The following is a 144179-nucleotide window of genomic DNA, read 5'->3' on the forward strand; positions in this document are numbered from 1 at the left end:
ATATGAGTGCAAATTCACAAACACTCGATGGTGCAAAAAAATGAAAGTTTCATTAAAAATTTATCTGAATATGAGTTTAATGAGGAGGCCTTTTCTATAGATCGGTGAAGTTTATGACTTTTTAACTTTACTATCAGGTCTGGTGGGTCAGGTCAGGATCTATCTATCCATCCATCCATCCATCCATGAGGCTCAATCAGCTTTAAAGACAATCCTGTTTGCAACCCCGGTGTTTTTCTCCGTTTGCATGCACAACATTTTAAAGTGTGAGCAAAGACAGCATTCGTACTGTGTACTTTTCTGGCTGTTTGCAATGGAAGACACTTTCGCCGCGGTGCTGTAACAGACCCCAGAGAATCAGGCTGCAGTCACAAGAGCAGTCCGTCTCTCTCCTCCCTGGAGGTCCAATTAACGCTGGCTTTAGACCACCGGTCAGACTGGGAGGAGAGGCTGAGCACTCCCGCGCTCTGATTAGTCAAACACAGCGTGAGAATTACAACATGATAGAGAACACATCCATGACTTTAAATGGTTTAAGTGCACGGGTGTTCCTTTAAGTACAGACTTTTAAAATGAAATAAGGAAGTTGGGTGAAGAAGAATATTGAATGTAATGGCCTGATTGACACAAGATGTCATCATGAGGAGTGCTTGCGTGTGCCTGTAGCTATGGAAACAATGTTAAAATACTGTATCAGCTTTATCTACGTGAAGTGAAATCCGAAAGCGTATTTTTATTGTTGCACTATGCAAATACATTACACAAACAAAAAAAATCAGTCATCTACATATTTTATTTATTATAAACGAATACCTGAACTTGTTAGTAATGATGTATCGTATATCACATCTGTCCATTGCCCGAAAGACTCGTGTGTTCATATATTACTTCATGAACTTCAGGTGTAAAGGTCAGTACCTGTAGGCAGTGGTTCCTGAATGCGGTCCATCAGCTTTTCCGTCAGTCTGGCATATAGCGCCTAACATCCATCAACACTGTTTCAAAGGCCATGACAGAACACCTCGCCGACTTCTAATGTGCCCCCGGAAGGGCAGGACGATGCTCTCCGCAAGGCATTGCCGTGGAAAAGGTTGAATCTCGCCTTATCTTGCAGAGGCAAACCTTTGTGTTGGCGTAAAGTCTGGAATACTTTGGAACTTATGCTTCTCACCAAAAAGCACCCAATTAGACTGACAGGTTCACATATTTCGGAATTAACCGAACCACAGTTTTAATATCTAAAACTGTAATTTTGCAATAATAAAAAAAGCACTAACTTATTCAGATAATGGAATAGAAGCCTACGAACGGAGAAATGATTGGAAAATGTCAGACCTTGAATTTTAGTAATGATAATTCGCAGCAATTAACGGTTGAGATTTTGAGAAAGCTTTGAAGAGTTTCATTTGTGTGCTAATGGAAAGTTTTACTGCCCTCATCCTGCTGGGAAAATAATTAAATTTATGAGTAACCAAAGCAATGCCCTCGGATTCTGAATGAACTGTTTGGATATTACATTTCAGTTCACATCTCACTTGCTCTTATATTCTGCATTCGCCATGTCTACACTCAGGGTTTGTCGTGGTTATTTTTGCAGCAAGCTGTTTTAAATTATTTAAAATGAAATGGTTTTTATGCTCAAAGGTACATTTTATTACTCCCTGGAGTTGTTTGTCATGCTTCCAAATGGCTTTTCCCTGGACCACCAGGGGTAACCAGCCATACATTTACCAGTAATCATCTCCAGAGAAACTTCTTGAAGGGTAACCCACAACCGCTTTAGTCCATTCACACGTGAACGCTCAGAAATTACATACGAAGCATGCGCCTTTCAGTCAACAATACTTGTTTGATCTATTGTGTGAGCAACGGTATCAAATATTAATGTCTGGAAATGATTACTTCATCTGTTTTAACTTAAGTAACACTCTCATTGGGTCAAAAAGGGACGAACCCAACCTCTGGGTTATAAATGATATGCTGGGTTGTTTCAACCCAAAATGATGGGTTGGTTAACATGTTGGGTCAAATATAACCATTTTCTGGGTTAATTTAACTCAACAGTTTGTCCATTTTTGACCCAATACTGGGTTGAAAACAATCCAACATTTTTTAGAGAGTAATATTATTTTCTAAAATAAAAGATGGCAGATTAATGATTCTCAACTACTTGTACATCAGGACCAAGATTTTATATTGAACATGAAATCGCAACCCAACAATACTTAAATTGTCTCTCAGTAGATAGAAATGTCTCTAAAATCAAACATTGACATTTGATTATCTGCAATTAGCTGTTCTGTCAGAACAGACAGTTGATAATCATCGCTGTAGATGTCTGAGTTTAAATAATGCGTTATTGTGTTTCAAGATATAAAACTTGGGTCTATAGTGCCTTTACACACGGAATTGTGAATTGGTGTTATTACAATATTGATTCTGTTTCAAGTGAATGAATGGAGGAGATTCGGACGAGTTCCCTGTCTCCATCTCTCTCTTTCTCTCTCTCTCTAACCGAATTAAGCTGGCATGATACAATAATGTCTTCTTGTCAGGCAGTTCACCCCCTTTGAATGGCAGCTATTAAATGTTCCGACATAAAATTTCTGACTTCTGCAATTAAATCCTGCCATTTGGACCAATTATTTCTGAAAGAAAGGCACGTTGTATTGCACTGTGTGTTCAATCGCTCACTTCAACATTTCTTTCCAGGTTGAACAATTTCATTCATTTTCTTCCCACAGGTTTCAGTTTCCATCTGTAGCCAATAAAATGTTAAGTGAGGGGTAGTTTTACAGATTCAACTAAATATACTATATTTAAAGGGATAGTTTACTCAAAAAATGAAAATGCTTTCATCATTTACTCATCCGTATGTAATTCCAAACCTTTATGACTTTCTTTTTACTTCCACAGAACATAAAAGAAGCTATTTTGAGGAATGTTGGTAACCAAACAACATTGGCACAATCGACTCAAAACCACTAAAACATTTCTCAAAATATGTTCATTCCTGAAGAAAGATTCATACAGGTTTTGACGACATGAGGGTGAATAAGTAATGACTATTAAATCAATTATTCTTTTTGGTTAAAATATCCCTTTTAAGGTGCTGTGTGTAATTTTTTGGAGAATCTATTGACAGAAATGAAATATAATATACATAACTATGTCTTCAGAGGTGTATAAAGACCTTACATAATGAAGCGTTATGTTTTTCTTAATTTAGAATGAGCTATTTCTGTCTATATACACTGCGGGTCCTCTTACATGGAATTCTCCATGTTGTTTCTACAGAAGCCCTAAACGGACAAACTTCTCTACAGAGCGTATTTCGCAAATATGTCTCCTGCAAAAAAAGACAAAACGTGATGACATCCTAGTTCTGTGTCAGCCGCCGTAGTGTTTCGAAAGGGAGGGGGGGGGTTTAGTGAGGCGTTGATGGCAATTCGTAACCTCACCGCTACACTAAATTTCTTACACCGGACCTTTAATTCCGAATTTTAAAGTTGGCCCCATTTTGTTTTTGATAGAATTTATATTGATTAAAAAAGATGACTTGTTAACGCAGTAGATTTGCAAAAAAAAAACAAGATTTGAGATCTAGAGCAATCTCTTATGTCTCCCTAGGGGGCGCACTTCACATTTGAAGAATCAGGTTAAAAGGCCATTCTGGATTTTTTCTTTCTGAATGAGATGAGTGCCTTTTCATCTGTCCCTCTCTCTTCTTGGTATTGATCATCAAACCGTATTAACATCCTTTGGCCGCCTGGGGAATGAGAGGAAAAAGCAAAGATGTTCTGCGGGGTCAAATTTTTGGCTCGGTAAACCGTTAAGGCATCTCATGACAGGGTCCCAGTGAAGATTAAGTTCTTAACATTTATGCAATTGGCAGATGCTTTTATCCAAAGTGACCTTCGGTGTATTCAAGCGTTACATTTTTTAGCAGACTCTGCGCTCCCAGGGACTCAAACCCATAACATTTGTTTGTATCATATGCAATGCGTTTTAGTAAAAATGTTTGTCTAAAAACATTGTGCAACTATGCTTGATGTTATGCATTATACCGTTTGTGAGTGAACTTGCCAAACTCATTTTTTGGGAACACAATTTAAAGGCAGTGTTTGCAGACATCTGTGTACAAACAGAGCAGCGTTTTAATAATGTCACAGTGTTTACACTTCAGAAAAATCTACTTAGGAATGACTTAACCACAGCTGACTTTGCATATCAATCTGAAATGGAAAAAAGGGTTGAAGCATCAAAAAGTAAATTCATTCAAAAAACAATTGCATTTCTGCATAAATCACACGTTGAACCAGTAAGCAAATTCACGCATTTCGTTCAGTGAACAGTTTACGTTGAGAACGGATTTATGCACAATTCTGTCCCGAACTCGTATGTCACGAATAAGTCCCACTGCGTCGATTTTTACACAGATTAGAGTTTAACAACGTAACATGATGTTGCCACAGATTGATCCTGAATCATTGCGACATCATTAACGACTCCGCCGCCACCTCGCCCCGGCATCGCGCTATAAATTTGCACTCTCCTTCCTTGCGGTGTACCGTCTACAATCGCCGTCTAAAATCATCCGTACCACCCAGATAGATCAAATCTCTCCTCAATCATCGGCGAGCTTTCAGGGGCTAAAATGGCTCATTAATAGCTAAATGAATCACATAATAATGCTCTTGGCGTACGCCTTCGTGCATCGCAATACGTCCACGTCAACTTTATTGATCCGGTTCCAGAGGGTTGATATACAGCACAGATCTAATTGTGTTCAGCGAAGAGTTTATGGCGTTTGCAAGGAGAGGCATCTATTAAAGGCTGCTTGGCTAGTAAACCACGTGACGCCCGTCAACAAAGCCCTGAGATGAAATGGTGTTCCTGTCATTAAAAATAATAGCGACAGAAGAGCGGAACGAGGAAAACAGCCTTCGCGTTGTATGGAAATGTAGTGAAAAGACAGGCGGGGACAGAAACTAGAAAAAGGAGAGAAAAAATCTGACATTACAAACACACCCACAACGTGCTAATTAGAGAGAGCTCTACTTTTTGTCACTAGCCGTACAGCTTGATATGTGTTGTACCATTTTAGCACGGGATCTTTCATTCTCACTTTGTCTTTCCCAGAATGCACTGCAACTGGTAATGCATGACAACACATTTCGGAAACAAGGTGTCTGATAACTGATCAGCGTTATAACTGAGTGAGGAAGTAACCACACCTGTTCACCATGTATTTAAATCTGATCAATGTTACTTTTTAAGTAATATTGCTGTTTTTTAATAACAGAATAAATGTTCAGAGGTTGCTCTTTCGTAGCTCTGGGGATTTGATGCAGTCCTCGTATGTTTCTACTAAAATTGCTTCGGAAAAATGAAAATAATAAACAAATGAAACAACTGTCAAAACAGTAAGTGTCAAGGTCTGAGCTCACTCAGTTTATAACATTGTTGAGATCTCTTCAAAAACTTTAAAGAGACGAATATGATGAATACAGAGAAAGATTTGGAAGAATGCTTGTAATCATTGACTACCATAGTAGAAAACACACAGACATTTTTAAAAAGAATCCAGTCCACTTGTGTTTTTTCCCCATGGTGACCTGGAGGACTTGTTTACTTAAAGTTGTTCAAATGTTCCCATGTCACAACGTCTGCTCTGATGATGTCAAGCACAAAGGAGGTTCGGGTGTCCTTGTACTTTCTCAGAAACGCACAGAATTATGCGGCAACGACATTGCTTTAGTTTAAAAAAAGTACGGAAATAACGCTCCAGCAAAATTTCCCCCGCAGCACATCCATGGTGACATTAACCATGAAATTTAAGTCAATTTGGTCAATGGCCAGCAGATGGTCGGCTGAAGGTGGTAATTATCTTTCATGACAAGTTTGCATATTCTCTCAGCGAGCACTAACAAGATGCTAAAGCTCTTTCGTTAGCAACTCGCTCAGACGAGTTCACACTTACGTCAGAATAATTGGATGTTACATCGGCTCATCATCACTGACAACTTTCTTTTAAACATCCGTTGCGAGGATGTAACCACATTTTCAGAATAAGAAGAGATCAGATTTTGCGAATGAACATTTGGGTCAAGTTGGGTGGCTGGAAAAATTCAATTGAAATAAAGCAGAAAATGAGATTCAGTCTGCTAGAAACATTCTTGGTGTAAGAAAGTCATACAGGTATGGCATGAGATGAGAGTAAGAGGTAAATAATGACAGCTTTTAATAAATGTTATACATATATGATGACATAAATTGTTTCAATTGTTCATCTGGCTGAACCGTATAGCAGTCAGATGGTTTAGGTCACTGTGTGCCGTCTCTAAATCCATATCCCAGCTGTGCTGAGTTCATTACACAACAGAAACGTTGAGAAATCTCGCATTAGTTCACTGTTGGCATCTCTAAAGCAAAGCATGGCAGAATTCCAGGTCAACTCATCGCATTCTGCATTTATGAGGTATGATTGGATGTAATTTGCTGTGAAACGGGTGGTCGTACAAAAAGACATGTAAGCACAATATAGCGTCTGATTCAACTTAAAACGTCATAAGGATAAATTTAATGAACTAGATAAAGCCACCAAATGCACATTGAAAAGGAGAAATGGAAAAAATGGAGTTCACACATGCGGCGGATCATGCACGGATTTCTGGATAAGCCCTGTTTCCAGATCAGCGTGATCCCCAGCACGCGCTACACAATTATAGCACTAATTAATCTTAAGACTCAGCTGTTATTGACATGAAGCCCATCCAGTGCCGCTCCGCCATCCAATGAAATTCAGTGCAAGAATAACCAATTAACCTTTTTTGGGCTGATCAGTAAATAAAGTGGTCTGCAAAACATCTCCACTATTAAACAATTCACAGGAGAACATCAAATATTTTTCCAAAGCCAAAAATTTTGTTTCAGCACATTAAAGCTAATACATGGACACGTATAGAACGTTTTATCAGACGTGCGTGCCTGGACTGCAGTTAACTTCCGGTCTGTGTTTGTCTGGTGTCTAATAATCTATCTATTTATATTTAATTTAAGTTAATATTAATTCATACTATTATTTTATTATATAATAATTGTATTAAATAAAGATTTTTTTTATTTTGTTGTATGTTGATTTTTTTAAACAAATAATTTGTTGAAGGGGTGCTGTAGTTTGGTCGCATTTAAAGAAACCGTATGGTACACTGACATCTAGCGGTTTAGCTTGGTATCGCAGTCTAAATTCAAACTATTTGAGAAGCAAGTTTAGCCAGGTAACGGTTCTTCTCGGTTTCTTTTGCTTGATAACAGAAATAATCTACTGGCACTCTATTCTTTCTTTCTTTTTTTATAAAGCACTTTCACACAACACTCAGTTGATCTAAAGTGCTGTATAATACAGCTAAAAATAAACACAATTAGAAAGAAAATACAACAAAATACAAAATCACAGATACAGATTATATCGGCTAGTTAAAATCAACGGACAGTAGGTGTTTTTTAAGCAGGCATTTAAAAACTGGTAGGGAGGACAGACAATTTGTAGTTTTTTGTAGACAATTTTGCAGTAACATTCTTTATGTTGTTTGTTTATGAGATTAAAATAAATACTTCTGTTTTTAAACTAACAATATCTTAAAAAGCGATAGTATGCCAAACCTACGCTGTTATTTTTTACAGTTACCTATTTCATGTATCATGTATTTGAAATGCGGTAAAAAAAACATCAAATTACAGAAAAAGATTGCACATTTTCAAGAAAAACATGGAATTTTACATAAAAACAGTTATTTTACGTTTTTCGCCACAGCTGCCGGAAAATTACAGTTTTTTTACTGGATTTTTTACAGTGATATTTGTCTGCAAGTTGCATAAAGCAGCTATATTATTCTCTTCAAAGCTTTCTTTTATTTTTAATTTACAACTCTTCTATAATGTCTGAAATCAAATATGACTGTTTAGAGAAGTTGGGGCAACGTAGAAAAAGACGTGAGCTGTACAATACATGGCCATCTTACCAAAAATGAATTATCCATTTCAAATGAGTTTGTCACATCTTATGTGTCGGAACGGCATTGTGTCGGAGAGCACAGCTGTCAGAATGAGGCTCTTTTGGGAAGAAAGCAAAAATTGAATTACTTTTCTTTCTGAAGGCTGGCTGAGAGCATATCAACCAAAAAAGCATTTTTGACACGAAGGTAGGAGATAACCGAGAAGCGGCGTTTCTGACATCCCATCCATTTGTGATTTACAAAACGCATTGATAAACACAGCGATTCTTTCATACAGAATTAAAGATGAGCGTGATATGAATTGAAATACCGCCACTGCATCTAATCTTTAATAAAGTGACAAAAATCATCTTCCGTGATTAAATCTTCCATTATTGTTCTTCCTACAACACAACTCAGCCAATCAGGTCACACTACCTTGCTTTCATTAAGCTAATGAATATTAATAAAGTAAATTAAATTAACAGCCTGTCACATCATATAAGCACATGCAGAACAATGTAACACAGATTAGGCAGCCAATTACCTGCGGAGTTCTTCAGGACCTCTCGTCTCCGAGGGCTTATTGTTGCTATTCGCCTCCATGAGGCCACACCGCAGTTAACACACACAATAAACATCTGGGTTTGTTCTTGTCAGCTCGAAGCACTATAGAGAAATGCACTGTAGGTTTTAGTCTTCTATTTGAAAATAAATTGGTTTAGATATGAGTGATGCGTCTGCTATCTTAACGTGATCTCTGTGGAGTTCCTCTCTGTCAACTCGTCTTGTTTAATCAAGCTGGAGAATGAGACATTGAGGGTCAATTGCGAAAATAATTGATCTGGAGATAAGCGAGCGCTCATCTTGAGCTCGCGTCTGTTTACTGGACGAACTCGAATTGATGTGAATATCTCTGTGCTGCGGTTTAAATGTTAGCCCCAACCGCAATTAACTTGAAGTGATGACGTGCTGTTTAAACACATAATTGACATAAACCGTGTAAACTTTACTTTTTGGGAGCTCAACCAGTATGCAAAATACTTTTTTGTCCTAAAGCCCCTAAACATTTAAAGGGATAGACATTTTTTTGATGACTTAAATCTCACAGTGTGGATTACACATGATCCTTTGTAAACATCCTTTGTAAATATAACTGTAACTGAAATCAGTGCACGGTTAAACGATTTAATCAAATCAAACTGAATATGGCATTGTACCACTTCTGTCCAGCATCAACAAATCTTTTAAACCGTACAGACTGTAGTCTGGCATACTCGTCCTTGACAGCTACTGGATTTAAAACAGTTTTGCATGTTCTACAAACATGAAATACTTCACGAAAGACGTACTGTAGTTCTGTCAGAAGTTAAGGATAATTTAATGGTTACCAAATAAATTCACTTGCCAATAAATAATAATTATCTATTTATTTCTTTGTTTTCTTTTTTTACAAGATATCCCAAGTGTCTACAACAATCCATGGACTGTACTGTAAAATTTAAAGAGACAGTTCACCTAAAATTGAAAGCAGTGACATTCTGTTATAAAATGTTTTGACAATCACAGAACCAAACAGTAATTTCCTGGCTTTCACGCACCACAGACATACAGTAGACTAGTAGTCTATGAAGCTGCCACGGACCAAGGCGGAAGGCAACTCAAAGAACAGCCAAAATTATGGTTGAGAACTTGAGACAGAGGGAGTTCTGTCACAATTATTATCAATACGCTTGTTCTTTACGCTTTTATCTTACATCATAATTTCATTACAATTTTGAGTTGTTTCCAAGGACAAGGGGTCTAGGATGTTGCCATAGGTGACATCAGTCTTTTTTATGCTTGTGTTCTACATAATGGTAGTTCAGTTGTTAGGTCCAGTTACGAGCGTGACTCTAAAACAGGTAGTAGTATTGTCTACTTTTTACTTAAATACTTTTTAGAGCCCGTACTTCTTTACTTTTACTTGAGTAAACAAGTTTAGTCAGCACTTCAACTTGTACCAGAGTAGGGCCTACTGTTAAACTCGAGTATCTGTACTTCTACTTACTGTAAGTAAAGGATGTGTGTACATTTGCCATCTCTGCTATTCACCCTCATGTGGTTCAAAACATGACTCTTTCTTCTGTGGAACACAAAAGAAGATATTTTAAGAAATGCGACAGTGGTTTTGTGTCCATACAATGGAAGTCGATGAGGTCCAATGTTGTTTCTTTATCAACATTCTTCAAAATATCTTCTTATGTGTTCTGCAGAAGAAAGCCATACAGGTTTGGAATGACATGAATGATAAGTAAATGATTTACATTTACGCATTTGGCAGACGCTTAAAAGCGACTTACAGTGCATTTAGTCTACACATGTCTTTTTTTATCAGTGTGTGTTCCCTGGGATCTAACCCACAACCTTGCTTTGTTTGCGCAATGCTCTACCAACTGAGCTACACAGGAACACGATGATGAAAGAATCTTCATTTTGAGTGAACTGTGCCTTTAACCTAAACTAAATTTTCTCCTGCTAATATTATTATACCACTATTTGCATACTGTTTATTAAAGGCGGGGTGTCCGATTTCCGAATTACGCTTGTTTAGACAAAGTCGGGCTGAGTACCAAAACAACCTTGTAGCCAATCAGCAGTAAGGTGTACAGTGAAAAGGACAGACATTAGTTGAGCCGAGCGCTGACGAACGCGTAAGATGGGGTAGGGGTGTGTTTGTTTTGGTGATTTGAACATCAACAACGGCTAAGAGAAATCGGACACCCCGCCTTTAAGTTGTGCTAAATACGTTTGGTTTATACTGTATGTAATCTATGATATATAATAATGATATTTTTCTACATTTATTGACTCTCTCCCCATAAATGCCTACCTTTAAACGATGTTTATTAGTTATTGTAGTCAAGAAGTTGAATTGTCCAGGAGAAAGGGCATCCAGTAGGCTAAAATAATGAATAATGGGTGCGTGACATCCAGATTCTGCTCGGGTGCGAGGATTACGGTCAAAACAAATGTTTTATAGACATTTTACGGCAATTATGGCAACCTCTAACTGCACACATTAAGCGTGTACCTTTGGGTTCCATAATAAATATTAACTAGCCAGTCAAGACAGCACATTCGTCTCACTCGCAATACGACTGCCATTAGCTTTAGTGGCTCACCGGAAGTCTAAATACAAACAGCACAAAGATGGTGGCGCCCACATTTACGTCAAAAATAAGGTGAATAGGCGAACAACAAAAAATGCTAATATATCTATCGGAAAACCACGATCCTAACCTTTATTTTCATAACGAAATCCCACATGGCCAGTCAGTGATTCATTTTTCATAATTTATTCAAATATTGATGTCGGAGATTCCGTAAACCTGGAGACTGTAGTGTATACTGTGAGTTAATAAATGCTCCGCTTAAATATGCGATGTGTAGACATTGCTCATTAACAGCTGTTTAAGCTGTAGCCCTGCTTGAAATGAATAGATGCTTGGACCCGGAAACGGTATTCCTTACGTCACCACTTATCAACCAAATAACATAACATGACAACTGCAAAGCTACTATATTGCAACCTAACCTCCTCAACTAGTATTTAACTTTATTTTACTGTCTTGCATGCACTAGATTTTCATTTCTCGAAATACATAAAAACATAGATATGTTTTTATATTGCTCTGCCACAAATCAGAAAGTAGGGCCCATATTACTTTCAGATTCAATCTCTAATTACGCTAATGTCAGTATCATTATATATCTTATTGCACATTTTTTTTCTCTCATTTAAATGCATAAGAACCAGTTTTGTCTGCCGTTCTGTAGAAATATAACTTTGTAATATGACTAACAGCTGGAGGCAGGAATAAAGAAGGTTGTGGCCTCTATATAATCTGACTTTTACAACCATTTACAGAGAATTGTGGAAAGCCTTGGAGGTTTATGAGTTGACCTGACTAGTTTTAATCAAAAGTGTAATACGTACATAAATATTTTTATTCTAAATGAATTTCCTCAGGTAATATAAATCTCTTATATACTGTATTTTGTGCATTCTGAGAGATCATTTTAAATCTAATAGCCAGTTTCATATATGTTTTATAGATTTTTCTCTGTTCTTGTTGTCGCTAGCATGGCTATTTCTAAATTACTCAGAAAACAAACATTATTATAGAAAATAATGAAAGGTTGTAGAATCTTTGTTTTCCAAACCTTTTACAATAATGCACCTCTCCAAACACTCCAAAGCCTGCTTTCGTGTAAAACTTTTTCTGAATAGAAAATTACAGACTTACAATCAATCATACACTAAATAGGCCATAGACCGTTTCATCGGACACGCGCGCCGGGACTGCAGTTAACTTCCGGTCTGTGTTTGGCTAGTGTCTAATCATATAACTATTTATATTTAATTTAATTTATGTTAATATTCATTTGTATTATTATTTTATTGTATAAGAATTTTATTAAATAAACAATTTGTTGAATTTTGTTGTATGTTCATTTTATTAAATAAACAATTTGTTGAATGGGTCCTGTAGTTTGGTTGCTTTAAAGAAACGGTATGGGACATTGACATCTAGCAGTTAAGCTTGGTATTGGAGTCTACAATCCGAATATTCAAGTGTGTGCAGCGCATTTCACAGATGATTGCTTCATGAACCTGGGAGAGATCAAGGCTGGCGCTGTGCACGAAAGCTTTGCTTAAAAAGTGGGGCAATTCATTGTAAAAGACTTTGTTACGGACTAACGCGAGTTGAGTTTGTCGTTTGTTTGTTATCTGCAAATTCAGACACGCGCTCAACGTGAAAAAAGACACCATAAGTCCTAATAATCAGTAATTATATTCCAACTAGATGCAACAAATGACATGTTTAAAATAGGGTTTATTGTCTTTGTTGAGTTAGGGTTAGGGTTAGGGCTAAACAATGGTTGATCACTAACGGCAAATCTTTATAACATCATCTTCATTTTCCGGATCAGATTCGGGCTCGAATTGATAAGGAAAGTACCGATAACATTTTATCACCTGTCAGTACAATTGCTTGGGAACATGATGTTCCGAATATGGTAAGAGGCGTTACATTTCCGTCACATGCTTGCAGTATTCGACCAAGCACTACGCACTGGTTAACTGGCCAATCATAGCACACCCAGTGTTGGGTGTAACTATTACTAAGTAATTCGTTACTGTAATTTAATTACTTTTCACTTGAAAAAGTAAAGTAAGGGATTACTCTTATTTTCTCTGTAATTTAATTACAGTTACTTCTGATGTAATTAAACTAAATACTTTGTGTAATATATGTGTGTGCAATAGTGGAATTGACATCAAAATTCAAAGTCTAACTTTAAAATCTGTGCTTTAATATATAATTGTCACATTTGTAATACTTTTGTCAGTAAATAAGAGTACTTTATGTAGTTTATATTATTTATTTGAATGAATTAAAAGAACCGTTTCATGTCTATCCTTGAATCACTTAACTCATCAAGGTTGATATAGGATATAGAAAGTAATTAGTAATAAGTAACTAAATACTTTTTGACAAGAGTAATTTGTACAGTAATCTAATTACACTATTGAATATATAATTAGTAACTAGTAATTAATTACTTTTTCAGAGTAATTTACCCAACACTGAGCACACCTCGCTTTTCAGAGCGATGAGCTTTGTAAAAAATCGCGTGTTTCAGAGAGGCGGGGAGTAACCCCTACTTTAGACTAAACTCTAGTTGTCGAAACTATTTTTGTATGTTTGTATGAGTACACACTGTACTGTATGCGTGTGACTGCGAGTGACTGTGTATACACTTTGTTTTTGTACATATACTGTATATACACACATAAACACAAACACAAAGCATCGGCTCTCAGTAAGAGCCCTGCAGGTTTTTCAGGGAACGTGATTGATATCGGCAACTGTTTAGACACATTTACGAGCTCGGGGGTTCCCAAACAAGAAGCAATGCCCTATGGGTGATTCATCTTGCCACATTGATTATTTCCTAATCACAAAGGCGCCTACTGAGTGCCGTGCCCCCCCACGAGACTCAAACACTTTTGAGGACAGAAACGAATAATGTTGAATTAAAGACTTGGACGGAACACAATGGTTTGTGCTCTGTGTGCATAAATTGCCAGTGGCGTCTCTTTGATCTGCGATTAGTCATTACGCTAATTATTCATAAATGTAATACATCTTTATTTTTAGCACTTATCATGCCTACCCAATCTAACGAAACTGTGTTGGCTAGCTGTTTTGAAAGCGCTACACCGTTTAGATTTCGGTGGAACCTCCGTATGCCTTACTTAAAGTCTAAAGAAAGTATTTTAACACCAAAAAATGTACACATATCACCTTCAAATAAAGTGACACACATTAAAACTATGAACTGTGTGTACAATCTCACAAATTTGAATGGTTTTATATTGTTTATAATTATATCGCGAACCGTCTATGTGTGTGCAAAGGGCAATAATTTCATTACAGCTGTGTCCTTAGGCCCAACACTATAATTTTATTGTGCAAGAGAAGAACAACTTCATCATTTACTTCAATTATTGCAGAAAAATTGTCAGTGTGCTGCGAAATGAGACAACGCACGCTCATAAATCAAAGAAGCATAAAAGATTCCCCGCTGAGACTCATTTTCCTTATGTAGCTTACTGTACACCCTAAAAAACACACATCACAAGCACACACTTTTTTTCATTTTGTCTGTCAAGTATATAGCACTGAAGTCACAGAAAGCCATTTTTGGTGCAACAAATGCATCATAGCTACATTGCTGTGGGCGTTGGTTCCTCCATGGAATGCTTATAAACAACAATGAATGCATTATAAATGCATTATAAACTATGAATGCATGATGTTGTTGAGAAGATAGTTGGTTTGTCCTGTGGAGTGTGAAAGTGTGGCAGAGATGACCGCCTGCCGGTCTGAAAGACCTTGAATCCAGGTGGAGGGGTTCCAATGTTATGCCTGCGAGCAAACACTTTAACACTTTTCTCAAATAAAAAATCCCAATAGGTGTTCCCGAACACTGTCGCTTCAATCTCACTCGACTTCCTCAGACCCTCTGGCTCAACCTTGGAAATCAGAAGAAGTTTTCAATCAGGCTGCCAAAAGTAAGATGAAAAGATGGAAGCTGTCAAGGTTAACCCATCTCGATGACAAAACTGTCTTTTGTTAAGAAAGCTAAATTCTGGTCCCCTCATCTATGTCAGAGATATTAGAAAAAGCACTGGAATAAAGTGATAAAATAAAAATGAAGTAAGTTTCAAGAAAGTGAGGACCTGCGAGGTTGTATGAAAATGGGGATAAACAAAATCAACAGCAAAGATTGTTGTATGTTCGAAAAGACATTATCGAACAATATCAAGCTATTGACAGAGATGTAAAAAACCTCAGAATATAAATTATTAGTAGATTCTTATATATTTCTAAATGCTTTGTGATTAAAATATGTTGACTTTGTACTGTCTATCCAAATGTGCTAGAAGTCATGTGAACTTTGCATACAATTTCTAATGAGATAGCATGAGTGTTTTAACACACACAGCATATTTAGATATTCGGCGTTTGCGAGTCGTGCATGTGAATAATTGCGTGTGATTTAGTCGTCCGTGTGTCAGTTAGCCTCACGCTCGATGTCAGATGGGGTCTAATCCAGAATGTGACAAGTGTCGCTATGCGTTATGCCTATAATGTAAAAACAGCTAAGCAAACAGCTGGAAATGAGGCTTCCGAAGGAACATTCACAACGGTTTATAATATAGGGTGAAGCGTTAAGGGGTCTGACAAATAGCCATAATAAGACCATAGCTTGGGGGTTGGAAAGCAAGAGCAAAAACACACGCTCACAAGTTCTGCAAGGGTTTGGCATCATTAAATAGATCAAATCCATATAGGATGTTCTTGAGGCATTACAGACTATTAAAACAAGGAACATCAGGGAAGAAATACATTGTTTCTTTGTGTACCACTGCCGATTTTGTATTTCTGCAAAGCTCAAGCATAAAACTATGTTGAAGTGTACATACACAACAGCAAGTTTGTGAGTCTATATTGTTGTGTGCTGAAAAATCTTTACGTTCTTTGATAGACTATTGTTGATATTTTGTTATTTACTTATAAGCAATAATATATTAAGATGTAAAAGCAATCTGTGTGTGTGGATGTATGTATGTATGTACGTACATATATGCATTTGTGTGTGTGTGTGTATAAACATACATATATACACATACAGTATATATATATATATGTTTTTATATATGAGTATGTTTGTTTTATGTAAGCTATGTATGCATGCGTGTGTGTGTGTGTGTGTGTGTGTGTGTGTGTGTGTGTGTGTGTGTGTGTGTGTGTGTCTGTGTGGTTGATGTAATTGTAGTTGTGTATTCTATATATTTTAATAAATATATATATACTATATACACTCACCTAAAGGATTATTAGGAACACCATACTAATACGGTGTTTGACCCCCTTTCGCCTTCAGAACTGCCTTAATTCTACGTGGCATTGATTCAACAAGGTGCTGAAAGCATTCTTTAGAAATGTTGGCCCATATTGATAGGATAGCATCTTGCAGTTGATGGAGATTTGTGGGATGCACATCCAGGGCACGAAGCTCCCGTTCCACCACATCCCAAAGATGTTCTATCGGGTTGAGATCTGGTGACTGTGGGGGCCATTCTAGTACAGTGAACTCATTGTCATGTTCAAGAAACCAATTTGAAATGATTCGAGCTTTGTGACATGGTGCATTATCCTGCTGGAAGTAGCCATTAGAGGATGGGTACATGGTGGTCATAAAGGGATGGACATGGTCAGAAACAATGCTCAGGTAGGCCGTGGCATTTAAACGATGCCCAATTGGCACTAAGGGGCCTAAAGTGTGCCAAGAAAACATCCCCCACACCATTACACCACCACCACCAGCCTGCACAGTGGTAACAAGGCATGATGGATCCATGTTCTCATTCTGTTTACGCCAAATTCTGACTCTACCATTTGAATGTCTCAACAGAAATCGAGACTCATCAGACCAGGCAACATTTTTCCAGTCTTCAACTGTCCAATTTTGGTGAGCTCGTGCAAATTGTAGCCTCTTTTTCCTATTTGTAGTGGAGATGAGTGGTACCCGGTGGGGTCTTCTGCTGTTGTAGCCCATCTGCCTCAAGGTTGTGCGTGTTGTGGCTTCACAAATGCTTTGCTGCATACCTCGGTTGTAACGAGTGGTTATTTCAGTCAAAGTTGCTCTTCTATCAGCTTGAATCAGTCGGCCCATTCTCCTCTGACCTCTAGCATCAACAAGGCATTTTCGCCCACAGGACTGCCGCATACTGGATGTTTTTCCCTTTTCACACCATTCTTTGTAAACCCTAGAAATGGTTGTGCGTGAAAATCCCAGTAACTGAGCAGATTGTGAAATACTCAGACCGGCCCGTCTGGCACCAACAACCATGCCACGCTCAAAATTGCTTAAATCACCTTTCTTTCCCATTCTGACATTCAGTTTGGAGTTCAGGAGATTGTCTTGACCAGGACCACACCCCTAAATGCATTGAAGCAACTGCCATGTGATTGGTTGATTAGATAATTGCATTAATGAGAAATTGAACAGGTGTTCCTAATAATCCTTTAGGTGAGTGTATATATACGTAGACGGACGGACAGACAGACAGACAGACAGACGGACGGACGGACGGACAGACAGACAGACAGACAGATAGATAGATAGATAGATAGATAGATAGATGTTATCCCCTATATACTGTATGATGTTTGTTGCTTTGCATTGCTGTGATCTTTTCTAGCATTTGTCTGTTCGCCTTAACTAACATCTTCTCATTCTTCATTACAGCCCCTCTTTGCCGACTGGATTGCCCATTTCAAACATGTTCCCTGTTTCTTGTAAACCCCTGCTTTCCCAAATCAGATCGGACCTTATTTAACACGTTAAAGCCCTGTTAGAGGTTTTAGCCGTGTAATGGCTATGGTTACTCTTTGACAGCCCCGGGTGTTGTTTTGCAGTTCTGTAATGAATTGTGGGAAACCAGCGGAAGGGCAGCCTATTTACTTTTGGCTGGAGATAACAGGAACCGTCCATCTAGTGGGCAGCTCGACTTCCTATAGGATCGCTAATGAGATGACAGCTGCAATGTTTAGACTTCGATTGCTGCTCTGGTTTGAGGGTCAAACATGTTTACAGCTCAGATCGACGACCTTAATGACTAAAGCTATAGCGTCGACCCTTCATTTTACACTGCATGTACTTAAAAGGTCAGTGGAATGATAGACACTTTAAGACTACAGTGTTATTGCTAATAACTGAAGTAGCCTATACTGCAAAAGTTGAAACTCGAATACAGTTATGATCAAAACCTTTTTTAATCAAAGGGTTATTCTTAAATACTTGAAAATGTGATATTTATATTTGAATGAATGTTTGTTAAAACCTTTATCTAGAGATTAAATGTAAAATTAGGTGAGATTGCAAACTATACTGCTTGTACAAATTATACTTATGATAAAAAATTGAAACCATTTTGAAGCCTTTTATGTTTAGCAATGCAAAAAACTCATATACTGACAAAAAGTATACCTTAAATATAAAAGCATCTGCCAAATGCACAAATGTAAATGACAATGTTTTAAAGTTACAGAATACATTTTCGATTGTCTTTTGTGAGCTCATTTCTAATGCACTTCCAATTCTATGTCAGAGATTTTTTCATTTCTGTCGAATAAATAAATAAATAAAAACTGCTGTTTTAATAATTTTCTCTGCTTGTACAGCACTTTGGTCCACCTCGGTGGTTTTTAAATGTGCTTTTAAATGTGCTATATAAACAAACATTGATTGATTGATTGATTGATTGAAATAAATACAAATATTTAATGTTTACAATAATAAGCATCATAGTGTATGTAAGGTATACAGTACATATCCAAAATACCCACTACAACATTTTCTCAAAACAAATGCTCTTTTTAACACAGATATACAGTTGACTGTCTTTATCTTTCAATCAGGACAACGTCTACATGTCTCTCTGTGTCTTATTCATTCTGCTCTCTCGATCATTTCATAATTCTGAACTTATTCTTGACTCGACACATACTGTATATCTAAAACATTTCACATAACAAGCGATTCAAGATCAAGCTCTCTGGATGAGGCTGCTACGCTTGAAAGAAACTTCTTTCAATTTCATCTTCTTGCTTAGCTAACAGTACTTCATCCAGATTGGCCGCAAAATAGCTCCTCACCTTCTTGCCTGCGGTCACGGTGTGGGCTCAACTCCACAATAAGGTTCTGACCTTTTAGGAAATTATCCCTGTGTTCATCCAACACCCCTGATTACCTCAGCTCTTGTTCCGAGTCTGTTTTGACCTCGAGTTTTCAGAGCTGGAGGGGGTTTAAGGATTGTCTGGATCGAGCAGATCAGAGAACAATGGGGCTTTCCATACTGCCTCTTTACTTTCATTATAGCTCTTATCGGTTTTGTTTCAAACTTATTTTCTCAAAGTATAATTGCTGGCTAAATTATTACATTTTTATATAAAGATGACATTTTCATTAAGAGATGTAATGCACATAGAGGCACAAACCATAAAGGCTAAATATAAGATGAAATGTCAAGTCAAATTGATTTTTACAGTGGTATTTGTCTCCTCTGATCTATTTGTGAAAAGACGTCAACTTAAAACTGTTTGAATTTTTAAATGTATTACCTTTATAATGCTTTTTAAAGCAGTGTGCATTCAAATAAATGATGTCACACATCACACATCTATGATGTCACAATGCTTCAACATTATTGAAAACAGTGAGATGTTGCCATTCAGAAGAAACTCTAAAAAATGAAATGTGTAAAAAATTGATAATCAAATAATTTGGACACTTTGAAGTAAAAAAAATGCCACTATTTACCTTTTCCTTGCAATTATACAGTAATTGAAATATTTTCTTACATCAATATTAATATAAAATATATTTAAATATATCACAATATGCAGGACAGTTTTACAGTCTTTTATGTTACACAGAGTAATGTTACGTTTATCCCCTTACACAAAAGTGCCAATAAGAGACGTTTGTACTAAGTATGGATTTAAATAATATTCATCATATCTGATCGTATGACATATGGTCTGATCTATGATAACTCTACGTTGACATCAGAGAAGAGAGGCTTGTGAAAATGGACTGTTTGTCATTCAGGGAATTATGAATCTGACTGGACCATACGTAGAGGATCAACCATATTAGTTGAAGATAAGCCTCAGCTTTAAAGCTGCCTTTGATTCTTTCCACCGAGCTCAAAAGACGAGCCATATGGTTTAAATGATTTGCGGTCATTTATGGGTATTGAAAAACATGTCTTCATGCTATCACCAAAATGCAAAAGATCACAAATATTATACAGAGGAGTTGTGTTTATTTTCATTTTAATGCATACATTATTACATATATGTAGTTTAATTCAAAAACAAGAGAAGTGACATTGATGAACATTTTTTCTATCCTTGCATTCCTATAGGACAATGGTGCATTTATTAATGCGTTTTATATGTTATTGTGGTTTTAGTGGGGGTTGCTAAAGAAAACTTCAATATTGCTCATATTTAGGATTAGTGCTTTGTTCGTTTTTGCAAAACACAACCACATAGCAACACTCCATGTAGCAATTTATAAATTAATACATTTAATAAATTACAAATGATTCTTGTTTGATAAAAATGTTGTTTTCTGTGAGATCAGTTTGTGAACGTCTAATCCATAGGAATCACAAAGATGAAATTTGCATGTGCTAATTGATAACGTGTAAAAGTGACAGATGTTCCTAAGAATATGATTTGTTCTTCTGTTGATCTTGAAGCAAATCGTTTAACAATTACTTCTCTTCTCCATCCTAATGCATTGCTGCCTTGGAGCAAGTCATCTCTTTCTTTTTAATGTCCGGAGGATTTTGCTTGATCTGATTGGTCAATCAATATTATAAATAGCATGTGGGAATTCTGTGTATCATGAATCAATATCAGTAGCATTAACTGATGTCATGTGTGGGCAAAAGGCTGTCCTGGGATTCATTTAATTTCCTACGTAGGCCTACAGGAGCTTTGAAAATAAAAAAAGGCAGATTACAATTTTCTATGATAATTTCTGTGATCAATCTTAAATAATTATCATCATGTGGTATTTAATTTTGATTGTGTGGAAAAGCTAAACCTATCTTTGGTGGGTTTTACTAGTTAACAGTGTATTTCAAGACAAATAATTCATGCCTTTAGACAGAAATGTGCTTTCAAAAGATCATTCAGAAAGCCATTTGACTATTTGAAGGAGTCTTACAATGCACTTAGCTCATGGACAGCGTTTGAGTACCACCAGTCTGCATTATAAAGAGACTTTCTTGGCTATAATGCACATGTAACTGATGATCCAGAGACAAACCAAGCCTGCTGTCCCTTCTGTGAACCCTCACGTGAATGTTGCTTTGCTTTAGCGCGAAACATCAAAACCTAACGTTATTTCTCCTGGGAAAAGAATTACAATTACTAAAGATTGCAGGTCAGAAACTGCACAACAGGGTTTGAACATTTACTCTTTACGATTTTATAAAAAGGCTTGTCAGCTCATGTGCTTTTTAGAGTGGTCCATAGAAATGCTTTCAATCTCTGAGAAAGTCAATCTTATTGTGTGAAAGAGATATTAAAGGGACAGTGCACCCAACAATAAAAATTCTGTCATCATTTACTCACCCTTGAGTTGTTCCAAATCTGTGTAAATTACCTTGTTCTGATTAACACAGAGAAATATATTTGGAAGAACGATTGTAACCAAACAGTGGCCAACTTGGCCACCACTGACTAACATAGTAGGAAACATTACAATATGGCAGTCAAAAGTGCTCCAGAACAGATTGTGTTCCTACATTCTTCAAAATATCTTTTTTTTGTGTTCAACAGAACTAGGAAATTTATACAGATTTGGAACAACTTGAGGGTGAGTAAATGATGACAGAATTTTCATTTTTGGGGGAACTGTTCCTTTAATTCTCTGCAAGGGACAATGTGTCTGTCCTCTAGTGCTATGGAATCAAATACGTGTCACATGATCCATCCAATAACCACGTTCACTCGAAACCTCAGTGTATATCCTCTCATTTCCATAATTCTTCATTTAGATTCCTCAACAGAAAGAAGTCTGACGGTGTCACAGCATCTCTTTGATATTCAATTATGAAGAAGATGTTTGTGTATAAAGAGAGATTGCTTGCAGTAGTGAGCTGGTTGCTGTAGTATTATGCCTGCATACAGTAGACACAAAGTTCAAGAACTCAAAAAGTGATTTGCTTTTCTAAAATCAAACCGTGCTAATAATATACCTCACTGACGCTCACATCGAAAGTCTTTGACACTGACCTGTCCCAGTTGACCCTCTTCGGCTCAATTGTAAGGAGGGGGGTAAAACGCACTAGCTCGCCCTCATTTGGCCAAGAGTGGGAACATGGCTATTGACTAACAAAGCAAAGTAAACCAGTTAAAAAGACAGCGTTATTTATTCATGTGCATGCTGGGAACATAAGTGCCGGCATTGTACTGCGGACATCACACTGTTACAGTGAGTCTGTACATATTCAATGCATTAATGAAAAAAACTAAACTTTGTGATTCTGCAACATAATACGACTAGTCGATCACAGTCGTCTCCTGCTGTGTCACAGTATACAATTTACATTTATTGTAAATTTTATAACTGCTACTTTAAAAACCAAATCTGGTAAAACTGCAGCAACTGGTTGTATACGTTCAATGCACATCAACTTGAATTGTTATAGTGTTTAAAAACACATAGTTTATCTTTTAAATCTCATCATGTTTAATAAATTGTCTCACATTTTACAGACATGCAAAGTCCCTGTTGACATGGCAACGGTAGCACCAATGTTAATCTGTCTATACACATCACACTTTATATATGATTGAAAGAACCCCACTCCTGATATCAGCGCCACCGAAGTCCTATAGATGGTTTCATCGGATCCTCGCGCCTGGCCCGAAGTTAAAGGGGTCATACGGCGCAAATACGTGTTTTTCTGTGTCTTTGGTGTGTTATAAGTTGCCCATGCATGTACTGTATTAGACACGTAAAATTGCAAAAATTAAGGTGTCGGAACAAAAGATGCATTCTATCTAAAAGCGAATGCTCCCCCAGACCTGCCTGAAACGCCTCGTGTAACCACACCCCCACAAATCTATCAGTCTGTGGTATGATTTGACTAAGAGCGCCCAAATGTATACGCAAGTAAGATGGGCGTACCTGTCAGTACAATTGCTTTGGAACCTGATGTTCCAAATATGGTAAGAGGCTTTACATTTCCATCACACGCTTGCAGTATTCGACCAATCATGACGCACTGGTTAACTGGCCAATCATAGCACACCTCGCTTTTCAGAGCCATGAGCTTTGTAAAAAATCTGCGCGTTTCAGAGAGGCGGGGCAAAGATGAGATACAAACAAGCACGGTATGTGGAAAATACAGCATTTATTAACCTTAAATCGTGTATACACATTGCATTACATCTAAAACAAATGATAATATTCGTTTTAGCCGTTTCATATGACCCCTTTAACTTCCGGTCTGTGTTGTTAATCGGTCTGGCTAGCAGCTAATAAGACAACTATTTACATTTCATTTAATTTTTATTAATATTCATTTTCATATTTAATTGTATAGACGGTTTCATCTTAACAACAAAAACAAACGTTACTGCACTTTTGTGACCCCAACTTAACTTCCGGTACACATTCACAAACAGTGCCTGTAGATTATTTGTGATAACAATCAAAAGAATCTTTTTCGTTGTAAGGCCCCCTTTGTGTAGGGTGCATCGCTTTGCGGCCCCCCAAATAAAGACTTATGGCGGTTTCACATTAGCACTTTTGGTGCGCACCGCAAACTGTACCCGAGTCCGCTTAAAAGGGAGGTCTGTGGTGTGGTTCATGAGAACTCCAGTACGGTTCGCTGCTGATATGAACATACTAAATCGTGGAAGTGAACCGCTATTAATGACGTATTATTCGGTAAAATTATGTGCTTGTGTGTGTGTTACGAGCTGACGAGCGTGACTGATGCGTTCTTAGCAGAGAGCTGTATATCTCATTTCTGTTCACCTTCAGCTTTCTTACGAGCATTTGCAGTACATTCGCAGGACAGACGAAATTCAATTCAGTTTTATTTATATAGCGCTTTTCACAATGTATCATTGTTGCAAAGCAGCTTTACAGGAAGAAAGACATAATAAACAAAAGTAGGATTAAAATAACAAGGGTCCATCTTTGCACACAGAGATTGCCTGGGCTGGAGCTGGGATGATCAGTTAAGTTCACAGGATCTTGCAGGAGGATGGCACACATGAAGTCCACTAGTTCTCGCATGAGGATGGCACATGAAGTCCACAGGCTCTCGCATGAGGATGGCACGTGACGATCAGCTGGTGCTAGTCATTCTATCAGAAGTCCGGAGTTTTGTGATCAAATCTAAAAAAATAAAAAACATAAATGTATAAAAGTGAAGCGAGCAATGTAATGCATTTTGCTGCCTTCTCCTGCATCGTCGGTATAAGCGACAGGACTTGATGACGCAAACGAACCGCGGTTCGGACCCAAATTAAATACTGTGAACGGAGTCCAGCAGGGGCAGGGGGAGCAATCGAACTAGGGTTCGGACCAGGCAATCAAACTAAATGTGAAACCACCCATATAATCTTAAACTTAAAGTTTTAATTAAACCAAGAAAATATTTAGTTGTACAATGCTGGAACATCAATTCTTTTGGTTGGTGGTCTTATTTTTCTGATGTTTAATTGCATAAAATTTATCCTAAATTTCTATATTTCATAAAATACCACAAAATTTGTGTCCCCCCAGGGGGCCATGACCCCCAGTTTGAGAACCACTCCTTTATATCATTGAGCAATGGGACTAAGCCCCCCCCAACGCCCCATCCCCCCGTTTACTAACATACAGTAGAATGCCGGGCCCTCATAAAATCTTTATTCTATTATTGCATGTGTACAAAGTGTAAAAAAATGTGTTTTATGATCTGGCTGCCCTTTTATGATCTGGGCTATATTAAAGGAAGGACAAATCCGTGATTAAAACGTGTGATATTCTCATTAAGGCTGATAAATGAGGTGAAACTGTAGTGCTGGCTTGTTTTCCTCTCCAACCAATTAAAACAAATATTGTTTAGGGTTGTCATTTTGAATATAAATTGGAAATGTCAACTGTCCTTCAGTTTGATAAACCATGGAAGAGTGCTGTTTTTATTTAAAGCTTAGATTCTTTTTAAAATTGTGTTAAAAATATGTTTTAGTGAATAAAGAGCAAAAATAATATCTACATGGACCAGAATATGATAGACAGTTGGGGTGGATGTCTTCATACGGACCATCAACTATCCACAAACACTATGTAATCTCATTACCGTCATGATTTCGTAATTGACAAGGACAAGCTTTCATATAACAAAATTCACAATAATGGCCAAAATACATTCAATATTTGTCTTTCCTGCTTAAAAAATGAAATAGTAAAGGTGTATAGTGATAAATGCCCTTGTTATCTTGATAATAGAAGCGTTACTTCGCACTAAAGATTCAAGTCACACAAAAGCCACAGACACATCGGCAACAAAAGAGACACCAGTGCATTGAATCTGATCACTTCAATCTTGGCACATGTTTTATTCATGACCGGTATCGTACCTGCTGCTGTTTGAAACGAAATTGCCGTGATTTGGAGAGCCCGCACATTAGTAATACAGAACATATTTCCACATAATGCATGTTTTTCGGCCAGGTCATTACAAATGACGCAGATCAAATCCCTTTCCCAACACAATGTCACCTGTCCGGGTTAAACGGAATGACTTGCTCTCTTCTGAACTAGGCCCGTCTTTCCTATTAAAATGATTTAGATATTCCACAATGCCATTCCACTTTAAGTTTTTACAATGTCATTTTTGTATTTTAATTTTTCTTTTTTTAATTCATGTGCCAACACAGTTCAACCTTCAAATTAAAATCAACCAATAAATAGCTAGTATAGCCTACTGTACAAATGTAGGCTATACCGCAACTACTCAGAATCCTAACAGCAACATGCTAAAACACACTTGAGAATACCTTAGAAATGTAAAGAAACGGCAATAAAAACGTTATTGCATGTCTGATTTTTGCATTTTCTTGCACTTTGCAGTCCAAACTCGCAGTGTTTTCTGCATGTATTTCCAGACTGGAAAACATAATTTACGATGGGTGAGTGCAGCTGTTCGTGTTTCAAATATTTAAGCCATTAGTATAAATGTTTCATCATGGTTACCAAAATATCTGCTGCCGCACTATTCCCCCCACACACACAGACAAACAGCAATCCACTCAGCGGTGGTCTCAAGTACATATGCTTTTGTCTCCCACTAAACAGAAATACTATAGCACCCTCTTTGTATATCCTCCTCTCACGATGAATATTGTATTTGACATCATTATGGAATTCCCTCTGCATGCTTTGATCTCTCCGTCACATCTTCATTTCACAACCAACATTACCCAGAAGACAATTTATCGTAGGTCTGAAGACATTTTTGTTATTGTACAAGATTAAAAAAACACTATACCGTATATAGGTCAATTACAAATAGCCAAGTAAGATGAGAAAAGAATTCATGTTGGTTTTAACTGATTTTGAATAAAATATTTTTGTGGGTTATGCACAAACAAACAATTAAATTCCTTTGGAAAATCAATTTCTTTGGAACGTGTCTGTTTGCCTTTGAATGCATATGATTAAATAATATGCTACTGATTTAAACACAACCAGACATTCAGACTAAACAACTAAATATTGACAGCAATAATAATAGACACTTGCTCCAGATCAACATCGGTTTTTACACATTATGCACAGTATGCAGGGCAAACGCAAGAGGCTGTGTTAAAGTCATTTAAATTTACTTACAATTCTTGAGTAGACAGACACCAACGTTCAATAAATTATTGAAATAAAAATCACAATAATCAATTGCTCTGACAACGAAACATCTGGTAGGTTGTAACACATTAACAGAAACCTACTAATGTCAGCGTATATCAGCTTTTTTAGAAATGCATAAACCTTCCAATGATCGAGATTTAGATCAGGAACTATTCATTTTATGAATGCATATTAACAACAGAAACCATCAACTTTCTTTGGGCAGCTTATCGATAGCATGAATGAGATGCTTTAAAGGGATTCCAACAGGCATTTCAGGAGTTTTGTACTCTTATAAATAATTTATGCTGAGCCACATTCATTGGCATAAACTCAGATTTTGTTAACAGACAAAATGTTCCTGTAGTCTGCCAGCTAACCTTCTGCTTCTTAACATCCTCTTACATAAACAGAGTATATAAAGTGTTTTGTCGAATATGAACCACAGTTTTTAGATGAGTATTTTAAAGGAATTTTCACTCTGTGTGTGATACACTGAGGCAGTGTTTATGCAGTGTCTTATGTGGTGACAGGACATAAAAACAGTTAAAATAATTGAGCATCATTAATTCATAGAATTTTTTTGTGAGAATCTACTTGTTATTCCTCATCTTTAACTCTGGATTCAGCGGCATTAAGTGCATGCAGTAAATAAAAATAAAAAATTAGGGCTGTCAAAAGATTAATCGCGATTAATCGCATCCAGAATAAAAGTTTGTGTTTACATAATATTTATCTGTTTACTGTGCATAATAATTTTGTATTTATTAACACATACACATCCATGCATATATTTAAGAAAAATCTAAATATTAATAAACATTTATATATAATTTCAATTATTGGTAAATATAAATAAATACATGTAAATATTTCCTAAATATGTATACTTGTGTATGTGTTTGTATTTATAAATACAAAATTAATATGCACAGTACATAGACATATGTTATGTAAACACAAACTTTTATTCTGGATGCGATTAATTGCGATTAATCTTTTGACAGCCCTAGAAAAAATGTCATTAAACAGAAATTGTGAGAAAAACATATACTGTGTTCAAACTTTGTGTGTACTCTAGTTTAGATGAGAATTGGGTGGTCAGTTTCTTTTTAAATACTGTACACTAACCTAAGTATGATATCCCTATAGTTTACTAACACCGTATCTAATTATTTTATTCTTTTACTATTTACCGCAGCCCATGTAACAGCTGATAAAAATTTGGTGCTGGAGCCATTTAAGTTTAAATGTTTAGTCTAAAATAAAATGTACTGAATTAATTGCTGGTTTGTTGATTATGAACTATATACTGATATAAACTGTTAACAGTTAAAATAGTTTGACCTAGGAAAAGTCAATTGGGAGGACTTTTATTTTGGTATCCCCAGGCTTGGTAATCTGGCATGCGCAACTCTGATTTTGGAACTACATGCTACCTAATAAATTAAAACATACCGCGTGGACGACAAAAAAATAAATAAAAAAAATACGGGTTATTAGATTCTCCACTTTCTTCTCCAAAAACGGAGTGAATCGTCTTTCTCCCATTCCTAAACCGGATGTCCTAACTGATTTAACAAAAGTCACGCAACATGTGCAAGGTGAGTTCAATTCTTACAATGGCAACACAGAAATTTTCGAAAATATGTATAAAAATAGAAGTAAAAAAGTTTATATTTTAATGTATTTATTACGTTATTTTATGGGTAGACAATGGAATCAGATTTTGCTCCCCTTATGTATTGTACTGTACTCGTGCATGTGTATTGAGTTGGGGATCCAAATGGAAAGTGTGGATAGTATTTTGACCTCATTCAAGAGGTTTGTATGAAAACTGTTTGAATTCTTTTACCATCAACAACCTTTTCTTGGAAACTTGTTGTTTTGAGTTGAATTCTGTTAATTTGCTGATGCCTTGTTTGTTGTCATTTGCTTGTTTTTTGTGCCTTTGGTTAATGGAGACAATCCCTTCAAATGTACTGGCCATTGTTTTAGTGAAAGGTCAAGGTTTTGAGTCATGCATTTTCCTGGTACTCAATGTGATTTTCTTCCAGTATGTTTTAATTTCTCTGCACCTGTTTTTCCTGTAGGTGTTTTTTGAGTTGAGCCTTATTTAGCCCTTTGATGTTATGGTTCCCTGCGGTAACACTGTATTACATCAGAGCCAATGTTATTTTGTTTTTGTTGTCTTGGTGTGGTCAGTTGGTCAGAGCATGGGTCATAATAACACTTCAGTTAGTGTCATAATAAGAAGACTTCAGTAGCCACATGGCAACGTTTTTTGTTGGTACCCATTTCTATTTGTGTTTGAGGTTGTTTTTGTGCCATCACTTTTGTGTTTTATTGTGTAAAAAGTGTAAGTGTGTACTATTTTTGTAGAGGCACTGGTAACGTCATGTCCCCACAGCCCTTGGCCTGAAACCAGAGCTTTATCTTATTTAATCATGCTAAGCCAGCCTGTTACTTGTAACCTTTCATAAAGCACAATCTAGTTAAGTGAAATCCCTCAATCCATATGGGATGCCAGCCTGCGCCCTGCGCTAACCTACAAACCCCAAATCCTGACAACCTTAATTTTTTAATCCGTAGAACAGATATGATTTATATAAAATCCCCACCTGCCCTTTTTAACTGTTCGTGTTGGAAAGTTCTTAAACACACATTGAGGTCTGAATTGAACTCTTGTGTAATGAAAGTCATGTTTATTCATTTTGAACAAAAGTATGTCATCTGAGTCAGTCTCCACAGTAAAATGCATCAATATGTACTGTAAGTTTGTTTAGCTCATGTACAAATGAACCACATTGAATCTAAATTAAAAGTAGTCTTTACAATGTCTGCCACCAATAAATTAACAAAGTGCATTACGTTACAGATATTGCTCTGGTATATATTGCACGTATACAGTCAAACTCCATGTAAGTCATTGGCCATGTGCAGCTGTAGCAAAGGAACAAAACTGAGATAAACAAACCATTTGTCTGCCGTGACAGAAGAGCACAAATTGGGATTAATAGAAATATATGACACTGCTAGCAGAGCCAGGTGATCAATTCAACTCAATTTTCAGACCTGGCACACTCTCTTTGTGACTGGTGGAAAAACTGTGTTTTCTTGGTGTAGCTTTGTTTCAGCTGACCTAAATATGATTTTTAACATATGACGGAAACGTGATCATGAATGAAAAAAGAAATCATTTCATCGCTTACTCACCGACATGTCACTCCAAACTTGCATGACTCTTTCTTCTGCAGAATGTCTCCATTGACGTCTATCGTATGGACACAAAACCACAAGAGACACTTCTCAAAATATCTTGTTTTGTGTTTCACAGAAGAGTCGTGTAAAGGGTTTTGCATGAGGGTAAATAAAATGATGACAGAATTTTTATGTTTGGTTGAACTATCATTATAATTCACCTCATATACAAAACTTAGCTTAGATTCTATCCTTAAAAATTTCGGTACAGTGTGAACTTTTTCAGTTCGTAGTTTAAATCGTGAGATATGCATAGAAAGGTATGTATGCACATTTCGAATGCCCGATTTGTGCATACAATTTTTATATGTCAGGCCCAACGTGTAAAGTTTAATACTCAAGGGGGCGATAGAGCTACCTACAGTAGCATTGTTACAGCTAGTTTTTTTTATTTTGATGTGCAAGAAAGTTAAATCTACTTTGGATTCATGTTATTAGACAGTTCCGATGGACAAACACTGCCTGTTCTTTGCGTTACTGACAAATGATAGCTCTTTAAAACAAAAAAACAAGGAAATAAATCCTGTTTAGATGACAGATGGATTGCCCAGTTTTTGGAACGCTCAGTGAAGGTTAATGGCATTTCGTGCCATCGTGATCCCCGGGCATATATTCCCACACACACCATGAGAAGATCTCTCGGTGTTCTCTGCTGCCTCTCGCTTAGTTCCAGAGTTTTGAGGTGACATTGATGAACCATCTGTTCGGTGCATGTCACCCCCGGCAGTGCCCGTGATGGGCGTCAGGGCGAGAAGCTTTCTGACACTACAGAGCTCCCGTCCTGCCTGCTCAGCTACTTTAAGCCCCAAAATAATCACCCGGCAGCAAGTCATCGGTCCTGCTGCTGTGACTCACAGGAGGGTACGAGTCAAAGCATGCGAGGGGATTTGAAAAGCACAGGATTGAATCTGACCGTCCAAAAACGTGCCCAGGTCATATTTTAACCTTAAATCAACAAAAAATGATGTTTGACTTGGAGAAAATCATATTTTGACATTTAATAATCATAGTATGTATCATGTATCATTTATATTAGCATTATGTTTGTTATACATTATTAATAAAAGACAATTAAGTTAAACTGGTTTACAACAGGAACTTGAGAATTTGAGGGGACTGTGTGCTTAAGTGCTGTGAAAATGATGTCCTGTTGCAAAAGATTCTAATGCACCAAAATAATTTCACTTTCTTTATACAGTAAATTTCTGCAAGCGGGGCATGTTTTGAGTCACCTGCAGGGGTGTGTTTTCAGTTTTAGTCTTTGTTAAAATGGTTATTATTTTAGTACCTGGCGAGAGATTACAGTAGCGTGCAGTAAAATGTGTATTTTACATTATTCACAATGTAAAAAAATCTTTTCAGTTTGAGAGTGGGCGTGCTGTCTTTTTTCGCCGCTGAAGTTCAAACGCACAGCTCTCTCCGCTAGCCTACACAAACTCATGTTTGATGTGTGACTGTATGAACCATTTGGCTTGCATGTAGTTCTGCACGAGTCATGCTGGTTTTGGATTTATTTGTGGATCAAAAGCGGAGAGAGGAGGAACCGCTTCAACCTCCACACGCAAGCCTACAGAATCCATCCCAGGGTTGCGAACCTTAAGCATTGAGTCATTCTTGCTTTGTAGAGCATTTCTTTGACATCATCTGTTTGCACCTTAACGCAGAAAAGGTCGTAGAAGATCGAATAGGATTCTTTTAATAGCTTTCTGTTTCACAAGAGGTTCTTTGGGGCGAAAAAAGGTTCTTTAGATTATAAAAAAACTAAGAAAGAGATGGTTCTTTAAAGAACCTTTGACAGAATGGTTCTTTGTGGAACCAAAAATGGCTCTTCTATGGCATCGCTATGCATAAGCACCTTTATTTTTAGTATAGACTGTTTCAAAGCGACAACATAAACGCATGCACGCTTTTGTGGCCCAAATTTAAAGTGATAGTTCACCCAAAAATAAAAACTCTGTCATCATTTACTCACCCTCTTGTCATTTCAAACCTGTATGACTTTCTTTCTTCCGCAGAACACAAAAGAAGATATTTTGAAAAATGTTGTTAACTGGACCCCATTCACTTGCATTGGTTTTGTGTCCATACAATAGAAGTTTATGGGGTCCAGTGCTGTTCGGTTAACAACATTCTTGGTGCTTCAGTGGTTCTTCAGAGGTTCTTTGGGGTTACCGAAGGCCCTGCGCCGTTTCCGAAAAAAGAACCTGTTAAGCCCCTGTATGGTTCTTACGCAGTTCTATATAGCACCTCAGTCATCCTAAAGAACCGCTGAAGAACCACTGAAGCGCCAAAATATAGTTCTATATAGCACTAAAAGTGGTTCCCCTATGAATACGAGCCAAGAACCACTTTTAGTGCTATATTAATTTTTTTTTTTAGAGTGTATTAGTCACTAGCCAGACTGATAAACAACACAGCCCAGAAGTTAACTTGGGCCAAGCATTTGCATCTGTTGAAACCTTCTATATACTCTAAACAATGCTGGGTTATTTTCAACCCAATGGTAAGGTTCGTCTTTTGACTCACCTGCTATTTTACTGTATGTTTCAAACCGAGATCATGATATTGAGGCATTATAGACTGCCATAGAACATTAAGGATTACAGCTTTAAGGCTTTCTTCATTGAAATACACACTTTAAACTTATTGGCTCAGCTCTGGTAATGCTGTGGCTTTTGACACAATCATAGTTATAAAATTCAGTTCAGTTGACCCTCGATGTTCATGTGCCCTCTTGACCGCAGGCTAGCTTTAGCCAGATGGCCACATGCCTCCCATGTTTAATGAATTCAGCGCTAATCTGCAGTCTAACGTAAACATGCAAAAATACCATCTTGCTACACATTTCTCTTGATAAATCGGTTCAATTAATGAAGACCCTGATGAACAGTGAAACATCTTAAATTTTATATCCAGCTCCAAGGTTTGACTTCATTTCAGCTGAATCGTAATTTGTACTGTATGACTTTGATAGATGATGAGGCTGTGTATATATATATTAGTAGCTGTATATATTAGCCCTACTGAAAAAACAATATAACCTTTCCCAAAATTTAATAGATTTAATAGTTATAATGGGAAATGTATTGGTTTTCAATAGGGATGTAACGATTCACTCAGCTCACGATGCGATGTGATTCACGATTCTGATCTCACGATGCGATTTACTCACGATTTATTTTTACAAAATGAGTTGAAACAAATTATAAATGAACAACTTCCCTTGCATTATTTCTTAAATGCTTCATGTTTCTTTGTATAATAAAATTATTTTTTATTTCAAATAACAAAACTAAACTGCAATTTCATAACAAATTAATAATAGAAAAAGTCTCTTTAATATAAACAAACTAATACTGTCTGTACTTTTCTTGGATTTTTTTGCATTTAAGAAATATCAGCATGTCCACGTTTAGGTTTGCAGTGAACATGGCGGCCCCTGCTGTTCAAAAAATGTATTGCGATTCAGTTCACACCTCAACCGATATGAATCGTCACACATTATAATCGATTTTCAACCGGCTCACGGTTCTCTAGTTCAACCGGCTCACGGCTCTCTAGTTTTCAAGGAAACTATAATGGTATCTACTCGTATGTGATTGATTCTGTTGGTGGGGTGTTTTCTGGCAGATTAATCTATTGGTATAATGCTCAAAGCAAACTACAAAATACATTTTGTAATGGTTTTAATGGAAAAATGTAATGGTTCATATAATGATATTTAAATTGATGACATGTGATGGTTTCTATTTCAGCAGGGTGTATTGATGCTAATGCTTATAAAACCCTAAATGAACTGTATGTCACTTGGATAAAAGTTTCTGTCAAATGCAAATTGTACAGTAAATATTGTGGCTATAGATCTTGTAAATACGTACTGGCTTATATTATAGAGATATCATTGTGTTTGTGTTTTATTAGGACAACATTTAAAAACATAAAACTACATTATTTGTTGGTCTTGATATTCCTTTTGTATTCTTAGATCCATTAGAGGGCCATTTGCCAGCAAAAGGTATTTCAGAGTTTACTTTGTAACTTTTGTTAATATTTTTTATCTTCCTTGAAAATGGACAAAAATATGTAAAAATACTAATATTTGCTCCATACCATTGTCTATATAATGAGAATATTTTTGGGGGGCTATGATGTAAATTAAAGACTATTGGCTACTTACTGAAAAATCCAAAAGTAATCTACTGTAAACTGCATTCAACGTGTAAAAAGTTTTAAGAGTATGTGTGGAAATCAAACCCATGTTCTTTGCACTGCTTACACAATGATCTATCAATGAAAAGCAAAATATGTAGGTACGTCAACACCAATAAAGGAAGGAGCATTTGTCAAAGCGTCCAAAAGGGAGAAAGACCTTTAAGATCTAAACCAGCTAGTTTCTGTAATTGATGTGTCAGCAGCTGTATTTTCAGTCACATTCATTGCTTACATTAAGATGTTTCGTGTCTGTGCCAAATTGCCAGTTTGTGGTGGGATAAGTGTTGACGGGGTGGCTGATGTAATTAGGGGTAATTTTCTGTTTTCTGTTCTTATGATAGCCGGGTAATCCTACGATTCTCACAACTCGAATCCCAGTATAACAAAATGTCTTCTGAATGCTAGAAACACCCACAAATTTCCACTAGACAAAAACAGAAATCAGATTGTTGCTGTCTGAGTCTGAATGGCACCTTCAGCTGGTGTATAGCTAAAGCCTTTTGTGTGTCTATGTGTAAAAGAGTAAAATATATTTCTGAAATGGTTAGAGAGATGTTATTGTAAAGTCACACCAAGTTATGAAATAGTGTTATCAATTAAAGGTTTTTATAGTTATTCTGGGCTAACTTAAAATTGGAATGTTTTTGTCCATGGCTGTTGTTGCCTGTTAAATGTTTAAAGTATTTTAACCTAAATACAAAGTTCAGGCAATATGACAATTTTTGTCATCATTTATTCTCACTCATGTTGTCCAAAACCTGACTTTCTCTTTTGTGTAACACAGAGATAGGTCTCAGTGGTTTTGTGTCCTTACAACGAAAGTCAATGTTTGGTTGCCAAGGTTCTTCAAAATACACAATGTAACACATTTTTTAAATTGTTGTTTCACTTTAATTTTTACTGTTTCGTTATGAAGTTTTACATGCTGAATGCGAAAATCCCATTAATTATTTTTACCACCGACGGTACTCACAAAAAATCTAAAATATATTTGTACACATTTATACATTTTGGTATTATAACTCGTACGCGGAAATTACAAGGTACTGGCATAACACTGAGCTCAAAACAACATTTAACATAACAGTTACTAAAAATGAGTCGTCCAAAACTTCACAAGTGTACATTTGGTCGTTTTTGTCTTTTATGACTAATACTGTCCTCACGAACCAAGTTCCAGATGTAGTCACCCATCATCGCTTCATCCCACCTTCCCTGTGCTACAGACATTTCTAGAATTGTCTGACAGTGACAATAGGAAATTCATTTTTAAAATATGTAAAAATTTGTTCAGTTTTTGTTTATTTGCAATATACAGTATATTGTAATTAATGATATAAGCTCAAAATGTACACTAAAACATTGATGCTATATGAAAATAAATATTACCACAATAATTAGCACCACAGAATTGTACAAGAACTATAAAAAGGTTGGGCGAAACTAAAATTTGTTACACTGTGATATCTGTCTTTGTTTTCTGCAGAAATTTATACAGGTATACTATTCTTTTACAGCCTAAAATAAATGATTTTTGTAACCCACAATCTTGTGTGACACTGCGAGCATCACGGCTATTGCCATGTGCCACTTCTGTCTCAGTTTCTCTCATTAGGTGGAGAGATGTTCTCTGTGTTCAGTCTTCACTTATTTCCTGTTTCCCCCTGACCTCAGCGACTGATCATTGTCTCTCAAGTGTTCCTCCAAGCAATTCCCTTTCTGAAGGTTAATTGAAAACTATTGCTAGCTGCTGAGATTTACAGCACTGCCAAATTTAATCCCCTCTTTCACAGCGAGATCAGTTCAGGATTTTCCACAAAATCTTCCCTTAATTTGTGCATATTATCTACAGCGGATGCCAAATTTTAAGGCACAGCTTCTCATCTGTGTTGGAAATAGTGCCATATTTACATTTAGACGTGTGGGTCCAACAGCCTAAGATAATTAAAAACATTTCTAATTTGTGTAAATATGAATTTAATGTAAAGGGCATAACCTGCCTTCGGAAATATACTCTTGTAAATGCCCTACTTTAACTGCGTTTTTTTTGTTTGTTTTATCTGTAAAGTTTGCGTCTCTATCGCCATCTCTGTTTGAAACACATAATTTAAGGTTACTTTACGTACTTATTTTAACGTTTAACTTATTTTAGTGCACTGTTGCCCTCACTAATATGGCGGCACCATTGACGTATCGCAGCAGCGGAGCAAAGTGGCCAATGCAGCACCGTTGATATATATATATATATTATATATTTTTACATATTTTAAAAATTATTTTCCTATTGTCACTGTCAGAAAATTCTAGAAATGTCTGTAGCACAGGGAAGGTGGGATGAAGCTATGATGGGTGACTACGTCTGGAACTTGGTTCGTGAGGACAGTATTAGTCATAAAAGACTAAAACGACCAAATGTACCCTTGTGAAGTTTTGGACGACTCATTTTTAGTAACTGTTATGTTAAATGTTGTTTTGAGCTCAGTGTTATGCCAGTACCTTTAAATTTCTGCGTACGAGTTATAATACCAAAATGTATAAATGTGTACAAATATATTTGTGATTTTTTGTGAGTGCCGTTGATGGTAAAAATAATTAATGGGATTTTCGCATTCAGCATGTAAAACTTCATAACGAAACAGTAAAAACAGTATTTATTATGTCTATGTGCGCAGACAACAAAGTCAGGCTGGTCTGCGCAAACTGTGTGTCCTCTTTATACAGCGCGATCTCCTCAGTTATAAAGTCAGGCCAGTATGATCGCTACAGTGCGTGCAAGCTTTAATTCCCCTCTTGCCTTGTTCATATTTGTTTACAACGCTATTTGCAGCCTGCAGCACAGAGCAGCAAGAGTCACGTGATGAAGCATTTGCTGTAATCACGATGCCGGTGTTCTGTCAATTTATGCTACCCATCAGATTTTGCTACCCTCGTGTTGTGATTGGGTTGGGGGAGGGGTCATTTAGGTTTAGGGGTTGAAGTAAGGAGGGTAAGTTAGTCCTGTTTTGTATGGAGGTAGCAAAATTTGACAGGGTAGCACAATTCATCAGAACACCGGCTCAACATCGTCATTGCCTTCGGCCTTTTTTGTAGTAATTGACATTACGCCACGGATGAGTTTGATAATGCTTAATTTGAAAACATGAACGTTCCTTCAATTTCGAAAAGTGTAGCATATTTTCAGTAGTGGTCTCAGGTTGTTGGGTCCCACTGTATTCTCTTGAACATTGAGAGATGATTGATTTAAAATACTGTATGTCAAATGACCATCATTTACATTACAATCGAATTTAAACGCATCGGAGGAACGATAGCTGATTGTAGCAGTCCGTTACATGTTGTTCTTTCCCCACAGAGAATCGTGATGGGTGATATTGTTCAGTATGAAGAGTGGGTGGTGTAAATAAACTTGATTTCATCCTCGCGTAGGGCTGCGGCAGATGCCTGGGGCAGATGATGTAAATACGGTAGCTGCTCAGCATGTCGAGGAGCTCAACTCAGTTGAGCCCAAGACTGATAATTACCACCGCACATTATGACACTAGCATCTCCCCCCTCACCACCATCATCATTTAACGCGTTCCTCCTCATCACTGCTGTGTAAACATCATTCATAAACCTAGTGTACAATATTCCGCCAGGTTGTTTTTCCTGAGGCTATAAAGGTTAATTGTGAGCTTTTATGGCATTCCTGAAAGCTGGAAAAGCTGATAGCAGGACGTGTGTCGCACGACAGCGCTACGGAAGGTTTTGATAAGGGAGGGATGGTTTTTACTCCGAGGTTTCATTTAAAGCCACAAGCTATGAAAAACTTTGAATTTCAGGTGGCCAGAGCAGATGACACCAAAACCAGTGACCTTTACTCTTAAAAAGAATCGAAGAAAAACATCAAAAGAGGCCTTAGATGGTTCCCCAGACAGATCTTTCTGTCTTTCGCTCTTGCTCGCTTTTAAAGTAAGTCGATACGTTTTTAAAACATCCCACACTGTATTTTCTGCTTTAAATAAAGGAGCTTATCTCATAGGGGTTCTTATATTGTATAAGTAGAGAGAAAATGCTTTAGTATCATCGGAATATCAATGTTTTAAGATTGAATTGCACATGATATTGTCTGAAAGGATTCACTCTGTATGTTATGTGGTTTACGGACGCCTGTAGACTGTATTTAGATTTTATTGTATTTGTTAACATTACTACATGCATTAGCTAACATGAACTAACAATGAGTAGTATAGTTTTCAGCATGTATTAATAATTAATTTTATTTATTTTACTAATTATTTATTTTAGTTAATGTCAATACAACTGTTCATGTTAGTTCATGCTACAATGTTTAGAAATGTAACATTACTAAATGCTGAAATTAACTAACAATGAAGAGTTCTTCTAGCAGTTATTAATTTTAGTTTATGTTAATTTCAGCATTACTACACTGAACAAAATATAAACGCAACACTTTTGTTTTTGCCCCCATTTTTCATGAGCTGAACTCGAAGATCTAAGACTTTTTCTATGTACACAAAAGGCCAATTTCTCTCAAATATTGTTCACAAATCTTTCTAAATCTGTGTTAGTGAGCACTTCTCCTTTGCCAAGATAATCCATCCACCTCACAGGTGTGGCATATCAAGATGCTGATTAGACAGCATGATTATTGCATAGGTGTGCCTTAGGCTGGCCACAATAAAAGGCCACTCTAAAATGTGCAGTTTTACTGTATTGGGGGATCCTAAAACCAGTCAGTATCTGGTGTGACCACCATTTGCCTCACGCAGTGCAACACATCTCCTTCGCATAGAGTTGATCAGGTTGTTGATTGTGTTCTGTGGAATGTTGGTCCACTCCTCTTCAATGGCTGGGTTAGGGTTAGGGTTATGGCTCACCCACACAACGCCATACACGCTGTCTACGATCTTCCTTGTACAGTGAAAACCGGGATTCATCCGTCAAGGGAACACCTCTCCAAAGTGCCAGACGCCATCGAATGTGAGCATTTTCCCACTCAAGTCGGTTACGACGACGAACTGCAGTCAGGTCGAGACCCCGATGAGGATGACGAGCATGAAGATGAGCTTCCCTGAGACGGTTTCTGACAATTTGTGCAGAAATTCTTTGGTTATGCAAACCGATTGTTGCAGCAGCTGTCTGGGTGGCTGGTCTCAGACGATCTTGGAGTTGAATATGCTGGATGTGGAGGTCCTGGTCAGGTGCAGTTATACGTGGTCTGCGGTTGTGAGGCCGGTTGGATGTACTGCTAAATTCTCTGAAACGCCTTTGGAGACGTCTTATGGTAGAGAAATGAACATTCAATTCACGGGCAACAGCTCTGGTGGACATTCCTGCAGTCAGCATGGCAATTGCACACTCCCTTAAAACTTGCAACATCTGTGGCATTGTGCTGTGTGATAAAACTGCACATTTTAGAGTGGCCTTTTATTGTGGCCAGCCTAAGGCACACCTGTGCAATAATCATGCTGTCTAATCAGCATCTTGATATGCCACACCTGTGAGGTGGATGGATTATCTCGGCAAAGGAGAAGTACTCACTAACACAGATTTAGACAGATGTGAACAATATTTGAGAGAAATAGGCCTTTTGTGTACATATAAAAGGTCTTAATCTTTGAGATCAGCTCATGAAAAATGGGGGCAAAAACTAAAATGTTGCGTTTATAATTTTATTCAGTGTAATTTTTTTTTTTTTAATTAAATGAAATAAAATTAATAAATGCTATAGCAATGTTGTTCATTGTTAGTAATGTTAGCTATTGCATTAAACGTTAACAAATGCAACTTGTGTTACCAATTTAATAACTGTGATTTAACATTGAACTATTATGAGCCGTTCAGCCTTCATTGCAATAATGCTGATTTGTGAAGATAATGACAATAAATGTGTCTGAATTCGAATGCTGCATCCTCCGGAGGTCACATTTGTCAGTCGCATACATCATCGACGCTTATTATTTCAGGTGGTATTTCAGAAAAGCAACCATTAAATTTCAAGGAAAGAATGAAACTATAATGATTGTGTCTTAAGAGAAATTAATGTTAATTTTATATTTTTTAGCTAAAATGAGACGTCCTTGATGACATAACAAGTGCGACCTCCGGAGGATGCAGCCTTTGAATTGAGACACATCTTAAAAGTCATTTGCCTGGTTTCACAGACATGGCTGAAGGCTAATCCCAGACTAACATTAATGTTTGAGCAGTCTTAACTTAAAATAACTCGCTTTAAAACATCTTAAAGTATGTCAGTGCCATTGTTTTGTCTCAAGATGCACACCAGTAATGTTTTTTACTAGGGCATTTTTATAAAAGTAGTTTAAATATCCTAATTTGACTAAGGGTTAGTCCGGTCTTAAGTTAAACCCTGTCTGTGAAACCGGGGCATTGTCCTTTCACCTCCACCGTAAATATTGTCCTAAGACTTATCGTAATTTGCTTTCTAAATGTTTGGATTTTAGAGACATTGCTATGCTCATAATGGCACAAAAATGGTGTGAAATTGTTGTGTATCGTTTAAAAATATTACACAATTTCCTGACATTAAATTAGAGTACTTTGAGGCAGGCAAATGCCAAATCTTAATCTAAATCAACCTTGTTTAGTTATTTGTACTGTGCATGATGCATCACCACATGTTTGTTTTTGAACAGTCTTTGTTCACTCTAAAAAAGCCGGTGTCAAATGCTCACCCCAGTGTTGGTTCAAAGAGGGATGAACCCAAACCGTTTGGTTGTAAATTATCCTTTGCTGGGTTGTTTAATCCATTGACGGGTCATTTTCTGGGTTCATTTAACCTAGCTGTTGGGTTCATCCCTTCTTGACCCAAGGACCCATTTTGTAGAGTGTAATCTTTCTTCAAAATGTAAACTTGCTCTACCTGTGTAACAGCTTTTCTTTTTTAGTGACATCACCAAGGCCACTGAAGTGTCATCTAATGGTTGCCTGCAGTGTTTTGGGAGGTTAACCAACAACACACTCATGCATATCGCGCAGAGGCAAGGAATATGGCTTAATTTATTATAATAATAGCATTCTAATTTGTAATGTCACCAGCAGTGTACACGGGGTGTTAGTAAGCTGACATGAGCGTGTTTTGTAACATACGACTGCTGGTTGAACCTCTCTCTAACTGAAGTGGGCATCTCACTGGTGCCAGGCTCCCACCGTGCAGAAGTAGTTGAAAGCATTAGACGATAACTTGAAAGCCAGCCAGGTTGACAAAGCAATGGGTCGTCATCCACAAACAATCCCAGCACGGTCTGCCATCTGTTTATGGGAGAGGACAGAGCATGCTTTCCTAGAGGGTGATGATCTTCGACCCTTACTTGTGCATTTGGCAGTAGGTATAGCTGATTAGAGGTTGTTCGGTCTGCATGTGGCATTTCGGTTTTACAGTACCTCATGAAAGAAATGTAACGGTTTACTTTGTGTTTTGGATATGGGATTTGTCCCATGTATACATTTGTCTCCCTGGTTTACATTTTATTAAGGTTGTGTACATAGAGGGAAATAATTTATGAGTGAACTAGGTGATCTGTTCATCAATTTACCAAATTAGAAAAATAGAAATGAGATTTTAATTAAATATAAATATGTAAGGTCTAATAGTTAAGAAACATTTATCTTGAAAAATGTTAGACTTTTGTTTACAAATGTATTTTTGTGGTTGAGGTTCCTTCAATTCTTTCTTTAGTTTTTGATTCAGCAGTTGAACTTGCAAAACCCTTTATTGATCACTAATGCCTACTTTTTCTTTATTCTCTATTATTTTATGATTTGTTATATTCAGTGACAGCTCATCAGAAGCCATTTGTACAAAAGAGATACTTTATTTGTCATATATTTATGCTTGTACACCAGCAAAATAAAATGCATATCTATGATGCCATTGCAATTTCAGTGAACAACTAGACAGCATTCCTTCCAAAGATGCCACCTTGCGTTTGTGTCAGGACGCGAACAGAAAAGAGCACATATCCGGGGAGAGTTGAACATTTGTCTTTACCGAAATACTTACAAACATAAAAAACAGCATCAAACAAATGTATCACTTTCAAAAGAAAAAATATAGGGAAAAAATCATGTCACTCCCCTCGGTTTCATATCTGCAACATTCCTGGGTGCATTCTGCTTTAGTCAGGTCTAAGGAATTTTTTTGTGGTTCATCTACAGTAGTCACTTTCTGTTGAGTTGAAGCGTTTTTGAAGTGATGGGAATAGGGAACTCTCCGCAGTGGTGCTTAAACACAGCACATTAAAAGTACATAGAACAAACATTTGGGCACCAAGTTTTATATACATCAGATCTCATGTTGTATTCAGTAAAGGCATTCATTCCTGGTAACACGTCTTTAGCTTTTGTAACTTTTTTCTCAACCATGCGGGCTGACTCGTAACCCCCTTTTCAGTGTCTTTGCCTGTCCACGTAGGCTGCTGCAGGTATTTTGTGTCATTGTCAAGAGCAAACAGGTGAACGTGTGTATGAACTAGGAGAAGTCCATGGAAATCCAGACCACAGCGATCAAAAGAAGGCCCAATACTTCGATGGTAGATCCGTGACCCTTTAAACACGACTGGTCCGATTTGGGCTTCTTGGAGCACTTTTTTTTCTTTCTAGACGGAGCTGTTGAAGGTTCCAGATTGTCTAGCAGCTCTGGGTTTATTTTGTCCAAGGACTGGTCAAGGTTGTTGGAAAGGGTTCCCAAAGGACCATCGTTGAGACTTTGCTTATTACGAGTGTCGTTTTTTGTTCGCTCGCCCTCCCGAAACTTGGTCTTGGAAATGTTCTCCTTCTCTTTCAGGGGATTGTTGGTGATCTGGCGGCTATTGTAGGATGAAGGATCAGGGAGAGATTTGCTGGAGATGATGGAGGATTTGTCATTAGCCGAAAGACAACATCTGGGAATGCTTTCTACAAGTGGGTCATCGAGTGAGAGGAACTTTCCAGAACGTGCCTTTGTGTTAAAGATGCTGGTTTGGACCTGGGACGGAGTGTCCACGCAACCCTCCAGGTCATCGCTTTTAAGTCGCTTTAGATCTTTCCCGATCAGAGTGCTCGGGAGGTGGCATTCCAATTCGGAGCTGGAACCTTTGAAGCGTTTGAACCAGTCCCACAACGGCCTGGCTCTACAGTCACAAATCCACTGGTTTCCATTCAGCCTTAGATACTGGAGGGACACTAGAGGATTCATGGCCTCCCCCATCAACATGGTGAGGTTGTTGTAGAAGAGAAACAAGGTTGTCAGCTTGCCAAGGTCATTGAAAGACCGCTGTTGCACATGTATGATGCGGTTCTGATGCAAGAGCAGACGGTCAAGGTTGATCAACCCTCGCAACATGTGGTCAGTCACGACCTTGATCTTGTTGTTGTGTAAGAACAGGTGGGTGAGGTTTGCCAGGTCCATGAAAGTGTCGTCTTGCAGGGCTAAAAGGTTGTTATCCTGCAGATACAGATACTGAAGAGAGAACAGTCCTCTGAAAACTCCGACCGGGAGCTCGGACAGTCCGCACCTGTGTAGGTGAAGGGTATGCAGCTTTGTCAGGCCCCGAAACGCAGTGGGACTTATGATCCGAAGGTTGCTGTTGTCGCCGATGTCTAACTCTTCCAGTCTCTCCAACCCATAAAATGCCCCCGCCTCGATATGGCTGATGTTGTTTGAGTACATCCACAGGACCGTGAGATTATGCACAGAACTAAAGCTAGTCGATCGGACCACAGTCAGTTTGTTGCTCTGCAGGAATATTCGCTGGCTGCGGACGGGGATCTCTGTGGGGATGGAGAACAGACCCTGCTGTTGACAGGCCACGGTTGGCCTCGGCTCGCTGTAGCACACGCATTTTGCTGGGCAGCCATTCATCACTGGCACCAGGTTAAGCCATAACACCAGGCAGAGGAGACGACCACCTGTTGAGAAAAGACAAAGTGTCAAATGGGTCATTTTGAGGGCACGTTTAATTTGGCATGATGCAATATTTTATTTTCACAAACAAATAACATAAATAAGACTAAGTTAGGTTGTGACTGTGTACAGGGACCTCAAAGAAATAATAAAACGTCCTTCATAAAGAAAAACTTTCTCGTGTTTAACCATATGTTGTTTATTTCAGCATTTAGCAGACGTCTTTTGGGTGGGTGTGGCTCATGAAGTAATTTCCCCTTAGGTTCACACGGGTGTCCTAGCCAAGAAACCACAGCTGTTGTTCATCCTATTAACTGTGGACATGTTCCAATATAAAGCCTAACAAACTTGATTTTGTCAATTGTTTTGCTGGATTGTTCTGCCTGTGCTATCTTAAAATAAATGGCACTTGGTCTGGTATTCTGTTATATAATGCATTTGGGCACCAAGCTAATAAACTGTTTATCCATAAAACAAAAACAAGACATTTCAAAACAACCCAAGGCTATAAAATGTGTTCTTCTATACTTTAAACTCCAAAATGGCTGCTTGTCTGCGCTCATGCTGGATTGTGTGAACGCTGCTGGCAGAAACATGTGCCGCGGGACCCGTTCCCACCCAAAAGCCAGCCAATTGAGGGAACTGATAAATGAAACATAGGAGGGGAGCCTTGCGCAACAGTAGCAAGTGCTAATAGGGCTGATGGAGCTAATCACGTTCCAGCGCAGCTTAAGGTCTGACATTTAGTTTGTCCAGGAGCAGATAAGTGCGGCGTGGGTGTTTGATGCATGGATGGGTGGGATGGCGCCAGGGAAAGGGCTGAGGATGTTACATTTGAGTCTCCTGGGAGCGCAGCGAGCGCGAAAATGCTTGAAGTGTTTGTGGAGTGTTACAGAAAGATAAGATGCTCTCCTCTCATCCCTGATCTGAAGGCCAGCGGTCTGTGTGTGTGTGGAGGTGCCCGGGTGGGAGTTTATCTACGGGAGGCGTGAAGATAAAAAATGTTGTTTTTATTCAGTGCTTCTTAAAGTCAGACATTATTCAGGAGACCAACTGATGAAATGCATCCATCAACGATGTCTCCATCGTACATCACTTTGAGGCCTATGGACACAAACATTTATCTTTTCGAGCACTTTTCTTAGTTTACCAAGTTTCTGAGCATCTATCGGTTTCTTTTTCTGGAAGCAATTCAAATGTTGTCAAACATTTTTGATTGCTCCATTGTTAAAGGGATTGTTCACCCAAAAATAAAAATCCTGCCATTTATTCGTCATCAAAACCTGACTCTTTCTTCTGTGGAACACAAAAGAAGATAATTTGAGAAATGTCTCAGTGGTCTTGTGTCCATACAATGGAAGTCAGTAGGCGCCAGTGTTTGGTTACTAACATTCTTCAAAATGTGTTTTTGTGTTTTGCAGAAGACAGAAAGTCAGACAGGTTTGGAATGACATGAGGGCGAGTAAATAATAATCCTAAATAATAATCACTATCCTTTTAGAATGGCAGGCTATATGTTTACGTATCAAAATATCTCAAATCTCCCGATGCCTTTCTATTCAGCGCTAATATTTACATAATCCAACCCACGTGAGTTATTTTCACATGCGCCGCGTGGCAGGCAGAGGAGTCACACTGCAAACGTGCAATAATATCTTGTAGATCCTCCACCCGGTTTCCTAAATTCTCCTCCATCCCTCAATCTAGCAGCTTGTTAAATGGAGCTTGCTTGAGGCCTGACAGCATCCCTGTGTTACACTTTCCCTCAAATATCCTCTCTCCCTCTCTCTCCCTCCTGTCATCTTCCACCAGTGAGCTGTCAGGCCTCTTCTCTTTCTTCGTCTTTCTGCATCACGGCGCTTCTCTCTCACCCTCTCCGCCGATAAAAATGTATTGCCAAGCTTTGAAACGTTAGGCTTTGTGAATCCACCAGACCCCCTTTTTTATCTTCTAGTCATTAGCAGACCATCCCCACCCACACAATGCACGTCGGAGATCCTTTTTCAAAGCGCGCTTTTTTCATCCGTAGCTGACCTCGCTAACCTTGCGGTTCCTCTGCATCTCTCATCTATTTAGTGCTGAGTAAAGCTGCTCAAAATGTCATACGCTGTTCTCCAATTATTTCCGTGCACCGTCTCGTCCCCTGGACAGCCACATACCCGTGTCCTTTATTGCCCGTCGCCCTTCACTGTAAAGGCCATTTGGTAGCGACATCGAATACATGCGGGCGCACTGTGTTCTTTTACCTTTTCTGTCTTTTCAGAATGCCAGTCACATGTTAGAAGCCCTGCTTTGTTTTTTTTCTGTCAAGGGGACGCCCATATCATCCATATCAAAACAAGGTCGTTCATATTAAAGCTTATTTGCATTGCTGCCTTCCGACTGCAGCCCGCTATCTTCGCATTACAAACTGTTTACCAGCCTATTAGTTTTGCATTACCTCTGGTACTTTTCGAAACTCGAGAGAATCCCGCATAATAGCGGTGTTGCCGAAGCCATCGGCTCACTCGTGTCACACAGAAGCCCAACCGGCGTCTCAATTGAGGTGATTATTAGGAGAGAGCGTTTGAGCATGCTGAGGACCTCCCTCTTTCATTACTGACAAGCCAAACGATGCATTCCGCTTTGCATGAAATGAACTGATTGCCGCTCACTCGCCACTTCTGTGAAAAGCTCTCATCCCCACATAAAAGACTCCACGGGAGAGCAAATAAACCATTGATAAACGTAGGCGAAATCAAGGATATTTCTCCGCTGTCTAATTGAATGCTTTGTTTGGGAAAACAAAAGGAAACAGAATATGGAGCAAAGACTCGAGATAGAGCTCATTTGCATAGGACTCTGGCATGTGGGGTTTATGTAACAATATTTTTGAACTTTTTGTATTCTCGCCCTCACAAGCTGGTATGGGAGCTGCCATTTTCACGAGACCGCCTGGGGTGCGTTGGGGGTGAAGCGGATGCTTGTTATTGTGTTTGCTTTATTAAGTGTCACTTTATTATTTGTAAACTTTGGATTCGAGTTTTACTGTGAACTTTGGCACAACAATAGTAGATATGATTCCCATGTTGGCTAAATACAGTACGGTCCGATTGTAAGAGAAAGAGAGTGATGGCCACGTTCTGTACGTTTTAAGAGCCACAACTGAATTGAACTTTTCCCCAAATGTTGTGTTGCATGTAGATGCTATCAAAGTTCATGAACGTGAGCATTATATAAATGTTGTGTTAATGCATGCATTTAGCTCCAGTTGTATGTTGAGGCAAAAGTTACGGATTGCAGGTTTAAAGCATTAGTCAAGAAACTTTTCAAAATGTTGTGTTTCACGTTCACTATAGGAGCAACACTGTGCCATGCACTTAGACCTCCTCAACACTAAACACGCAAAGCTGGTGACAGTCATTAAATATCGTAATATAATAATCGTAAATACAACAGGAAACGGTGACAACAATAACAGCATAAATAAAGTCAGCAAACACTAACAAACATTAACCACCGAATTGAACATCCTGCAATGCATGCTGGGAACTTTTAAACTCTTGTTTGATGTAAAATTGTTTGTTCAGATTGCACAGTTTTGCAAGTAAAGAAAACTTCTTTGACAGGTTTTGGACAAAAAATTTAGTTCAGTCAACAAAAGAATTTGTTATCAGCATGTTTGTTCAAATTCAAGTTAGTTTATAGTTTCATCAGACACGTAACGTGGCCCGAAGTCTGTGTTTGGTCATAAATTAACAAGTTATCTTAGATTTGACATGAATATTTTATTGTATGTTATTTGTATTAAATAAAATAACATTTTTGTTTTGCCCCTGAAGCCGTCTATTATCTTTGTTGGGAGAACATTTTAAAGATTGATTTTATGTTGATTAATGTTGAATGCAATGTTGTGTGCTTTGGCAAGTTGGAATAAAGTTAGCAATATGATTTTATAGTTTTCCCTTCTTAATTTGTGAATTAGTGTAATTGGCAAAAAGTTAATGAGTTCATACTTGAGACCTTTGAGGGCATCTAAGTGGCCTGCATTTCAGCATCCATTAATGTCATTTTTGCATTGCATGAGTTTACAGGATTACTCATTTCCTCATCGTTGACATAATTAGACTCGTTGCAGCGAAAACAAATGAGTGACTGTGCCAACATCTTAATCATGCAACACAATATAAGAATAAACTCGCAAATTTCAATCCTTCTAGCACCCACTGTTTCCACTCGGGTGTGAGACGTCTGAAGGCCAATTAACCGCAGAATTAAAATGCCAATTATTATGAAGTCCCAAGTACTAAAAAAATAAAAACAGGGATCACTTCGCTTACGACTTCGTGTGTTTTTCTTTATATTTACATACCTGTGTGTTATATAATGTACTGTATATATTGTACATTTTTGTCCCTTATGTGGTCTGTACCGTGTGTCTACACATACTATAGACATCAAGAGAAGCCTGAAGACACCAGACAATGAGACCAAAGCAGAAAGGCTAAAGAAAAGAGTCGCTGGGCGAGAGGAAGGGGAGCAGGGGAGGTGAAGGAGATGAAGGAAACATAAAGACCTGGGTGTTTGATGGATGCTCAAGGACAACAGATGTCTGAGGTTTCTGCAGGTATAGTGTGTGGAATGCAGATGATATTATTGACAGTAGAGCGAAGTAAAGTAGACCAGGAATTATTTCTGTCTGCTGTCTGGGCCGCATGCACTAAGTTTGCCAGATGGTTCATGAATAACTGAGACTCAAGCAGGTTGCGTGAAATCTAAATAAAGGCAGGCACACACACTTAGGTTTATTATTTTAAAGTCAGACACAACGCATCTCATGCTTGTGTTGAGAATAAATTGTGTTCTGACACATTTTGAAACATAATGATAAGTGAAATTGAGCGCCTACGTTCACATATTTGTGCAGTGTATCAGGCCTGACACTGCTGCTGAGTTAAATTGATTATGGATTTCTTTTTTAACATAGACTCAGCACTTTTTTCAAAATAGTTCTTTTCCTTGATTTTATTACTATATGCAAAAAAGTTATATTTCCAGAATTGGCTTTTAAAGCGATCTCTACTTCTCTTATACTTCCCATTGCTTTTTTATTTTCTTCAGTTTTTCCCTCCTACTCCTTTTCTCCTCTTCTCATCGAGCAATTATGTTTTCCAGAGCCATTTCTCAGAAGCCCACGTTCTCTACACGGATTATAAGGCAAAACAAAACACCTATAATCATATTATATTCATAACTATTCCCAAAGCCATCTGACTTCTGCCAAATCTTTTAGAATTCAGATTCTATTACTTCAAAAGTTTTTATGCTAACAGGGCATAGACAATTTGGGCAAGGCATCTGTGAGGTAATGACATTTAGAATTCAGTAACGGATTCATCGTCCTACTACAGTGCATTAAATCTGGTGTTGGTGTATAATTCTGAATACTCCTTTTTTTAGTAACATAATGGTTGCAGATGTTTTTAAAATGGTTCCGTGACAAAATATTGCTTTGTCACATTTTATTGTGCACACATACTGTACAGTTTGTACGGCTGGCAAAACCAAACAACCAAATCTCTTTTTTCATCTGTCTCATGAAGCATTTTAGTATTTAAAATAAAAAATGATCTAGTTTTATTCATTGCATTTAGGGCTGTCAAACGATTATTCGTGATTAATCACATCCAGAATAAAAGTTTCTGTTTTCTGTGCATATTAATGTTGTACACTGCTCCAAAAAATGAAGGGAACACCTAAATCACACTATATTAGATCTCAATGAACGAAATATCCAGGGTAAAACTCTTCACTTCCTGATGAGATGGCACATGGTGTCCTGGGGGATCTCCTCCCAGACCTGGATCAGAGCATAGGTGAGCTCTGAACAGTCTGGATGTAGGTCTGGGGAACGTGAGGGCCAGTCAATGGCATCAATGCCTTTATCATCCAAAAACTGCGTACAGACTCTGGTCACAAGAGGCCGGGCATTATCATGCACCTGCACTGCACCAGCATAAGATCTGACAATAGATCTGAGGATTTCATCACCATACTTTATAGCACATGGAGGTCTGAAAAATCCTCTGAGGATGGTCCTCCCCAGACCACCCTTGCTGTTGCCTGATTGGTGCACTGACATTTGCACCAAAACCAGTAAAAATGGTTCACAATCACTTATGCTTCCTTACCGGGTTGACTGATATTCCTGAAGGTCAACTGACTTGGTGTTAAGCTGTGATGATTAAGTGTTCCCTTCATTTTTTTGAGCAGTGTAAATACACATACATGTATACATATTTCGGAAATATTTACATGTATTTATTTATATTTACCAATAATTAAAATAATAAATGTTAATTAAATTTTTATATTTTTTAAATCTATGCATGTATTTTTATAAAAACAAAATTAATGTACACAAACTTTTATTTTGAATGCGATTAATCGCGATTATTCATTCGACAGCACTAATTGCATTTAGGTTTAAATTTATTGTTTGAATTTTAATGCTGTCATTTAATTGAGATGCCTACTGTTTTTAAGGTAAATATTATGAATTGTTTATAGTAAAAACATCGTGGTCAGTGTCGGTTTTGGACTAGAAATAGTGCAAAGCGTTATTTATCTTGTAAGCTTAACTTTTTCTTATATCCAGGTATATTTGCTTTCTAAATCTTGATTTTTTATTTATGACTGACTATAATGTTTTATATTTTATGTCTTCTTATATTTTTAACTTGGTAATATATTGTGCACTCTATTGAATATAAAATGATCGAAGAGCCGATTTTTATTTTCTGCCCTTTTGTGCCTTAAGTTTAGCTTTTTTATGTGTTGTTTGACGACATTTTATTTCTTTTTTTAGCAGCTGGACCCTTATTGATAAAAAACCCGGCACGACCGAACTGCTGTACCTTTCAAATGAGTTCCAATGTATTTACACTACTACAAAGACATTTTGTTTCAAATAGCAAACACCACAAACAGATCTGTCAAAATTAAAATGCTTCCCATGAAAAAGAAATTCAGCGGCGTGCCAAACGCAGCGCTTTCATCGTAATGTAAACTATTTATTTTACGTGAGTCAGGACGTTGGAAATCCCCTAAGTTCCTCAAGACTGACAGTGGCTTATTCCAGGTGCCTAACTTAATGAGATCCCGGACTGGCAGATAAAAATGGTAATTCTGGTTTGGGTGGCAAAGTGATTCAAAATGCAGCCTGGAAATAAAAACAGCTCTGAGTTTAAACAGTTGCATGCTGGGAGCAAATTGGAAATTGGCTTAGTGCACAAATGTCTGACACTCACAGAGGCTTTTATCACCTTATGTATAAATTAACGTTCAGATGTTCCATCACAATAGAAATATTCAATGCAGCAGAGATCAACTCTCCCAGAATGCATCATCTTTTCTCTGATGATTTCATCTTTATTACAAATAACCGAGCGTCGTCTGTTACTGTAAACTGAGGTTGGTAAAAGAGACAAAATAGAGAAACTATATGGTTTGTTGCACAAAAATCAGTTCCAATCATCTTTCTGGCCCTTAAAAAATAAACCTCTGTTTTGTTTTGCATGTATAATGAGAAGAAATGCCAATAGGTGTTGATCTGTTGACATAAGCAGGCCTATGTTAATAAACTCATGTCAATTTCATGAGTTCTTATTGGCCCATGTGGGTGGACTGGTAAGGGAGTTTTGCGATGTAAACTTAAGAGTTTATATATTGCATTTGATTCTTTAAAGGGGTCATACGGCTCGAATACGTGTTTTTCTGTGTCTTTGGTGTGTTATAAGTTGCTCATGCATGTATTAGACACGTAACATTGCAAAAATTAAAGTGTCGGAACAAACGATGCATTCTATCTAAATGCGAATGCTCACCCAGACCTGCCTGAAATGCCTCGTGTAACCACACCCCCACAAATCTATGTCAGTTCGTGGTTTCAAGACCGCCCAAATGTGTACGCAAGTAAGGTGGGCGTACCTGTCAGTACAATTGAAGAGGAACCTGATGTTCCTTGACCACGTGATCAAGTTTTACTCTTAGGTGCTTTATTAAGCATTTCACCGCCAATGAATTCATCCAACAATTCAATTACCTCCTTTTGTGCTCCACAGTATAAACCGAAAGTCTCGTGTGTTTGGAACGACATGATGGTGAAGAGATGACAGAAATTTGTTTTAAAACTTTACAAGTTGACACATGCATTTTCACCGAATTCTAAGATTTACATCAGCTTATGAATTTCTTTCGTTCCTAACTCATGTTCCAGCTGCACTCCACTGTTAATGACCGCAGTGATAAGATTTCACTCCCTGCGTCCACCTGTGGCAGTCGTGCCAACACAATGATCACGTTTCCATGAAGCATGAATAAAAATAGCTGATGGCGGTGTAGAGCTGTCAATATTGACCTCCCATGATTAAGTGTTGGAGCGGGAGAGTCCGGCAGCGGTGTAGCTGTCTCTCTCTGTGGTATAGCTGTAGGTTAGGTGATAGGGCTCAAATTCTTCACAGCCACAACACTCGAGAAATGCAGTATGCAGTGCTTTTCTTTGTTAAAGGGATACTTCACCCAAAATGAAAATTCTGTCATCATTTACTCACCTTCGAGTTGTTCCAAATCTGTATAAATGTCTTTGTTCTGATGAACACAGAGAAAGATATTTGGAAGAATGCTTATAACTAGACAGATTTTGCCCCCCATTGGCTCCCATAGTAGGAAAAAAATACAATGGCAGTCAAAAGTGCCCCAGAACTGTTTGCTGTCCTACATTCTTCAAAATTTCTTATTTTGTGTTCAACAGAACAAAAAGTAATTTTCCTACTAAGGGAGTCAATGGGGGGCAAGAACTGTTTGGTTACAATCATTCTTCCAAATATCTTTCTCTGTTTTCATCAGAACAAAGAAATGTATACAGATTTGGAACAACTTCAAGGTGACTAAATGATGGTAGAATTTTTGGGTGAAGTCTCCCTTTAAGTAGTTTTTTAGCGTCCTGAAAAGCGTGTTTTTTTGGATACGAGGGTCTCTTCAGAAAACGCTGCTATTGCTACTTCAAACTCTGACAGTTTGTTTTCTGTCCGTTGTTCTACATGCTCGGAATCATCCACAGCATGTAAATACGCAGCTTTATGTCTTTGCCTTTTTAAAAATAGCACGCATGAGAGTCCAACAAAAATTGACTGTGTACACAACAAGCTTTTTTAAGGGATGCTAGCGTTTCATCATCCTGTCAGTTTTCTAACACCGTGCATACATTACAATAATCCATATTCTGTCAGGAAAGTCTCAGTTTCTGGAGATTTTGTGAGAAGGTGTGGGGCATGACTTTGCTGTAAATGTCGTGTCTTGTCGCCATGTGTGACACGGTTCAGGAGAAGCCTTGTTTACAAGAGACACGGTGCCCTCAGCTTTTGAATAATGAGTTTCCATGACACTTCAAGTTGTTAGCGAATATTTTCAGGTTTTCCAAGACGGTAATGACGTCAATGAGAGCAGGATCCATTCCTGCACCTACAGATTTGAAAATGCGATTTTTTTCTTGATATGTTTGTCAGGCATTTGCAGGCGAGACATACAGTATCAGAAATCTGTCTTTTTAGTTTAAGAAAAATTGCACAAATAAACTCTCTGTAGTCTCCTACATCATTTTTTACTAAATCATTCCAAGTTTCAGAGCCCTGCTCCAAAAACGGAATAGTTTCCATTAAAATACCGTTATGAACTATTTGCTTTTTTTCCTGTACAAAAGTCCTTATTGTAGTGTGTTTTGGGCATTATTTCAGTAGAATTAAATCGTTTTCTATTGGCTCCCATCTTCCAGATAACATCCCACCAAAAGAATCTATCACATACAAGTAGAGACCATTATAGTTTCCATTAAAACCGAACAATTCCCATTAGAACCATTAAATCCATTAATATTTCTATTGTGTTTTGGGCAGGGTTCTATTGTTTCTTTCAGCAGTGAGGAGATCTCAAATTATGCTCAAATTTGGCAGTCTGCAATCAAATGATAAATATTTCTGTGTGAACTGAAAGTACTCTAAGAGCAAATTGTCCAAACTATCCAAATTCATTTTATAGCTCGACATGTCAACAATCATCTCATTTGAGGACTTAAAAAAAAAAAACAGATAAAGTTGATCTCATCAGACTGCTGTGTCATTGACTCACAGAATTCAGAATGTTTTCAAGAATTAAGAGCGCATTCGTCACGTAGGTCCATCTGTCTTATGAAACGGAGAAGCGCATTAACGCTGTCTCGCAGAATGAGCCTTTGGATGGCTTAAAGCCTGTGGTTGCACACAACTGCTAAATATTTCAAAGTCAGACATTTGACTTGTCAGGAAATGTCTCGTCTGTTTAACATTTAGCTTTCCTTGTGTTGACAGGCTCGGAGGATGTGTAGCTGCTTATTTGCCAGCATTAGACATTTTTCATTTAAGATTAATTTCACTGTTGTAATATTTCATTTTATAGTGTTATATTGATCTAATGTTTTTATAGTCTTGATTGTAAATGTTAGTTTAGTGGAATATTGCGGCTGTGCAGTGTATGTGCAGAATTTTTTTGGTTAAAAAAAGTCATCTTTCAGTTGCCAAAATATCAGAGAGTAACCATTTATTTGCCAGTTTAAGGCAGACATGGATACTGTATATGTTTGGAATAGCTTACCACCATACTAAGCGTGCACAAGTTGTTTAGCCATGTTATTCCACACAAACTACCAAGTCCTTTTATGTCCTTCCTGTCTCTCTAAGCTCCTCCCCCTCATACATATGCATAAAGCCATTCCTTTGTATATGCAATCTGATCGAATCTTCTCAGTGAGATCCTTCCTTAATTACATGGCAAATGAGCCATTCCCAACGCCATTAAAGTGATATTCCCTATCTCCTAGCATTGACTAACTGTCTTCTCCCTTTTCTCCCCCATAGTTTTTATTAGCAATAAAATTCAATTTTGTATTTGCAAGGTTGCCAGCCCGAGGGGGAAAAATGCATTACCCCAGTCTGAGAGAAAGTAGGAGCTAATGATTCAGCACCATACAGTTCAAGAGCCTTTCTATCATTACTGCTGACTTATTGCTCTTGTGCCATTGGCCCGTTTGTGACAGCAGAACACAGATGAGCGAGCCGTAAAACCAAAGAGAGAACGTGCGATTGTGCTTTGAGATAATAATTGGTCAGCTTGTGCTGTAGATCAAAAAGGGACGAATTGTGTTTGTTTTATTTTTTTGGTCAAACATTTACAGTGGTAAGCAATGAGCGGGTTTTGAATGAGAGCAGATTTCCATTAGTAAGCAATTTCACGCAGGCAGTATCAACACCTTTTAGTCTCATGGCAATTCGTAACTGTTTTTCGAGGTGGCTAATTTGTATACATTTGTACAGTCTATTTTTAGCTGATTTGTTTTCAAGCCAGTGACGTTGGATTTATACAGTAGATGGGGCTTCACTCTTACTTTTCCTAATATTCATTTTTTTATATACACTATGAGATCACCACCACATAAAATAATCAAGTTGACAGTATGAACTAAAAAATGCTGGGTTGTTTTCAACTCGTGTTTAGGTAAAGTTGTTGTGTTATAAATCTACCCATGCTGGGTTGATGGTGAAAGCGTTTTGGGTTGAAAACAATCCAGCAGAGGTTTCTTGCAGAGGTCATCTATGAGCAAAATCCATTGGCAAATCATCTCTGGCTATTCGCTGGAATGGTACATTTTTGGGTGAAGTGCTCCTTGAAGAAGTTTTCACGTTTCCTAAGGCATTGCATATTAATGCAAAACTGTGACTAGTTGGTTGAGGTTACATTTACATTTAGCACAGGGGTTTTCCAACTTTTTCATGCCAAGAATCCCCAAATATGATTAACCCTTTTCGAGAGACCCTCTTTCTAAAATACATATCCATTTTTTGTATAAAGGAGCATTTAAACTGTTACACAAATAGTAAGTGTGATAATATAAAGACAACATACTGTATTGTTTGTAGAAATTAAACTGCCATAATCTTCAGCAGAATTTGACAATTTTTACTGTTTTTTGTTTCTCAAAATTTTTCTGGGGACCCCTTAGAACATTCTGGAAGCCCCGGACCCCAGTTTGAAAACCCTTGATTTTTATCCAAGGTGACTTACAAATGAGAAGCAGACTTATGAGGTCAGTAAGTTCTGAAAGGGGATGATGCAATTATTTGACACCACTTACTTGAAGACCTGGGTGACTTGGGCATCGACAATCTATTATCTTTATTACGCTGGCAAACATAAACAGCATTGTGGACAATCAGCACATTTGTGCCCAGGCATAATTAGTAGAACCCTCCTATATTTCTTGCTAATGTTTATTTCCAAACGAGTTTTCAAGAGCATTTTATGTGCTTGTGGTATGTTTAGCAATACATAAAAGCACCAGAAACCTTTGCCTCACTCAACAAAAAAAATCAATCCAGCAATTTAACAGGTTTCACGTGTTAAGTGGCTATTGTCCCAATTATAGAAACATTATATATCTGGAAGCGAGACCTGCAAGGTTAATCCGGCATCGATTTGTATTATATTGCACCTAAGCAAGGGAAAACCTGTCTATCTGCCTCACTTCTGCATACCTCCCTGTAGTGCACAATGGTGATGAAGCAAACGTGTGGCATCTCCAAACAGCCAAGTAATGTTAGCTCGTACATGAAAAAAAAACGTTTTGTGTCTCCGTCTCTAGGTTTAAACCTCTGACGTTGCATCCACAAACCGTTGGCTAAACGTCTGATGCCTGAGGCACAAAACTGAAGTTGTCTTGTGGTTGAACTGTCATTGGTTGCTTTATATGTTATTCAGATGGTCTCTTGGACTGTCTTGGTCAATGAAAGCTGTTATGGAGTCTAGATCTTCTGCCGTCAGTCTGGAGGTCTGGCGAGACTAAACCACTCAAGATTAACAGTGTCGAGGTTATTTTGACAAAATGTTTTGTTTCCAAACCAAGTCATAGGAAAGGGCTACGGCGAATGTGTTCCTTGTCCATCTTTAAAAGACATAGTCCCTTTACTTCGGAATAAATCTCCATGCTCATTTCGTACCCAGTTCATAATTGCATGATATTTTATAATCTTTCAAAAGGTGATAACTTTCTTCTCCTCTGCATGTAAAAGTCTTTACTGCTGTTTCAATCAGGGCTGCACAGAAAAATGTTTTTAACAGTAATGTCACAATTTAGCATGTCCACTCTGCAAATCAAATCAAATTTACATTAATTTGGCCAACGCTTTTATCCCAACCTTACACTGAATGAGTCTGGTGTCATTCTGAAGGGGTTTACTTTGTGATAATGACCGTCTGACTCTGCGTTTATCTGCTTGTACACGTCTGCTTTCCGAATAAATAAATGGACTTCAAATATTGAATTTAGACTAAAGGGACCATGGCGGAAGTTACGATTTAATGGTCAATATGCAAACATGTTTGACCGCAAAAATGCCATGAATGACCAATCAGAATCAAGCATTCTGTAAAGCCACATAATGATATGAGATTGTACTGTAGTTCACCCAAAAATGAAAATTCAGTCATCATTTACAAACCCTCGAGTTGTTCCAAATCTGTATAAATGTCTTTGTTCTGATGAACACAGAGAAAGATATTTGGAAGAATGCTTGTAACCAAACCGTTCTTGGACACCATTGACTCCCATAGTAGGAAAAGTGACAATGGTAGTCAAAAGTGCCCCATAACTGTTTGCTTTTCTACAGTCTTCAACAGAACACAGAAAAAAACACAGTATTTTTTTCCTACGATGGTAGTCAATGGTGGCCAAGATCTGTTTGATTACAAGCATTCTTCCAAATTTCTTTCTCTGTGTTCATTAGAAAAAATATATTTTTTAAATGTATACAGATTTGGAACAATTTGAGGGTGAGTAAATGAAGACAGAATTTTATTTTTGGGTGAACTGTTCCTTTAAGTACATCAGATTATAGTTCCTTGTTAAACAAAAGGTGTTGCCGATGTTATTCCTGTTGTCTGTAAAATCTAATCTTTAAACAAGGTTTGTTTGCTCTGCAGAATAGAGGGCCAGACAAAACGCTTGTCGTAATAGAATCGGAGGTTTTGAATCACAGTCTTTTGTTATATTAGAAAGACACAGCATGACATACCTACATTGATGTGGCTCACTGGAAACTATCCGGGTAGAAAATGTTCAATCCGTGGATTTTCTGCAGGGTGGCTCTGGATGTATTACAGTGTGTGGTTCCAAACAGGCTTTAAAACACGTTAGAGCCCCCGAACGAAAATCTTTTCTCTTTCGGCTGGACTACTTGTGCTAATGAAATCAGAATGAGGAAAGTGTTCGTGCAATGTGAAATCGCATCACTCATCTCGCATGAAATATTATCTGGAGGTATACAGCGTGCACGCTATACGGCTGAGTCAGATGCCCTTGAGCGGAGGGTGTCTTAGAAGTGATGCCCTCCATTAACACATCTTGTCAAAAAAATCATTTGACCTAATCTGTGCTGGTGTTCATGCTAAAGAGTCGAGGGTTTGATTCACAGGGATTGCATGACTTGATGTATATCTCAAATGTGCTGTGAGTCAAGCTTCTGCATGAATGTAAATTGAATCTTGAGTAATCTGTAAATGTTCTTGGTTGTAGGCTTTATGGATACAGTAGTTCACGCAAAAAATATTTCTTCATTTTCTCAACCTCATGTCATTGCAAACCTGTATGACTTTCTTTCTTCTGCACAACACAACACAGATATTTTGAAGAATGTTGGTATCCAAACATAATCTGCTCCCGTTGACTTCCATTGTATGGACCCAAAACCACTGAGACATTTCTCAAAGTATCTTTTCTTAAATTATCTAGAAAGAGTCATATACAATGATGACAGACTTTTTATTTTTCGAACGAACTATCTCTTTAAGTCAGAATGTAAGAATGATCAATATTGTGAAACTTTATTGAGTCAGGGATGTCATTGAAAGATGGCTTCATATCAACATCTGCTGACAGGCTTGTGTGAAAAAACTACTTTTCCCATGTTTCCCATAAATAAATTCCACCTCATGCATATCCTTAGCTTTTTTGTTGCACAAGATGTTATATGATATATATATATACAGTATATATATATACTGTATATATATATATATATGTCAGGATTACGAGAGACAGAACCCAGGTGCATAAAGCTCTTAACCAAAAAACTCTTTATTCAAGCAACATGAAAACATAACACAACTGAAAATCCCTTGAGGGGGAAAACAGAACCAAAACATGACAAGATTAAAATCAAAACTCAACTTTAATTAAATAAACTCACGGGGTAGACAAAACATGACGGTGGGGTCACAACATAAACTGTTGACGGGATAATGAATAAGGAAACGAGGGGGCAGGGCTAAGGCGGAGGATTGGAGAGCACATGGCACGATCAATGGCCATGTGCTTCCAAAACAAATGCATGAGATGGGGCTGTCATGATCCCGTCGGCCAGAACAAGAGATACAGCTGCTAGGAAGGCGGAATCTGAGGGTGCAAAAAATTCAAAATACTGAGAAAATCGCCTTTTAAAGTCGTTAATCAAATGTGCTGCAGCAGGCCGCTGCTAAGAAAAAAAGATTTGTTTTAACACTCTCTATTGGCTTACCGATGTAATGACGTTGTGGAGAGTAGATGAACCTGAATGCTTCAATTCTAATCATTATATACACTCACCTAAAGGATTATTAGGAACACCTGTTCAATTTCTCATTAATGCAATTATCTAATCAACCAATCACATGGCAGTTGCTTCAATGCATTTAGGGGTGTGGTCCTGGTCAAGACAATCTCCTGAACTCCAAACTGAATGTCAGAATGGGAAAGAAAGGTGATTTAAGCAATTTTGAGCGTGGCATGGTTGTTGGTGCCAGACGGGCCGGTCTGAGTATTTCACAATCTGCTCAGTTACTGGGATTTTCACGCACAACCATTTCTAGGGTTTACAAAGAATGGTGTGAAAAGGGAAAAACATCCAGTATGCGGCAGTCCTGTGGGCGAAAATGCCTTGTTGATGCTAGAGGTCAGAGGAGAATGGGCCGACTGATTCAAGCTGATAGAAGAGCAACTTTGACTGAAATAACCACTCGTTACAACCGAGGTATGCAGCAAAGCATTTGTGAAGCCACAACACGCACAACCTTGAGGCAGATGGGCTACAACAGCAGAAGACCCCACCGGGTACCACTCATCTCCACTACAAATAGGAAAAAGAGGCTACAATTTGCACGAGCTCACCAAAATTGGACAGTTGAAGACTGGAAAAATGTTGCCTGGTCTGATGAGTCTCGATTTCTGTTGAGACATTCAAATGGTAGAGTCAGAATTTGGCGTAAACAGAATGAGAACATGGATCCATCATGCCTTGTTACCACTGTGCAGGCTGGTGGTGGTGGTGTAATGGTGTGGGGGATGTTTTCTTGGCACACTTTAGGCCCCTTAGTGCCAATTGGGCATCGTTTAAATGCCACGGCCTACCTGAGCATTGTTTCTGACCATGTCCATCCCTTTATGACCACCATGTACCCATCCTCTAATGGCTACTTCCAGCAGGATAATGCACCATGTCACAAAGCTCGAATCATTTCAAATTGGTTTCTTGAACATGACAATGAGTTCACTGTACTAGAATGGCCCCCACAGTCACCAGATCTCAACCCGATAGAACATCTTTGGGATGTGGTGGAACGGGAGCTTCGTGCCCTGGATGTGCATCCCACAAATCTCCATCAACTGCAAGATGCTATCCTATCAATATGGGCCAACATTTCTAAAGAATGCTTTCAGCACCTTGTTGAATCAATGCCACGTAGAATTAAGGCAGTTCTGAAGGCGAAAGGGGGTCAAACACCGTATTAGTATGGTGTTCCTAATAATCCTTTAGGTGAGTGTATATATACCAAACTTACCAAACAAACTTGGGTAATTCCCAAAGAGCGGGCAGCAGCGAGCGAAGTTTGTATGTGTGTTTTCGGCCATTTTTTTAACGATTTTGCTGCATCCACTCACAAAAATAACGTTTTGATATATTTACGGTAGGAAATCTACAAAATATCTTAATGGAACATGATCTTTACTTAATATCCTAATGATTTTTGGCATAAAAGAAAAATAGCTAATTTTGACCCATACAATGTTTTGTTTTTATAAAAATATACCCGTGCTACTTAAGACTGGTTTTGTGGTCCAGGGTCATACACACCCATAGCAATTCCATAACCAAAAGTTTATTCAGAAAATGTGAGCAGGTCTCAGATCAGCCCTCGAGACTCCAGGTAGATTGGGTTTTAATAAACTGTAAAGTCAATTGATATGCACACTTGTTTGGAATCCATTTGCTGAGTCCATTTATAAAAGGTAACCTGAATCAAGGCAAGACACAGACCAGTCACACAATCACACTAGACTTTAACATTTATGCATTTGGAAGATGCTTTTATCCGAAGCCACTTACAGTGCATTCAAGCTATACATTTTTGTTTTCATCAGTATGTTTCCTGGGAATCAAGCCCACGCTGAAATCCTGTTGTGTCTGCACTGTAAACATGTATATTACAGTACAAACAGCTGAGAATGAGAAACAAAGCTGGGCATTTTTAACGGGTTCTTGTCATTACAGCCGCTCAGAAGGACCAGCAGTCCACTCATACTGACCCCCTGCTTGCATGATGAGGATATTCAATTTGTGACACCGATAAGCCAAACACCGTTATCATCCTCAGTTCCTAGCTCAGCCCACACTGATCTCTTTAACTTTACTAGGCGTAAACACCCTGGAGGCAAATTGACCTGAAAAAAGCCGACTGCTTTCATGTCTTCTCAGACTGCAGGGTGCATAAAGTACAGGGCTTTTCTGCACTGTTTTGCCGCAGTAGGAGTTTTTCCAAAACCTCTAATGCTAAGTATTACACTGGCATGTAACCAAAGTCTGTTGAAGCGGTCCACTCAGGTGGGCATCTGGGTAACAACTCCAGGCAGCTGTTCGCCATGTACTGTAGTACACCTCTTATGTACTGTAACTGAATGGGGAAGACCGAAATCTCTGACTGTTAGTCGTTTTTATTTCAATAACATCTGTTTAATCAGCAACAGTACCATTTTTTCTTATCTCAGATAATTGCTACAAAAACATGAATTCGCTTGATTTTCTTTATTTTGACAATTTGCTACTTATTGCTAGTCAGAATTGTACGGCATTAAGGGTATGGGCTTTCTCATTTTAGGAAGCATTTTATTGGACAGAATGATTGAGTGCAACATGAGTCATCAATATTTTGGTTTTGTATTCCAAGAAGAGAGTCTGTTTTAAGTTTTAAATCCACAAACTGTTAAAGGTTATTTATGCCAATGTTAAAGAGGTGTTAGAAGATAGATGGCTTAAAACTAGCGTACATGTGGCTCAAAGCTACAATCTGAATGTGCATGCACTTTTTCAAGAATAAACAAATTCTACTGGTTATATCCATACAGTTTCAATAATCAGATACGTTTCTTTCATTTATTTCCCATACAATTTGCCAATGTCCTCAACTTATGCTGTTTTTGCCGTTATTAATCTCACATGTTTTACAGACATTGGTGACTCAAATCATGTGGCTTGTAGAGAAGAAGTGAGTGAAATGGAATATGATAAGACTCAGGATGGGTTTTTTAAATAAGCAGTCATGTTGTAACTACTACAAACACCTGGCAAATGCCTATAAGCACAGCAACACCCTGAAACTGCTCTGAAGACTTTGGAAAATGCATAGAAGCAACACACTGGCAACCACGTGGCAACACACTGAAACCACTCAGAAGACCTTTGCAACTGAAACAGCCTGAAAACCACCAATCAACACAGTAGACCTTAGCAACTGCATAGCAGCAACAAACTTGCAACCACACGGACATACACTGAAACCATAGCGACTGCATAGAAGTAACAACCTGAAAAGCAGCTATTCACACCCAAGCAACTGCATAGAAGCTACAACCTGGCAATCACCCATCAACATCATAGCACCCGCATGTAGACACATTGAAATCATTCAGACAAGTAGCAACCGCCAAGAACAGCCTGGCAACCACCTATCAACACCAAAACAACTGCATGGCAACACACTGAAACCACTCAGAAGATCTTATCAACTGTATAGAAGCAACACCATAGCAACAGCCTGGCAACAAACCATCAACACTATAGCTCAGAAGACCTTAGCAACTGCATAGCACCAACAACTTGGCAACCCCCTAAACCAGCCTGAAAACCACATGGACATACACTGAAACCATAGCAACTCCATAGAAGCAACAACCTGAAAAGCAGCTATCCACACCCAAGTAACTGCATAGAAGCTACAGCCTGGCAACCACCCATCAACACCATAGCAACCGCATGTAAACACACTGAAACCATTCAGACTAGTTTACAGTAGCAACTTCAAAGCAACAGCTCAAATAACATTTGGCAACCGCCAAGAGCAGCCTGGCAACCACCTATCAACACCTTAGCAACCGCATGGCAACACATTAAAACCACTCGGAAAATCTTAGCACATAGCAACCTCCTAGAACCGCCTGGCAACCACCCATCTACATCATAGCAACCGCATGGCAACACACTGAAACCATTCAGAAGACCTTAGACACTGCAAAGAAACACAACCATAGCAACCAGAATAGTCCAGAACTGCCTGGCAACCGCCTATCAACATCCTAGCAACCGCATGGCATCACACTGAAACCGTTCTGAAGATCTTAGCAACTGCATAGCAGCAACAACTTGGCAACCACCCAGGACAGTCTAGTATCACAGCGGTAAGCTTTGCACAAGCAAACACAATTCACATTTCTTGAAAGAATATAAAAATCGGGGTTAACTCGGTTATCGATTCCTTTTTATATTGCTGTACTGTAACTACCCTCATCTCTGTGTCTGCCTGTCCTAGTTCTGCAGGGACGACTCGTGCGCAGAAGCGAGGCGGGAGTCGTCCGTTGAATGATTTGCACTGCGACCAATCAAAGAGAAGGAAAGCGTAATGAGGGAGAGGAAGCCATATGACGGTGAGAAATAATGAGAGATGCAGCAAGGGGAATAGCGAGACAAATGTTTGTGTGGAAAGATTCTTCTTGCTCAGCTGGCAATGTGGCACAGAGGCAGCAGAGAGGCTTAGCGGCCCAACACTTGAATTCAATCAGCCTGCCTGCTGAATCTCATCCAGAGAGGGATGTGAGAGGTAGGACCATCTGTCTCTCTTCTGATGTTTCTGCTGTCCACGCTGTAAGCCAGCAATTACAAGGCAAAGCGGTGAGCTGGCCTAAGCTGACATAGGAACGTGGACGAGGCGTACCCCCCTCGACCCCCCCCCCTCACGGATCCACGCCAGCAGGCCCGGTACGTGTGCAGGACAAGTTTTTGTCTGTCGCTATGCAGAATTTGAAAACTCTGTCACCATTTACTCACCCTCATGTCATTTCAAATCTGTGTGACTTTTCTTTCCTCCGCAGAACACAAAAGAAGATATTCAATTCTATTGTATGGACACAAATCCAAAGCAAGTCAATGGGTGCCGCCGCTGTTCGGTTAACAACATTCTTTAAAATATCTTCATTTGTGACCCTGGACAACAAAACCAGTCTTATAAGTCAATTTTTTGAAATTGAGATTTTAACATCATCTGAAAGCGGAACAATTAAGTCTATTGATGTATGGGACAATATTTGAGGGTGCAAGAAAATCGAAATATTGCGAAAATTGCCTTTTAAGTTGTTAATCGGAGGCACTGTAGCAGGCCATCCACTCGCAAAAATGAAGTTAATATATATTTAGGGTAAGAAATGTACAAAATATCTTCCTGGAGCATGATCTTTACTTAATATCCTAATGATTTTTGGCATAAAAGAAAAATTGATCATTTTGACCCACACAATGTATTTTTGGCTTTTACTAAAAATGTTCCCGTGCTACTTAAGACCTGGTTTGTGATCACATTTGTGTTCTGCGCAAGAAAGTCAAACAGGTTTAAAATGACAAGAGGCCAAGTAAACAATGACAGAATTTTCATTTTTGGGTGAACTGTCCTTTTTAAAGTGCATTAACACATGAGATGTGGCAACTTGTTTCCAAACCGAATTGTATGGTTTAGATAAGGAGTTAAAAGGACTGTTTTTTATTTATTCTTTTTTTAAGGTACATTCACGGGGGAATCAAGGATGATAGAAAAAAAAGATGCCGTTTTAAAAAACACATTTATAACTAAGAAACAATATTGTTGGTATCACTTTCAGAGTGTTTTTTTTTTTTGCTAAAGAATCAGAATCTGTTCGCGCATTTAAAATGTCAAACTGCACCACTTACCGTAAAATAAACATAATGTTATTGCAAGTTTGTTTGAATGTTAGTTATCAATTTACTGCTATCGTTCTGGTTATGAACCGACTTTAAAAAGTAGTCTGGGAATGCAATTCTTATCAGTTTGAAAGCAGTCCGGCCTCATTTAAGTGATTCATGACGTCTGTTGCATGTTTGCATGCCCCCGGTCATACTTATTATAGTACAAATAATTTCTCATAACCGCTCGTCTCCAAATGCCTCCGTTAATGACGCAAGTGCACTGCGCTCCAAAAGCGCCATGTGAGAAGAGACTCGTGGGGGTGGATGGAACAGAACTTGGGTTCAGACCCAAGATTTGTAAGCAAGTGCGAAAACTATTAAAAGTACAGCGACTACAGTAGCTTTTCCTTTCTCCTTGTTATAGAAAACAGTTCTGCCTACTCAGAATCATTTTCATCTTCAAGATGGGAGCGCTTCTGACTACACCCCAGGAAAACAAGGACAGAGATGGCCACCGGTTTAATAAGGACACGTCAGGAAGGGTGAGCATGTGAGCTCCACTGCTGAAATAAAGCATATGCATTATTTAGCCCCTGCCTGTGTTGATGTGCTCCGACAAAACCTCCGGATCCGCTGCAGAGAAATGGCTGTGGTGAGAAATGAGGCTGGAGCCAGACCTCTTCTGAGTCTCTATAGCTCTCCAGCGTCATTTATAATGCAAGTCAGTCCACTCGGCCTCCATCTTGGCAGTCCTGGGAAGCTATTTCAAGTCATGCAAGTATAGCTCTTTTTGTTCCCAGGGTTTTAATATAGTGGATGTATTATAGTAACCAGGCTTTTTTGGCAGATTGAATACTACATAATATACAACAGATTGCATTCGTATAATGTAGAGGTTTATCAATTTATTATTAGTTAGCCGCTTTGGAGAAAAGCGTCTACTAAATGAATGAATAAATATATTATTTATATCAAGGTTTTTGTAAAGGGTTTCTATGGACTTCTCAGAAATGCTTATTCAATAAGATACACCCGCCTCTCAGATATTAACCACTGTGTTGCCAACTTCTTGTACCTTACATAATATTTACACACCAGTGAGCTGTGTTTAATATTAAATGAATTAATGAATAATTTCAGTGTGTGCCCTTTTTATGGATCATTTATCTTTTGCTTATACCTTATATCAGACCTATTTGAGAACCTTTATTTTGAAATCATTTTATCCATTAAACAACCTACAAACAAAAAACACACTGTAAAAAAAATGATTCGTTGTTTTTTGTTGTTTCAACTTAAAGAAATAAGTTACCTGGTTGCCTTAAGATTTTAAGTTAATTCAACTTAAAAATATTAGTCAACACAACGAGTTTGCAACAAATTCATTAAGTGAACTAATATTTTTAAGTTGAACTAACTTAAAATTTTAAGGCAACCAGGTAACTTATTTTTTTAAGTTGAAACAACAAAAAACAACAAATCATTTTTTACAGTGCAGATATGGAATTGCTTTAATTTCGTAATTTTCATAAAATAGCTTATTTGGTACCATATTTATTTATTTATTTATATAGCTGTAGGAAATATTAAGAGAAGAGAAGTTTTTCAGATTTTAAAATGTACTATTTATAGGTATGTGTTTAGGTGAAGTTGTCTTTTTTGTTTCCTTCTGTGAGCTACCACCAATATTTCTGTCAAAGTTAAAATAAAAATCTTGTTTCTATTTGCATTTATTTGCAGAAAATGAAAACTGGAGAAATAGGTGAAAATAATTTGGGAATGGTCTCTTAATTTTTTGTGCACCTATTTATAGACAAACTGTTCAAAATAACACAAAAGTGCAATGTTTGCAGATCTTGAATACTGCAAAACAAGTTCATATTCACATTTAAACAACCCAATACTAATGTTTTTACATCTATTTATGATCAGTTAAAAAATAAATACTGTATATGATGCAAAAAAGCATTATTTTTACAACTTTCATTCGTCTTTACATTCTCAGTCTTTTACTTTCTTCTTGTAGGTTTGTTCCGGCACGGCATGCACACTTTGAGCACTTGAGGCCAACAGCTTTGCCAATAAGGTAATTGGTTCTTTAGACTAATAGGCGGGACTTGGGTTAACTGAGTGTTGCTGTTCTTCTCCGTCATTTTTCAACAAGTGACCCATCTCCTCCTCAAACGCATCCTCATCTTCATTGCCTCCTCAAAACAATCTTTGCTTCTCCCCTAGGCACTTGTTTCTGAATCTAGTGCACTTTCCTCCTTCCCTTTTCTCTCTGTTGTTCCCTGATGAAGTGGTCGTCCTCTATCAGTTCTCTCAACGGATCACTCACCCTTTTCTCTTAAAGGTCATATCTGCGGCGCAGAAAGCCGATAAGCTGTGTGTTTATCTGGGCTGTGACAGTGAAACAGAGGTGGAGGCAGATGCGGGCTCTGATAGGGCCACGCGGTGAGGAACGAGGGCGATCCGAGGGGAGCGTGTCGCCGGGTGACCGTAAGATAAGAGGAACAATATGCCGGCGAGACGGATCAGCGGGGGAGAAGATGCCAAGATCAAGTGCGTCTGCGCTCTCTGCGGAAATTCGGAAGCAAGCTGTTCAACGGGAGTAACAAAAATACTTAACGTAATAATGAAAAATATGGCCATTGTTTGCTCGCTATGCAGCTTTTGCCAGCAGTTCATACTAAACAGGTCTGTGATTTTTGAAGCAGCCGATGTTGTTAAATTCTCTATTTGGCCAGTAAGCTTAAACATAACTTAAACCAAATAACCCAAAATAACTTTATTCTGTCATTTACCCATCCTCATGTCATTCCAAATTTGTATGACTTTCTTTTTCCTGCAGATCACATAAGCTATTTTGAACAATGTTGGCAACCAAATATCATTGACCCCCATTGACTTCAACAGTATTGACAAAAAAACCATAGACATTTCTCAAAATATCTTCTTTTGTGTTCCACAGACAAAAGAGTCATAAACAGGTTTTAAATGACTTGAGAGTAAATAAATGATGACAGAAGTTTTATTTTTGTTAAACTATCCCTCTAATTCACACTGCCAACAAACACCAACATCTTAAAGGTCTAGAATGGAATTTATAGCGGCCACTAGCGGTGAGTTTGAGAATTGCAACCACTCTCTCAGTCCCTCCCTTTCGAAACACAATGGTGGCCACCAGAGTACAAAAAGATGTCGTCGGCTAAGACAGCGTGTCGTTCTCACGTTGACGCAAGGTAGAGATCACGCGGGCATTAGAAAGACTGTAGAAAGAGCGATGTCTTATTTATTACATAAAATAAAGGGTCTGTGGATTTTAAATATAAAAAGAAGGATAAAAGTTAGGACCTGCGTTAATATTATAAAGACTTTCCAGCAGACGCGTTAGGACCCGCGGTACTAAGGCTTTTAGCGTAGATACCAATAAATATGGAGATACTTTCCAGCAGAGAGAGAGACAATGGAGAGAAAGATCGTCTAAACTGTACAAAACATGGCAGCGCAACATGGCGAATTCAATGTATGTAGGCCCGCTCTGTATGTAGATAGAAATAGCTCATTCTAAGGTAATACAAACATAACGGTTCATTACGTAAGGTCTTTATACACCTCTGAAGAAATAGTTTTGTATATTATATTGCATTTCTGTCAATATATCCTTCTAAAAATCCCACATTGCTCCTTTACGTTAGCTATTGGATGTGGAATGTGTAAGTTTGTTGTTGTTTGTCAGATCAGTGTGTATTAACCTTTGTTAAATATAATGGCAAAGCATAAAAAAACAACAACGGCAACAGGTTTGGCGTCCAATCATGGTTGTAATACTGGTGTGAATTGACGCTCCCGTCTGCCCAGAGCACATCTCAGCACGTCCAATCACTCGCTGCCCTCAGCTGTTGTCACTCGCTTAATGTGTTTTTAAATTCAAACACGGCTCATTTTCAGTCATCAGAGAGCTCTGAAAACGCCACTGAACGTGTCACTGTCGTTGCTAATTGAGTATTTGCTCTGCGCCACGAGTAAACTCGCTCGCTGATGTTGTCGGTGAAACCTTCAGCACATGCAGGTTTTGTTTTATTTCCAGGATAGTGCATGTAATACAGTATATAATATACTATGAAACTTTTTATTTTAATGGTGGTGGCTCAGTGGTTAGAGCATGGCGCTAACAATGCCAAGGTCATGGGTTCAATGCCAAGGTCATGGGTTGGATCCCAGGGGATTGCACATACTAAGAAACAATGTATAGTGTAATGCAATGTGAGTCGCTTTGGATAAAAGCATCTGCCAAATGCATAAATGCAATGTGCCATGATAACCAAATATTCCACCAAAATAAAAGGGAACAGCAATGGTCATAACTATAAAACCAATGCTCAGAGGAGAGTTTTACTTGACAGTGAAATTGCTTAAAAATCTAAATTGGACAACACCACTAAGCCACACACATGAGCCATTACAGTGAACTGAATTCATTAAATCAATGAAATAAAACAAAAACGTATGTGTTTTGCAGGTCTGGAATGACACGAGCGTAAGTAACCTCTTGAAACCTAGCCACCTTAAAATATACTGTAAAATTAATATATACAGTATGTAATGTATATTGGATCAGGAAAATATTTCAATATAAAGCTAATTTTTTAAACTGCAGTAATGAGAATGAGTACAAATACCACAACATTTTTAATGATTGTAATATATTATTTGAAAAAAAATTAACCTTTGATTTTGGGCTTAAACATGACTCAAATGACGTTTTATGTATACTGTAGACCACTTTGCAAGATGTGAACACTAGTCTAGAAAAACTTCGGTTTCAGTTTTATTTATTATTAGTATGTTTTTAAAATCTTACAAATATAGTTCAATCTTAAAGATATAACAAGAACATTTTAAATCGACTATAAATATTCTATTGGTTGTATTTTTTTCAAACATTTGTGTAACTAAAACAGGAAGTTCTTCTGGGTCAGCGTTAAACCAACGTTACATCACCCGAAGAGGTCTATACTTTATACGTTGAAAAGTAAATTCAGCCTGATAATTTTTTGAAACACTGAACTGTTTCACTTGTTTACATGTTGCTAATAGGACTGAGGGCATATTGTCAGAAATAGCTTTTGTCTTCACTCCACATGACTGGAATTGTCTGGCCTAATGTCTTGTTAATGAGCGGCTCAGCCTATGACATCAACAATCTGCCGTGTTTCCTTCCAGCATTTCTAAGACATTTCCTCTCCTGGGAAACATCGCTGTGCTCTCAGGTGTCGTGATGTACATTAAAAGTTCTTTTCGCTGGCTAATGCTGATGAGCTTGCGGCATCGTAGAATTAAACAGACGTATTTAAGCTGAGAGGACAGACTTTACTTTTTGCATCGTACATTAGCATTTGCTGCTCCGCTAAGTGCTATTAGACATTGTGACAGTGCAAATAGCCCTAAGTACCGCTGGAAAGTATCGGCTACTTTTGATTTATGCTTGATAATACTGACATTTGTTAAATCCTGAGTTTGATCCCTTATGAAAATTAAACATGATTTTACTATAGTAACTATAGTTTTTTGTTTTGGAGTAGAACCATAGTAAAGACAAATTTACTGTACCATGGTGTCACTATAATGACCATAGTTTAACCGTGGTATTTGTTGTAAACTATGGTAACAATATTAGTGATATCGTGTTATCGCAATAGCAAAATTGTCTCGATATTATCGTGGTCACATGACTGTATGAAACGGAAACGATAGGTCTTCCGGGCCCAACATAGAGAACGTTGGACAAAAGAATAGATGTTACCTTTGGCAAGGTCCCATTGGTTCCATTTTTCATTTTTTTTTAAGGGATTTTTAGCTCATTTGACCCATCTCATACTATAACTCTACGGCGGGGTGCGATTTTATATCCGAACGAACTCTGTGTTGTTGATGTTTGGATCATACACTTGCTCTTAACCAAGTACACTGTGCAGTGCCGCTCGCGTGCGGTGTAGACAGGTCACTTCGTGTATTTACGTGTGAAAGGGGCTATAGACGGTTTCTTTAGACGCACGCACGGCGTGCCTGGCCCTTCCGGTCTGTGTTTGATTATAATATAACAATTTATTTTAGATTTAATTTTTATTAATGTATGACTTTCTTTCTTATGCCACAAAAGAATATATTGTAATATATAAGAATGTTGGTAACCAAACAACACTTGCCCCATTGACTTCCACTGTATGAACAAAAGACATTTCTCATAATATCTTCTTTTTGTGTTCCACAGAAGAGTCATATCCAGGTGAATGTGAATAAATAATGACAGAACTTTTATTTTGGGGTGAACGATCCCTTTAAATAGACAAAGACGGACTCTTTTGGAAAGGGTTTTGGGAACCTGTTTTGGTCTGCTGCATCGTGAAGGATTTTCATTTTGGGGAAACTGTTCCTTTAAATAGACAAAGACAAAAGTCTGTCAGGCTTATTTGTTCTGATCACTGAGCTGCTAATGTGCATCTAAACAGTAAATGAAAATGGGCCAATATTTTAGCCAAACTACAATTGTAATGTATCTAGAATGCCACGGCAGTGGACTTTTTGCATAACACTGGAGTTATTGCACCAACTCCAGTACAGCTGAAAGAGAAACTGAGGAGGCTAATGAGAAGATGAGAACATATTGTGACTATTATGCAGATAAAACTACAAAAGCGCACACAAAAGGGAAGAAAATGGTGTGAGTGCGATGTTCTATAAGTGGCCTCTTAATTCCTACTGTTGCTTTATAATTGTGCTTGAAGCTCGAGTTTGCCCCCTAGTGTCCACGCTCTCCCCTGTGGGTTCCATTCACATTTAAATGACCCTCTTTCCCCCTCAGTGCAATATCCTGCAGATAACTTTCCCTCCGCTCAACACAGCTGATCATATGATTTTTGTGCCTATGAATTATGTAATACCTTTGAGTTGGTGAGTTAGTGGTTTAATATATGCAGTCACTCATATCCCTTTACATCAACGTTTTACAGAATCAAAGCCACTTAATGCAAAGCGTTGCTGGAGGAAAGCTGCCCGTCTCATAACACACAACCTAGATTTGCATTAATATGCTAAGAATGATAAACACCAAGCGGTTCAGCATATATTCTGTTGTTGTAATGTTTGACTTAATATGTCCGTCTTACTGCATTTACTATGAATCACGCATTAACCACACTATGCTTATCAATATTTTATCCATTTGATCTTTTATAAAACATATTTTGCATCAACAATGATTTTCCATTTCAGGTGATGTCACATTGGCTGAAAATAATGGTAAAGCCAAATAGCTATTTAGGCACTTTTGTAATGAATATTCATCCTTTCTAAAACATCAATAAAAATCATAGCAAATAATGATACATTTTAAAAAGATGCTTTTGTACTTGAATAAGTTATGGCCTATGGATCTGTAATGTAACATTGATGTCGATTGTAGAGGTAAAACAATCAGGATTTGAGTAAATTTGAGGTTAAATGTTTCACATCTCTTTTGAAACTCTTTTGGAAACATTTGTTCGATCTCTGGATCTTTTTCTCAGGAGAAATATGTGAGACAAATGGAAAAGTAAGCATTTGCTCTCTATTTAATCTCAATGATGTCTGTGAGAAATAATTTCACAATATGGCGACAGAGACCGGATGTAGCGAAAAACTTTTTCCTGTCGCACTGCTGCCATTCGTTCAGCTTGTTTTCTCACAGGCATTCATTTTATTTACCAAAAGCAACGGTAGCATATGTTGTCCGATTTGTTCATGGTTTACTGGGAGATGTAAAAACAGGGAAAACAAACATTACAAAAACATTGTTTTTTGAGCGATTTATTTATTATCAAGGTCTGATATATGTTAGACAAATCAGCATAAAGGGAGCGCTACATGCCTAACTACTTCTAGTCTCCACTCCGCAACTGTTCTGTGAAGTGAACGGAGATGGAGCATTGACCTGACAAGTGTTTACCCTACTTCCGGTTTGTACACGTCACTCTGTGAAATAGGTCTATTGGGATATCAAAGAGATCCAATCTGTGATTTTTCTTTCTTACAGTTTCAGCCCTGCGGGATGGAAGTAGACCTCCACAAAACCACCGTAAACTCGCATTCCGGTCTGGCTTTATCGTGGTATGTAATCTATTCAAATCCCAATTTTTTCACATTTGTTTATTGTAAGTATCCGGTATCACTTCAAAATTGGACAAACTATGGAAATAAAAATGCCGTTTTAATGTTGAAATTATTTAGACTTAAGTGTGTGTAGCACATGAACATGTGCAGGTGCAGCGTGGCAAATTTTTCTTGGGGTTGCATCTGTGCCTAGCAGCAGGAGATTGAAGTGCTCTGGAACTCCAGTGGATCTATAGTAAGATGGACTAGTGCTCATTAGAGAGAGATAGAAAGAGCAGGTGTTCTCTGTGTCGATCTATCGGAGTGTGTGTGTATGTCCACTTAGGTGCAGTTTTGCTACGCTAATACTATCATAAGTTTGAGAATGTACACCTTGAATGTATGTTATTATTTATATATGGTGTATGTATGTATATATATGAGTGTGCGTGTGTGTGTGTGTGTGTGTGTGTGTGTGTGTGTGTGTGTGTGTGTGTGTGTGTATGTATATATATATATATATATACACACATATATACAGTATATACACGCGCACATTAAATGCATACACATACATACACCATATATAAATAAAACATACATTCAAGGCATACATACTCATAGTATATGAGCGTATATATATAAAACTGCACCTAAGTGGATATATACACACACACACACACACACACACACACACACACACACACACACACACACACACACACACACACACACACACACATCTATCTATATATCTATATACGTGTGTGTGTGTGTATATTTATATATGTGTATGTGTATATGTATATAGTATCGTCATCTAAAATTTCCATTTTTGAAGGCATATACATACACATATATATATATGTGCATTCACATTATGTTCTCTACCTCTCAGTTAAAGAAGCATGTCGCCTGGCAGATCTTACTGCGGTAAAGCTGCTCCTGTGAGGTGCGAAACAGAAGCGACCGGTGCGAGAGAGAGTGAAACTGATCCCACATATTCGATCTCTCTGGCAAACATGCTGGGGCTGTCTCACACGTATCTGTCTGTCTACGTCTCGTCGCTCATCAGCTTTAAAAGAATTCTCCATTTATATTCAAACACGGCAGCAAACTGACAGCACCCCCGGCCTCCCCCGCAGACCTCACATTTACACTCACACATATCTTGATGCAATTAGATGCCGTGTTAAAATCGCACGCATCACAGCTCTGACACATCCCGCAATATGATTTGAAGAGAGCTTATGGATTTCATCTACACATCCGCTATTCTGCTATTGGCAAAATGATGTCAAGAGAAGCAAAATGACCCATCGTGGATGACAGACCCACTTACCCGTGCATTAGTGACCGCTGGTGTGATGATTTTCCACTGCATGGATATTCTGAATTTGATTGTCGGGGTCAAAGTCTAACTACTATGGCCTGTCTTAGCCTCACAGGGCACGCCTACAGGCAACCCACAGTCTATTCACTGACTGTCTATGAATGTTGCACGCAAAAAAAGGCAAGAACTGGCTATAAATCAGCTGTTTTAACCTGATTGGCTGCTAGAACGTCTGGGATTTAGGGTACAATAGTACACCTGGAGTTGAACCTGTGCTTATAAAGCACTAAGCTGATATAATAAATGTATACCTTAGGACCAAATCACAGGATATGCCAAGTTTTAGTACCGTAGGAGCAAGCAAATTATATTTATATGAGCAGAACTGTATTATCCCTTACGGAAATGATCTGTGGTCTAACTATAGTGACCATGTTTTTTATTTGCCGTAAAATCATGCTTACCACAAATTTACGACGTGTGGCTCAGTCAGCTCCCTAGGTTGTGAATCAGTATATTGTCATGTACACAAGTTTGGGCACTGGCTAGGACCCTAGCTCACTACACATCGGATAACTTCTTGTAACTTCTATTAATGTGATTACTTAAAGGATTAGTTCACTTCAAAATTTGCCCAACATTGACTTTGCATAGTAATTTGTATTCCTACTATGGAAAGTCAATGGGGGCAAATTTAGCAAAACTACTCCTTTAAAGAGAGAGCCCACCCAAAAAAAATTCTGCCATTATTTAGTCACCCTCGTGTGGTTGAAAACCTGTATATGACTCTACTTCTGTGGAACACAAAAAGATTTGGTAACCAAACAAGTTCCATTGTATGCATGGGCACAAAACCACTGAGAAGTCAATTGGTGCCACTGTTGTTTGGTAACCAACATTTTTCAAAATATCTTTTTTGGGTTCTGCACAAGAAAGTCATCTTTGGAATAGTCTCAGCCTCTGTCTAAACGTCTGATGCATGAGGCACACTATTCTGGAAACACTTCAGCACGTTCGAAGTCGTCATCTGATTGGTTGAATTGCACAGGATTTCCGGGAGACGTGCGTGGCGTGTTCTTTAAAGGTCCGCCTGGAAACAAGCCGTCTGATCTACAGTAAGCTGTCGTGTTTACAACGTTTCCAATAAGAAACCATCACGATCGACTAAATGCTTCATTCTTAAAAGTATGCGAGTTTCACGGCATAAATTTATAATCATTTTGTTGCTGTTAACTTTTGACACGTTCGTGAATGTACACCGGTCTGTTACTGCGGGGACATTTCCACACTTCTAAACAGGACTCGGCACAAAACGAAACGTGATCGGTTGCTTTACCTTTCAGTCATATGGCCTCTTGTGCGGGCCTTGTTCAAAGAAATCGGCGAAAGCTACACGAGACTTAACTAGATTCTATTCCCTACTAGCAATATGTGTTTATCTATTAGATATAATAAAATTGTATTTTTTTTCAAAAGTTAAATTGCATTTCATGATGTTGAGTTTGCTCGTGCGGTTTTAAGAAATGTCACGTGATTTCCGGTAAGTGAACATGGAGAGCATCAAAGCTCAGTTTTTTGCGTTGCAATGTGGGAATTTTTTTGAGGGATTTTTTTGAAGTTTAAAACTGCTGTAATTAAAATGGTGATCAATCAGCCACATATTAATGGTTAGATCTCATTTTAATCAAACCAGATGTTTGTACTTAACTGGTACTTATCACTTTCATGCATGAATTGACAACCTCAGTCAGGATTTATCTTCTGTTATTTTCTATAGTTATTTTTCACTTTTTCTTATTTTTGTGCTAGTGTCCCCGTGGCTGATGTGCATCAAAACCCAAGCACAAGAAATGTCTTTCTGAAGAGCTGTAAACTGTTGTGAGCTCAAAGCGTGAAAGGGTTAATACTTTTAGACAGATTGGGCAGTTTTTCTACACAGCCTATATACATTTCTACCAATATCTTCAGTGTTTTTCAGACAGTTCTGTTTTCTGTTATCGGCCATTTCAGATTAACCAAACCCTCTTAACAACATAATGCATTGTGATTTAATCGCTTTATGTCGGTCAGACAGTCTCTTTTGGAAAAAAGTAGTCAATTCTTCCTCAGAAAAGCTGCAGATTGGAACAGACTTTATGCTGATGCTCAAAAGTCTTGCTCTGCGAAACCAAGCGATGTATTACTCATCAGTAGAGTAAAACAGCGGTGCTTTTGCATGGTGTTAAAGCTGCGGTCTCGTGATAATTATAATGATAAATCCGCATCTATCACAGAGGCTTCACCGAGTCATGCCCCGAGATACGGTTCAGAAAACAAAAACACTCTCCTCTCACGGTGCTTTAGAGTTCACCAAAGCCTGTCTCTGATGTTTTAGGACCCGTCTCTGTGCTGTACAAGCCAGACCAATGATTGGTGTCATTTACCAAGAAGGGCCACAACAGGGATGACTTCCCTCCCGTTTATCATTATAGTCATCCATTGGCTTTGATGTCGGAGGTGATAAACACTTCTTTATGGTTTATTCATCTGAGCAGGGCCTCACGTCCAGCAGAGATTGTGGGTCAGTGCTTTGGTCAGTCAGAAAGATGTACTGTATGTGCGGCGGATAAAGACTTGCGGACGTCAGTTGTTTGTCTGTGCTTAAAGACCTATGACAACCTTAATCTCACAGGCCAATAGACAGACATGTTACACAGGTTTGTCAACATCAAAAGGGGGTTTTCTTGACCTGACAAAGAGGTGTCAATGGATGTTTAAGAAAATCAATATGCTGGTTAAAATACAACGGGATCAATCATGGCTTTTCTTATATGAAGCTGAACACAAGCAACGAAATGGATTCCTATTTTGATCATTTACAATAAGAGTGGCAAATAAAAAAGTGAACCCAAAATTTTTATTAATATTTAAATTTTTATTAGGGCTGTCAAACGATTAATCGTGATTAATCGCATCCAGAATAAAGGTTTGTGTTTACATAATATACTGTATATCTGTGTACTGTGCATATTAATTTTGTATTTATAAAGACAAAACATACACATACTTGTCTATAACTTTTAAATGTATTAATTTATATTTACCAATATTTGAAATTGTAAATAAAAGTTTATTAATAGTTATATTTTATATTTTTCTTAAATATATGCATTTATGTGTATGTGTTTATAAATACAAAATTAATATGCACAGAACACCGGCATATATTATGTAAACACAAACCTTTATTCTGGATGCGATTAATCACGATTAATCGTTTGACAGCCCTAATTTTTATGTTTTGAACAGAGATGGCGATAGAGCGGCAAATATTCCATTCAGATGCTGAAATTAAGCTTTTTTTAAATTAAACTATATCTAAAACGTTCAGAAACAGATTCACCAGGCAGTTTTATCGTGGCTGGCTTCTCAAACCAGTGAAGTTCTCTGTAATAAAAAAAAAAGGTGGCTAGTTGTTAATTTCCTTTGTGGATCCTTGTGTCCTGATATAATAGGAACCAAAAAGATATGCTTGAAATGCCATGAAAATGAGTTCTATTACAAACCGTTATAAATTTCTGAATAGATATAATGGAGGATGAACAGTTGTTTTCAATAATGTGCTACAGAGCCTCTTCGCTTCGCTGCAGTGGATTCTTATATCACCTAGCAAATGTTCTCAGTCAATAATTCATCATTTCTTTGTGAATTGGTCTTGAAAAGCCCAATCTGTACTATGAATATGAAATGTCCCCAGAAATTTCTGTCTGTAATTGTGCTTTGAATGCAGGGTTTTTCGCCACTGACAGCTTCATCTGTTCCGCTGTTGTTTTTCATAAGTGGAAAAACAGATTTACCACCCAGAAAGATCTGTCTTTGGAAAGAGACTTGGAACTACTCACACGGGTTAAGAACAAGTCATAAACGTTCTTTAATCTTCAAAGTAATTTGCAGATGATCAAAAATATGGTATGTCATTACCCTTCTTACAAAAAACTCATAGCAGGTTACCAGGATATCACCAGATGGGTTTTTGATGCTGGATTCATGGTGTACCCAACATGCTACTTAAAGGGAAAGTACACCCAAATAGATTTTTTTTATATTTACTTACCCTCATGTCATTTCATGAGGGTGTCTGACTTTCGTACTTCTGCAAAACATAAAATAAAATATTTCGAAGAATGTTTGGTAACCAAACAACACTGGCCCCCATTGACTTCCATTGTATGGGCACAAAACCTTAGATATTTCTCAATATACTGCATCTTCTTTTGTGTTCCACAGAAGAAAAACTCATATACAGGTTTCGAATGACATGATGGCGTACAAAAGATGGCCGAATTTGTATTTTTGGGTGTGTAATTCTGTTAAAATAAAGGTTCCCGAAAGGTTCTGTGTTATGTTCCACAGAGGCCCTTTAATATCCACAGAAGCTTTATGTTGCACAAAAGGTTCCCTGTGGTGGAAAAAAGGTCGGAAATAGATTTTTAACAACCTTTAACTAAAAGGTTTTCAACCAAAAATGGAAATTCAATGGCACTGCAGCAAAGAACCCTTTTAGCACCTTTATTTTTAAAACTGTAGTGTTCGTATCCTGACTGTTTGTGTATCGTTGTTTTCACACATCTTCTGATGAAGTTTTTTTAGGTTTAGGTAAGGGTTACTCCTTTAATGAGGTGTCATGGGAAATGTTTGCCAAAATGGTCTGTTTTCGATTCTCCGCCGTGGCAACGTGACTGATTTTTGATCAGCGATAATTAATGGGAGCTCAGCCGTCTTTCTCCTCTCTAACCCTCATTCTTCTTCTCATTATGAGTCAATAAGCATAGCAAACAAAGGCTGAGATTCCCTCCGTGATACCTAAACCTATTATCTCAGCAACTCTGCTGTGACAAATTGGTTCAGCCGAAGAGGGAAGGTCAAATATTCGAGATAGGCTTTAGTGTATCAATGAGCTGCAAATAATGCTGCATCTGGCCAACAAGACGGGCTTTAGGGAGGCAGGTTTCTATAGTTTCTATAATCCAGTGAGATCATCCAAATCACTGCTAGATGCATCTGATAAACTTGAATGGCAAAATCAGAGACGATTCAAAAAAGCACAATATAGCCTTCCTTTCTTTTCCCGGATCTTTTATGCTAAATGGATGCTGAATTGGCGTTGATCTGAAAAGACTCGAGAGAAGAACTTTAATTGGAAGCCTAAAGCTTCTTTCACACAAGGCTTGTCATCTGTTTGAACGAACCAAATACAGCAGGCGAAAATAACATGATTACCTGTCGTCTTATGGGTTTCACAAGCCCAATTAGGCTATTAGGCCATCCACACGCCACCGCAGCTAATCTGCTAGTGAGCAAATATATGCATGTTGGAAAAGTGCAGTTTGGTGATAAACAGACTCATTTGTTTTGCATTGCTGCAGGTGCATGCCAGTCTACGACAAGGGATTTGCATTAGTAGTGGTGAAGGTTCTTTGCAAAGACAGAGAGAGAGAGAGAGAGAGAGAGAGAGAGAGGCATGCGTGAGATATTCTCAATATATTTACAATTATTTTGCATTTAGAATGAAGCAACTTTGTAAATACACAACAGTGATTTTAATATGCTTTTTATCGGGCCATAAATAATTTTTTCATGAAAATGCTTTTTTTATGAAAAATATAATATAATTATTATATAATAATTTTAATAGCTGTAATAATGGTAATAGTTTTAATAATGTATAATCATTATTAATAACAATAATATTGATATAAATATATATATATAATTATTATACTGTATTATGTTATGTATCTTATATTATCTTATATGTATAATATTATAATAATTTATATTTATTATATTCTTTTCATTTTATATAATGATTATTGTTCTCCTTACTCCTGTAAATCATTTTGGATTAAAGTTGTCTGATAAGTTCTTAAATGGTATTGCCTATGATGATTTTAAGTCTCATGAGAAAAAGAATTAACAATGTCACAAAAATGAGCCCAGGTTTGACAAATCTGCGATTATAAATCAATATTAAAGATTTCAATATGAACTCAAACATTTCTCGTCAAAGTTACCCAAATCCATAATATTTTACCTGTTTAACCATTCATACTTTTAATTTACAGCATCAAATATTCTTCGTGCATTTTAACAATTGTCTCATATGTTGTTTTTTTTCTTAAAAGAAACTCAACTGAGAACTCCATCAAATCTCCTGAGTTTAGCCTTCGCTTCAGTTTAGTTTAGTTGTTTGGGAAAAATGGTTTCACTGTTTCTTTTAAGCCTTTTAAATCCAAAAAAAAAAACTTAAATACATAGATATATAATGACTATCGCCGAAAAGCTGAAATTGAAATATTCATACTGAAATCTAAAAATATATTAAGCTTTATCGCCGAGTCCTGCTGACGGGCTTTGATTATTTCTATCATAGCTTTTCTTTCCCTTTCTGTGGCGTAAACAAGTTTAACTGGCATCCTGGTTGTGTGAGATTGTTGGGTATCTGTCGGGTAACATCAGAGCTGTGGGCAAGGACAAACCCTCTTTAAACATTTGAGATGCTATCAAAGAGTAAACCCTCCTTATCGTCTCTCGGCCCTTTGAAGATTACATGCAAGGAGATGTGCACGCCCAATCCTTCACTTTGCATAGCTGCTGAATAAAAACAAGCAGCGATAACGCAACCATCATTTTTTTATTTTCAATGAGACGTTTTGATTCAAGGAGACATGAGCAACCACAACACTCGACGATGTGATAAAGACGAGCAGTGTTTAACTTCATAACATGATGTAGTGACTATACATGAGGTACAGCAGTCAATTAGGATCACTTACAAACAACCAACAGTACAACTTGTCTGTGCCCTCTTGCACTTAAATCGCTGTCAGTGTAAACACCTTATTAAATAAACGCTCACAAATGATCATTCTGTCACATTTTCGCTCTCTAAACGCACTGAAATATGCATGAATCAGTGAACGTCTATTTGGTAAACGGAGTCATAAGGTTCGAGCAACTGGAATTTATCAAAATCACGTTACGGCTCTTCTGGGGTTTTTAGTGCACAAAATCACAAAAACATTGCAGACTATACTGACTTTCAATTTTAAACTCATCTGAATCAAAGGAGTGTTTCTTTTTTGATTGTTTCATATGAAATATTTTAGATTTAAAACATGAATCTACAGTATGCCATTGTTTTGGCAAATATTTGTCATGTTGTGTGATTTTGTAGAACATGAGTATTTGTAGGCCTAAACATGAGCATTCATATTACTTTACATGTGCACACTTTTGTCCCCATAGCCTCAATGGACTTGTTCTGTGAAACCCTTCGAAGTTGATGTTTATTTGCAACAAAAATCAAGTTTTTATTGTGTTGTATTTGTATGAGTTTTTATTACTTAATCAAAACGACCGCAGCTAATCTGCTACTGAGCAAATATGTTGTGTGAGAGAGAGAGAGAGAGAGAGAGAGAGAGAGAGAGAGGCATGGGTTTATTGGGTTTATAATTATTTACAATTATTTTGCAGTTAGAATGAAGCAACATGGTAAGTACACAACAGTGATTTTAATATGCTTTTTATTGGGCCATAAATATTTTTTTCATGAAAATGCTTTTTTTATGAAAAATATAATGTAATTATTATATAATCATTTTAATAGCTGTAATAATGGTATAATCATTATTATTTTTAATAATATTGATATAAATATATAAAAAATATTATACTGTATTATGTTATATATCTTATATTATCTTATATGTATAATATTTAAAAACAACCCAACTGCAGTTTGATTTATATTACTTGGAATGCACAATAAAAAACATGATTTTTAGCATTTTTCTCGGTTTCATATAATCATATTCACATATCAAATATCTTGTTTTTCTTCTTATTTACAGGTTTAGTGTACATTGGGGTTGTTATGGTGAGTTCAAGTCTTGGGAAGTGTTTATTTATATGTTTAGTTTGGTCGGAACAAGGTGACAGTGCATTCTCTTAATAACAATGTGATTTGTATTTAAAGGTGCTATTGCAGTCACAAATCAAACATTTTCTCTAGATGTTTAAATGTCTACCAGTTTGCTTCTTTCTTATACAGTACCTAGCTGCATGTACGAAACATAAAATCACTGAAATCACCCTTTGAGGTGAGTAAACGTTCCTAATTTCAACAAAATTTACTGTCAAATACAGACGTTGCGTTCAATGCTTTTGCCATATTTTAACCATGGACTATGACTCTTCGTACACCTGCAAATTCAACAATGGATATGTCGTTTGCATTACTTTATTATACTTTTGGTTGGAGTTAAACTTAATTAAAGAAAGAAGTCAATATGCTTTTTATTATGAATCTAGATTAAATAGCTTTTCATCTACAGTACATAATAGCTATTTATCCACGTTGTCAGCCTTTGAAGTGCTTTTGTTTCCATTGTTTAAAACTGGAAAACGAAGCTAGCGTGCATGTAATGAGTGCACTTGATAGACATGTTAATATATTTATATGTGAACCAGTTTATCAGGGTACTTTGTTTTTCTTCTGTACTGTGCCAAAACTAGTTCAGTCGATCCTAAAAACCCAAGCAAAGTGATGAAGCCAGTTGTGTTATCACTCTTCTGGAGCAGAGGCACAGAAGATGATACGGGTAAGATTGTAGTTCATCCTCCAAAGTTCCAGACATCACGCTTACAATGCTCTGTCCTGGAGGACTTGTTCGACAACACTGTTATAAAATAAAACACAACTGGGGATATTTTCTGCCCGTTGTCATCAGACAGCACAACATTTACTTATCTCCCAGCTGTGCTTGCCCTTGTGGTACTTTCAGCTGTCAGCAGGGCCAGGAGTAATATTGCACGTCCTTTTTCCACCTCGTGATGCGGCAGATGGAACGTTGTATTTTACATTAGACGTGGCCACCGTTACGCTCCAAATCTCCCATCTGGGATCAATAACGTACATCCAGTTCTTTCAAACTTTTAAAGAAAAAGACAACATCGTGCAGACAGACAAGATGAGGTCGATGACTTTCGATCGTGGAGCCGATTAAAATTTTCAAGCCAAATTTACTGAGCTGGGAACCATCACGATGGGTCGAATGAATAATAGAAAATAAGAGAATAGAGATCAAGCACCTCCAGCCACACAATCTCCTCAAACCTCGTTCACCTCCAGGTCGCCACGTTCATGTGAAGCCACTACACCAATGAAAGGCCAAAACTCATCGTCCTCATGCAATTCAATTCAGTTTCGTGTTGTTGGTTCTGCGAAACTGAGCAGATTTATACGTTATAATAGCAGTCAGTAAAGTCCAAACTTTGGAGAATGTACCATATCTGCTAATGTACTATACCACACTGTACCTTCTTGCATCTCTAGAAACTGCCCGAGTCCTGATGTTTATGCGCTGGGACGTTTTTCTCGTGGTAAGCTAAAATTTCAACTCCGTACTCTTTAGTAAGCAAAACCGCAGCCGCTGAAATGTTTCCCCTTTTACAGTGGCCTTGTTTTTCTCTTTAATAATTCTGCCGCCTGATGGATAAACAATGAGTTTGTGCCTGCACATTCTGAACATTCATTATGCTGAAACGCTCTCAAGGAATTAAACCAGAGCTGTATTACAGCCCCGGCTGGTATTATTGCGCAGAGAAACGGTGAGAGCCGGGATAAAAGACTCTAGTACACGTGAGTGTGTTGCGTGTCGTTGATAAATGAACGCATGCATGTTAGTGTCAGTGTACTTGTGTTGCCGGCTAAATAGATCAGTAATTATACTGAGGGTGGCCTTCGCTTTTTAAACCACAGCAGGACACATTGCAGGCAAGCTGTAATGGTAGTTTACACTGCAAAAATGAAAACGTAAGACTTAAAGGTGGTTTACAGTGCCTCAGAGAGAGAGAGAGAGAGAGAGAGAGAGAGAGAAAAGGCGAGCATTGCATGAAGGGGTGGAACATCAACATTCAATGGGCTCTTCACTCCAGAGAATCTTCTTCTGAGAGTTTCTCCTCTGTATCTGTGCACACGTGTAACACGCACACCTGCTCTCTCTCTCTCTCTCTCTCTCTCTCTCTGTTTCCTATCAACATGACTTTTACCATAATAACACTATGGCGGTATTAGAGATACCGAGGACATTTTTAGATATTTACCAAACACCTGCTCTCTCTCTCTCTCTCGCGCTCTGTTTCCTATCAACATGACTTTTACCGTAACAACACTATGGTGGTATTAGTGATACTTAGATATTTACCATGGTAATACCAGGATTTTTATAATCATATCATTTTTGGAATAGCCATCTGTCCAGGGTGTATCCTGCTTGTGGCCTGAGATGCTGGGATAGGCTCCAGCTCTCCTGTGACCCTGAAGAAGACGAGCAGGTTCAGAGAATGGATGGATGGTTTTCTAGACCATTCCTAGATTAGGTATGGTAATACCATACAATTTTAAAAGTACACTTTCTTGGTTTGTTTGTTTACATTTTCCAGCATAATACTATTGTTTTATTTACCATAATAGGCCATAATTATCAGATACCATGGTAATGACCTACCCTAAAGTGCCATGTTTTTTAACAATTTTGGCACTGTATAGCACATTGTACAGGAATAACACAGTGTAACAAATTTTTGTTTCGCCCGACCTTTTTATTGTTCTTGTACGATTCTGTGGTGCTAATTATTGTTGTAATATTTATTTTCATATTTTTAATGTTTTCGTGTATATTTAGCTCAAGTGAATTTTGAGCTTATATCATTAATTACGATATAACGGAATATTACAAATAAACAAAAAATTTCACATTTAAAAAATTATTTTCCATTTGTCACTGTCAGAAAATGTTCGAAATTTCTGTAGCACAGGGAAGGTGGGATGAAGCGATGATGGGTGACTACGTCTGGAACTTGGTTCGTGAGGACAGTGTTTCTTTTCTTTCTGAAGTTTAACCTTCTCAATATGTAAATCGCATTCATTTCTCACATTTATACATTTCGGTATTATTACTCGTATACAGAAATTACAATGTACTGGCCAGTGACGTAGCAAGTCAGGTCCGGGCCCATATGCAAGAACTTTTTACTGGTGCGTTATTTAAATGTTGACGCGCGTCAGTCGTAACTGCAGACCCCAAGGGAGTGCAAACTCCCAAGTGCCAGATAGTGGGAGAAAGCGACGCAGCCAGGGTTTTGCACTTCATTCCGTTTCAACACAGCAAGGTAAACAAATATAATGCACATACACACAATTATAATAGAGCGTAAATAATTTTCTAAAATTAAAATTTATTAAAATTATTAAACGGATGCCAACTAATTGGGACAATAAAGATCTCCCTACCACCCCTAACCTCACCATACACTTTATTATTAAACACCTGTTAGCCATTTTTTTAATATTTACTTCATTTTGTTGAAAATAATTACCTGTATGATCTGATATGTGATGTGAAAATGTCGAAGAGTGAGTTTGGCAATAAATGGATTCGAACTGGCATTCATATGTAGCGTCAAAACTTGTTATGCGTCTTACTACACCCCCGAAGCTTCTGGCGAAGTAGTGTCGTATTTACACTCAAAAACAATTTCTGAGGTAGGACCCACTCACATATGTCCATAGGCAGACTGGATCTGAGATCAGTTATCTAGTAATTTTCTACAGTATTGTACGGCCATGAATAACATTTAGATGCGGGCCTCCAATCCCCCCAGACGCTACGCGAATGGTACTGGCATAACACTGAGCTCAAAACAACAGTTTAACATAACAGTTGCTAAAAATGAGTCGTCCAAAACTTCAAAAGTGTACGTTTAATCGTTTTTGTCTTTTATGACTGTTGTTAAAGATGTTCGTTTAACATTTTGATTCGGTTTTAAATGTTCTATTGGTTGTATTTTGTGCAGACTTGAAACTGAAAGTTCTTCTGGAACAATTTTGTTTACGTCTTCCGAAGTGGTCTATAACAGTATATATTTAAGCACTATTGTTTTGCCATATGATGCCATCATTGTATGGTACTGTCCGATGTTCAGGTGATTTTAGATGTTAGTGATGAGAAACATCTGCGATCCAGAGGAGGAGTTGTTCTCAAGTTCAAATAAACTAGCTAAATTAAATCATCCAAATTGATTTAAATATAATTATATAATAACATAATCACACAATGTAAAGTAATTAAATCTTTAGGGACCAAAAATTTGAATAATTTGCTTTGATTTTTGGAGATATTTGTGAGTGTATGCGTTTTTCTGTTCAGCATGTAGCGCCGGTGAATGAAAAGGTCAACAATGATCCAATCCAAGGCACTTTTAAAGCTGCTATGAAATATAAATGTGTTTTCGGAAATGCACTTTGTCTGTGAGTGGTGTTGGTATTTGGGTTATGTTTTGGTTGTTAGATAACCGTGCATGGCATACACACATAGTGTCACAGTCCTACCTTGTTTATGAAATTCTAGTCATGTGGCAGGATCGGGACAGAGCCCTTAGGTTTTATGTGAGAAGGCCATGAGTTGTTTGTTTTTACTTCTCATGTGTTTTCTCGTGTCTCGTCATTGGCCCCGCCCCTCTCGTTTCATGTATTGCTTCCCTTCCGTGTCTAATGTTTCCCACCTGCCCTCGCTCGTTATCCTTCGTTTGTCTTTCCTATAAATGCCCTCATGTTTCTTTGTCTTGTGCTCGTGGATTACATTGTGTATTGACTGTTTTGTGCTATGTACCTCGTCCAGTGTTCCTGTTCCCAGCCTTGCCTGTGTTCTGTGAGTTTTGTGTTACCCTGTCGTGTTTTGATGTAAGACGTTTGGTCGTGTCCTTTACTTTAGTTTTTTGCTGTTCTTGTTTTTGTTTTGCCCCTCTCGTGGGAAGTCTTTGTTTTATATACTGTATATATCTCTTAGTTTTGTTTTCCCCCATTGAGGGTGTTTGTTTTGTGTTTTGTTAGTTAATAAAGTCTTGTTGTGTTAACCCCTTCACTGCCTGCCTGCAATTGGGTTCTTCCCGTGCCAATCTTGACACATAGACCTTACTAAAACAGAACATTATTTCTCTCCAACATCTAGCAAACAATGCAACAACCCTAAAATGCTGCTTTTATAATGAGCAAATCTGCACTAATCAAACTTTTTAAGCCATTTAGTCAAATCTAGTCTGGCAAGGAAAAAAACAGAAATGAAAAGTATGCCCCCTTCCTTCCTGACAGCGCTAATGTTATAGCGTAAGAAATGAGTTCAAATCTGAAAGATGTCTTCAGATGTGACAGTCGTCATGTAGGTAGAAAAGGCTAATTGACTCCGAACCCATGAATTATCCAAAATGAATAGACACCTGAGGTTTAACATCATTACCCCCTCAGGGGTGCATTAATTTTCAATAATTCAACGGTCTGACGTTAATTATATCCTAGTTGCGATGTAGACGTAGAATGCCTGGGCGAGGACTTCACTCTGTTCTCATTGCTCTCTGAACTCTTAATGATTACAATCTGGCTGCTTTCTCCGAGTCCATCATGAACCGAGATCCCACTAATGCCCGATCCCACCTGCAGCTTCCACTCCGACTGCGCTCGGGTCACAATAAAGCAGACATCATTAAAGACCACGCTCGCCTTCTGTGCACCGCGGGCTGCCTGTCCTCGGCCTGTTTTCTCTGTGTGTATTTTTAGTCTGTAGTCTTGCAGTGTTTTAATTTCAGCTGGCATCTTTGAAATTCGACGCGAGATAAAAGGGATCCAGCGCTATGTTAATATCTCTTTGAAGATGACTTGAATTGGCTGTAGAATCCCTGGCTTTCTCCCCCTGAGCGGAATACCGGATGAGACGATCCTGCACCGTCATCCCCGCCAAACACGTACACGTGAACTGTCCCTCTCTTTCTCTCTCTATCAATCATGTGGGTATTTTCCTCCGTTATTTAGTTACATCTCCTCGCTCTCCGCCTGCCTGCTTTCATCCGTCGATCTTGGCCGTCCTTCTGGATCGGTGTGTGATGCGATGGTTTACCGTCTTAAGCCCCATTGCTTCCTGATGGCTGAGATATCCGAGTTCGGACTCCAGGTAGAAAGGCTGAGGGAAATAAACCCTGCAGGTCTTCAGCAAATGGGGTGGCAATGCTAACACATATCATTCTTTATCAAGACGCGGGCCCTTGCGGCATGAATATTCAGACTGCTCACGCTTTGATCAGCTCTCTGACTTTACAGTTCTTTCCTCCCTTCTTTCTATTGGTTTTTCTCTTCATCTTTCACGCAAAATGTAAATCGTAACCAATTGTTGGGTTAAAAATGAGCATGCGATTGTTTGTTTCCCAATCACGGGTTGAAACAATCCAACATAGGTCTAAGGGATAGTTTACCCCCAAAAACTGTTGTTTAAAACCTGTAACAAAAAGAAGATATTTTGAGAAATGTCTCTGTGGTTTTGTGTTCATACAATTTAAGTCTATAGGGTACAATGATGTTCGGTTACCAATGTTCTTTAAATACCGTATCTTCTTTTGTGTTCTACAGAAGGAAGAAAGTCATACAGATTTGAAATGACATGAGGATCAATCAAACATTTACATTTTTGGATGAACAATCCCTTTGATTTACAGTATAACCCAACGGTTGGTATTATCCATATTTTACCCAACCATGCGTTACAAAAACAACCCAGCATTTTAGCAAGAAATTTCAGAGTATGCATTATACTGGATGAAGACTTTTTAAACTATTGTAAAAGTATGTTTTTATGCATACATAAAATGTAGTATGAATACATTCCCAGACATGCCGTGTTCATTTTAGTTTACTATGTAGTAGGAAAACACATACTTATTTGGTACCTGGGACTGTGTGTATTTACCAATCCGGTCTTATTAGATCTAAATTCCTGTCATGATTGTTGGCTCTGTGTCACTTCTTCCTGATAAACAACTTGACGGGAGAATATCAGTGTGTGACAGAAAGCCCCTGATGACATCTGAAACATGAAGGCTCTACAGCTCTTCAGTTCTTCAACATTGAACATGACAAAAGCATGTGAGAAATCAATATTTGACCTTCTGTTTGAAAAGCACGGGCTGAATTCGTCCTGTCCCCGGGGGTTCACACATTCTTTATCACTTTACTTGAGCGATATACTATTCCTGAGTATTTTTAAAATGGTGTTTTGGGATGGGAGGTATACGTCCAAAATCGTATCTTTTTATTTTATTTTATGGCAGTTTATATTATATTTTGGGAATGCTAAAGGATTTTGCTTATTTTTTTATAAATCCAATAAAAATATAATAATAAATAACCTTGTGGTATTAAATTAAACAATTATAATACAAAAATCTATTTTTGTTTGATCTGGGGTGCATTTCCCGAACAACGACATAACTCGCTGGTTGACCACCATAGTACGATGGATCATTGGGGAAATTAACGATGTAGTTACGACTGTTTCCTGAAACCGTAGTAACTCTGTCGGAGATCAATCGTTTGTACCAAGTTGGTTCTGCAATCTAGTTGATGTCGTCACACATGTGGTGGTGTAATGATGTCTACTAATAAATACGTTCTGATCTAATTAATGTCAAATTCTTGCTGTAAATAACATACATTGCATTTAACGGCGACTTTAGTTATCCTATTTTGTTATCTGTTGTTTTATTTCACGATAATTCATTCATTCATAAGTTTCCTATCTACTTCACTCCGCCCAGGGATTCCCCAGGGTCCTGGTGCACGTACGTTCGTGCGCATGCGCATTTTTCAAAAAACAGCGCTTGTATTTTCTTAACAAACTAAAAGATGTCAAATTAAATTTGTTTGTATTTTGAATGATGGATATAGAATGCACTGCATGTTGCTTGCTTAGTTTGCTCAAAGGCATGATCCATGTAAGTCTACATGTCATAATAAAAAGGAACTATGCTTCTAACCACAGCTCTTTAGACCTGTAGTTCCAACCACGCAACTTTGCGACGCTGTTTGCGATTGATTGTTGGATCGATGGTTTTGGGAAACGCTTAAATCGTTGAACTATGCTGGAACTACGGAACTTGCGACCATAGTTGGCTAACGATGCTTTTGGGAAACGCACCCCAGTTCGGATGCTGCCAGTCAGTTTCCCTACTGAGTATAGGCCTACTACAGTTAACTAACTAAAGGTACGTGAAATTTAAAGTATTATAATGTATATTCTAGAAAGTAAATAAAAATGTGACAAAAAATACTGTAAAAAGCAATGTCTGCCTAATTTGATACTTTACAAATTTATGAAGTTATGCTTTTTAAAAAAAGGTGCTTCAAAGGGTATTCGATGCCTAGAATCTTTTGGTTCCATTAAGAACCTTTAACATCTGAAGAACCTTTCTGTTTCACAAAAGTTTCTTTGTGGGTAAAAAAGTTCTTCAGATTATAAAAAAGGAAGAAAGAGATGGTTCTTCAAAGAACCTTTGACTGAATGGTTCTTTGTGGAACCAAAAACGGTTCTTCTATGGCATCGCTGTGGAGAACCTTTTAAGCGCCTTTATTTTTAATAAATCGTGCATGTGTAGGGTTATTCATGTCATGTTGTTTCAAAGAAAATCATGTACTTTTACATCTGGTACTAGATTTTATCATATTATGTTTTTAAATTACAACATTTTTATAGATGATTATCATTGATGAAATGATGTGACAATGAGATTTTTGGCAGGGAATAAAATATCAAGCAAAGTGGGGAATGAAAGAAGAAACTCTCAACAAACACTCATGTGCACAAATACACCCCGTCATGTCACGCACACACATACTTGTGAAGCACACACTAGGCTGAGGGTGTAATCTGCGGTTAATTACTGCGCTCTTGACCTGTGAGTGAAGCGGGTGGTTTGGTGCCGCTCTGTATCAAATGCATTAGTTCAAGCTTCCTCTAATTGCTTTAATTAATCATCAAGGAAGTCTGATCTGCTGCGAATTGATAACAGTTTTAATACAATGGCAAATGGTTAACAATGAGAAATCACCATTAATTTGTAAAATACTCAAATTAGCTGGATAATCAAGTATTATGTGTAATTCATATATCCACAGCATTCATTTAAATGATTCATCCATCATCTAACCCCTATGCATTACTGTATATTCATTATAAAATATTGCAGTTATATTATGTGGCATCCATCCTCTATGCATTACATTCATTTTATATAAAAATTTAGGTAATCACATAAAAAAGAATTTTGTAACTTTTCCTAAATACATGTATAACTGTTGTTTTGCTTAAAAGTGAATATGAACTGAAAAATTTTAAGATTTTCGTTATTTTACCTGTTTCTCCAGTTTTCATTTTCTGCATATAGAACCAATGTTTTTATTTGGGAGAAATATTGTTAGTAGTTCACAGAATGAAACAAAAATGACAATTTTTCCTTAACAATACTGTAAGTAGTAAGTTTTAAAATCAGAAAATAGGCTCTACATTTTTTCCGCAGCTATATATGTACAGTATATATACAGTATATATATATATATATATACAGTATATACATACATACATACACATATATGTGTGTGTATATATATATATATATATATATATATATATATACTGTATATAGCTGCGGAAAAAAAAATGTTTCAGAACATCTGAGCTCTGAGTTCTCACTACATTTTCTTTACATATCTTTCTCTCAAAGCTCTCTCTCACTCTATTTCTCTCTCTCTCTCTCCTTGCAGCAGGTCTCCAGAGATGGAGGAAGGTGTGTGTTTTTAATTGTGTGCGAGGTGGGGTCAGGTATTCTCCTGGATCCTGGTCTTTGGTGTGGTAAACAGAAACCGTTTCTTTAAGGTAAGAGAGAGAGAGAGCAGCCACAACATGTCAATTTTCAATGTTTCAATGTTCGATTTTCAATCGCATCCGGAATAAAAGTTTGTGTTTACAATTATATATATTTTATGTTATTATACATGCAATATTTAATAATATTTTCTATTATTATTTTTCTTAAATATATGCATGTGTTTATAAATGCAAAATTAATATGCACAGTACACAGACACATATTATGTAAAAACAAACTTTTATTCTGGATGCGATTAATCGCGATCACTCTTTTGACAGCCCTAATAGAAACCACTGCAGTACATAAAAAAACTTGTGTGGCATTAAGGCAGCCAATCAGATTAGAGTATACTGATTTGAGAAAATCTGTTTTATCTCACTGTTAACAAGATTATGAGAATAAAACGATTCATTCTTAAAATAATTATACTTTCAATAATAATGGTAGATTGTTCTCATGCAGTAAATGAGATGTTGGCAGTGGGCATGTCCCCCCATCTCTGGTGTTGATTAGCGAAATAATTGTGTTTCCAGGAGACCCAAACAGACAATTAAATAGAATTAAATAGAAAATAAAACCGCAGCACTCGCGTCCATGTTTTGTCACAGACTATTTGGAGGACGAGTCATCGAATAGATAACCTACGAACAAAGCCAACTTTCAAGGTGCAGGTCTCCGATTGGACCAGTTTCAACTTGTGGACAAACGATGTCACCCGCTGTTGAAAAATCTATAGTCCTGTACTGATGCCAAGTTTTCAAAGAGAGATCCATATCCCGTCCTGCTGCTACCTCCCGCCTCGCCTCAATCCCTCGGAGCAACGTGAGCGATTGGAGATAACATTATCATAGACGTTCCTCCTGGGAGACGGTGGTCGCATTTAATTTGCCATGTTCTGATACAACAATAATCTTCATGTACCACACCCAGCCCTGTCAATTACCGTCCAGGAAACACTCGCAAGCATCCGAGACCCTCGGGAAATGGATGTCTGATTCTTATCAAAACGTGTGGATTGAAACACTGCCAGTACTTTTTTTTTGAGAAGACCGAGATCTTGATACTTTTTTATTATTCAGTATTATTGCTATAAACTGTAATATGTTGATCCTGTACCTCAACTGTCAGAGTATAATGGATAACAACAGCAAGGTCATGGGTTCAGTACCAAGGGAATGCATGCATGGATAAATATACACGCTTAAAGCACTATAAGTAACTTAGCATAAAAGTTTCTGCCAAATGCATACATGCAAATGTATATTGCCTTTAACTGTTGGCAAGATTTTAGGTTGCATTACCTAGCAGTCTGAAGGTGCATAAACAGCCACAATGTTTGGGTTTCCAGAGTAAAACTGTATTGCTCAAAGACACTTTCGTAGTTCAGGAGATTTGATGGAGTTCTCAGTTGTGTTTCATTTAAGACGTCTTCGAGACGTCACCTGTCAGATGTCATATAGACATTTAGAAGATGTCTGTAAGATGTTTATGATTCAGAATGTATGTAAAACTGCCCTTTTTAAGACGTTAATCAGATGTTTTCACGCAGCAGATGTTTTCCAGATCTCCGAATCTTACGAAAAATGATCAATTATCTTACAGACGTACCTGTGCTATCTAGGATATTTCTCTTAAATTGCTTAAAAATGAGACACTTCCCTAAAAGCACACATACATCCTTACATCTAAAATATGTATTTTTTGATTGTTTGCTTATCTGCAAAACGTCTCTGAGACATCAACGGTAAGATGTCATATAGACATTTAGAAGATGTCTGTAATATGTTTATGATTTGGAATGTATGTAAAACTGCTCTTTCCAAGACGTTAATCAGATGTTTTACACATGTCTTCCAGATCTCAAAATCTTCAGCAGACATCATACTGTGCTATCTGGGTTGTTAAATGGACGTGTGAAATAAATGTACTGTTGATTGTAGAGGTACACTAATCTGGATTTAATCTGGACTCGTCACGGCCGAGTTATAACGTTCTGATGAAACACTTTCTGTTATTTGAAATGGAAGAGACTGATGAATCATGCACGATAAGAGAAACACAGAAACAGCTTCTTCTTCTGTCTCTTCCGCCCTGTTTGCAGTGGATTCAAAAGCCAAGCCCTGGTTCTATCAAGCTGTTTTTGACCCCATTAGAGGTCTGCGGAAAGCCGAGCGATTGCAGTTCCCCTCTCTGGCTATGTGGATATAATCTCCTAATTACTGGAATTCTAGGTGATGTTTTTCACTCTAATTGTCTGCCTCTTTTTGCTTAATAGTGAGTGTGTGCTTTTCATTAAAGAGGATTTATCTAAGCCTATGTGTGTTCGGAGGAGATGTTAATGAAATAAAACATGCCATGACTCCATTTACTTTATGTTTGTCGTGTTTATCTTTGACTTAATGGCACTTTGCTGGTTGGTCTCTAGTTAAACGTGTCTCTTTCCTATTTTCTGTGTCATTCCTTCATTAAATATTCACTTCATTCATATAACAGACATGTATTGAAAGAGAAAAGTCTAGGTGAGGTATAAGAAAGTCAACAATGAGATTGGACGAAGAGCGTCCTATGGGTGAGGTTGCAAATTGCAACCAACGGCTCACTCCACCGCTCACCCTTCCCTTTCGAAGCACAACGGAGGCTGACACGAGATAAAGCTGTCTTCACGTTTGTGCTTCTTTGCTGAAGGAGATAACCTTTTTACGAAACGCGCTCTAGAGCAGTTTGTCCGTTTAGGGCTACTGTAGTGTATGTAGATAGAAATGGCTCATTCTAAGGTTATAAAAACATAACGCTTCATTATGTCAGGTCTTTATACACTTCTGAAGACATAGTTATGCATATTATATTGCATTTCTGTCAATAGATCCTCCAAAACATTACTCACAGCACCTAACACACACAAAGACATTTCTTTATGTACTGTAATATTGTGTCGTTTTTTTTTTGGAAATCCGCTTGGAACTATATACATTAAGATGTATTTTATCAGTTATCTGCTTGGTTTGTGCCTGCTCGAACTTCTCCTGGCAGACATGCGAGTTTCATTAGAAATTCTTTGCAGTGCTTTCCAAACACGGAAACAATGTGTCTTTAATTTGTGTGTGGTTAGGGCAGGAGGTCAGAAAATCTAGTTTTGTTTCTACCTCATTTTGTGTGCAGGTAGAGCACAGCCCTGCCGGATCTGTCTGCACCCGCCTGTTTCTATGGTGAGGCTGTGTTCACCGAGTCAAGGCTTTTCTTAGCTCAAGGCTGGTGACAGATGACTTTTTTACCATGCTGTCTGTTAAGTGAATTATATCTTTCCCATTTGCTCTGCTTAGTTACCATTTTAGTTCGTTTGTACTGTTGCGTTTAAATGTTTTGATTTGGTCTGAGGGAGTTCTAATTGAGTTTCAGCCGGATTTGATTATACAGCAGAACTTTATTTGAGTGTTTTGTCTTTGAGCTGTGACTCCCGGGATAGTCGCAGGCTTGTTAATATTGTTGCTAAGACAAACGTCACCGTTTCTGTTGTTTATAGTCGAGGTTTGGAAGAGCGTTCGAGTCTTGGAAATGGTCTCAAATCAGCCTGTTAATGAGGTTTTCGAGTATTTTTTGTCATTTCTTTGTACTGTAAGTTTTGCTGGTCTGGTAGAGAATGAAATGCACAAAAACATATTAAGGAGGATTTCATTACCTTATAATGAGTTATTTCTATCTACATACACCGTGGGTCCCCTTACATAGAATTCGCCATGTTGTTTCTACAGTAGCCCTAAACGGACAAACTGCTCTACAGAGTGCGTTTATGTTATCTCCTTCGGCAAAGAAGTGAAAACGTGACGACATCTTTGTCCTGTGTCAGCCATCGTAGTGCTTCGGAAGGGAGGGGTGGTGTGAGCCGTTGGTTGCAATTTGCAACCTCACTGCTAGGTGTCGCTAAATCTCCATATTGCACCTTTAATTTTGTTGCAATGGTATATACTTTCATACCACCACCAATCCCTAGTATCGACTAATCATATAGCCCCAGCAACCACTCAGTACACCTTAGCAACCAGATAGCAACCACCAATCACGACACCCTACAAGTCTTAAATGAAGGTTTGAGAGGAGCTTGTACATCTAATCTTGTCAGATCCTGAAAAAGTTGTTGAACAGTCTGTGTGAACCTCTCCCTGGTTTGAACCGTGGTATTTGATTTTCACTCATGCCTTCTGTCTAGACTAATAAATCTACAGTGTAACGCCCTAGAAAACTCCATTATCATGCATCACAACATCTGCATCGAGTTCACCTCATTCATTTCCTGTACTGCGTCGAGCACATAAAAGATCACCCATAACACAGGCTCCATTTGTTCTGTTGAGGTCATTATCGCTGTAATCATGTGTTTGATGCTGTTAGAGAAGTCATTTACTCAGAGTCACTCAAACATTCATCTAGTCTGTTTTGGCCTTCTCATCTACCAACATTTAGTTGTCTTCAACAGACCGACGACATTCTATTTTGAATTAGGCTTATATTTTGTCTATTTTTCTTTACAGGCCTTGTCTTACACTTTACTGTGTTTTGCTGTTTTATTGTATTATTGGGTTTCTCCTGTGAGTATATCAACCATTCACTTTGTGACTTTGTTACTTTCTGTCTAGCCAAACGTCTGTCTATGTCTGCGATTCTTTTTTTCTTTTCTTACTGATTGATTTTTCTTTTCTCAGCAGAGAAAACTATCTAAGAGGAGCGATACTTGCACTTCTGAAATTTTAGTAAGAAGCAGCGATGATGGAATGGCAGTATTATGTTGTTGTTGTTTTTTTAACTTTTTGTTCCTCCACTATGTTTTATTTCTTCTAAAATATCTTTCAAAAATATATATATAAAAAGAAATTAAATAAAATGAAAATAGAATACAATACTATTTTTCGAGGTGGCTTATTAGTGGGAAGTTGTACAGTCCCATTTGGTTTAGGGGTGGGGCTTAATTCTTAAGAATGAGATATTAATACGAACTTGTACAAAATGGCCATCTTCGAAAATAGCCCCATTAATACGAATTCATTTAAAAGTATTGCAATATAAAGAAGCAGCTGACTTCAAGTCTCCATTTTCTCTCCATTCCGTTCTCATTACCGTCTAGAAGAAACGATTGAGATAATAGAGATCGTGTTCGTTTTTCCAGTCTACCTATTATTTAGCAGGTTATCGCCCAAATACATTTTATTCTGACCCGAATAACACAATGTACAAACATTGTGGTTCTCTAATCCTGTTTGATTTAATAGCCATGATTCAAAGCAGAGGCAGAAATCTATATCGTATAGAACTCCTGTCAGCGCTTGAATCCAGGGCCGCTGTCTAATTGCGCCGATTTCTAAGAGATGATGCTAAAAGATTGCCGCTAATGGATCCGTAGCGTTGAAGGTCTACGAAATCGTGGTTGTCTGAGTGATAACAGAGATAAAGCGAGAGAAAGTGGAGGTGGAGAGGGCCAAACAAAGACGGGCAAAGAGGAAAACTGAGACGATGGGCGACGCTGACATAGAGTCCAGACAAAAGCTCCAGTCATGCACCTAATTTAAGGGCGTCCTGCGCTCGCTCTAATTAACTATTTACCAGCCCATCTATCACGAACTCTATTCAGCTACTTGCAGAAACCTCTCCCTCTTCAGATTAAAGGATAAATGTTTCATTAGCATGGGCGTGTGTTCGGCTAAAAATGGTCATTATGTAAAATAGGGATGGGCTTATGGTACGTGAGGTGTCACAATCTGACAGTATAACGATAACCCTAATTTTAATAACATGATTATTGATATTGTGCTAACATGATGCTCATATTGTAAATAGCAGACATATCTGGTTGATACTGCAACATAGTGGGTGACGGTATTGCGCCTGTTTTATATTTTGTCTTAAAGGAACAGTTCACCCCAAAATGAAAATTCTGTCATCATTTACTCACCCTCGAGTTGTTCCAAATCTGTACAAATTTTTTTTGTACAGATTGTACAAAAACACAGAGAAAGATATTTGGAAGAATGCATGTAACCAAACAGATCTTTGTCACCATTGACTACCTTAGTAAGTACCAAGAACTGTTTGGTTTCAATCATTCTTCCAAATATGTTTCTCTGTGTTCATCAGAACAAAGAAATGTATTCAGATTTGGAACAACTCAAGGGTGAGTAAATGATGACAGAATTTTTTGGGGGGTGAACTGTCCCTTTAAGGGGACAAACTCTCTCTCTCCCTACAATAGCTTTTTGATTCGTTGACCAAAAAAGAGATCAATTTAACTTTGATTTGATTAGATATTATTGTGAATTCGTCTGGTAAAAAATTTAATATTGTGACAGCCCTAGTATACACATTACAATAGTGTCCAAAAGATGTTATTTATTTGCACATCTGTCTCTTACAAAGAATAACACCCAGGTTTTGAACTGTGAGATTAGAAATTGTATAATGGTTTTCTATGAAAAAAGTTGAAATGTTACAAAGCTACAAATATCCCTACAGACCTTTCTCAAGAATTCAACAGCTAAGCATTTTTGTTACAATTGACTATTTTTAAGTTAAGGTCACTTGAGTAAAATGTTTTTCTTGACTCTAAAAAAGCTTAAATGTCCGTTTTGCAGATAAAAATGTGCAAATATATTACTTTTTCATATTGAATAAAAATGGGTGACCTTGACTGATAAATGAAGACAAGTAGTCAATAAGAGCGCAGCATAGATGGGAATTCCTTCAGGAAGCTACTTGATTAAATGGCGAGAGAAGATTTCTGCAAATTCTAATCAAAGGGTGACTACACTGAAGGTGAAAAATATAACAGTTGATATATTTCATATTTTTAGTCACAATATAATTCCCACAGTTACATTTGTGAAGTTCATAGTTTTTATAAATTAACTATTATACTAAAATGCTGGAAAGTATGTGACCGGAAACTTTCAAATGTTAGTGTATCTGTGTAAGTCTCTTTTATTGCATCCTCAAAGGTTGCCAAAAGCTCCCACAAGCCAACAGCTGTAGCCAATAACCCCATTTCAGAGCTCAAAGCATGACTGCTAGGCTTATTTTACAAAGAATAACATTGGATTCCCCAAACTCTTTAGTTCATCGTACGCAAGAAATCCCATGTAACCAGCCGATTACAAGTTTCATTGAAGTCGTTTATTGAAAGGTCACTCAATTGATGCAGTTTGATCATTAAGTTAAACAGCTTGTCTGATGCAGCAGTGTTTGTGAGATGAGCTCGGTAAATAAACCTATTGTGGATTCTGTTCATTTAGAGGAATTTGACGTGGTCGTCCGTTCTTTCACAGACAAAACTTTCACAATGCCTGCAGCCTGCATTACTTTTCACACTGACTGTATGCAGTTGAGTTTAATAATTTAATAAAGTGCAAATCTGAATTCAGCAGCGTTGCATAACACAACATCAGCCACATACAGATTTGACAATTTGAAGCCCACGATGTATACGGTTTGCTTATATCTCAGTATTCTCATATATGAGTCACATACTGTAATGTGTCAACCCCACAGGATTGTTATTCCTGAACGCTTGCTGTTTCACAGCTCAGAGACTTCATAGATTTCTCAAATCTTTTAATTAAGCCTCACTTTGATTAAATAATTCATTTCTATAAGAAATAAACAGAAGCGGATGAGTCCATTTTAACACACAGTGAAAGAATTAAGATATAAAAATGATAGGGCTGTCAAACGATTAATCGCAGTTAATCGCATCCAGAATAAAAGTTTTGTGTGTACAAAATATATGTCTGTGTACTGTGAGTATTAATTTTTTATTTTTATTATTTATTTACACATACATGTATATACGTATTTAGGAAATATTTACAGGAAGGAAGTATTTATTTATGTATATGTACCAATAATTTATTATTCTAATGCATTTTTATTCTTTATTAATTTTTTTTTTTTTTTCAAATATTTGCATGTATGTGTATGTTTTTATGAATGCAAAATCAATATGCACAGTACACAGACATACTGTATATTATATAAACACAAAGTTTTATTCTGGAATCGATTAATCTCGATTATTCGTTTGACAGCCCTAAAAATAAACTTACAGCTCAAGATCATTACGTTTTGATATTGATTTTCTATCAGAATTGATTGTTCGTCTTCCCCTGTATCCTGAATGAGTCATTTCTCGAGTAATAAGGTGGGGTTTCCTTGGATTGTTGATAGCGCTGTCATCTCACTAACAAACTCTGCATGGCTGCTCACAACCAGCTGTACACTTACACAATAATTAGACCTGATCTCTCCGATAATGGCCTGCTTTATATTGCTGTCAACACCGCAGCTCAAGAGGCGGATTTGTTTTTTGTTTACACAATCCCGAGCAAATGAAATAATAGCACAGTGAAAGCCTCTTGATTATACCTCAATGCTCATGCTTTTGTTGCTTCCAGACACGAAGGTTCAATATAGCAGCCGGTTTGATGTTAGCTGTCACTCAAAATGTTATCTGGCACAAACACGGAGAAATCCCTGACCCTGATAGCCTCCCTCTCCCAAAATACACAGGAGGAGCTCGCAGCTGCGTTCTGCGCGGGGGCCATTTTGTAAGTTCGAAAATATATCTGCAATAATTCCAAGTGATGTGTTTGTTTTCTATTTTTAAATGTTTATGTATTCTAGCCTAATGTGCAAAGACAAGTGAGCCTTCCATAGATTTATACGCCGTTTTGTCTTTGTTGATTCAAGCTCAACAAGTTCTGTGGGTTTGGTCACAGGACTGTTTTACAAGGTGGATATTTGTACAAGGTGGAGAAATATATGATTATTAGAACAAAAAGCAAGCATGGATGTCCAACCTGTCAATGAGGTAAAAACACATCGAAAATGTATGACATTGTACAAATTCTTATGAATTAGCCACCAATTCGTGAAAATGTGAAGTTGTTATGAATTGCCATGAGATTGTGTTGGTTGGGCTGACCAAAGGCAGATGGGGCGGTTTTGGGCAACCTGTTTAAAACGATTATTATTTTAAATGATTTGTTTTGTGATGCTAGTGGCACAGAAAGTGGATACTTCACCTTTAAGGAAAATAAATACATAATGTCCTATGCAAATGCTAAATTATGCGTTTTTTTATGTTTGTTAGTTAGTTTTGTACTTTGTTTAAAGGTTTTATGTTCATCTGTATTTATATATTATGTTACATTATGTATAGAGATATCACAGAATAAAACTGTAGAAAAAAATGACACTTACCGTTGCCATCCTTCTGAAACCTTGTATCTCCGTATTTCTTTTTTTGTTTGTTTTGCTGTAAATCATTTTTATTAGTGACCATTTATGTTTGTCACTGGGTTTTGCACTAAAAAGTGCTTGTCAACATTGACAACACTGTATGTAATCATTTAAAAAGTACAGTGTTAGGACATCCGAGGTTTCAGAAGGACAGCGACGTTATGTAAAATTCCATTCAGACATCTTTGGCTGCCAGGCCCAAACATAAAAGTACACATCCCTTTCTTGGATATCAAAGTTGTTTGTGCCACGGCTAGCTTGATTCTCCATACGAGTTGGTTTTAGCTGGTATTTTGTTTTGCACCTGCATGTAACAGAGAGTTCTCTCATACAGAGCTCTCTCTGTAAGCCAGGAACTCTCTGCCACGTATTCTGATTACCCTCATCATTTGCTTGGTAATAGGAGACTAGAGTGGAAATGACTTGTTTGCTGTCTGTGTAAATATGGGTGGTTCTGAAGAGGATGTTGTTGAGAGTGACAGTCTGACGAAGAGCTTATAAGATGCTTTCAACAAGTAGCTCAACGAGAGATATTGGCATCAGTCATTTCCACTGGATTGTTCTGGGCTAGAGGGCTGCTGTACCTTATTTAAAATATTTTCAGCATTTAAAACATATTTTGTGGGATTACAGGGAAGAATTTGGAGCTTTACAAATGCAACTATGCAGACATTAAAATAGATAAAACAGTGTATGTGCTCTTAAGAAGGAAAGTCCCAACACAATTCATAATGCCAAAAGATGTCAAAAGGGAAATCTATTGGTTGGTACATATGCAAATACACTGGTGATGTCATCATTATTGACTGACAATGGGAGATTTGATTTTGAATCTTTAAAAAATATTGCTTAGACAAAGCAATGACAGTAAAATGATCAACAAAGGAAAGTTTGAATGGAGTCTGCTTGTTTGTGCTTAACGCAACAAATTGCTTCATTGCCTTCAGAAATTGTGAATGTTAATATGGAATATCAATAAAGTGCTGTCACAACATCCATTTCTTCAGAAAGCACAATGTAAGTCCCTGTTTTCACTGCCAAATTTTGGCGTCTGTGTCTCCGGTCCTTATGTGTATCATTTTCTGTCTGCTGAAGAGTAAACACAGTGTCTGCGTACTGTACTTCTAACCTGATTTGTCATGAAAGAGAGACAAAGAATGGGACAAAGCTTATATCCATTGACCTGTCACCAATCAACATAGTTTTTCTCAATAGCTTTCTTCACAGGATCCACCTCAGAAACAAACACACCCCTCATTTATCATCCAAGTACCACCACAAAATCACATCAAGGAAATGAAGACGTCTTATTCATATTTCTCTCTCTCTACCCCAGCAAATCCATCAATGCAACTCGACCACATCTCTTTCCCAAGCTCTCGCTTTTCTCTGTGATGGAATATTTAATGTATTTTCAGCTCAATCAGGTTAGCTCGGCGAGGAGGGAGGGGCCACGGATACACAGTCAGTCTAAACAGTGAGAAGCGTTGGTCCATCTGGCATCTAAACAACATCACACCTCCCTGTTCATTCACCTGGGAGGAAACCAGAAGGTACCGGATGTCAAAGCATTGCTTTGTCTTATTTTCTTATTCACTAAATTCATCTTCACTGTTGCAAAGAGTGAATCCGAGTTGTACAGAGTGCTGCTTCAGAGGAAGCCTTACGAATTTACTCTGCGTAGAGGGTGGAGCACTGCTGCGTTTTACCACCCCCAAAGCTCCTCGTGATCCCAGGATGTGATGTTTTGTGTCGTGATATGTTCACCAGCTCACAGGTACCAGCTGAATGAATGCAGGGTATTTGTAAACGTATTAACTGTTTAGTCCTAGGTGAGGGATAATGCAGCAAAGCAGTGTTCCATCCATTTCTATAGTGCCCTAATAAAGCTTTGCTGTCCTCTTTGGGTTGAACAGAGCAACACAGGAAGCTCAGCTCTGAATCTACTTCAGTTGTCTTGTTTCAGCACCACGGATAGCGCATTTGTGAACGAAAGCTCTCAATTGAATAAAACGCATTGGCTTTAATCTAATTGACAGCACTTATTATAGGCAAAACGCATGTCAGAGTTGATGTCTGTCATCCAAACTTAAGTTTTACCTATCAGTAACTACAAGCAATAGCTAGAGTTATGGGATTTTATAACGAAACTTCAGATGTGTTGCGCAACAGTAATATTCTTGTCTTTTGTCGGAAACTGCCCATGCGCAACCCACAACCTGGGTATACGGTACATGACCGCGCTCTTCTTCATTAAGCCGTCCAAGGTCGCGCATTCTTTCACGAGCGCGTTGGGAACATGTATAACCGGGCGGGATAGCGCAGCATTCCCGCGGACTTCATAATCGAGTCTTGCCAAGACAAACACTTTCTCATCGCCCAACAACAAAACATACCGTTCTCAGTGTGATGTAGACAATCTAAAACAATCTATGGCGATAAACTACAACACATTATTATTTATCAAGGAAGCGTCGGATTTGCAGTATAGACAGCTTGGCGATATTAACGAAAGCGTTCCAGTTTTATGACGCTGAACGGAGTATAGAAGATGGAATGTAAGACCATAATAAAAACTAATTCTATCGGGAGTTTTGAATGTGTGACCAGACTGAAAATGAGGAGTATTTGGGTTTCAAATATCGTTTGCGTACGTTCCAAACATTTGGGGATGCGCGTGTAGCTTATAGATGCGCCACAGACAGTGAACTCTCCAAATTAAACACCAATGAATGCAATTAATGTAACTTTTTTAGTAGATTTGACTGACTTACCCTCAACAATAAAAGTCTTCATGTTTTGCGAATAAATCCAGAAAATAGTAATTCCAGAGAGGTCCTCGTTGAGTCGGTGGAGATGGTGTTTTCCGCGTCGTGGTCAATGAATAAACAATTTCGCAAACCTCACGGAAGATGAACCATCATTCCTGTCGCTCGAACTTTACCCGACGGTCGCCGTAGAGGCGCGGGACGGAGAACAAAGTCTCCCGTTGATTCCTCTCTCAGTCATTTGGGAATGTGCGGAGCGGTGCAAAAGCGCAGTAACATCCAAACTCAAAGATCAGCTCGAGACTACCGACACAGATAGCGTGAACCACAAACAAGCTCGCGGCGTTGCCAAGACCTCGAAACAGTTCGGGTGTAAAAACTACAGTCGAGATGAATCCAAAAAGACGATTTCCAGCCGTTCCCGATTAACGCGCAGAAGTATTCCAATGATCCGAGCGTCCGATCGGTCGCGCAGAAGAAACGGAAAGAGGCACTGGCGCCGCGCGCTTGGAGTCGGATGGAGAGAGAGAGAGAGAGAGAGAGAGAGAGAGAGAGAGAGAGAGAGAGAGAGAGAAAAGAGGGTGGATATATTTGGATGGCAGAGAGAGAGAGCGGGATAAGGGACAGTGTGTTCTTTGTTTTTATTATATAATGATAAACGAATAATATTTATACATTTAGCTCATTCATTGAGTCATAGTGTTTATTTTTGTTTATGAATTTGCATTGTTTTTCTATGTTATTTTATTTGAAAACATTCTTTAAATGAGCCTGATGTATACAACTCTTGTATTTTCTTAGTTTTTGAATGTTTACTTTATCCAAGCTAAAATTTGTATACGTCAATGAAGTTTAATTGAATTAAAATAAGAAGAATAGCGAGCGAGAAAGAGAGAGGGAGGGAGAGAGAAAGAGAGAGAGCGAGAGAGAGAGAGAGAGAGAGAGATGAATGTTTTATAGCACAGGAGCAGGAATAGAGCGCTAATGAATCTTTTATAGATTTCAGACGCTTTGACGTGCAGGGAATCCATTTGTATAATACCAACAAGTTTACATTGCAATGTCCTTTGCCACTTATTCGACGTAAGCATCTTCGCAAGCCTCTGCGTCGAGATTGTTTTAATGTTGCAATGTCCCTAACAAAAAATAATGATTTGTTGCGCCGGTGTTTACAAGTTACACATTTTGGGAAAATAAATCTAATTTATGAACAAATGCTGATACCTAAAATGAGACATTTGGGTTTGATGTCTGGTTGTCTTTATGTCATGATCATACAGTTGCACGTGCTACTTTTCTTCACACTATTTAATCATACCATTTACTTTCAGTGTAAAAAGCACCTGCACACTATGTAAACATCTCAAGCTTGCACTGAAAAAGAAAACTGGACTTTAAAACGATCTGAGGGTGAGTAAATGATTATTTTGAGGTCAACAATTGTTTTCTTTTTTTGCCATTAGCTATTTGTTTACATTAACATTCATTTGCGTCTCGTTTGTATTGGGAAAGACATGTGTGCCTTGAGGGGTTTTCTAAGGTGTTTATACCCGAGTTGCATTTGAGATTACAGAGCAATAATTGAGAGTAGGACATCTACACGATAAATAAGAGATTTATTTTATTTGGGATTTTTTTGGTCGGAAAACGCCCCCCAGCGACCACAGCAGATGTGAGGATGCTGATCATTTCTATGTTTGTGATGATAGACTTGAAGTGTGTAGACGAGACAGGTTAGTTGTAAATTCTAAAGTAAAAATGAATAAAAGCGCATAAAAAGCTGCATTAAAAGCATCACCATCTAACCATTGTTTTGTGCAACTGTAATTTATTGGTATTTTATTTTTATTCTCAGTCTCACACTGGCAGAACGTATTTTTTCAAGAGCATAAAATATACATTGCATGTTAAATGACTGTAGATTCTTTAAGATTGTTTTAAACGCAAGCATACACTATTCACAATGTCCTTGAATATGAGGCTATTCCCTATACGTCTTGAAGAGTTGAAGTGATTGAGCGATGGGAAAACGACACTGTTTGCACGCTGGGATCTGTTTTACCCATTTCCCTCTTTCACTTCCTGAACGTTAAGTGATAAATTAAATCATTTTAATTTGAGTGCTGACAGATGCTGACGTCTGAAAGAATAAGGGTTGCTTTATATTTGAATCGTGTTTTTATAGTGAATCTAAAGCTTCCGTCAAACTGCAAATCCTCAAAATAGCTTTCCAAACATACATTTTTTGAACTGATTTTGACTTTTTTAAGCATGGAAACTTACTTCACGGATAGTGTATACAGTCAGCTGGTCATTATTGCAATATTACCCTAGACAGGGTGAAAAGGGCTGAAGACGTTTATCTTTCAATAATGACTGTCTGACTATGCACTATCCCACTTATTACTGTATATGTCAACTTGGCAAACACATACATTATAAATTGACATAAAATATTGATCAAGATGAAATTATTTCATTGTGTTAGAGGGAAAAGACTTCAGAGTAATAGGAGACTCATGAGCCATGTAGAACATCCGTTTCCAAGACCATCTATTTTTACAGCCATCATACGAAAACATTTGACAGCAACCAGGTTTTCTAGAGAGCCATGTGAAAATTCTCTGACAGACAGTGATGAGATGTGAATAGATGGATGGGTAGATGACTTGATGGATAGATGACGGAGGGATGTTGGAGTTTCAGGAAGCTCTCAATAGTTCCTCCATTTCTGCCACGCTGACCCTGACATAATGGAGATCTTTCCGCCATCCCTCACAAACCTCTTACACTAAATCTTTCTTCATACAACAGGAAATGTAAAATCAATCGTGAGTGTTTGGCAATAATTACAGGCTCTGTTCCTCTGCTGTCCATTCAACAAGCATTTACAAGCCATCACATGAGCCTATCTTTCCCACATCATGCGTATGTGTCAGAGATCCGCCGTGCGAAGCTTACAGCGGACTGTGACCTCTGCGCTAAATCCATCGTGCTGCGCGCTGACAGCGTTGCCGTTAAAAGCTTGTGACAGCTCATTCTCCTCAGTGGCCTGGAAAGACAATATCCATGATGGACCTGCCCCGTGTCGCTGTCCAAAACTCATTAACACATTGAATAAAGACATTGTAGAGTTGTTCACATTAGGTCGAAATTACACAGCCACTGTCTTCCTCTCGCTCTCCGTCTCTTCCTTTTAATTTGCTCTTTTTAATTAGATTGTCTGTCTGTTGCTGCGGTATAAATTAGCTTACCTAAAGGAAAAATGGCCTGCCTTTGTGCACTGCATGTTTCAAAAGTTCCTATATAATGATCTGGACATGCCATGTTTAAGAACAAAGTAGACGTGGTGACAAAGTAGACGATTCTGCTTCTGTTCTTTTGAGATCTTTGCGACATTGAGGTCCAGAATCATGCAAAGCTGAGTTTCTCTCTCAACTTGGAATGCATATTATCGTTGACTGTACTTGTCGCAGCTTTAGCAAAAGTTTGTTTCTAAATCTCTATTATTGAATTCCTGACACTACTATGAAAGATTTATTACCCAGAACGTGCTGTTGTGGCTTGAAACATCATTTTATCAGACTCTAATAAAACCGTATTCAATAAATATTAAATCACTGAATGTCTCAATTTAAAGTTTCTATAAACAAAATCAAGCCACGTTCGCCACAACAAGGCTCTTTGTAGAATCACATACAGATGTCAAAGCTTGATTTAATGTAATTCTCTTGGCTGAAAGAACTGAAAGAAGGATTGCTTTGGAGGTAAAATAGGTCAGGTTTCCTTCTGGGATTCTTCAGACATCTCTAAATCAGAATATAGTGTAAGTGAGGACAAGAAACCAAAGAGTGGCCTGCCCCCATCATTTTCTGACTCCCTCTCTATTAAAATTAAACATATGTTTCAGCATTTCTTAGAACAGATTCAGAACTATTTGCATCTGTCTTTACTGTTCGCATACTGTGTATTTACACTTCAATTCTTCTTCTTTTTGAAAACCGGCATCACATGGGTAATTCAGTCAAGTGCAGAGACATTGGTCTAAAAGAGATGCTCGGCAAGTGTTTTCCATCTCCGAAGCCCTTTTATTTGAAGCAGGTGGAAAATTACAGTCTTTTACATGATATTGGAACAATAACAGCAAAACGGAGCAAACAACATGACGCAAAAGGCAAATGTGTACAAAATATTTTATACAGACAAACATTTCCTTGCGCATATTGAAAGATAAGATACAAAGCTGACCGCTGAGTGGTAGTCGGTACTGTTTATTCCAAGCTCAAAAACACACACGACAACATCTAGGCCTTTAATCGTTTGAAATGTTTTTATGCTTAAAGCTTCAATTTCACCTGTCTTGTGTTGCACAGACAAACAGGATGTTTCACAGGAAACTCTCGCCATTGGTTGAACCAGTGTCGCTATGGCAGGAATGTGTAACAGAAGTCATAGTTTGGGGTAAGCAACATGCAAATAACTTAGACATCTCGTATTTTGTGGATGGAGGTACTTGAAGACGTTGGTCTAGACAGAGGATGAGATAAATGTAATGGTGATATGCACACAGCTTCCTTCACTCTGATGAATGTCTTTTGCATTTAGCCCCGCTACAGTATTCCCACTCAGTGCACATACATTCGTTTCTGTATAATCATGATGATTTGATGTTTCGCTCAACATTTCCATCTCACCACAAGTTATGCATCTTCGACATATTCTATAAGAGAGAAAAAACACATATGACATCTCTGTAATAGCTACAGTCTTTCTTTTCGGCATCAATGATTTTTTTTAATACATTTTTTACCTGAATTTCGTGGGAGAAAAAAATAGAAACAAATGAGATAATTGTTAAAATATAGTCAGAGTATGAAACTGTATAATGAATGTAGATTGTAGAGGTAAAATAATCATTGGGTAAATTTGATGAGAAATGCTTGAGTTCACATTTAGATCTTAAATACGATTGACTTTTGATTGCAGACTTGACAAATCTCAGCTCAATTTGTGACATTTTTGAGATATCTTCTGAAACTTTAATGGAGCATTTAATGAGATTTCTAGCATTTTTCTCAGAAGTATCTGAGATGCAGGAGACTTTGGCAAAGGTATAAAATAAATGTCAAAACTTGAACGAAACATAACAGTCAACTCTATTAAGCATCTCGAGCTGTGAAAGAGCAACCTCTCAGCAATTTCCTTTGGGATATGACTGTACAAATCCATGTACAGAAATAAAAAGCCATTGACAAAGTTATTCACACTCTAGACTTCCAATATTTGCCAGCACAGCCTTCCAATGGCCATTTAAGAGACTGGACCGGTGCCATCAAATCTGTTATTTTCCACAGTTTTTTTATTGAGATTGCGATTTTTTCTCATTGGTGCCCCCTGGGGAAAAGTCAAACCATGAATCATTCCTTTGTCGTTGAAAAAAAGGGAATTGTCATTGGCGTGTTGAGCAACCCATGACTAATCTAATGCTGTAAATTGCCTTTGTATTACTCTGATTTCACGATGTCATGAACACAGTCACGTCATCCTAAGCCCGGGGCTGCAAAACAATCCAAAGACATCAGTGAACTTTCCACCCTCCTGACAGCAGTGGAAACGTTCCTTTTCTGCCATGTTGTTTTTTCTACAATCTTCTATCTGACCTCTGTTAATTCTGTTGTCAGTCTTCTTTCCTCATTTTTTTGACATGGTGACGCATGGAAAGATAATGAGCTGCACTTTTATCTGCACGGTTTGAATGAATGGTTGAATTTTACAGATATTAAAACATTCCGGATGTTGGCCTGTTCAGTGTTTTGGTTAAAAGAACCACTGACATTGTGCTTGAAGATTTTTCTGGGCTCAGAACACCCTAGTAACTGCTTAGCAACACACCTTAGCAACCACATACTGTACCCTAGCATTGTGGTGGTGTAACAAGTTCAGCGTTCATTGAAAATTTGGTAGTACCTTAAGAATCAATGATTTCCTAGGGTCTTGTCTTAGCACAAAATTATGTTTTATTAACAGAGTTCGGGGGGAGCACGTGCAAATAATTACGCAGCTGCCCGGCATTAGCAATCACGCCACCCGTCCTACCAAATCAGAGCGAGCTCTATAAATAGGGAAATCGCCTTACCTCCTTCACTCTACATTTTCGCAGTATCCAGCAAACATGTCAGAGAACGAGATCTACGCTAATGACGACTCCCCAGTCACTCAGGGTTTGTCAGCAGCCGCTACTCAAAGCACCAGCACCGGCCAAGAAGCCGCAACCAAAACCACGGAGACACCACGAGACCGCCGACTCTCTCGCACTGCCTGTCGCACCCCGAGACGACGAGGTAGTCAAACGTCCTCTCCTCCACCATTCAGGGACTCGGCAACTTCTTCGGCTTCCACCTACGCCTCGGCTCTCCACTCCATCCCGGATATAAAAAAGTGGACCATCCTAAGCCTAAGGCTGGCTCTATCCAATGCCGACGTCCCATTCCCAAGAAAGGCGACCAAAGCTGAGCTTTACAGTCTGTACACCTCCAGCCAGCAAGGGGCACCTCCCCCCAAATCCACTCCGACGCCGAAAACCGGCGACAAGACCAGCCGAGCCTGCAGCGCCATTTCTCCACGGCCTGAGGAAATGGTCACTCTAGACACCATGAGAAAAAGGCGCCAGTCCTCAAGCCACAAAGGCAGGCCTTTTGCCAGCCTAGGCCGTGCCACGGACCTCGCTGACGTCAGCCGCCAGCCATCTACTGGATCTTCAGAGTCCAAACTCATATTCGGATCACTTTCACCCCAAATAGCCAATTCACAGACCTCCATGCTCATCAAAGGCATTCAAAGATTTACCATCAGCCCTGCAACCATACCAAACCCTCCAAGCCTACCTCCAGCTCAGAAGCACACAAACCTCAATCCCCTCCGACCCACTTTTCGTAGACGACTCCAACCGCCCCGTCACTCGTTTTTGGTTCCAGAAACATCTTAAATTAGTCTTGCTCCAATCAGGCATCCCAGCGGATAACTTTCCAGCCACTCCTTCAGAATTGTAGCAGCTACAACAGCGGCCCAAAAAGGACTCTCCCAGCACCAAATCCAAACACTCGGATGCTGGTCTTCAGAAGCCTTTAAGAGCTACATTCGGTCCGACCGTTCCCATATTGAAGAAGCACACCGAACCCTCATCAACCAAACTCGTTAATGCCAGTCCGCTCCCAATCTTCCACACGTATCAGCAGCCCACTGCCGCAGCAGTGTCGCCCCAGCAGGGGCCTTTAACCGTATTTCCCACCACCGCAGCGGTGTCGCTCCAGCAGGAGCCTTCTTTGTATTTCCCACTTCCGCAGCAGAGTCTCCCCAGCAGGGGCCTCTTACCTGTATTTCTTAACGCCACAGCGTTGATGCTCCAGCAGGAGCCTTTCTCTATATTTCACACTGCCGCAGCAGTGCCGCCCCAGCAGGGGCCTTTATCTGTATCTCCCACTGCCGCAGCAGTGTCTCCCCAGCAGGGGCTTTTATCTGTATTTCACACTGCCACAGCAGTGCAGCCCAGCAGGGGCCTTTTTTCTGTATTTCCCACTGTCACAGCAGTATCGCCCCAGCAGGGGCCTTATCTGTATTTCCCACTGCCGCAGTAGTGTCGCTCCAGCAGGAGCCTTTAACTGTATTTCCCACTACCGCAGCAGTGTCGCCCAAGCAGGGGCCTCTATCTGTATTTCCCACCGCCGCAGTGGTGTTGCCCCAGCAGGGGCCTTTACCTGTATTTCCTACCGCCGCAGCGTTGTTGCTCCAGCAGGAGCCTTTATCTGTATTTCACACTGCCGCAGCAGTGCCGCTCAGCAGGGGACTTTTTTCTGTATTTCCCACTGCCGCAGCAGTGTCTCCCCAGCAGGGGCTTTATCTGTATTTCACACTGCCACAGCAGTGCTACCCAGCAGGGGCCTTTCTTCTGTATTTCCCACTGCCGCAGCAGTATCACCACAGCAGGGGCCTTATCTGTATTTCCCACTGCCGCAGTACTGTCGCTCCAGCAGGAGCCTTCTCTGTATTTCCCACTGCCACAGCAGAGTCTCCCCAGCAGGGGCCTCTATCTGTATTTCCCACCGCCGCAGTGGTGTTGCCCCAGCTGAGGCCTTTACCTGTATTTCCTACCGCTGCAGCGTTGTTGCTCCAGCAGGAGCCTTTATCTGTATCTCCCACTGCCGCAGCAGTATCTCCCCAGCAGGGGCCTTTATCTGTATTTCACACTGCCGCAGCAGTGCCGCCCAGCACGGGACTTTTTTCTGTATTTCCCACTGCCGCAGCAATATCGCCCCAGCAGCGGCCTTATCTGTATTTCCCACTGCCGCAGCAGTGTCGCTCCAGCAGGAGCCTTTAACTGTATTTCCCACTGCTGCAGCAGTGTCGCCCCAGCAGGAGCCTTTATCCGTATTTCACACTGCCGCAGCAGAAGCCAATCCTTTTCCAGAGGCCTCAGTCGCGACTCTACTCCAAGCGAAGGCCAGCAACTCACCGGCCTCAAGCTGGGTATATTCAAGCTATATCAAGCTATATTTTGGGGGTCAATAACACCCAGCCTTGGCTGCTGTCCCGTGCTAGTTGCACATTTTGGGGGAAGCGCTCTGGGCTCGGGCAAACACCGAGATCTGATCCCTCGCCCGGACAGCACGCCAAATACGCATACTATATTCTCTGCTTAACTAAACTGCCGCCTATTTAATTATTTGCTAAGGTGTCGGGAGAGAATGCCAACCCCGGAGCCCTCTCCCTGGACAGCACGCCAAATATTCTTACTATATTTTCTTATATAGATATTATTATTATTATATAGATATCTTATGCTTAACTAAACTGCTTAACTAAATATTTAATTATTTGCTAAGGCGAACTCGTGAAGTCACCATAACCATTTTTCCGGAAGCATGCTGATGTTATGGCAGTTTAATAATCCATATTTGCAATTTAACACTTGAAGTCTCTGTTAATCCTAACATGCCACATGTCAGTTTTGCAGGACATTCATTTTACACACACTACATTTCCGACATGTGCGGTTATTAGTGATGCTTATGTAACTCTTTTGTTTTGCGGATTCGCCTTCCAGCATTACGGCTTAAAGCTCCTTAGCGTGTAATACAAAGTGTGTATGAATATCTGCAGTAATTGGGTGCTAATCTGATGTTTAGTTAACATCTGGACTCTTAAAAGTGAAATTTGAAATTGTTCAAAATTATATGAGGGGGTTTCTCTTGCTATACAGTATATTATATATTATACATGTACAGTATATTTCCACACATCTCTCCTTTTCGTTCCCCAGCTTTATGTAAGACGTTGATGTCAGGTCACTAGGATTGCTTAAGGATTTTATGATTAGATCTGAGAACAACAGCCTGATGACATTGGTGTTTACACTGAGACAATATGCACTAAGCCTCTTATAACAGGCAAATGGCAGAGTGAAAATATGAGCGCAATGTCAAGTGTCAAATCTAAATAATATCTGAATATCTCTGCAGCCGCACATTCAAAGACGTGTGTCCGGAAAAAATAAATGAAGTTTTCAAGTTAATAGTAATGAAGTTATATAACGAAAACTGAGTTTGTGCTACATCGACAGTACATTAAATACTTGCTTGTATAAATGAACATGTAACTCTGAGGTAAACTGATTAAATGAATAGTTTACCCAAAAAAGGCCCCCTTTCTATAGTAGGAATAAAAATGACTATGCTCAAGTCAATGGGGACCATTTTTGGGTAAACTATTCCTTTAAATTAATTAATGACATCACATTGATATAATATTGTGCAATCCAATTGTACAGAAATATACACTACAGTTTATCATTCAGGTTGATTATGTTGAAAGATTTTTAAAATGTAGAAAAAGTGTGAAAAGAACGTTGCAGTTGTAGCAAACTGAGTGATGTTTAGCTCCTCTTTTCATGGTTTCTAAAAAACTGTTTTTTTATGTGAATTTGTCTTTTGTCCATTATCTCATGTTATCTCCATTATCTCAAAACAAAGCACTATGCTCTCGACAGAGCAATGCACATGGACCCACACAAGACATAACAGCCCAGAGGTAGTCAGGATCATGACACCGAACAGCTCCGGCACCCATTCACTTCTATTGTATGGACACAAAACCAATGCAAGTGAATGGGTGCCGGCGCTGTTCGGTTAGCAACATTCTTCAAAATATCTTCTTTGGTTCATTTTTTGGTGAACTTTCACTTTAAGTCCTAGCCACCAAGATAGTGATCTACAAAGTCTCCCAAAATAACTATAAGCCAGGACTTTCTCTGGGAGTTTCCTACTCCTAAACTGGCATACTGCAGGTCTCGTACCTCCAATGCTCATGTAATCTAAACCCCACCGATAGTAAAACTCAAAAACCAATGATAACTGACACCAGCTGTCTGCATTAGTGCTCGGAGAGCGCAGCTCTGCTTTAGCACAGAGCCATTCTGTGTCTGTCTCACAGCAGAGGAAGATGGACCTGCCAGTGGATAACCTCTTTAAAGTGTCCATTAAGATGCATCCATTTATCTCTAAGCAGCCAGTGATGAACGGAGCGTGGGTGTGACAGCGGTGCCCTTCACTCCGCTCACTGTCATATATTTCTCTTTCAGTCCAGTGCAACAGACACAACAACGTGACACACAAATACTCGGTGTATCCACTTCTTGTGCTGGACTCACGTCAGCAAAATGAATGCTGGAAGCATAGAGCTTGAATTACTAAGAAGTAGAGAACTAAATAGTCTGAACCTAAAACATTACCAATTGTGTCTAAACTTTAACATGTTTGAAACAGCAAAGACCGAAGTGAATGAATGGCCCTTTATAGTCAAGTTTATATCTATATATATACATACAAGGCATTATATACTACAGTATATTTTAGAGTACAAAAAACATGGTATTATTGCAAGTCTTACAACAGATTAGCAAGAGAAATTTAGATTTCTAAATTAGACATTAAAAGTGAATAGAGAATTTGCAATAATATCACGGATTGTGCATTACCATATCATTTCTATATACAGTATATCCATGCTACCAATGCTTTTGTATAGCAGCTTATTTATAAGTCAAATATTGAACGTGCTTACTGACCAGCAGTGTGAAGTCGGTCTGGACCCCTGACGGACTTCACTGTCAAAGTCTTTCCCCGTTTAATTGCCTGGGGTGTGTATCTCAGCAGGCTCCACGGGGCTGATCCGTACAGATTCCTCCAAAGGTCAACCCCAGCCTCATACACTCATAAGAGAAGTCCAATTAATACTAGCTCTGTGAGCTACATTATTTATTTAGCACTGGAGAGGAGGAGAGGAGAAGGAGATCAATGAAGGTTTGGAACTTAATTACTGCTTTCACTCGACAGGACTCTTTCAAACTGGCATAATCCCTCTCCTGTCTGCGGTGGGTCTAAACAGGCTCGAAACCTCTGTGAGGAATGAGGATGAGTAATAGAGATCGCACTTTAGAATGTGTTCGGCATATTTAAATAGCATTTATGGTACTTAGAAGAAAGCAAATAATAGTGGCGCCTACTATTAAGTCTGGAGATCTATAAAGAAGAAATGATTTTGTTCATACTGTCTCGCTTTCCATTAAAATTTTCTGAACATTCTTGAAATGAGATCAATTTATTTGAGAAGCGCAACTGCATATACATGTTAAGACTTTATATTTATATAATAGTATATTCACATTATGTATATATTCATACAGCATGTTTTGCTTTCTTTTGCACTTATTTTATTGCCGTTGTAAATTCTTAATAAACTCTGTTGTAAAATCTTTATCTTAATTTTCCAATTTTTCCGATTTTCATTCATAGAAATGTTTTCTATTCTTATTCTAATATTGTGTATATATAGTAGATAATGTGGAAGGAGTGTTGTACAAATTATCTCAGTATATATCATAGTGTGTATGGTTATGTTATGTACATGACAAATAAAAACTTAAAACTATCTTGAAAATATGTGCATAAACCCATCTGTGATTAAGTTTTTCACATAAATTGAACAAAATATAATCAGGCTTTGTGCTTAAAAATGTCAAAGATATAATTTCAGATCACATTTATTCATAGTAATATCATAAATAATAAATAATAATGTATTTGTGTGATTAAATGTTTACTAGCAAACAAGACAAAAGTAATTTTTTGTAGTGTCATGCACTGTTAAAATTTTGTAACAAAAAATATCATTATGAAACTTCGATGCCATACGCTGAAACGCGGAGGTCATGTATACGCTTGTTTGACTGGATGTGGTGCCGCAAGATCCGACAGGCGGATGACATCAAAGTACCGCGAGGGCGATTCGAAAAACCACAAAAAGTTTGCTTTCGAATCGCTCTCGCTGTATCTTGATGTCATCCGCCTGTTGGATCATGCGGCGCCGCATCAAGTCGAACAAGCCTAATGAGTCATATAAAAGGTCATAGGTGAGTTACCTAGCAACGAGATCACAGTATGATCCAGAGCCGTTGAAATACAGGTCGTTTCTCAATGCCACGAACGCAAAGAACGGACTTGTGTTCTTGCGGAGACTGGTCTTGCAAGGCAGTCTCGGAAGAACGTACTTGGATGGACGCGCTGCAATGACTTATGGGACCTCAAGCGGGTTCGGTATACATAAGGATGCATTCAATGCATCCGGATACTTTAATGCATTCTCTGTTCTTGTGTTCTTGAGTATTGGAACCGGTCTTGGACGGTTATTGATGACGTCGAGCGAGAACACGAGGACACAAGACCGCTGAAGAACGCATATTGAGAAACGGCCACAGAGTTAGGACACTGCAATAGACCTCCATAGTAAGAATGGAATGCGGAAGTAACTCGGGTCATAGAGCTACCAATAGAGGGCATGCATTGACGTCACTTTCCCACGTGAGCATCTCGGGACACGCTCCCCTGGGTGGCAAAACACCCAGCAAATTGGCTGAGGAGAATAGGAGAAACAAAGAAACCGGCACTAAAACACGCAATTATTTGCTGAAATTACAAGCAGCTGAACTCGACGGTGATCCTTATACGACTTCTCTATGACTTACATGGGAATCAGGTGTTCCTGGACACTGAAATGTTGAGCGGAATTGCGTTTCCTGATTTTGTAACCATTCATTTTGCCCAGTGTTTTACCACTCAAGCAGGCGCGTTCCAGCGTGCTCACGTGGGAAAGTGACGACACGTGCATACCCTCTATTGAGCGCTCCATGAACCACCACGTGACCACACCGCGGCGAGATCGAGGGTGCGTTCAGCCCGACAAAACGTTGCAAAACGTTTTTTAAACGGAAACGGTGGTTGAATGCCCTGTTGTGATGACGCTAGAGTTGAACTATGGCAGCTGAGAAGGCCATTCTTAGTGTTCTTTTTGAAGAATTTTCGGAGCCTGATGAAATCGGTATAGATACGTGTTGAATACTGCAAAATACTCTTCTAATACCTTCAATTGTTGCGTATACCGAGCTGCAGCGGACACATTTAAACGACTTTACTTTGACCCAATGTGCAGTCTCTTTAATACCGCGTGAGTTATATACATGTTGCTGCTGATTGGGCTGACATTCTTGACACACCCACCAAACAAGAGAAAACGTATCTCAAACCCTGTTACACACCGTTGCAAACCGTTTCCTGGAAGCGTGCCGTTCAACCCGGAAACCGTAGCAAAACGTTGCGCACCGGTTTGAGCTTGACCATGCCCCGATTGTCGTAACTCTGTATTTCAACGGCTCTGGTATGATCCATTTGCAAAATGGGGTGCACAGCACAGCATAAAATAAAGTTAGATACGTACCAGTCAGTTGGGATTATAATTTCTGATTTAAATTTCACTTAACGAAATGGACATTTAAATGAAGAAGCAAACAGCCGCAGTCGCGTCACTTGAGCACCTCAGGTATGTGAACTACTCTGTCAAATGAAGCTAAGTATATGTTGTAGAAAAGCTCACGTACTGTAAAGCGACAAAAAATATATTATACAATTATTTTAAAAAAACGAGTGTTTCGTGGAAGCTAGCATGAAAACTAGCCATCGCGCAGGCGCAGCGTTCCTTCCAGAACGCGCACGCACACGCACACACACACACACACCGATTATTTGAAAGGTTTATTTTCTCCGTGATGTCTTTCTGTGGTTTGCATAGAGTGTATTTTGGCTTTCGCTGGGTCTGGTCTGGGTGTGTAATGGTAGTGTATCACTTTGAGTTTCAAGTGTGTTTATGTATGTGTGCAGGTTTAGATATTATTTGCGAGCGTTCTCGTACTCTCGGAAACTCGTCAGTTCCCATTTCTGAAGTCATGATTCCGAGCTGGTTGTGTTCAGGTGCTTTGTTGTCGGAAAAAATGGAAGACGCCATGATTCATGGTTTTGGCTAGAATTCAAGGGATACCTACCTTCACTGGGCATGCGCACTTCAATACCGCATAATTTTTGTCACGCTGAAAACAGCTAATTACTATTTTTTTTATTATTGTAAATGTTAGGTTTGGGGTAGGTGTAGGCATAATGTAATTTATTGTAATTTTATGGCGAGATTTTGCATCACTTCCGGCCGTAGCTGCATTCCTCCTAGCAACTACCCAGATTCATGCTTGGGTGTTGTATTGGGAAAATCATATATGGTAATAGTTTTTGAACGTACATCCTGTAGGCCTATAGTTTTACTGCGCTATCTAGTCAGCTTGCTGACTATTCTAGAATATTGGTGAAATGCATGCTATTTTGTATAAAGCATACTATGCTTCAATTGATTATTCACATATGTAAATATGTACTAATTTAACGACGATACAAAAAAGCTGTTGCGGTAAAACGAATAAATCATATCTGTCACAGATTAAATCCTTCTCCAATCCGCCATGTTTAAAGTTTAATGCCCGCCCACCTCGGGAACTCGGGTATCAAAATTATTTCCCAACTTCCCAGTGGGAAACGCGATCTCAGAGCGCGTTCACGTGCGCTTCACATAAACCTTTCCTGCACTGATAATTTAGGTTGTTGTATAATTGTCATTCTTGTGGTAATGGATTTTTGTTAATGCAGATATGTATAGTTTTTTAAATAAATCAGGTAGTGTGTATGTAAATTCTACAAATTATTAAATTCCTATATTATGATGTATCTATGGATGTTTCCTGTCTAAGCTTTGGATCCACTGCCCCTACAACTGGCCCGTGTATAAAACCATGCCGAGATATTTAGAAGAGCATTTGTTAGGGTTTGTGTGTTGTAATCACTGCTTTTCCAGCCCCTCTCACACAGAACTAATCCCTCTTATCCAGGATTTAGAAATACCCTAATACCGCTGTGAATGTGAGAAACACAAGCGCCAACAATTAGTCTTGCCTTACCCACTGTGACTGGGGCATTCTTGTATTAAAACACATCAAATAGCTACTTGAATAGAAACTGTTGCCCTTTTCTCCACTGGTGTGTTTTTAAAGACCACATGGAATCAACATGGGTTCATGTGTATTACTGTAGCTCTGAATCCATTTATTGTTTATGTTAGTATAGTAATGTCTATCCCAGCATACATCTGGCTATAAACCCTGGACATCACATGGCTAAAGTATCAAAAAATCTATGCATCTATATTTATATTTATATGTATATATATTAACACCAATTCGTTTATACAAATTAACAACATTTATTGGAGAATTTCAGTGGTGAATTAACTTCTGTGACTAATGATAGGAGTTTATACAACTTTTGAGACTAATTTAAATGTATGTCTGTGTGAGGATATTTGACTCGTAAATCATGTTTCGTTGTAAATAGAATTATGTCAACAGGTTTGTGGGATGTTTAGGTTTGTGTCGGTTATAGTAAATATCATTATATAAGAATGAAAACCATTGCGTCTATGAGAGGTCCTACTCACTAACACCGCTTAAGGTCTGCGTGTGTGAGCGCACGTGTTCACATATAATGATAATAAATTGATAAAAAATGGCCATCTGGTGGAGAGTTTACTGTAATATAATGTCCTCAGCTGATTTATGATAGGTATCATCCACGGTCGACCGTCATTTGGTTGATTATATCAACAAGCTGCAATCTACATTAAATGCTGTGATCACATATGCAGGCAATAGAAACCGGCTCACATTCCGAGTGTGGAATGATTTGGAAAGCTTTAAAAGCTGCAGAATAATCAAGTCTCCAATGTGATTGTTGGTTGGAAAGCAAGTTGCTTATGAATATTCAAAAGAAACCTCACTGATCACTGTGATTATATCTCTGATTTACATGTGGCTTGTTGGGCTTCAGGTTTATGCGTCATCCGTATTGGTGTAACTGCTTGTTGTTTTAATTAAATGAATATCAAATTATCATAAATTCCAAAAAGCTTGTAATCAAAGTTGTGCATGTAACCTCAGCGTGACTTCAAGAAGTGTGTCCTTGAGGACAGGATGCTTTGCACACGACTTAGCATGAAATCATGCTACTTTGTGGGATATATTTTATATGGATGTGCTGGACCATAAAATAGTATGGGAATGCATGTAGAAATGTTGTGTCCTTGCACGCTTTTGTGGCCCAAACTTAACTTCTGGTACACATCTGTACATCTATTACATCTATTATTTTGGGTTACCAGTAGAAGAACCGTTACACGGCTAAACTTAAGTGCTACAAAGTTACATTACTCATTTAAAGCAACATTTTAGAACTTTTGCTCATGGGTTCCCCCATGTGGTTGACAAGCAAAATTGTCTGTTACCAGTGCTGTGAATAATGTCGCTGTATAAGCTTCCCCGTGGGAAGCGCAATACATGTGAATTTATTTACTAAGCTGATAAAACCAGCGAATGCAGAAATGTCATTTGGAAACCATGTCGCACTCTTCCGCAGGCAGGGGATGTGCGGAGCTGTGTTTACCTACCCGAACACAGAACTTACAGAGTGTGGTTGTAGATGCTATGAGGCTGCTCAGGTATGGGATTACTTTTGTGTCAATAAAAATGAACGCAAACTTTAAAAAAACGAACAAAAATATACAATGAGAAAGAAAAAAACACTTTGATAATGAAAACAATAAACTCAATTGCAAGAATGTGACATGATTTTCAAATAAACTGCTATTTTTCTTAACAATTTCCTAAGTTTCGTTTTTGCAAATAATAGTTTTGAATTCGCTGCTAGATTTTTCATTTGGGCTTCTCAAGTTTTCGTTCGCCTTTCTGGCACAAATCTCACGTGTAGGCGGGACTTATGGCCGCTTTACGCTGATTGGCTAGTGAGTTTTTGATTGATAGCTCCCTGACAAGAAAGTCTACTACTACTATTGACACAAAAGTAATCCCATACTCAGGTAGCAGTGCAGTAGAATTCGTCCAGTTAAGAGTTGTTCTACCTCTGAAATAATTTTAGAGACATTAAGGTCGAAAAACTACAAAGTGTTGCTTTAACAAATTGTTTATTGAATAAAATATACAATAAAATATTGATTTTGATATTGATATCAATTAATATTAATATAAATTTAAAATGTATAAATAGTTATATTAGCCACTAGCCAGACATATCAGCATACATAAATCGGAAGTTAATTTCGGGCCAGGCATGTGCGTCCGATGAAACCATCTATATAGGAAGGACATTAGGACATAGAGACTGCGACAGATGCAGTGCGCTAAAGTAAGTCTGAATGAAAATGGCATTGATTAAGAACTTTATTTAGTGTGTTAGGTATGTAGATTTAAACTAATGACCCCAGTAAAAGCCATTTAGAAATGCGATTCACCAGATTGAAACAGACTGTATACTATGAACTTCAGATCTTATTTTAAGAGTTTATTAAGATTATTAAGATGCTAACTGAAATCCTGCGAACACAAAAGAAGACATTGTGAAGAATGTAGGGCAGCAAACAGTTCTGGGGCACTTTTGACTACCATTGTTTTTTTCCTACTATGGTAGCCAATGGGTGTTGAGATCTGTTTGGTTATAAGCATTTTTCCAAATATCTTTCTCTGTGTTCATTAAAACAAAGAAATTTATACACATTTGGAACAACTCGAAGGTGAGTAAATGATGACAGAATTTTAATTTTTGGGTGAAGTATCCCTTTAATGGATCTTATTTAAAGTGTCACGAAACCTCCCCTTTCAGCTACATTCTACCTCACTTTTGTTTTTGAAAAATGCAATTAAAATGGGCGTGAACGCTGTGAGAAGACGAGCCGTTAAAAACCGGCGAAGGTTTCGGCATGGGAGACTGGAGCTCCAATCGCAAGGCGCTGTCATGAATAATTAGGAGAAATGTCTTCTCATTGGTCAAGAAAACACAGTCTCATGAATAATAATGTACTATATCACATCCTTTGACATTGGCCAGATGAGGATTTTAATCCCGGAATGCTAAAATAGCGCAAAAAAGCTAGAAATTAACTAGTTTTCTCTACTGTAATAACTTACAGTTGCTAACATTGTTTTCTATGATGTGCAACACAACCAACTTTGTTTACATCTAAATAAATGTTGTTTAGTGTTTCGTGGCTCTTTAAAGTCTTTCTGTGAATTATACGACGCCCCACTCTGTAACGTAACCCCCACTTTCACCATTAACCAATTCTCCATCCCGTGTTTCTCAGAAATGTCACATTGTGAGTTGGTGGAAGATGTGAAGCATAATTAGTCTATAATAAATAAAGCTAGCGAGCAAATATTTATATTGTCATAAATAGAAACTTTTAAGAAAATAGCATTTTGGAATGCATAAACACGCTAATGAATTTAACTCAATCTGAGGTTTAATTATTTCTGATGGGTTTTGAAGACAATTTGATTATTCCCACAGACCATTTCGACGACTCTATCAGCGTCCGTTCCAGTATGATTTTGTGTTTATTGTACAATCTCAACCGTAAAAAGGAATCAAACCCGTCATTTTGTGTCTGAGATCAAACTGTAATGAAATTTTAAGTGACTGAAGTTTTTTAAAGCTTGGCTCTGGCAAGATCTGAGTTGTGATTGGTTGGAAATGTTGTGTTCATGTTGTGTTTATTAATGGAATTGGATGACATTTGAGTAAAACTGTTTTTTATGGCCCACAAATCCTGCAGGACATTCAGAACAAGTTATTGTAAATATGTATCGCCGCTTATTTCTGATAAATTACATCATTTTTGGTAGATCACATTATGTAATCAGTAATATAAAGAGATCAGAATACATTCCAAGTGTTGCACTTTTTATATATTGTACTGTTGTCACATCAGCTGGTTGAACAGTCATTTCCTAGATGTGGGTTTTAATCTTGTCTCCTGGTTTATTTATATATTTTTGAAAAAAGCTGCATCGTAATATGATGCAATAAAATTAGAAAAGATTATTGTAGAGGGATCACAGACACAGTGTTGGATATTCAGAGGATTGACTATAACATTTTCTGCTGATAATACGTGTTTAAAATTAATTTCCCTTTTATGATGGGACATGGTTTGATAGGACATATTTTACCGAAACAAACCTCTGTCATGAATATTAATAATGCTTTGTTCTTTTTCAAAGTATATTTAGAAAATTTAAGAGTTTACAGTACTTCGACATTATTCCTCTTGTGTAGTTTGAGTCATAACTAATTCTGTTCTTCATAGTGTACTAAAATTCAGGGTGTAGAAATTATCCCCCAATTTCTGTGTATGATAAGGGTCATTTTATATTGTTTTGCGGTAAATATGCATTAGTAAATTAAAATGATTATCCTGTTAACTATGTAGCCAATTCTGTTTAAAACTAAATTGGAATTTCAAATGCATTTTTCCTCATTTCAATACCGAATGGTGTATAAACCCTGTAGGACAGTGATTTCCTCGCCAATCCATGTATAAATAACTGAAGCCCACAAAGATTCCACCATCTGTTCTTGAAAATACGAATCATGTATCATATATTTTATTCTGCAAGATGCTAAGAAAATGAAAGAATAGAGAAAAATGAACAAAATCAACACAAGCAATCTATTAAATTCACCTGGAAGAACTATTACATTGGCAAAACACAACCCAATTGTGCAGGGACTCGGGTGAACTATTGCAAACAACTACAGCACATCCATCTATCTGGACAAGAGTAAAAATTACACTTTGGAGCAGATGAAGTGTGTTCTATCATAGTTATCACTATCATGGCCAGATAGACAGACCTATAAACCTGCAATCATGCTCGGAGATGCTGTGTATATATTGAAAAAAAGAAAAATATAGTCACTTATTGCACTTCTCTTAGAGGTCATAGAAGTAGTGTGCTGCTTTCTATCATACAGAAAAGAAATGTGTTAGTGCGTGTAGATATTCCCGTCATGCATATTATTTTATTTTGTGTATTAATTTATATTGAGAATAGCTGTATTTACTAGAGTTGTTCAAGGACAACAAGTCACATCAAATTTGATGTTCAAATTAAAACAGGAATGAGAAACTATCTATTAACCAAATTAAGCACATGAAGAGTAAAGTACTATCAAATATTCTGCTGGGTCTACCTTGTCTGCCAAAACTGCCAGAATAACTGTGAGGCATGATATGCATAATGGATTTATTTGGCCTTGTTTGAACCAAATAAAAAATGATGTTCTGTGGCATCCAAATTGGATGTGTGCAATCTTTTCCCATATGCTGTATGGATGCAAGATGTATCATAAATTAAACCTCAGCTGGAATATTACTCCAGGTTTTTTGCCCGTGATTTTTATGATACAATAACTTTGTTGAGACAGTTAAAAAATGGACAAACCAAAAGATCATTTTATTAAAAACCCATTACAACTGAGGCCGCCAAACATCAATAAATTTCACCAAATGCTTTTTGCAAGTCAGCAACACATTTTCGTAGCTATTGAGTATAGTCCAGAGTTTCTGTAGTTTCTACACTCTGAAAATGTTTTTTCAACCCATGGTTGGGTCAAGTATGGATACATTTTGGTTGGGTGAGTCCATATTTTACCCAACCATGGTGAAACAACTCATCATTGAATCAAATTGACCTTACAAGTAACTTGACTGTAAATTATATTAAACACACTTTAAAAATCTAGTTGCATTTCGTTTGACTTTTGAAGTTGAAATAGGTTACGCAAGTTTAGTATCACTTAAATTCAGTCTTGTAAAGCCGAAATGCTTTAACTTAAAAATTAAAGTCAGCTTTTGAACTAACGTTTTTAAGTGGAATTTTTAAAAGTGTGCAAGTGTTTTGTAGCACCTGCCTATGCGGTTGCCAAGTTGTTCTCGGTTGCTATGTGGGCGTTACTAGGCTGTTTTGTGTGGTTGTTAGGATGTGGCTAGGTGTTTAAACTGTATTAAAAATGTGTTCCCTGTACTTACTCCTTGAAAGAATCTCCATTCACAATTTTAGAGATTTGTGCCCATTTTGCATTATTTGTGAGACTTTAATGCGTGATGATCAAACATCCCCGCCATAGGATGTAGTTGCTTTTAGCAACTTGTTAGCAACTGTCATTTTTAAGACACGATAAAACTTTAAAAATCATGAGCGGGTTGGTGTTTTATGTCATAGAATAAAATGTGAAAATATTTAGAGGTTTTGTTACCCAATAGACCTTATTTTAGGCATTTAACCGTAGACGTATTAGAAAAAATCCATTGACTTTGGGGCGATGGAACCGGAAGTGCTAAAATGCTAACTCTTCCAGGTTTAAACTGATAATAGTTCAAATGCAAAATAAATGCATTTTGTTTCTTTAGTATTTCATCTACTGGTTCTCATGCAGGTAACAAGTTTGTGTCCAGCTTGCATTCTCGTGAAAATAGCATAGCGAGCGCATTAACAATAAGCCAGCTGCATTGACACCAGTTTATAAGAACAGATCACCCAGAGAGGTAATGACAAAAGGGACAGGGGCTTCTGCGGCGAACACACGGGACAGCACATGTTTGTCTTTGCTCTTGTGTTCCCCAGTCAAATAATTCTCAGACAGGCAGTCTTGCGCGTGACCCCAGAGACAGAGGTGTGGATTTAGAGAGGCAACCCGGTCTCTGACAGTGAGCTGCACCATCGACCGCACCAAATGGAAGAGCAAAGGGACGATGGTCAATATATCCAGACTCCGAGCCAATTAAGGCCGGGCTGTGAATGTAGTCAATGCTGTAATTGCAGCACCTTTCAGAAGTCATTTGATATAGTTAGCCAAACATACATGTAATGCACTTCTCGCAGGACCGCCGCAGTGCGGAGCGAGCCACAGCATATCCGAGTACATAAATGTGTCTGAAAAACCAATCAGCATCGTTTGTGAGCGCAGAAGTCTTACAGTGACTTGTGGGAGATGAAACTTTGTTTACACTAATCGACTAGAAAGTCTACCAGCTGTCTTCCCCCAGATCCTGTCTTAGTGTCTGTCTAAATTTCTCTCAAACAGAACTGATCTTTCATCTACTATTTTTCATAAACAACAAAGCATGTAGAAACTGTTAAAGGTTTAGTGTGCTCTCTTTCTTCCTCTCTGTCTCCAAGTGAGCTGCTTATCTCGACAGCATTTTAAAGCTGGTTCAAATGGTAGTTAGCAACATTTTGTTCTAGGTCTTCTGAGATACTATTTCCACGCAATGTATTCTTGTTGTAAGTTAACGTGTAAACGACAACATGCCTCGTTTTTGCAAGAATGCGCTGCTGCAGTCTAGTGCAGCACAATATATCAAAATTATCTATATGTCCAACCTGATCTCACGGCAATTCATAACTATTTTACAAGGTGGCTAATTCGTATGCATTCGTATGATGTGAATTGTACAAAAGCATATGATTATTTGAAAAAAGCAGTTCTGTAGCCCTTTCCCTAACCCCACCCCTAAACGTAACGTCAGCAAATCGAAAAAGTTTGTATGAATTTATACGAATTAGCCACCTTACGAATTCCTGTAAGATTTTGTTGAAAAATCCCAAAAGTGCATATCGTAATGGTTTGCAGTAACTGAATGATTTTGATAGGTCAAAAAGTTATGTATAGTTTATTTTTTGGTTGATGCAGAACGTTATTGTAACATACACAAATGTTAGTGCCTGTTTGAAAATAAGTGCATGCATGTGCTCTGAAGTAACGATGATCAAAGTTAAGAAAGAATGTGAAACTTATACTTAACGTATAATTAATTTATTTTATTATTTGACAAACCTTTATTGTGCAGCTGTACTTGCAAAAAATGTATTGCAACGTGCAACTGCAATCCAATATGGCAGGTGAGTATATTTGATTTTAGATTATAAAATGTTAAACTCTCTTGACAAAACTTGGCTATTTTACTCATTATTTGAAGAGTTCATTTGCAAAACCTGATAACTCTTATTAATGTTCATAATTCATGTTTTTTACTCTGCATTCGAATGCACTGTATCGGTTTTCGCAAAATAACCCTTCATTTGTCTTAGCAACACGTTAATGCCGAATTTGCATGCATCAATCATGACGAACTTTATTTCAGATGCCGTAATTCCAATTCAAGCACTTGTGCCGTTTTATTTCGGTTAGTATGCTGCCTACATAGGCAGAACGTCAAGGCAGCACTTGTGGTTTTGGAAAAGAGCCATTGTCTCCCAGGCCCTCTATTTTCTCTCGTGTCTCATTTGTCTGTATCTCTCGTCTCTACTTACCTTGAACATGGAAAAGGTCACCCCACTCCTTTGAGCGTGTTGCGAGCCACGTTCCCAGGAAATTAATGGGTTGTGCCATCGCTCGCTGCCTCGCCCTCCCCTGTGTAATATATTAGGTTTACTTAAAGGACACATTTATTGAAGGAATATATAAATATGGATTCCTGACAAGTACTTAGCTTGATGCATTTGTATATCAAGCCCCTTTTTTGGCTCCATTGCTCAAGTAAAGTATTTGAGAGACAACAGACGTATAAAATAGCGAGGGCGTTAGATTCCACTAAGGTAAGAGGGCCTTGTGATCTGCAGGGTGCAGTTTCCAGCATTGACTGATGTTCTTGTGCTCAAAATGGGGTTCGCTGAGGGAAATCTATGGTGCATCCATGCTTTCTTGTCTGTTTACACTCACACAGCTGTCAGCGACTTCTCGTAATGATTTGCCAGCCACACTACCCTGAAAAAAGGCAATCATTTTCATAGTTTCTACAAGTCAATCATGACATTTAATGGGAAGCAAATGGGAAGTATCTTGCTTTTCTGATATTGATCCTGAGATAAAGACTCCGGTAATCCCACGTGTCACGACTGGAGATCTCAGCAGATTTGCCAAGAAGACAGCAAAGTCAGAGCTTTTGATATGAACTGAATTCTGATTATTGTCACTTTTTGTTTTGTATTCATCAACAATTGTCATCATTATGTGTTGAGCTATAAAAGAGAGTACTCTGAACAATACAATCTTATACTGAAAATATTCTTTCTCATAATCTAAGAGACATTCATTTTGACATTATTTTACATATACAGCCGCAGAAAAAATACTTTCAGCTTTTCTGAATTTACTATTTATACGTACTCTATGTGTTTAGGTAAAATGATCATTTTTGTTTCATGACTCATGATTTGTATCACAGTTCTCAAGTGTCTGTCAGTCCGGCAGAAGGCTTTGGTGTCATTGCCTGAAACAGGTCTTAGCCATCCTGCAAAACTGGGGTCCTTTTCCCACTCAGTTCTGTATGTTTTCTGTTGATGCTTACTTTTAGGCTGCTCCAGAGACTCTGCCTTCATCATCGCCTTTCTCCGGTCTTCACCTTCCTTTTCAGGACTGACCTAAGCGCCGCTACAGCGGGAGCGACTTGTACGCAGGAACGCTAACTTGTGCTCGTGAGCGAGAGTCCTTTACCACAATGATTGGCCGAGAAGACATAGCATGAGGCATGCGTAACTGCACGTTCACGTTCTTCTCACAATCATGACGGCAGACGTATCCACAGCTAAATTAAATATAGAACCATATGATTACAACGACCATCAATTTGAAGTGTCACAAAATTCAGAAATGATTGTATATTATGGGATTTTTTCATTATTGAAAAATAATGAAAAAATCTTTTCTATGACTGATAGTATTTTAATGGTGGCTTCAATTCACTCCTGATCAATTTACTTAATTTACAAGTATTTGGCGTTTGTATTATTGACGGGTAAAAGCTTAAACCTTAAATATATGATGACCCAATTTTTTCCAGTGTATTTCCAAGAAAAAAACAGAGACATTTAATCGCCAAAGACCTAAAACAGACAATTAATCAGCATAATCGCAATGATTTATTAGACAATTAATCGTCAGTCAAGTTTTATAATCGTGACAGCCCTAGTGGTCGATGAGCCTAGTTGAATGGAGAGGTTGTGATGAATCTTTGGGTCGGCCGGGAGTACAAGCAGTTCTGTTTTTGCAAGGTTCAGGTGCAGGTGATGGTCATTCATCCAGAGCGAAATGTTGCTCAGGCATGCTGAAATGCATGCAGAAACGCTGATTAAATGAACATTTGGAATGGTCTCTTAATCTTTTCTACGGCTCTATGTATAATAGCAGTGGAAATGTGGTCAAACATATGTTTACTGACTGTCAATCTTCAGTTTAGAGGAACGTGTCAAAACCGATGCTTGAACATAAATGCTCGCCCTATATTTACAATTCTTGTGACCAGCACCCAGCCGTCCTCATGCAGTGTTGCTCATGCTTGCTCCTGATTCATTACCATCAGCTCAATATGGCCTTGACTGTCCGATTGCTACATTAGAACCCCACAGTCACCTCAACCGGCTCTATTAATCAAGCTGACCCTCCGAGCCCCTTAAACATTTATAATTTCTGCCTTACTGCAGTTAAAAGACACGGGCTGCTTACAAGCTGTTGCAAGTTCCACGATATCCCGACTGCTGCAGTCTGAAAAGACATAGTTTGTGTTAAAAAACACTGTAAATGCCAAATTTTTACATATTTTTGTTGCAGAGCAGTTCACCTAAAAGTAAAAACGTGGTTCGAACTCTTAGTACCTTCTTTCTGTTTTAAACAATGTTTATGCTGTTATTTTTCATGCAATGTGAATGACAAGAAAGCACCATAATGGTTGTTTACCGTATGTTGTGTGCTATAGTGTATTCTTACTCATTGCATGAGTTAAAAGATTTAACTTACACAGATATACAGTATAAAGGATATAACTTTACACATAAACAGTTAAAAAAACCATTTGTCTTACGTGGTTGCATGCCAAATGGATTAATGCCATTGAAAGCATACTTTGCATCTAGGCTACATGATATCACTTCAAAATAAGAATTCCATTTTCATTCTTGGCTTTGACATTTTTGGCTGAAGAAGAGTTTGCCTTTCTTTTATTCCAAATAATTCATTTATAACATCAATCCGGTCTCCCTTGGATTTTCAGCACGGTTATTTTTATGCAGTGTGTCCAACAGACTTCAAACCCAAAGGCAGAGAGGGAGAGAGCTGTGTGTAGCTATCGCCGCACACCCGTGCTGAGCGCTATTCTTACAAATGCGATGTCGCAGAATAGCTCAAACGGATCGACCAAATAATTCACAACATGACACGAGACACTGCTGGGTTCTCTGCCTAATTCTCCGCTCTCATCTAAATGTCCCTGACACTTCTGTCCAACCAATTGGATCTACTATTTACCACATCGACAGCACAATTTAGCCCTAGCAAAGCCAAATGAATTGTAGTGCTGTTGATCAGTAAATTACGGTTCTCTGATGAAGAACTGCTGGCCAAATGCTGTTTATCTAACATGGAGAAGCAGATGATATAATCTTGGCAGCCCTACTGGCGAGGAACGTTTCTGTTTTCAACTTTTATTCTCATTAATGAGCCATTCAGAAGCTGTTCGAGCTGTTTGTGTACTGAATGTACTGTGGTCTGTGTTCGGGCAGTTGACAAATATATCGTACATGTGTCCTATGGTGTGACAAAAAATCAGAAAAAAATGTTAATAATATACTATTTTATATTATTTATATTAAAATGAATAACATTTAATTATATACATTGAATGAATACAGTTTTTATTAATGTAATTTAATTCTATGAAACTTTGTATAAACTAAAATGTTATTAAAAATAAATAAATTAAAATATTAGTTCAAAAAAGTCTCAAGTCACAAATCTGCAGAATCTGCACTCCTATTCTGCGGTTGTTTCAGGTCAAAGTCTGTGTTGCAATAACCTATAGTATATCAAAATCAAATATGGACAATTTGTAGTTTGTAGGTTTTCCATTTCGGACCCAAGAAATGTTGCAGTCAGTAATTATTTACTATCAGGAAACTTATTTATATAATTTTTATTTTAATTATTATTTTAATTAAACGGTTCAGTGATTTTTATTTTTTGCTTATTTATTAATTTGATACGGTAGAACATTGCATTAGCAGTGCAAACGTCAAGGATTAAGAGTTCATTGATGTTTTTGTGTGTGTTTGTGTGCACTGTAAACCCGGATAAGTTGGCAATACTCAAATATTTTGAGGCAACTCGTTGCATCGAAGCAGAACCTTCAAATTTTGATTACTGTTAAGTTAAAGTTCTTAACAAATCTTAGTTAGTGCGACTTAAATATTTAATTTATCCTTTTTATGAAATTAAGTAGAGAGAACTTAAACAAATAAGTACCAAGATTGCATTTTTAAGTTAACTAAACTAAATTCTTTCGGTTTCATTATTTTGCATATTCCTTTGTCTTAATATGCATAAATCAAACACCTTGACTTATGCAATCCAAAATGAGCAAGAAGAGACTGATCTCACAACTGGCATTAGCACAGTTACTGCTCACTGGTAACATACCACATGTTACAGGTGAAATGTAGCTTCGCAGAGACTAGGCACATGCACCACTCTTCTAAATAATGGTAACCACAAAACTGAAAAATATGTCAAACTCTTCTAAATATCTAAGAGAAGTGAACATTAAACACTAACAAGTCTTTAACTTTACTAAAAACATATAAAATAATCATTTTTTTTATTTACTCTCCTAATGCAGTCTGACGCAAAGCATGCTGGGAATTGGAAATCCTTCTTGACCAATTGTTGAATTAACATGTTTAAATTAAGTAAGGAGCAAATAAAACTTTTGAGTTTTAGTCAAGCTAATCAAAAATAATCATTATACTTTACTCAAAAGTAAAAAAGTGTTTCACGAACTTAAAATATTTAAGTAAGTAGAACTTTTTTTTATAAAATTAAGTTTACATTACTTAATCTGTTTGATTATTTTGAACATTTGGGTTTACAGTGTGTTGATGTTACTGTGTTTCTCAGGACACATACAGTTTTTCTCTTTGTCAGCTATTTATGTGTTAATAGCGTTAATAATCTTTAAAGGCATGTATGAAAACTCTTTCTGTGTAATGCACAGTTCACGGTCTGTCACTTGTGGGTCAGTTTTAATGGAACCGCTGGCAGAGCCGCGTACACATCCGTGAGTCATACGAGCACTTTGAACAAACAGCACGTAATAGATGTTTACGACTTAGTTCCTGCTTTCATTTATCAGTAATTTGCACTCGAGGTTTGAGATCATACGAGAGCGTGTCGCAGATTGAGGGTCTGCTTAATTGCAATGCGATTGTTTCCATTCTTTCTTCGCTCTTAAACCTCAGAAGAGTTCAGAATGTGTTACAGTGCCGCGTTGTAAAGCTCGCTCTGCGTGCTGCCCTGTTTCACATCTCTGAATATAATCAATGCTAATGTAAGTACCGATGTGGCTTGCAGGCGTGATGATTCACACAGCACAGGGAAAGCAAAATGCCTGTTCTCACGCAGGGCTTACAGTCAACATTACACACTCTGCAGGTATTCCGACTTTTTTGATTTTTAAACCTAAATAAATAAATAATAACACAATGGTATTTTATATATAGTATATACTGTACCACTAAGTTTGCACTACTTTCGTACATTTTAAAATGGTTGTATTTTAGTTTCTTGTGGTGTTGCATGAGACATTCTCATTAACGCCGCCCAGAGTGTGCTAGTTAATTTGAAGGCCTTTTTTCAGATATAATTTAGTTGAAAAGAGAGACCTGGATCAATAAAGGCTCAGTCAATGATGGATGGTACGACATTTATTAATTTCACCTCAGGACAAATGAAACCTCTCTGGGTTCTCTAACACAGAGAGTAGGAGCAGAAATAATTGTCCGGCTTGTGTCTCTCAGCAGAATCTCGCATTTATGCTGTCGTTTTAAACAAACTTTATGTCAGCTTTCGTTAAAATAATTATTTATCACTCACTTTCAAACGTTTAGTTTATTCTTAATGTAGGCCTACTTGCACTTTTGAATATAATTTTTAATTCAACGTACCTATTGGAAATTTGGAAGGCCCACGGAAGCCCGTATATGGAAATAGTTTGGGTGATCATGTGATCTCTCACATACACACATGTGCATGTTTGTACATTAAAAAGGCAACATGTATGCATTTTTTGCACCGTAAATGAAACCTTGTGCGTTCCTGTTACTTAGTTGCTAGAGCGTTGCATTAGCACAGCACAGGTTGTGCGTTTAAATTCCAGGGAGTCAAAAATGTATAGCTTGAACGCACAGTTGATTTGTCGATGTAAATAAAAATGTCTGCCAAATGCTTAAATGTAAATATATCAAATTATACAAATGATATTTTTTCCTTCCAAATAATGTGCGCACATGAGTCTTGCTCTTTAACACCAAAGTGAAATGTGTTTAGAACTGAAACAATGACCTACTGATTATTATTTGAGTATCGATTAGAGACAGACAGACAGACAGACTTCCAAGCAGTGAGACAGAACTGATGAATAGTGAGGTGTGTACAGTAAGTAGGGTAAGTCAAACTTGAAACCGAGAACATGTCCAACTTTCCCGGGTCTTGCCACTCAGATGAACTCATTAGAAGTTAATTAATCACATGCATCGATCCATCGTCACTTTCCTCTGTGGCTGCCGGGGCTCAGGTTCTGCAGAGAGGCTTTCTGTGTCAACATCCACATCCTCCAGGAGCGCTTTCTGCTGAGATGCCAAATCCAGCCTAGAAATATGAGCAGGTTATCAGTTTAACAGGTTGGGATATGTGCTCTTTACACTACCACATCCATCTTCAGGCGTGCAGTTGCTATATACTGAACTGTAGGGGTACTAATACTGTTTTGTGTCCCAGTAAGTAAGTCATACTGCCCTCTTCCAGCTGAAGGGTATAAATGTGGCCGTAGTTTGAGTCACAGACGCTGCAATGATATGATTAAAGATCCTCCAGAACGTAGTGTAGTGAAGCCAGAAGAAGGTGATAAAACGAAATGTTTGTAGATCTTTAACACAGAACATTTCATTTTTCTCGGGGCCTGAAGCACCGAGTCCATTTATTAAAGCTGCAGTCTTTTTTTGGTAAAAATGAACAAAATTCAGTTGTTGAGGAAGTGCATAAAAAATCTGTTTTAACATAGCCTTAAATCTTACCACGATTGGAAACCGTATGCTTTTATAATATATTTTTTAAGTTGAGCTGTCGGGTACAATTAAGCGCAATTTTTTTGTCAAACAGAGATGATGATATAGAGGCTAAAATTATGGGTTGCAGCTGCTTTATACTTTTCAAAAGAATAAACCTGTGAGTGGTTGACTTATATCTGTCTTTGCATGTTGGCCTTTTATAGGAGAAAATATCGTAGCATCTGGAAAAATGATACACTTCACCCCTAAATGCTTAAAATCTGCTGACTTCGAGCTCAAGTGAGGTTTTATGAAAAATTCTTGTAAGAAATGGGGCAGTGTTTATTTTACCTGAGGTTGCAAGCTGCTGTTGTGAAAAGCACACTTTATTTTAGAAACGTGTGGCACCGGGGTGGAAGCACAGGTGTCAGAAATGCAAAGTGTAAACGCAGGCAATTTACCCCAGCCTGCTGCTTACAAAATGAAATAAGAATATGTTACCCGTACTGTAACATAAGTTGTTGGTATTTTTAAAACATCCAACCAGGTGCTTGTAAGTAATATTCATACTTTAGGTCTTTGTGCAAAACTGTACGATGATTAGAGGTGTAAAATGGTTTTCAGACACACTTTTGTAGAACATGCACAAACATATGCCATTTCATTTGCACGGAGCATGTAAATCATATAGTATAATGCTGTTTTAAAAGCTATAATTTACATAACATTATTTAGCAGAAATGTCATGTGGAAACTTTTATCATCATTTTACATCTGCCATGCCTGTGCTACATTTTATAAAGGTTTAGGGTACATACTGTAGATTTCATTTTACATTTTTCATGTTCAAGAGGTCAGACGAATATGCTAATTTTATGCCGTATTGGTTTATAGCTCTCAAGTCATTATCAATTTTTGAGCATAGAGTAGATGTTGTCAAGGTGTCAAGCACAGACAGAAAAAGGAAATTATGTGTAAAAATGAACTGTTATTGGTAAAAGAAGCACTTAAACAATTCGATAACTTCAATACAGAACTATTAAGTATTGCCAGGAAAATACAGTTGACTTGACAATTAGGAACTGATTTTATATATTTGCCTATGTAGATTAATTGGATTGTGTTTTGGCTTTCTGTATATTAGCACTGTTTAAATCCATGTCTAATGGCAAGTCAGCAAGATTGATTTTTGTCAAACATTTTAGGTCCGGGGGGTTTGGTTCACTCAAAAATGAAAGCTTGCTGTTAATTTCCCACAGTTCACCCCCCCCCCAAAAAAATCTGTCATTATTTATTCACACTCGAGTTGTTTCAAATCTGTATACATTTCTTTGTTCTGATGAACACAGAGAAAGATATTTGGAAGAATGATTGTGACAATCAAACAATTCTTGACCACCATTGACTACCATAGTAGAAAAGATTACAATGGTAGTCAATAGTGCCCCAGAACTGTTTGCTTTCATACATTATTTAAAGTATCTTCTTTTGTGTTCAACAAAACAAAGAAATTGATACACATTTGGAACAGCTTGAAGGTGAGTAATGAGTAAATGATGACAGATTTTTCATTCTTGGGTGAACTGTCTCTTTAATCTACAGTAGATTACTTTTTTGGGTGAACTATGTCTTTAAATATTAAAATCAATTCAGTCGAACCTGCTAAAAAACTTCCTTCAAAATGTCTTCATTTGTTTAAGCCCCGAGTCGTGTCCTAACCAGGGAGTCAAGGGTTTGGCTGGTTAACGTGGCCCAATTACAACAACAAACTCATCCGTGTCCTTGTTTGTCCTGTTCGCTATATTTGAATTGATTACAGCAAATCAAAAATGAAGTTTATTTGTAGTTTTAGTGAAGGCTATTCTGATTCCAGAGATTAAAGTTGCCTTACTAACACGTCACTGTGTGTCTCTGTGCCAGCCTTTCGCTCATTTAGCAAATCCCTCTTTCCCCAGCTGATGCTTTAGGCAAAAGCGAAAACCCTTTTACTTTTTTCACTCTCGTGCATCTGCTCAAGTGTTTTAACATAAGATTAATGCAGGGTGTTTTGAAGACCCTTGAGCTTATGTGTAAGTACACCACATTAGCAAAGGTCAGACCTGCCATTATAACGACTTATAAAGGTTTTGTCAACTCATCAGTGGGACGTTCAGAGGGAGAGAGTGAACGTATAGCATAAACAATGAACAGCACGTTAGAGAGATTTTTTTTTACTTTTTTACTAAATCCACAGTGATTCAAAATGCATTCGATGTATACCTTTTATCTGTTTGTATTACCCTGAAAGTCAAACCAACGTTTTTGTTAACTGCAAGATTACATGCATAATACTGCTGTAAAAAAAAACTTAAACCAAATATATTTATTATTAATGATTAGTGCCTTTGTCATCATTTTCTTTTCACCAAGCTTCACGCAGAGCATTCTGGGATTGGCTAGAACCCAGAAGTTTGGGCCAAAAATGCGGGTCTATGGTTAAATGTCCTTCCCTTTCTGTCGCTCTCTCGACGTTGTTTTAGCCGACAGATGGGGTTCGTCCCTGAGAACCAATCGCTTCCGACTTCTTAGAAAAGGCCAATGAAATTGGCGTATGAAATTTGCATGCCGGACTCCGCCCCTGGATATCCGGGTATAAAAGGGAGACGGCGTGCCTCATTCATTCGCCTTTTGTTTTTCGGAGCCTTCGCTCATGATTAACAGACTTCGCTACAAATAGCAACTACAAGACTGCCTGTTCTACGACGTGGTGCAGCGGACTGTCCCTTCCTGCGGCGACTTCCCCTGGGCGTCTCGGCGGTTCCAGAAGTGTTCGAGTTTTTTCTCTAAAAGAGCAAATTTCTCTGGTCTCGTTCCCTCCATCAGGGAACTGAGGTTACATCCGTAACCAAGACGTTTCCTTTGTTTTGGAACATCCAGTATGTTAGTAATGTTCCTACAATGTTACAAATACTCCAGTCATGGAAAAAATTATGAGACCATTTAAAAAAAAATCAGTTTTTCTGAATTTACTATTTATAGGTCATTTTTGTTTCATTTTATGAACTATTAACAATATTTTCCCCAAATTTCGAAATACAATTTTCATTGTTTTTGTGGAGAATGAAAACCGTAGAAGCAGGTCAAAATAACAGAAATGATGCTCTGTATTTTTTCAGACCTCAAATACTGCAAAGAAAACAAGTTCATATTCACTTTTAAGCCATACAAGAGTAATATTTGTACATGTATTTGAGAAAAGTTCAAAAAGTATATTTTATGTGATAACCTGGACTGGAATGGCCACAATACATCTAGAACTGCTGATTAAATGAAAGTATAGATAGATGTATATAGATAGTCACGTCAATAGGTTTTGAACAGAGCTACGCTCATGAATCTAATCTATAATATGGGACCGTGAGAATATTTCTGCAAAATTCTTTCTATCATTCACCATCAGTGACTTTCTTCATTTTGTAATTCGAGACATCTCATCTGATTTTGTCACAATGAAACCAGTCTTCTTTGATTAATTTCCAATGAGAATAGAAAGCTGTTAATTTGTTTGGTTCTTCAAGAAGTTTTGAAGTCATGTACGTTACAAAGACTTATGATGGCACAGCTTGTGGTTGGAGCAGGATAATGGTGTTTTAGGTTGATGATAAAGGAAATTCATTGGACTTAATGGGCTTTTGAGTTCATTGGCAGAATCAAAAGCCATAACAGTAATGATATATCTTGTATCCAAATGGGAAAATTACCCAGTAAATTGAAATGCTGCCATCAGGAGCAGTACTCCATAAATCAAAACATTTTGATTGTCCTTTTACTATTATTTGTATTTGTTACAATGAAAGTTTAAAAAGCCTTTGATTGTCTGAACGTAGATACTCTGTATTGCATTTTCATTCATAACAATCTTCTGTTTGTAACATATAATGCTGCTCAGAAACTGGGATGCTCTTGCAGCTCTGTAGGTCACTGGAAAATAAAACATGAACTCTTTAAAAGCTTGGCACTGTTATGTTGGTTTAAAAGCAAGGACTTTCATTGCTTTAATACACAGCTAATGTGTGCCTGAATGTACAGAGCTATAACTGGCTTTGAGACCTGTTCTCTCGCCCGACCTCTGCATTGGCACAGCATATGAGTAAAAATCACATTTTTCAACACAATTAACCTCAGCAGCGGAGAACATGCATTTGTAAACATTATGATTGTACACAGCAGTTTGATTGTGTCATATACTGTAGACCTTGTGCGATTGTGAATGTCTTTGTGTTTAAAACCCATTTATCTACCTTCAACCATGACTTGGATTTTACCATGAAAACGTTTAATTTCGCTACAGGGTTTTGTTTATGCGAATATATTCCTGCTGCCATGCCATTTGAGTACGTAACCCTTATGGTGGCTCTTTCTAAAAAGAAGACCTTTTTGATCGTTTATCAAGGTGAATGGAGTTGCAAGAATTCTTGGGGTCCGTAAAAGCAATTAAAGAAATCCTCTGGTCGTTCTGGTTGGAAAATGTTTTGGCCTAGCTAAGCAGGGATGTCTGAATCCCAGTTTGAAATAGGATCAATTAATTTGATTGATGTTGGTATTTTTTCCTCTCTCTCTCTCTCTCTCTCTCTCTCTCTCTCTCTCTCNTCTCTCTCTCTCTCTCTCTCTCTCTCTCTCTCTCTCTCTCTCTCTCTCTCTCTCTCTCTCTCTCTCTCTCTCTCTCTCTCTCTCTCTCTCTCTCTCTCTCTATCTGTGGTGATTCAAGGTCATTGGTTAACCGCCGTCAACCAAATACAGACGTGCTCAAATTTGTTGGTACCTTACAGCTCATTGAAATAATGCTTCATTCCTCCTGAAGAGTGATGAAATGAAAAGCTATTGTATCATGTATACTTGCATGCCTTTGGTATGTCATAGAATAAAGCAAAGAAGCTGTGGAAAGAGATGAATTATTGCTTATTCTACAAAGATATTCTAAAATGGCCTGGACACATTTGTTGGTACCCCTAGAAAAGATAATACATAATTGGATTATAGTGATATTTCAAACTAATTGGTTTCTTTAATTAGTATCACACTTGTATCCAATCTTGTAATCAGTGATTCAGCCTATTTAAATGGAGAAAAGTTAACAGGTGCAGAAGTCTCATTGAGAGCTACAGAAAACGTCTGCTTAAAAAACACAAATTGGACGTACAAGGTTTCACAAGGACAACGGTGATATAAAAATAACGTATATTTTACAATATCATGTTTTCTCTACACAAGTGGATAATGCCATTTTTGGCATTTTGACACTTTTTACTTTTGAAATGCTAGGAGACAAACTTCTTAGTAAAAAAACAGGGCAATTAATTATGAAATATTAATGAATGTTTAATGTCATTTTCACATTTTATCTTTTTAATATTGTTGTTATCCTGTCGAATGTTTTCATCGGAGTATAGGCCTATCCATAATTTTCTGTTTCGTCTTTTATTTTCATTTCATATTTATCACCTGTCTGACATTCAGGAGAACAGTGAATTAGTTGTTGTTGGTGTGAACCTGTGCTTTTATCCATCACAATCTGCTGCGCATTTAAAAGTTCATCCTCACATTTTATCAATATCCCGGGTGATCAAATCGACGACTCTACCAGAACTGCAGGAACAAAAACCAAGGCAGCCGAGGTTTAAAATGAAATCATTATGTTGCAATCCGTTGTTGTCGTAGAAGCCTTTATGGTAAACTCATTCACAGTTGTTGCACACCAACATCCTCCGTGCTTTTAGCAAAGCCCAGATAGACCCAAATCAATCAATAGCACTGTATTTTCTTATAGTGTTTCGTGGAAATACTACAAATCCCAAAACTACTGTGATTCACGCAATCGATATCCACACAATATCCATTTATGACTGAGCTGTTTGTCAGGTGTTTTGACTCATTGCACCAGGGGTTTGGCAGCACTCAAGGGAATTCACCTTTTAATGATCCGGCTCAATATTAGATATATTTCTTCTGCCTTTCTCCAGTTGGTTGGTTGTGAGTGAAAAATGTTCTTGCCTGCAGATCTAGTAGAGGTGTGTTAATGCTTTACTACTTGTGCTTTTCTTCCTTGGACCAATAAACAATCCCCTAGCAACACCTTAGTGACCACCCACAACACTACAGCAACTCCATAGCAACGTCCTAGCCACCACCCACATCACCCGAACAACTGCATAGCAATGCCCTGGAAACCATCCACAGCCTCCCAGCATCCTGTTTTTTTCCAAGATATCAATATTTTTGGTCTATACTCTTTGTTGAGAAGGACTGTCACTTTTAAAAGCGTACATCTGATGAAGATTATTTTGTGATCCTTTAGGAGCGCACTAGCCTATTGATGACTTCAAACTAAACAAACCTGGACTACAAAACTAACTGCAAAACTCCAATTTTGTTTTAATGTGGTCCTTAAAAGATAAAAAGTTTGTTTTAATGCAGAGGATTTTATGGATGTTTCAGTCAACGTCTTTAGTTTCTAACATTTATCCAGGGCTGCCAATAGTTTTGTCAATACATTTTTAATAGAATGACCTCATGATGACTCTTGTGCTGTTTACACAGCATCCAGAAGCACATCGTCGTGCAGAGAAGAACTGTTCAGGTCATGGTGGATGTCAAAAAAATTACAGCAAATTTATCATTAATATAATTATTATTTTATACGAGTATGGATGACAGAATTTTTTTGAGAGTACTGTCTCTTTAAGTGCAGTTGGATGGCTTTGTTATGTTGTGGCTCTGGCTTTGTGTCATGTTTCCTCATATGTAAGTCTGAATGAAGAAAAGCAAGAGGATGTAATACTAAACAGCATGTGCTCTGTTATTTTCTTGGTAATATGGGGAGATCATGTTGTGTTTACACAAACAGACAGCTGTTCTTTGGAACAGGACACATGAGGACAGATATAGGGATGTTTTAGAAAAGAAGTAGATAGAATCTCTTACGACAGTGAGGAGTCCTGAAAGCTGATCTTTCATTGTGTGTGTGTGTGTGTGTGTGTGTGCGCGTACTAATGCTGATATAATGACCACAGTGTTAATATTATGTTTCAGAAGCGATGTTTTTTTTCCAGTTTTTTTTTTCAGTCCCTCCCATGCTTACTGTATCGCACCTTTTTCTCTTCATAAATTAATCTGTCATTTGCTCTCTCCCTCGCCCTCCCTCCGTCCCTCTCCCTCTATCTCCTTATCTCCCTATCTCCCTCTCTCTATCTCTATCTCTCCCTCCCCCTCAAAATTCTGCCATCATTTATTCACCTGCATGATGTTCAAAATCTGTTCATGACTCTTTCATCTGTAGAACACAAAAGAAGATATTTTGAGAAATGGTTTTGTGTCCATGCAATGGAAGTCAAAGGGGTCCAGTGTTGTTTGGTTACCAACATCCTTTAAAATATCTTCTTTTGTGTTTTGCAGAAGAAAGAAAGCCATACTGGTTTGGGTGAGTAAATTATGGAAATGTTCATTTTTGGGTGAACTATCCCTTTCACTGTATTGTTACATAGCTGATTTTATGAATGACGTTTTAAACGTAAGATCAAAGTCTCTAATTTTGACCAAGTTCATGTTTTGTTTTCTTTTGTGTGACGCAGTAGAGGGGGGTCATAGGTGTGTCAACAGCTTCTCACTGACCTACATAAAGCCCCAGACCAGTGCTAGAGAAGCGCAGAGGAATCGTAAGGTATTATGACCGGCGGGGTAATTTGAGCGCTGACGGACAGCGAGGGCCGAGTGGGCGCATTGTACCGACGTGCAGCACGGCAGGTTCTCTGAGGTCACCGATCAAACACTTTTTGTGAGCAAGAACTTCCTGAATCAATGCTTGTTGATTGATCTTCACACTAATGCTAGGGGCGGCTTTGAGGAAATTTCAGAAGTTAACCTGAAAAGAACGCGGTAAATCAAAGCGGCCAGTCACCAGACAGACTCGCAGACACAAAATACAAATTAGGCTATTTGTGTACCTCTTTAATGGGAACCCTGTGATGAACTGACCCCGGTGTTCAAATTAAAACTCAAAATAATTGGCTCTTCATTACCGTAGGAGTTTCATTTACTCTGTTCGGCTGAGAAGACAGGATCACTGCACATGCTATATGCTTTAATGATAACCTGTAATGATCCAACCTAAATCTCACGGGAAAACCTGTCTCGCATCTATTTTATGGGGTAGTGAATCTGTATGAATTCACACAATGTGAATTTTATAAGGTGTGAATTTGTATAAATTTGTAAAATCTCATTCGTATCAGGGGCATACCGGGCGTTTTCCCGGTGGGCCGCTAACCTATGGGGCGGGAACGGAGGCTGTGGCCGCTAACTTATGTGACCGCAACGGACGCGATTTGCCGCTATCATACGGGGCCGTAACGGAGGCGTTGGCCGCTTAGACGGACGTATTATAAATAATACGATCCCCCCGTCGACAGATTCGGTGGAGGGCCGATGCAAAACTAAAAATGCCAGGGCTGATTTTTCTTCCCAGTCCAGCCCTGATTTGTACGTTTTGGTACAATTTGCTTTTGCACCAGTGACGTTTAGGGGTGCGGTGAGGGGCTGCAGTGTTTCTTTTTTTGCTAATAATCGTACGTTTTTGTACAATTCACATTGTACGAATTTATACGAATTAGCCACCTTGTAAAATAGTTACGAATTCCCATGAG

General features: G+C 38.1%; 1 protein-coding gene across 1 annotated transcript; it reads right to left on the reverse strand.

Moving 5' to 3' along the window:
* Window positions 1–42836: 42836 nt before the first annotated feature.
* Window positions 42837–105586, reverse strand: rtn4r (reticulon 4 receptor). Its single transcript, XM_057360682.1, has 2 exons — window positions 105081–105586; window positions 42837–44435 (listed from the first exon to the last, which is right to left on the reverse strand). Exons 1-2 carry the CDS (start codon window positions 105100–105102, stop codon window positions 43018–43020), a joined length of 1440 nt encoding a protein of 479 aa, XP_057216665.1. The 5' UTR covers window positions 105103–105586; the 3' UTR covers window positions 42837–43017.
* Between the last annotated feature and the right edge of the window lie 38593 nt (window positions 105587–144179).

Source organism: Triplophysa rosa, linkage group LG2 (assembly GCF_024868665.1).
Source record: "Triplophysa rosa linkage group LG2, Trosa_1v2, whole genome shotgun sequence".
Taxonomy (NCBI): domain Eukaryota; kingdom Metazoa; phylum Chordata; class Actinopteri; order Cypriniformes; family Nemacheilidae; genus Triplophysa; species Triplophysa rosa.

Excerpts from the sequence above, each read along its gene's own strand:
- rtn4r (XM_057360682.1), bottom strand. The coding sequence starts at position 105,102 with ATGAAGACTTTTATTGTTGAGG. Across the intron at positions 44,436-105,080 it reads GAAGACTTTTATTGTTGAGG|GTGGTCGTCTCCTCTGCCTG; the intron begins GTAAGTCAGTCA and ends TTTTCTCAACAG.